This window comes from Phragmites australis, chromosome 15 (genome assembly GCF_958298935.1).
Source record: "Phragmites australis chromosome 15, lpPhrAust1.1, whole genome shotgun sequence".
In the NCBI taxonomy this organism is placed as follows: Eukaryota; Viridiplantae; Streptophyta; class Magnoliopsida; order Poales; family Poaceae; genus Phragmites; species Phragmites australis.
Window position 1 is genome coordinate 7,455,298 of NC_084935.1, and position 144,179 is coordinate 7,599,476.

General features: G+C 45.2%; 4 protein-coding genes, 1 long non-coding RNA gene and 1 pseudogene across 11 annotated transcripts; 3 read left to right on the forward strand and 3 right to left on the reverse strand.

Annotated features, from left to right (window-relative positions):
• The first annotated feature begins 24,688 nt into the window (after positions 1-24,688).
• Positions 24,689-27,115, forward strand: LOC133893554 (cyclin-D6-1-like). Of its 6 annotated transcripts, none has more exons than XM_062334609.1 (6): positions 24,689-25,123; positions 25,231-25,323; positions 25,407-25,508; positions 25,623-25,833; positions 25,961-26,082; positions 26,164-26,621. In XM_062334609.1, the coding sequence occupies exons 1-6, from the start codon at positions 24,932-24,934 to the stop codon at positions 26,206-26,208; spliced, it is 765 nt and encodes a 254-aa protein (XP_062190593.1). In that variant the 5' UTR covers positions 24,689-24,931; the 3' UTR covers positions 26,209-26,621. The 6 variants fall into 6 exon arrangements, with proteins under 6 accessions (XP_062190593.1, XP_062190589.1, XP_062190592.1 ...); XM_062334605.1 differs by having other exon boundaries at positions 24,690-25,123; positions 26,476-27,115; XM_062334603.1 differs by having other exon boundaries at positions 24,691-25,123; positions 25,961-26,091; positions 26,476-27,115.
• Positions 27,116-46,507: 19,392 nt separating this feature from the next.
• Positions 46,508-54,424, reverse strand: LOC133892452 (eukaryotic translation initiation factor 4G-like). 2 transcript variants are annotated; one of them, XM_062333241.1, is made up of 13 exons: positions 54,301-54,424; positions 53,953-54,151; positions 53,678-53,856; positions 53,433-53,567; positions 53,189-53,247; positions 53,017-53,076; positions 51,963-52,749; positions 51,388-51,842; positions 51,109-51,286; positions 48,195-51,018; positions 47,504-47,698; positions 47,069-47,418; positions 46,508-46,921 (listed from the first exon to the last, which is right to left on the reverse strand). In XM_062333241.1, the coding sequence occupies exons 2-12, from the start codon at positions 54,099-54,101 to the stop codon at positions 47,091-47,093; spliced, it is 5,349 nt and encodes a 1,782-aa protein (XP_062189225.1). In that variant the 5' UTR covers positions 54,102-54,151; positions 54,301-54,424; the 3' UTR covers positions 46,508-46,921; positions 47,069-47,090. The 2 variants fall into 2 exon arrangements, with proteins under 2 accessions (XP_062189225.1, XP_062189224.1); XM_062333240.1 differs by having other exon boundaries at positions 51,388-52,749.
• A 2,303-nt stretch (positions 54,425-56,727) lies between these two features.
• On the forward strand, positions 56,728-57,549 carry LOC133893580 (uncharacterized). Its single transcript, XR_009904535.1, has 3 exons — positions 56,728-57,057; positions 57,155-57,308; positions 57,427-57,549. It is a non-coding gene; the product is annotated as an uncharacterized LOC133893580 (long non-coding RNA).
• Positions 57,550-74,960: 17,411 nt separating this feature from the next.
• LOC133893486 (uncharacterized) lies at positions 74,961-80,591 on the reverse strand. The gene is made up of 2 exons (XM_062334514.1): positions 79,182-80,591; positions 74,961-75,266 (listed from the first exon to the last, which is right to left on the reverse strand). The coding sequence occupies exon 1, from the start codon at positions 80,407-80,409 to the stop codon at positions 79,186-79,188; it is 1,224 nt and encodes a 407-aa protein (XP_062190498.1). The 5' UTR covers positions 80,410-80,591; the 3' UTR covers positions 74,961-75,266; positions 79,182-79,185.
• Positions 80,592-81,341: 750 nt separating this feature from the next.
• Positions 81,342-88,981, reverse strand: LOC133892095 (uncharacterized; annotated as a pseudogene).
• A 23,968-nt stretch (positions 88,982-112,949) lies between these two features.
• Positions 112,950-116,518, forward strand: LOC133893468 (uncharacterized). The gene is made up of 5 exons (XM_062334495.1): positions 112,950-113,367; positions 113,941-114,004; positions 115,226-115,390; positions 115,770-115,835; positions 115,932-116,518. Exons 1-5 carry the CDS (start codon positions 113,084-113,086, stop codon positions 116,157-116,159), a joined length of 807 nt encoding a protein of 268 aa, XP_062190479.1. The 5' UTR covers positions 112,950-113,083; the 3' UTR covers positions 116,160-116,518.
• Positions 116,519-144,179: the final 27,661 nt, after the last annotated feature.

Here is a 144,179-nt window from a genome sequence, read left to right on the forward strand (position 1 = left end):
AGGTAGAGCCAGTGGCGGATGGTTTGGCAAGGTCAAGTGGTCAATCTGGTGGCTTGCTGCCAGCCTATGACCCTAACGTTGTTCATCGCTAGCCCTATCTCCCGCCACGTGTGCTACCTGCCTCTCAAGGTACTTTTCTCGGAATTTGATGAGGGTCTGACAATCTTAGGTGTTGTGGGAATGTCCTGCCCCATGTAGAGTGCACCAGTATCCCTCACTTGGCTATCTGTTCGAGGCATACTGCCGCTTTGGGAAGGCTCCGGAGCGTCCCCGGTCGCGCCCCTAGAACGAGATGGGTTCGAAGCCCATTGGGCTTGAGCGATGTTGTGAATGTCACATCATTGTCATTGTTGGGGCCTTCTTACCCCAGAGCCTTTGGCCTTCTCGGAGGCCCTTTTTACCGACGGAGGCGGCGGGGCGTGCGAGGAGCCTGCTTGTGAGGCCAGCTTCTCGTGCTCGATGCCGGGGGCTGTGGCGAGAAGCATGACCTTCCGACGGAGCCACTTTTCCTCCACCTGTGCGTATTCCTTGACTTTGCACATTAGGGTGGTCACCGAGCGCACCGAGCGTCGATGTAGCCAATCGAAGAGAGGTCCGGAGGCCAGGCCTTGGGTTGCGGAGTTGATGACTGATGATTCCGAAATGCCCTTTACCTGAGCCTTGGTTTGGGCGAACCTCTAGAAGTACTGTCGGAGGGTCTTACTAGGCTGTTGCTTATTGCATATAGGCTCCCTGAGATTACCGGCTCGATGAAGGTACCCTGGAAGTTGTTGCAGTAGGAGTCTTTAAGTTGGCTCAGGCATAGATGGACCCAGGCTCAAGCGCTTAGAACCATCGAAGAGCTACCCCCTCCAGAGCGAAAAGAAAACACTTGGCCATGTCGGCGTGCCCGCCTCCGTTGGTCTCCATGGCGAGGACGTTTGCGTGAGTGAACTCCTTCGGCTCCGAATCACCTTTAGATTTAGGCAGCATGGGGGTCCAGAACCAGTCTGGAAAGGGTACGACCTGTAGCACCGCCTAAAGGGGAGAGCCGAAGTAGATGAGCGGGGCCTCGCGTCAATGGGCCCAAAGCTCCACTGCTTGTTGGTCGACCACGGATGACGCATGCTGATGTGTCGTCACGAAGAGGCCCTCGTTGGCCCCGGAGCCTAGGCTGACGCGTTGGCCACTACAGGTGCTACAACGTTCATGTGGATATGTGGTTGTGCCGCCCGTAGGACCTCCTACATCTTCTCCAGCTGAGGCAGAAGAGCCGTTACGTGTGCCTGCTGGCTGCCGTCGTGGCTTATGCAGCTGTGGCCTCAGTCGTAGCCCCCTGGATCACCCCAAGGTCCGCACCTTGTTGCCGTCGCAGGGCTCCCGGACCAGCGGGGTCCCTGGTGTCAACCACGGCCAGGGTCGTGTCCAGACCGCCGCTGGCCCTGGGGTCCTTGTTTTGGCCCATGGAGGGGTTGGCGTCGATGAAGTGTGAGTTTGGGTGTGGCGGCCGCGTGGACCTTCGCAGGGGCGTGGCGGGGGAATCGACCGTCTGGCTCGTTGCCTTGGCAGTATTCTTCTTTGGTGATATTCTACCTCTCTTAATGCTTCTACACTTATTCTCTCCCTATGGACATCGCCACTGTTAGTGAAAGAAACTGTCTTCCACAAACAAAGGGCAGCGAGAGCAAGTCACAAGAATGGCTCAAGCTTGAAGGAGAGGAAGGGAAGGAGGGAACACCAAGGTTGTCTGAGCAATCTCTTTTCTTCCTTTGTCTTGATGGCCAATGGTTTGTATTTATACTGATATTCAAAGTGTAAATATAGAAATGTGTCCATATGAGGCATACAAAGGTATATATCTTATACTGTACAACAAGAGAGCGGGCTAGCCCAGTAAATATATAAAGGGAAAACTGCAACCCCCCCCCCCCAAAGTCATTTGAATTTTGACTTTCCCTTCCAAAAGTTGTTTTGCTGCAACCCCCCCCCCCCTCCCAAAGTTTGACTTTGTTGCAAAAAAAACCCCTAAAAATTCAAAAAAAATAAAAAATCAGTAAAAAAAAATTCTAAAAAAACTAGAGACAATTCTAAAACCTTCTGTGAAATTTGTTTTAAAAAATAATATACTTTGCATCATATTTCATGGAGAGGAAGTTTGGAAAAAAAAAGGAAAATGTGCAGCTCATTTATTAACTCATGTTATTTTAACTTTGTCATATCTACCATTATTTTTCCTACACAAATAATTGTTTAAGTAAACTAATAAAAGTGGTTTCACTAATTTTTGGGGTGTTATGGATTAGTTATGAATTAATCTATCTGCAACATATTTACTCAATCCTGCACGTTACAATAACTATTTCAAGATTTCATGTATTTTTATAAGATAGAGGATCATGTAAGAAGACTAAAAAATTTTGTTTCATGATTTTTGGATTAGTAAATAATTAACTATGCATTTAACTCGAATTAATAAATGAGTTGCACGTTTTTCTTTTTTTTTCAAACTTACTCTCCATGAAATATGATGCAAAGGATATTATTTTTTAAAAAAAAAATCACAAAAGGTCTTATAATTGTCTCTAGTTTTTTTTAGAATTTTTTGTGATTTTTTAAATTTTTTTTGAATTTTTGGGGGTGTTTTTGCAACAAAATCAAACATTTGGGGTTTTTTTTTGCAACAAAACAACTTTTGGGGGGAAAGTCAAAATCCAAGTGACTTTGGGTGAGGGGGGTTGCATTTATCCCATATATAAATGTGCCCATAGGAGGCGGATAGAGGTATATATATCTTATACTGTATAACCAGAGAGCGGGCTAGCCCAGTAAATTATCCCTAGAGCTGGTAAGGCGGTTGTTCCAGTGACAGGTTGTCTATTCCGGCACCACACCATACCAGTGTGTCAAGCGACGACCACCTATGTCATCGTGTCAGATGGCCGTCATTTGCACAATTATATCAAGCAGCCACCATCTACACTAACATTAAATGCCGATCACCTCGCTGCATATAAGGACGGCCTACGAACCCCTCCTAATTGATCTTTCTAAAGGATTAAAGGCTCTGAGGTCCAGAGGCTATAACCGCCTCAGAATCTCGGGCCCCACAAGGAGTCGGAGCCTAGTTGTCTTTAGCCTCGAACCACTGGGCCCAAGAGACATCGGTGATCGTTAATAGTGATCTCCTAAGACTATCCCCAACCATTTTCCCTTCATTTCGTTCCCTTCCCGATTCCCTTCCCCGTTCCCATTCCCTTCATTTCCTCTCATCTCCAACAGCTTCCCTTCGAGGGGAATCGCGAAGGGAACGGAGAGAGAATCCCGTCCTGAAGGGAATGACCCTGGGAATCCCGTCGTGAAGGGAACCGTGAAGGGAAACCGTTGGGAACGTTAAAGGGAACGGGAATCCCTTTACGACGGGAATCTGCCCGTGAAGTGACTCCCTCGGGCTTGATCTAACACCGATGCATCTAGCACAAATTTAGCTAGAAGGACACACCAAAAGCAAGCAAAGCCAAACCAGGACAGTGCAAATGATGATGCAGCTTTTTGTCCTGCTGCCATGTTGAGAGTTGAGACCGGCTAATGCCGTGGAAAGATCACAAAGCTTTGGTCTTTCTGCTAATCCTGTACTCTAATTGAGAATGCTGTGGTGAAGGACTAAGAAAAGAGGAAGGGACCAAAGGCGGCTCAGAATGTTCTCCGGGCCGTATCTGCTGGCTCTTCAGCGCCACAGTACCGGTCCTAGGAGATCCTGGCTAGATCGGGCACGGTTGCTCCTTTTCATGGAGTCGCGCATATGGACAGCATGTGGATGGCAGATTTGGGGAAAGCTGAGTTATTAGATAGTTTGCGTTGGATGTTTGCTTGGCAAAGAAAACGGCAGATCGGTATTAGGGCTGAAATATATGACGGATAATATTCGCCGATGTCATGCTTAGGGAAAACAGTCAGAACTTGTATCCAGCTTCAACTCCAAGAAAAAAAGAATGGTTATGACACAAAAATGAAGGCTATCAACCATATCCGTTTAATTTCACTCCTAATTGTAGGTCGACTGTTCTCCTTTTCCAATCTTCTCAGAACAAAGAAAAAGCTCACCGATCATACATTACCGTGAAATATTAAGCTGGACAGAAATGTAGCGTTTGGTTTGAGGAATCGGGTGGTAAATGAACCGCCCGATCCTAACTTTGAACCATTGACTTGTTTGGTCTTTTTTTTTTCTGAGCTGATTTGTGTGGTATTTGGTGGCACACTCTCCTTCACGGACCTACTCATTTGAGGCTACGCAAGGACATTGCCCCATCTATATGTCATCTATATGTGGGGCAACGTGGCAAAACCTTTATTCCCACATTTAACTCTCATTTTCCATCCTTTTGGCTTCGTTCCAAACTTATGCTCTTCACATGGGCTCCTTCACTCTTTCTACAATGGTCTATGATGAAGAATTGATCACCACTCGCTGCCATTGATGCATGGGAGTGGATGAATGGATGAGTCCTTTCTCAAGCTTCCACAAGTCTTATGCATCCATAACTCGTGTCTCTAACAATTTTTATAACGTCCCATTTACTATGCTTTTGATAAGAGTAGAAATTGCATGCCAAGGTGGTGTACGAATTAGAAGCCGTGTTCCAGAGATGTTCCTGTCTCTTGCACAAGTGTGGCGTTGCTAAAATCAGCAAAAGGGTTATTGTGCGCCAGAGACTTTCTCTCTTGGTGTCTGACACCAGACCAAATTTGGCTAGGGTTTGGTTCAAAGTTAAAATTTAGTTGCGTTGGAAATTTTTTGGCCGTGTTTGTCTACAGGGTGACCGATTTGGCCGCCCACGTTTTAGCCTAGCTATCAAATTTTGGCTTAATCGTGAACCAAACAACTCCTTTTTTTTTACCGAATTTTGGCATTAGTCAGATTTTGACCATAACCAATATTTAACTTAGCACTCAAAGGCCTGCAACCCGCTTGCACACAAATATTGTTTCAGCTCTGCACCCTGATAAATTATCATACAAAATACAAAGCCTTGTCTATGATCTGCAGCACTCTACAGCGTGAAGTCCGCGACATACTCTCCGCTCTCATTTTATATGAGCTCTGTACATTTGGCATCTCTGATATCAATGAAACATAAGGCAACTTTCAAAACTAATAATAATAATAATAACGAAACATGTGACAAAATCATCCGCTCACATTTTTTATTGGCTCTGTACATTTGTCATCTCTTGTTTTTTTTCTGGCGAAAGGCTCTGTACAATTTGTCATCTCTGAAACTACATTCAAAAGAAGATAACAATAACAGGGAAGAACCAGATCTCTCAGCCAGTAGATGCTGCAACGGATCAAAGCAGATAGATGCAGCAGCTCCAGAAACCAGAGATGCTCTGCCGCTGCAAGATCGGTAGTAGATCACGGGGTGAAGAGATCCCCTCCTGCCACTGCGAATCCTGCGCACTGCGAGAAGGGAATAGAATACGAGCTCTCACGCGAACTGCGAGGCACACGAACAAGCACGCTGGTTCAAGAGAGTGAGCACGGATATACAGGCATGAGCGAACGTCAGTGCCGTACTGAGCAGGTTGCCTCCGGGGAGAAAAGAAAAGAAATTTGGCGATGCAGCGGCGACACCGGCAGATGTTACACATGCATGGGAACCCGCCGAGAAGGAAGATTTTGGGTCTTCTACTGGCTTAGTTCTCGTGTTACTGGCACGAGAGATGCTCTCTTGAAAAATCTAGGCAAACAGAACAACTCAAACATCAGTTTGTGGGAGGTGTGCGTGTATACCTCCACAGTACATGTTTGATACACACGAATTAGCTACTTATATATAGCGGCGGATCCGCCCCCTACCCCTGTCAGACACACTTGAGAGTCCATCTACAAGTTCTTGGCATAGAAAAGGAGGAAGAATAGAAAAGGAGAAAGAAGAGAAAAGGAGGAGCAGGAAGGAGAGGAGAGAGAGCCTACTCTGAATCTATCACTGCTTATATATACTTGGTTCTACGTGTCATTGACTCTGTCGTAGGATAGTTCTCTTCTTGTCGATTTTTTTTTTCCCAAAAGAGTTTGGACCTTGTTAAATGGCTGCCGACGGCGCACATGTTTCCTCGAGGTTTGAACCCATAGACAGAGGGGCCGGAGCAGCCACCTGATGGCTCAATGGGTTAGGAGTAGTAGGAGACTTTTGGGTGGGCCGTCCCGTCTCATTCCCTCAATGATCACATCAATCTTGAGCCCTTCAACACCAGTGTTCTCAGTCTCATATCACCTACAGACCTGTACGGGGACGTGGTGACATGATCTGCTCCACAGGTCAAGCTTCTTTGCCCGGGAAGACCCCGGCGGGGATGCGTGGGTGATTGCAGTGTGCAGCTAGGTTAGTTATGTGTGGTACGCGACAGCAAGTTATTATATTCACACTTAAAATCATAAAATTATCACATTAATAAAAAATAATCTAGATTATGTATTATAATAAATATCTAGTAGTCTAGATTAAATCAAAGAATCAATATCAAATATAATTAATAAATAGCTATGTTTAGAATTAAATATTATAAAAAAATTAGCAGTTCAATTTTTATATGGTTTGGAAAGCAAAATATATAAATAACGATTCCAAATAAAATAAAATAAATAATAATTAAAATTAAAGTTAGAATAGAAAAAAGAAAGATCCATATTAAATAATCTTAGAAGTAAATTAAATTATTATAAAATCAAATACCTAAATAAAGAGTCTATATAAATACAATTAATCAAATGTTATCGTAATAAAATATTGCAGCGAGACTAGCCACGATATTAGCATAAGTCACCTTGCTAGTTTTCTTTAACTATAACGCAAGTTCGTGCACACAGTACCTAGACACGAGCATTTTACGGGCCGGGCTAGGTTTAGACAAGGTTGAAAAAACCTAGTTTTTTTGGATCTGAATTCTCTGCCCTTGCCCACCTAGTAACCCCATCAGGCTAGAAAAATTCATGTCTAAGTTGGGTCGGGTTGGGCCGCTCGGTAATTTTTTCACGTAAACTGCTATTTTTGAGCCAGGTTGGGGCTAGGCCCGATGTGTTTCAGCTCGTTGTCTTCTTTCTAGGTCCATACAGTATACAACGTCAGGCCTCTATGGGTGAGCTTTTTCGGTTGGGCTCGGGTCGTGCCAGGTTAAAAATGCTCAGGTCTACTTAAGAAAAGCAGGCCAAGCCCAGTCCCGCCCTCAAAAGCCCAAAAAGGTCCTGAAGACCTCTTAGGGTTGGGCTAGGCCGCTCGATAATATTTTCCTGTAAACTGCTATTTTCGAGCCAGGATGGGGCTAGGCTTAGTGTGTTTCGAGCTCATTGTCCTCTGTCTAGGTCCATGTAGTAAACATCGTCGAGCTTCTATGAGCGCAGGGGCGAAGGTAGGGCGGGCTACCTTGGTGCACTGGCACCAGGGTAAATCAACATTTTAGTATTAATTACTTTATTTTGATCATATATGCACTATGATAAATTGAGCTCTAAAACTAATATTTACTTTGGATTGTGTATTTGACACCATCATCAATTAAAATCTAGCTTCGCCCCTGTATGGGCAAGTTTTTTCAGTCGAGCTCAGGTCGGGCCAGGGCAAAAAATGCTCAGGTATACTTAAGCAAAGCAGACCAAGCCTAGTCCCGCCCTCAAAAGCCCAAAAAGGTCCTAAAGACTTCTTAGGGCTGGACTTTGGCAACACCTTCTTAGCCTGAAACGAAACGGGCCTTGCCGGAACATGACATGAAACATTATTTTTATTCATTTCTACACGTAAAAAGGACCAGGCGACTTGATATGAGGCTGAGTGTTGAGGGTTGCCCCTAACAATGATACCGGGGTATACCTGATGACGAGTGCGTGATCCGCGACCTGAGGCCATATGTCCTAGCTGTGTGTGTGTGATGAACTCAAGAACACTGGGAGTTATCTAGGTTCGGGCCTTCCTTGTGATAATAACCCTATATCCTGTGTATTTTTTTATATGGGTCTGAATAAACTGGATATCTTCTCCTTCTTCTCCGTGTCTCCCTCCATTTATATATCCGAGGAAGAGAGGACTTACATAGGGACCCAAGCTAGATTCAGGCCTAGCTAATCCTTCTAATCTATGCCCATCATTATGGCGAGTGGCTGTATTCCACTTGCCCTGTCGATCTACAGGGTTTGTGCCATCGGTCCCACACCTGCACCATCCTTATTGCCTGGTCTACTAGGTCATGTCCCCATGCACCGTCTGCGCTCCTACAAAACCTACTGTCACGCTTTGTTAGGCTGTCTCGTAGTGTTTAATACTATGAGATGGGACACGACAAACCTGTGTCGGTCATGCCTAGGTCCGCCCGGAAGGACAACCTAGGTAAGAGCTAACACTTGAGTGGAAAAGTATATTTTGAAATTATAGTGATTAAGCACATACCTGCCCCGCGACTAGAGAAAACTGGTCACGGAGTTTCCCTCTGAGATCTAGAGACTGGTTGGAGAAAATAGTCGTGTAGTCGCTGGCTGAACGCGTCGGGGGACCATGCTCCTACCCAATCATGATGTATAGAAAAAGGTTGATATTTAACTACCGTGGGTCCCCCTATCATGGGACCATATTATTCTTTACACCGACAATAGCCCCCAAGCTCCAACGCGGATACGATAAACTGAGCAGTTTGTCATATGGTCATGATTGGACCCAGTCATACCATTTGGGCCCCGGGTGAACATGAGTTCGCCTAGGGAGTGGTTGACGACATGGTCCACTTTCATGGCTAGCTTAGAAAACCACATCCCCAGGGGAGGTTAAACGTCAAGAGAGAGAGAGAGAGAATCCTGGGAGAGAGAAAAAAGGAAGGTGTGTGCGTGGGAGAGGATCATGGGAGAGAGAAACTTTAATTGATGTTGGACCCAAGAGGATTTTGGTTCCCTATGTGTCCTCTCGAATTTCAAAACGGCTGGGCTCACGGTGGCTAGGATATCGCGTTGGCCCCTTTAAGTTGGACAACCAAAGGCTACCCACAAAACATTTCACCATCTCCGTAGTCACCAAGCCCAAGAGCCCAACGCCTATTGCCTTCTTCTTCATCAGAGCTTTCCTTACAGCCCCCCTAGACATCCCATGGCACTGCGCACTGGCAACGAGCCTGACTTTCCCAAGTCAAAGTGCATCGAGGCAAGGCTAAAAGCGATGTACGGGAGCCGTCTGCTCCCTCGCTGCCTTTCTTCTGGGTATCGTGCTGGGGAGGATACGCCTTCTCTCCACAAGGGGGAGATCGTGATGTTTGCCTCCTCCTTCCTGGCCGGTCTCGTGCCATCCTTCTCCGAGTTCTTCACTATCGTCGTTTCCTTCTATGACGTTCATCACCTCCATCTCAACCCCAAATCCATTATCATGCTGAGCATTTTTGCTCACATGTGCGAGAACTGTATCGAGGTCGAGTTGTGCCTCGATCTCTTCAGCTACTTCTACACGGCCAGGCCGATAGTTGAGCCAGCCACCAGGAGCTATGGGTTTCATCTCCGTGATGGCCTCACCAGCTCATACCTCGAGATGGGCCTTAAGTCCTCGTGGTTAACTTGGAGGGAGGACTGATTCTACCTCAAGACCGAGCACGCCATGGATAATATCCGCGCGCCGAGCAGACCGGCTCAGTACCACAGGGACTGGGGAACGACCCTCACGCCCACCGTAGAGTTGTTGGTCCTTGTAGCCCGGGTCAAGAATCTCGTGAACGTCGGGCTGACGGAATCGAACGTCGTCCACGACTTCATCAAGCGCTGGCTGTGCCCTCTGCGGAGGAGAGAGCACCCGACCTATTTGTACACCAAGAGGGATGACGTCACTTGGGAAAGCTCCACAGGTAACGTTGCATCCCTTGTCATGGTGTCTGCTTGTTGATCGTATGGTATCTTACGTATTCACTTATCTCAGAGTTGGATGAGATGTCATCCACCAGCGGGTCAAACTCCTAATGGCGGCCGCTGCGAGGAAAAATGGACCTCTGTGACATGCTTTTCCGTTATGCGATCTATCGCCTTCGGAGAGGGCCTGCCGCATGGTATGTTTGGCATTTTCTTAGACTTTTAGATCCCCGATCTTCCCATGGGTTGACATTTCATGGTTCGTATTACAACAGGATCTTCCACTGGTCAACGTATTGCGTCTGTTGACTACTGAGGCCATGACCGCAAAAGTCAACACAGTTGGTCGCGGAGGTTGCTAAACTGCCCAGAGCCAGACAGAGGCTGTAGGTGGCGGTCTCGAGAGTGGCACCAGCCAACAGGGAGCTGACCCGTATCGCTCCGACCAGCCTTACCCCGACCAGGTACCCACCGACAGACATCCCTCGACCAGACCCCTTTTGCCTAGACCAGGAGCGGTCAGGCCGCTGCCGAGCGAGCGTCTGTGCTTAGGGGGAAAAGACCAGCGGGGGACTCGTCTATCTTGGATGCGTCCAATAGCGTCCGATGGTCATTCACAGGCCTATCTTCCTTGAACAACAGATCCAGCGACTTCGTGAGGACCAGGCTTCTGCTCACATCTTCACGTTCGTGGTGAGTTCTCTGGTTGGTGTAAGATACACGGAGTTCGTATTCTCCTTTTGATTTCGTGGTTCCGTTGTTGTTGCAGGCCCTCGACCACACCTATGGCCCCGGTCGTGACTCCCCCTCTGCCACCACAACAGGGCATTCCAGTCCCTCCTCCAGTGTCGACCTCGGCCCCGGGAGCAATAATCGTGACTCTTGTGCCGACAGAGCCGGTCGTGGAGCCCATTTCGGAATCCGACCTGCTCTCCATGGTCACCCGTTTACCAACCTCGGTCCGCAAGCTGGTTGCCGACAAGGAAGCGACGATGAGTAGGTGTGCCGAGCTAGAGAGGCAACTGGCTCAGGAGAAGGAGGCGAGGCTTGTGCTTCAGCAGAAGTATGGCGAGCTCCAGCGCCAACAAGCTGTGCTCGCTGCCGAGAACCTCCATCTCCAGGCGGACGAGCATACCACCCATGGCCTTCTCTTGGATGCCTTTAAGGCATTGGCAGATTCCTTGGGGAAACTCGAGCTAGACATCATTGAGCCACAGTCACGACCCACAACCCTGTCCTGGGCCCACGCCACCAAGGTTCTCTCAGAGAGGTTTTCCGAGCTCTCGAGTATCCTAGCGGTGAGAGCCGCAGAGGACGTGGTGAAGGAAGTGAGGGAGACTGCAGGGTATGTTCTCTAGTACTGCCACATTCGTGACCCCAACTTCAATCCGAACGTCATTCGGGAGGGAGTCACGGCCACCGGACCTGAAGCTGAGGAGAAGCTGCAACAGGAGTGCCAAGGGGTTGTAGATTTCGTAGAACCTATTTTTAGGGTGGAGACCGTTGAGGAGTAAGAACCGAGCAGTAACTCTGGTTTTGTAATATATCTAGATGATGCCTTTTGTTTTCTGATAAGCTTGTGTCGCCGCTGTGGTCGTAGAATCCACGACATGTCCGAACCTAGTGCTCACTCTGAGACCCCGACCATGCCTATAAACGGAGCGCGGCTAGAGCCGACCGGTCCCTCTGCTCGCAGCATGCCCTCGACCACGCTTACCAATGACTTCGGCGACCAGCATACTCGGAAGGCAGTGCCTGAGTGTGAGTGGGGTTTTGCGATTGAGCGAGCGAGTCTGCAAGGTGATCTCCAAGGTATGTTGGTCCGACCGTCCGAGCTACATCCAGCCTTAGGCTAGCCGCATAAAATTTTGACCAGCTAACTCCTGCATGGCTCTTGTCCTATTTATCAACTAGCTTGTCAAGAGGAGTTGCTTACGATACGGTAGGACCTGGCGCAAATGACCAGGGAGAACGACAAGCAGCGAGAATAGTTCTACTGAAAGGACAATGATGTCGCATAGAGGGGGGTGAATAGGTGTTTTTGCAAAAATTCATCCACTTTTACCATTAGCTTAAACTTGCAGCGGAATATAAACTAATGGATTTTTCACAAGTGAAAAACCTAAATATACTAGGCTCAACTAGTGCACAATCACCCTAAATAAATGTGAAAGTTACAATCCCAGGGTGACAAGAATTACTCTAATCTAGCGAGAGATGTGCAATAAAACTTAAATTGAGAAGGGGCTGAAAATACTGTTTACAAGCATGAATTCACTATTCATCCAGAGTATCCGGGGTAGTCCGGATACTCCGGGTTGTACAGGTCCGGGGTCTCCAGGAAAATTCGGAATCTCCGGATTCTGTATAGAACATAGCTCAAAACTGAAATAAAATGATGTCTAAAGAGTTCTAACTCAAACCAAGTGATGTCGTGTGTTCCAAGAGATGATTCCAAGTTGGTCCACGGAGAACCTACACTCAAATACAGACAAACAAGTAGATCGAGCAATATGCACAAAGATTTGAATAAGAACTCAAAAGTAGAGGAACAAAAGATGAGACACAAAATTTGTTTCCCGAAGTTCGGATTCACCACCGTGAATCCTACATCTCCGTTGAGGAAGCTCCAACGAGTCGGGTCTTTTTCAACCGCTTTCCTCGATCCACTCTTGATTTCTTCCCTTGCGGAGGCGAAATCAAAGCCTTCACAAACTTCTGCGGCACACCACAAACTTGGGTGTTCACCGACAACACCTAGCCAGCTAGGAGGCTTCACCTCCAAGAGTAACAAACGCAATCAAACTTTTTGCCGATGAACTCGAGTGCTCAAGATGGGATTTATGCTTACTTGCTCTTAATCTTCCAATCTCTCAACCCAACTCACTTTTCTTCTCAAATCACACACTATAATGGAGTAGGGAGGAGTTATTTTGGCTCTAAAATGTGTTTCTTTCGTGCCCTTGCAGCTGCCCCAAAGGATGGGGGTGAGGGGATATAAATACCCACCTCCAAAAAACAAGCTGTTGGAGACTTTTCTGGCCTGACCCAGAGTATCGAGGGTATTTCGGAGTATCCGGGTCAACTGAAACAGCCCAACCTGAGACTCTCTGGCAGAGCCTCACCCGGAGACTCTGTATAACCCGGAGTATCCAGCCTACCCCGGAGTATTCAGGTTCAGCACATCTGACCTCTGAAAAATGGCGATAACTTTTGATCCCGGAGTCTGATTTCGACGATTTTGGACTCTATGGAAAGCTTATTCAGAGGGCTACACATCCCAACTGAATTCATGACCTAAAACATATAGGATCAAATTAGGAACACTCTAAAACCCAATTCGGACACTTCCACACTTTCCGCTCCGGATTTCTAAAAATAACTCTCACTATGGGTTTGGTTAGAAACTCTTGAGCACTGAGACACAACAATTAGCTCATGTTGCATCCCTCTTAATAGTGCGGCATACATATACTGAAATTCGAAGATAAAACTCGTTTGAACTACTTTGAGCATTTGAATACTTTCAAGTACCGCTTCTTTCCTTCAAACCTTGAGGGTTGCCAACTTCCATATATTCTTCATTCCATCTCTTCTTGATTCTTCATATGATTGATGTGAATCATCCATAGCTTCCCATGGACTCGTACGGTCCATCGGCGCAAAGCCTTCACTCGCTTTTCACCACCGCCTTGGTCCTTCGGTGCCAAGCTATTTGCTTGCCCTTCACCACCGGATGGTTTATTGCAGCCGAGTCTTGCTTACCCTTCACCGTCTTGCTATAGAAACCATTTGTATTCGACATCTTCAAAGAATTCACTTTATCAAATATGGAGTCTACTCTTATTCTTCACTCTTGGCACATATGATTTCAATTCAACTTATACCTTCTTATGGATCCTAACCCCAACTCACTCTCAATCACAAAGCACATGGGTTAGTCCATAAAACCTAAATAACAACTTTTATACCTTAAGTTATTTGATCTTCACAAGTAACTTATTAGCCTTCATGCATATTATAAATCTTCATATAGAACCTAACCCCACTCATTCTTAAACACATAGCACACGGGTTAGTCAATAAAACTCTATTAACAAGTCATACCTTTAGTTACTTGATCTCCACAAGTAACTTAGCCTTCAAGCTTATTGCTAATCTTATTTAGCTTCTTTTTCTTATGAGCATCACAAAAATCTCAATGACTTTTGATGCAATTCTTTGAACTCATGGTATTTCTCAAAGAATCCATGCTTCATCATTTATGCATCTCCTATGGAATAACCTAATAGCAATTCTCAATATGATTGTTAGTCCATAGGTATTGTCATCACTTACCCGAGCATCACCTATAGCTCATTCATCTTGATGCATTTTCAATCTCCCTATTCACCTGGAGCTCATGCATATCTCTCATCCATGCATCACATATGGAACAACCTACTAACAAACTCAACACCATTGTTAGTCTATAGGTATTATCATTAATTACCAAAACCACACATAGGGCTAGATGCACTTTCATCTACGATTGCCTCAACCACTTTCGGGATGAACTCCTCGCAACACGGAGGGACCAGGAGCAGATGGTCAGGGATAAAGATGAGTGGCGCCAAAAGTTCTATGATCATCTTAGCCGGGCTTTTACCCCCTTCGACTCATTGCACCAGTCCACCGGCATTTAGGTTCGCCTGACACTCGAGAACACTATGACCGGTCATATTTACTGGTTTTTGGTAGCCTCCGAGGAGGCCCATGATCTCGAGGACAGGCTTCGCGTGATGGTGGGCGACCACTTGTTGGATGTTGAAACCACCGGCGCCTGCCTTGCCATGGCCTGTGCCTAGGAGCATTTTCCAGACATTGACCTTACCCCAGCAGTCTCTGAAGGCTTTGCCAACGCTATGAGGACCATAGAGGAGCTTCGAGGTTAGGCTGACCTATATCTACCTGCCGTTCATTCTCTTTTTTGGATTGTTCGGTTTGATCCCCTGCCACATGTTTTTGGGTCCCGTATGTACTAATTAGAAAGCTAGTGTCAGCCCTTAGGTGTAGCCTGGGGGTTGCTTTGTAATGAGAGGACCTGTTATTTAAGCAAGTTTTTCTTGTGCTCGGGTAGTGAGTAGATTAGGAGTGCTTGCTATGCATGGGGGGATCACGTTGCACTGCTCGCGAGTTAGGTTCCAAGTGCTCGCAATGGCTTAGCATGACAAGCCCTTCGGCGGTGACCAACGCTCGGCCCGATTTGGGGCATGTGGCCTTATGGTCGTTAGGGTGGCCCTCAGCACGACAAGCCCCTCGGTGGCGACCAGCGCTCGACCCAAATTGGGACTCGTGGCCTTGTGGTCGTGATTTTATGAGCGTCTATACCTTTAACTTTGCGCGAGTGGCTTGCTTTTGTTCCATGGTGCATAGTCACTCGCGAGTTAGGTTCAAGCGCTCATTATGACTGTTGGTCCAACAAGTCCCTCGGTGGCAACTAGAGCTCAACCTGGGTTGGGACATGTGACCTCGTGGTTGTTAGGGTGGCCCTCAGCACGATAAGCCTCCCCGTAGTGACCAGCGCTTGACCTGAATTGGGACCCATGGCCTTGTGATCGTGATTCCATGAGCGTGTATACCTTTGACTTTGCACGAGTGGCTTGCTTTTGTTCCATGGCGTAGTCGCTCGCGAGTTAGGTTCCTACGCTCATGTTGACTTTTGGTTCGACAAGTCCCCCTATGGCGACCTATGCTCGACGCGAGTTGGGACTTGTGGCTTCGTGGTCGTTAGGGTGACCCTCAGCACGACAAGCCCCTCGGTGGCAACTAGCGCTTGACCCAAATTGGGACTCGTGGCCTTGTGGTTGTGATCCCACGAGCGTCTATACCTTTGACTTTGTGCGAGTGGATACATCTGATTCTCACCCCCATCAAGGTGAGCGATTAGGTGGGAAAAAAACTTGGCTGCCAGGGAAACAAACACAGATTCTAATAGTTCCAGCCCCCGACCGTCTAATCGAAATAATAAGAACTCTGACCAGGCGATCAAGCCTTTGAAATGGGAAAACTTACAATTTGGTGGGAAATCATTTCTGTTCGTGAAATCCTACAAAATAGAGAGCCTAGTTTCTAGCACTTTAAAAGACTTACAAGTCACGTTTCCACGCTCGTCCGGAAGGCCCTGCAAAATAGGAAAACATGCTTGTTTCTGAGCAGCCTTACATATAGAATTGATGCTCCGTGAGCTGTGTGATTTTTGGCCAACTTTCGTGGCGAACTTGACCATGCTAGGTCGGGAACTATAGACTGCATTAGGGTTGCTCGTGACCAGTGTCCGTTCCGAACCTTGTGGTCATGGAAACGCCTGGGGTTTCGTCGGCATCGGGCTGCTCGAAGTTAGAGGACGTTAGTGAAACTCTTCACTCGGGTCTGTGTCACCCTCGCCGCTCCACCTGGTCACTACCCGAGTAGTTGGCCATAAAGGTGGTTGACATGCGATCTCCGACTGGTGAATCAAGTCTCGTGGTTTGTAGTTATTTAGTGCTTGGGCTGGTTGGTTGATATATCATCCATGGTACATTCATAGCATGCATCATTTTATCAGCTCGGAAGCATCCTGGAGGGTCATGGGCTGAGAGAATCCTTACCGAAAGGCTTTTCTGACCAGAGAGCGGTATGAAGCGCGGCCACCACTGATGCCTCTGAGGATGTTGGGAAACGTTGTGCTCCCCCTTCTCGAGTGACGTATTTCAGTAAAAAGTCATTGCACCTTTGGTGGTAAAGGTAGCCCTCTACCGAGAAGTATTTTTGCGAGCATGCCGCATGACCTTTTATGCTGACATGTCATCGTCAGTGGTTGCTTGATTATGAAGGTAGTCCGGGATCTGATCCATCTAGGTCATACCCAAATCAAGCAAGGCGACCACATGATGACCATGTGAGGTCGATGACACCGAAGGAGGCATTGCCTCCAAAGGTGTTTCCTCTAGTGCTCCATTTCTAAGCAGAGCATCCCATCCACGTTGGTTCGAGACTGTATTGGGTGGTCGTGTGAATCTTTTTTTTAAAGACTCCGACCATGATAGGTGCACAAGAAAAGGCCAAACGGGCTAGCTCACTGGCCTAAGAAGTTATCCTTGTGAGAGATAGTGCTAGACTTCAAAGCCGATAAAAGCGTCACTCTAGCTTTCTTAATTCGGAGCATCACCGTTGGCTGGCTCGAGCACTAGCACCCTATAAGTGCTTGGGTTATGCCCAGTAGTGAGTCCCTCATCGCTAGTTGGTGTATTAACCCTTGTACAGGCGTTGCTCGTATTCCAGTTAACAAGCCCTTTTATTCCACAATATCGTATAATAATAGGAAAAAAACCTATCTGAACTATGTACCTGAGGAGGTTGCTAGTTGATGAGGTCAAGCTCGTTCCAGCCCCCACTCCCCTTATCATGAACAACCTATCAGTGTTTATGGTCCTATGCTCGTCCATCCCTGGTTTCAGATGCCCTTCTTGCCAGAGGACCCGTACCGTGTCTGCAACCTATGGTCTTATGATGTTCTGAGCAAGCTATTTCTTTTCCGGTTATTCGCAAAAAAGCGACCATTCTTTCTTTCAGAAAAATTGAAGAGCGGAAGACCCTTTTTTCATCCTTCGGATGAACCTGCTCAAAGAGGGTTAGCTTTAGGGTACTCTTTTACCTGATTAGGGATCTTACCTTGCCGGCGGCTCTAGGTCATTCCATAAGAAGAGCTGAATGCACGGGATGGTTAGCGAACCATCTCGGCACGGAGGGGGACTTTCTGGACGGCCCTGTAGTTGCCGGGGTGGTTTTCCCCAAGGCACATGGCCTGGAGTCTATCGTCAAGACCCAACAGCATGAAGGTCTCTGCAGCCCCCGTGCTCGTCTAGATCTTTCTTCACGGTGAACACCCCACGGCAACCCAAGTCCTTGGATCTAGGCTCGTCGGTTGCGGTGGATCCAGCCATGGGTAGCCCAAATACACTATAGAAATTTACCAAGATGCGAAAAATGCGCCCCCTACCTGGCGCGCCAAATGTCGAGGGTTGCCCCTGATAATGATACCGAGGTATACCTGACGATGGACATGTGATCCGTGACTTAAGGCTGTATGTCCTAACTGGGTGTGTGTGATGAACTCAAGAACACTAGGGGTTATCCAGGTTCGGGCCTCTCTTGGGATAATAGCCCTATATTTTATGTATTTTTTGATATAGGTCTGAATGAACTGGATACCTTCTCCTTCTTTTCCATGTCTCCCTCCTTTTATATATTCGAGGGAGAGTACTTACATAGGGACCCAACCTAGACCCAGGTCTAGCTAATCCTTCTAACCTATACTCATCATTACGGCGAGTGGCCGCATTCCACTTGCCCTGTCGGTCTATAGAGTCTGTGCCATCGATCACATGCTCGTGCCATCCTTATCGCCTGGTCTGCCATGTCCCGTCCCCACACGTCGTTTGCGCTCCTGCAAAACCTATTGTTACGCTTTTGTCAGGTCGTCCCGTAGTGTTTAATGTTGTGCCGGTCACGCCTATGTCCACCCGGAAGGACGATATGGGTAAGAGATAACACTTAAGCAGAAAAGTATATAATGAAATTAGATTGATTAGGCGCATACTTACCTCGCGACCAGAAAAAACTGGTCGTGGGGTTTCCCTCTGAGACCTGGAGATTGATAAGAGAAACTAGTCGTGTGGTCGTTGGCTGAACACGTCGGAAGATCATGCTCCTGCCCAATCATAACGTGTAAAAAAGGTTGATATTTGACCGGCGTGGATCCTCTGCCTATAGATCTTATTATTCTTTACACCGACAATGAGCCTAGCCCAATTTTAACCTATATTTTGCTGGCCCGACAACCTTACTAGTTGGGCCTACCACAAGTTTGAGGCCCGTAGTAACAAACTGGGATTTTTGTCGACCTACCCTATAAAGTTCAAGTTTACTGATGCCACACACGAATGCACCTCTTATCACACCATGGGAACATTATTTCCCTATGCTTGTGTATAAGCTTGAATCAAACAAGATGGTTAGATGTATGTGTTTATCCCATGTTAGCTTTGCCCGAAGGGCAGCCGCCTGTTTTTTTCTATCGTGCGCGCGGCACCGAAAGGTAATGCTAGTGTATGTAGCTTCAAACAAGTGCTTAACAAGCGGGAGGTAAATTAAAGGCTTGTCATGATAAGTCCCATCAACAAATGATCACGACACCAACGTATTATTGACACAATAAGAAACGAGGACGGCAACGGCACATGGAAGCAATTCACAGCCAATCTCCAGCCAGGTGCAGGTTTGCTTGCATGCTTCGCTCATGCAATGACTTGGATTCCATTGTATATATTTATATGGATATCATTTTTGTGTTAAGCCGAAACGATATCATTTTTGAAAAAGCAAGAGCTATCTCGTACATGCAAGTTATTTTAGGGACTTACTGCGTTCTTTTTTTGTCACTGTTACAAAGGAGGAGGAAGGAAGAGCATGAAGTGGGCGTGTTGGACACTCGGGCCTAGAGACAATATTCATGTAGATTTTCGTTTAAGTATGAGTGAATTGCTACTAATAAGCTTTATGCTTGAGTTTCTTCTATTCGTGCACCAATCATATGAACACGTGTCATTTGTTGGCCTTTTTTATTTTCACCAGTTTGTGGCTGAAACTTTCTAATAATGAATGGTTCAATCTATGCCTTATAATAAGACCGGAATAAAAGATATTCATTCATGAAAAAAATTACTCCGTATATGGATATATAATGCACATGCAGCTAATGATCAGCCGATAAAAACACGTCAAAAATACACTCGGTCGACACTTGACACGTTACAGGAAAGGTGCGCTTCCGGAGAGTTCCACGAGTTAACGCAGACCGGCAGAGGGGTATACCTGTCATTCGGCATGGGACCTGGTCCCATCCTGGCCCGCAGAAGCGAGCAGCCGAGCACCATGAACGACTCAGACGAGAGGCAGGCAGCAATTGGCACGACTCGATGAGGACGCCAGGGCGGGGGTTCTGGGCCAGGTGTTGACCACTGTCCTCTTGAGCAGGGAGGGACGGGAGGCCGACAAGTCAAAACGGAATGCGGCTAGAGCAACGGACACCGTTTTCCACCCGTTAGATTAGGTCATCTCTAATAGCTACTTAAATTTTTATCCAAAAATACTATTACAACATCTCTTATCACTATTACATCATCTTTTATTTTTTTTATCTCCATCAGCTACCCTATTTTCTACCTTCTACTTCTCTTTTTCTCTCTCCGGTTCCGGAGTCAACATCTGTGAACAGTACTGCTACAGTAACCGACGGTGTTTTCCACCCCGGATCACCTATCAGCCTCTGTAAACAGTACTGTTACAGTACCCCTGTAAAACAATGTACCACCCGAACATGCAAATTTGAAGGATCTGCTGGAGTTGGCTTTACTGCACCTCCGCGTCCCAGTGAAACTTTTATATTCACCAAATACCACAGGGAAGCACATGAGTTTTGTAGCAAATGCACTTCAAGTCACTATCTTAAGAACATATACAGATAGATTTTAAATTTTATCATAGATAATTATAGATCTATCTCTAAAAAATATTTGTGATATCGACTATATTGTAGATAGTGTCAAAACCATATGCAATACACTTATCACATATAGAGTTTTTAGATAATTGTATGTGTAGAGTAAGAGTCATAAATGGTATTTGTTTAAACTCATCTGCGAGTACTGAGAGTCGCAGACGGTATTTGGTTAAAACTGGTATGTGTTAGTTATCACAGCCAGATTTTTATAAAAAATCATCTATGTCTCCTTTTCCCCTCTAGTAGCAAATATGCTTCCTGCCTGCGGAGCCATAAAGCAAATTAACTTATAGGGGAAAGGATCCTATAGATACACACTTTATGATTCACAAATTAAACACATTCACACATTATTCAGAATAGCAATGACACATTGTTCTAAAAACAAAACACATGAATTTACAAATCATAAAAGTTAAGAACATCATACTTTATTCAGAACACATAAATCCAACTACTTATACATCGTTATTGGTTGATCGACATTGTATTCCAAAAGGATGAAATGATTGACATTATTGCGACGTCGTCTTCCAAAAAGACAAAAAGTGATCGATAAACCTAGGTAGATTGACGCCGTCTTTCAAAAAGATGAGATGATAGACATCATCTTAGCCTCCTACGTTTTAGCACAATATCGACCCAAGAATCATCTTCAATTAGCATCTCGCAGTCATCCAGATCTAGCTGCACCTTGACGATCTCACGTATCAGCCAGAACTAGACTACGTTGATGCCAAATCGTCAGCTATGGTTCAGCAAGAAATGAGCATTCAAGTTTGTCTTGCAGTTGACGAAAATGTCTCCATTCCGGCGAACAACAATACAGAAATTTTCATCCGGTAGAATCGAATGGAGAACTTGGTTGATGGCGTACATAGGGTCGACGGAGGGGTCCTTCACAGCAGCGAAAAAGACGAACTCCACCGGACTGAAGTTGACGCCAAGCATCCACGTCGTCGAAGCCGTCATAGGGACAGCCCCATCCTGCCAACTCCTCATTGCCATGAATTACACCATTGCAGATCTTCAATGGAAATAATATTTTTGCCATCAGTTGCACATATCGAAGCAATAAAAACCTCGGTATAGTGAAAGAAATCATATGATACTCACATCGGTGCACTAAAAGTGATTCAGCCCTTGACGAGATCTAGCTTCTCTGACGCGAATGACGAGTGAGGACAGGGAACACTCCTCGCTTCTCAATGCGATGGAACACTTGTATATATTGAGTGGGAAAGAAGAATACTCATTGTCGCTTTATATTGAGGAGAAACGAGGGGTTGTGTGTGTGAAGTCAAAAGAGTCTTGGGAGACAAGCAGTTTATATGTGTTGGAAGTCAAAAGAGCTAGGGTGGACGGACGATCAAAATTGAAAATGTTCGTGATCTTTAAATATAGATGGATTTTATAAAACTCATCTATGTCTACAGAATAGACACAGATAGATCTTACAAGAAACCATATATGACAATATTCTAGATGAATTTTTCTAAAAGTCATATGTGTCTATACAATAGAACCAGATGAATTTATAAAAACAGTATTTGAGTTGATTCACACATAGAAGTCTGGCTTATTACAGATACGTCTGTCTTAATAACTGTCTGAGGATATTTAAATATGACAGCTTTTTAAAAAACCGTCTGTGACATATCGTCTGCTTTTCATAATTTTGCGATAGTGAGTAGCTCAGCTTAATTCCTGTAGCAGCTGGAACTACCTGCCTATGTTCAAACCATTTCCAACCATATTCCCTTCATTTCATTCACTTCCCGATTCCCTTTCACGTTCCGATTCATTTTATTTTCTCTCATCTCCAACAGCTTCCCTTCGAAGGGATTGGTGAAGGAAAAGAAGAGATAATCCCGTCCTGAAGGGAATAACCTTGGGAATCCCTTCGTGACAGGAACCATGAAGAAAAACCATTAGAGCGCTGAAGGAAACGAAAATCCCTTCGTGAAGGGATTCTGAGTCCTGACGGGAATCGGTTGGAGATAGTCTCATGGATCCATCACAGTTGCACCATGTCAACTTTGCGCTAACGCACATTCATTTACTTGCTCCTCGCCTGAGGTGGAATGTGCGTTTAATCCTTTTTTAAAAAAATCTAAAGAATGAACTATTTGATTACTTAATATTCATCTTTAATATTAACCACGTATCATATCGGTATAGTTGATCGAAGCGATAAAAGGGATGTTAGGAAGTGTAGAACCTGATCAAATCCATTTTGCCCCATGTTTGCATGAGGATATCGCCTAAAAAGAACTAGAACCTGATCAAATCCCACATATCCAAACCGGATCTTAGTGCTACCGCGATGTTACTGGTGTTAGGGTTTTCACCTGTTGCCGCCATTTACCCCACTCCTTCTTCCTCTCTAGCATTCTCCCTGGTGGCAAGGAGTTGGGAGCCCCTCCCCCCCTTTTGATCTTCTGGTGCCAGTAGTTTTAGTCCAAAAATAATCTCCAAGTTTTTCTTTAAGAGGTGGTATGTTGAAGATTGAGTCGGCATCGCTCGATGGCTGTTGATTCTAATCTTTCTCGTCGTCAATTGGAGGACCACCGAGGATGGCAACCTCCCCATCAGAGGGGATCTACTCGTCCTTGGAGTTCCTCGTGTCATGACCTCCCTGGTCATCGTGGTTTCTCACGATAACATCACTGCCATATTCTTTGGGCATTTTTTTGTGAGTTCCAAAAAAATCCTCTTCTCTGTGGGAGTTTTCATGTGCTCCTTCTATTTACGAATGGAGAGGAGCTACTTGTCGTCCCCGTTGGAGGTTTTTTTTTTCCGGGTCGTTGGCCTCACTGCCAATGCATGTGGATGATGTTATCGTGCCTCTTAAATCGTTCATTCCGAGGACGAAAGTGCTGGCTTTGAGATCCTATGTTGCAGCTGACAAGGCAACTGTCGATGTTCCGCCATGGAGTTAGATGCGCTTCGAAGTCGGTTCCAGGGCGTTGGATCTTGCAGCATATCCAAAGTTTTAGATTGCACAATGGTTCCAGTACGAGATTTGTTGTGTGGCTGTGGTATTTTGCATTGCCTGTCCACCTGAGGCGACATGAAGGGCGACAGAGGTAAGTGAAGATGGGAACAAAATAGGAAGTACCTGCAAGTCTTTTCTATATAATTTCTTAATTTTTCAAGATTATTCATGTAGTCGGGGGATGTAATGTGCTTCATCTTTAATATAATCCCCTTCCCTTTGACAGGGGAAAAAATAAATAAAACAATACTACTATCATATGAGTTATCATATGAGTTTCCATAGGATGGGGTTAACATCAACCTTTTCTTCCTCTTAACTATGGACCAAATGCCAAATCTTTGTACTTCTCAACTCAAGTTTGTGCAACAAATTTAACTTTCAAGTTACAATCTCCAACAAGGTTCAACTAGAATAGAAAGCTTTATTTTCCAAACAAAGAAATACTCTTAAGTCGAACTACTCAAACTTTCACTCTTCAAAAATGGACATCAACTTGTAACTTCTTCAATTTTCAATATCGGAAACCAACATTCAAATCGAGTGTTACCATACTATTCGAAATAAAAAATAGGATTTGCAGCAATAACTTAAAACTTCGCTCAGTATTTCCTCCAAAACCTCCACCGAAAGGCACTTTAGTCGACCGCTGCGATGACAACGTTAGATTCCATGGTGCTAACTAGTTAGGGATTCAAGCTTGGGAAGATTGACGCAAGACAAAGTGCGATCCGACACCGTAGTATACGAATGAATGGGCATGGAAATGCCCATTCGTATAAGTTTCGAAGTCACTATATAGCTCTACTTAACGATTGTAGCTCCACGAGCCACTACAAGATTAGTGGTACAAAATATCCACGGCAACAAAATGCACGATGCAGCTAAAAAAGACAAAATAAGTGAGGTTTGTCATTGGACTATGGTGATATTGGCCTCGAATAAAAGCTGGGCAAAAAATCCGCAAAAGTAACACAGCATTAATAAAGCATTTCGTTTTCTCAAAAGAAAAACAAGCGGAGGAACCATATCAAGTGTAATTCGAGAGGAAGGCTGTTTAGCAGCATCAGCATTTTAGGCAAGAAATTACCAATGCCTTCCTCTTCCCTGTTGGATCCGAGCTGCCAAAGACGCATCACGCATGGAGCCATGGCTAGCATTCTTGCTACGGCACAGGCCTTGCGCGAGGTCCATACTACCTCCCTGACGCGTCACCACAAGAAGCTTTCTGTTCTTCTCCCCTGACCTGCCCTGCCCCTCCTCCTCCTCCTCTCTCTCTCTTTTCTGATTTCTCCCCCTCCCGATCTTTACAAAAAGAACCCCGATTCCCCACCTTTTGGTACCATTGTCCCCGACCCCCTTCCTATTAAAGGCCATCTCCCAACAAGATAGAGCTAGTACTAGCACTAGCACTGCGCCGCAGCAATGGTGGCTTCCTCCGCCGCATAAATCCCCCCCACTCGCGGTTCTTGGCGTGCTCTCTCCTCGCGCGGGCGCGGACATGGCGACACGGGAGCGGGAGCGGGAAGAGGACGCCTTCGAGTACGAGTTCGACCTCGAGAACCCCTTCACCAGCCCCGCCGACGAGCCGATCGCCACCCTCCTCGACGCCGAGGGCTACCACTCGACCTCCGTCTCCGCCGCGGCCTCCGATGCCCGCCGCGATGCTGCCGGCTTCATCTCCAAGGTATCGGTGCGCGCCGCATTTCTCCTCTCGGCTCTCTTTCTCCCTCTATCTGTCTCCGGTTCTTTCTTGCGGCTTCCTCTGTTTCTTGACCCGATCGGCCTCGATCGGTCCAGGTGCGGTTCGGCGTCGAGCTCGCCGTGCACCCGCGCGTCGCCTACCTCGCGCTCAACTACGTGGATCGCTTCCTCTCTAAGCGCCAATTGCCCGTAAGAACTCGAGACATGGGAGTCTTTATGCCAGGATTTGTGCGAGAATTCGCTCTGATCTGATCCCCCATGGTTCCATGCAGTTCGAGCAGCAGCCCTGGGTGCCGCGGCTGCTCGCCATAAGCTGCCTCTCCCTCGCCGCCAAGATGCAGCGCATCGCCGCCTTCTCCATCGCCGACATCCAGGTACAAGATTAAGCGTATTTGTTGTTTCGTGGCTGCGATGTAGTGAGCTATTTGTTTGGGGATTTCTGATTGAAGCCTGCGGTGTTTTTTTTTTTGTGGTGGGTTGGGTTGCAGAGGGATGAGGAGTTCATCTTCGACGCGGCGACCGTCCAGCGCATGGAGCGCGTGGTGCTGGGCGCGCTGGAGTGGCGCGCGCGCTCCGTCACGCCGCTCGCCTTCCTCGGCTTCTTCCTCTCCGCGTGCTACCCGCCGCCGCGGCATCCACCACAGGTCGTCGCTGCGGTCAAGGCACGCGCCGTTGACCTCCTCCTCCGCGCCCAGCCTGGTACGTACGCCGTCCACGCCCTCCCGTGTCAGTGCCAATGCCATGGCATGGCATCCAAGACGGCAAGACCAAGAAACGCTAACCCGGGGAGAGCTCTGCTGAACATTTGCTCCGGTGCCTTTTGCAGAGGTGAAGATGGCGGAGTTCTCGCCCTCCGTTGCGGCTGCGGCGACGCTGCTCGCCGCCACCGGTGAGGTCGCCGCCGCGAACCTACCCGCGTTCCAAGCCGTCGTCGCCGCCTGCCCCTTTGTAAATAGCGTGAGCATGTCTATATAAATAAATCCATCCACTTTGTTTCCACTAAACCTCTCTTAACCTTCATTAAATCAGGCAATTAACCCTGCCACGTCAAACACACTCCGGATCCTTTGGTAGAGGCGGCTTCTGGTGTTCCAGTTATTCACCGCTGTTAATTTTTTCTACTGTTTTTCTCTGGAATGGTGCAAACTGGGCAATTGACCGTCCAGTAAAAGCTGGTTGTTTTCTCCACTTCTGGAATTAACAATCTGATCATTATAAAACCCTTATGATTTAGATAAATTACTGTCAGGTCCCTCAATGATTACCGAGAGCCTAGCAATGCGAGATCCCCATAAACAGATAGGTCTCATGCTAATTCTTGATGTGTTTTCCCTTGACCAGGAGAAGCTGCGGGAGTGCGGCGAGGTGATCGCAGCTGTGTGCGGCGTCGGGCCGGGGCGGGCCGCGGCGAGCGACGACACGCCGGTGACGGTGCTCGGGCACAACCGCAGCGCCAGCTCCGCCTCAGAGAGCGACTGGACCGTCGGATCGGTGGCCAACGGCGGCGGCGACGCCAAGAAACGCTGCATGGGCCCACCGTCCCAGTGGGGGTAGGGTTGAGAGTTGAGATCGAGTCAAGCGGCTTGTCACAGTTGGCCGGAAGAGTTGGGAGACTACTCTTGCCCTGCTCCTTTTTCATTTTTTTCACTTCTTTTGCAATTCTTTTTTTTCCTACTTTAATCCTATCGAGGTAAAGTGGTTGTTATGGAGAGAGTGGTGGTGGTCGGTATCATTTAGCTGTCTATTTTTGGGAGCCTAGTCATGGTAATTTTTGCGGCAGTGCTCTAGAAGGTGAGATTGGTGGATGAACATATTAGGATGAGAGGGAGGAAATGATGTGAAATTGCAGAAAATAAAACCAAAAAAATGTTGCTTGTCACCCCTCTTTTGCCTGTTCTATGTGTGCTTTCTATAATTTTTTTCATGAGGGTAGAGATTTTGTCATGATTGTTCTACTTTGTCATATTATATTATTTTTATCTTTTGTTGTTGTATGTATGGTTTCTCATATTTTCCCCTTTGTGATTGTCAGTGCTGGATCGAGTACACTCAGATCTCACATAATTTCACCCAGCGGCTTGCCAGGCTGAAAAGGAAATAACGAGTGATTGTAATATAATAATCCTTTCGTTTTGGATGCTTTCGTAAAAAGAAATCGAAAACTAAAAGGTCAGGGGTCAACGGAGGTACCGAGGGGCCAGGAGTGCGACGTGTCAGGGCAGAAGGGCGCAGCCTTGTACTTTGCTCCCTTTTCAGCCTGGCAAGCCGCTGGATGCACACCACGTGGACGCGTGGTCGCATCACGGCGTTCCGCTCGCGGGCTTTGTCCCTGGCTCGTGGCTCCCGCCTCGTGCATGCGGCCTCTGCATGGCGCTGTACACGGCTCCTCACTCCATACGTATCGTACTCATAGGATTACGTATACGCGTATGTGCTGGCTATCGGGATCCCGATCTTAGATCCGGTAGGCTCAGAATCGGCGTAAAATCTAAGATTCTATTTCACCAATATGAGTCATTTCTTTACGATATCATGTATGTCAACACTCATAAATTTATAAAGTTACAACTCGATAACTTTTGTTTAGAATAATATAATTTTAATAAAGGAAACAATATCAATTAGTTATACATGTTCTAATAAATATGAATAGATCAAAAGTAAACGTTAAAAATTAATAGAGCATATACAAGTAATCGTTTGTAATAAACCACCAAGATCCTACAAAATAATTTAATACAATTGTAGTATCGGGATTGTATCAAATAAAGACTACCCTAGGATCAGATCGATCCAGTAAGATCGAATCGATATTCTGACAACTTGGTCCCATGTCAAATGATAGACAAAAAGAGGTCGGAGTGGTCGACAACCCTGATCTACGTTAGAATGTGTACAATCAATAGTATCAAATCACGTAAAACCTGAAGTACTAACCGTTCCATGTTCTTTGTACAGGAAACCAAAATGACGACTACTTCAGACCAGATGGACTATGGTCTAATGGATAGTGCGGTGAGTATTGTAATTGTAAATCAGAGCATCTCCAGCTGACTTGTTATCATATTTCCCAGCTGACTTGTTATCCTACTCTCTATCGCTAATATAGCGATTCGGTCTAAAAAATCAGCTCGCTCTCTACTCTCCTTGCTATTTTCTGGGCTCGCCATCTCCTCCCTATCGCTCGCCACTTTCGTCGACGGCAAATGAGCTCGCCATCCCCTCCCATTCCAACTGCTATCGTCCGCGCGCCATCCCCACCTATCTCGTCATCCTCGTGCTGTTGCTGCACCCATCGGAGGCGGAGGGATCAGATCCGGAGCGGTGGTCACCGCACGCTCGGTGGTCAGATCCGGAGCGGGCCGTCAAGGCGGCGACTGACTCCGCGCTCGATCTCACCGCGTGCGGCCAGACGCATTGGAGCCGCGCCATCCTGCTCGCCTCCTGCCGCCGCAGCGTCCTCGTCAAGGCGGGCGGCAAGATCCGACGCCACCACCGCTGCACGCAACCTGCAAAAGCGGCCGCCGAGCCCCCGGTGCTGAAGGGGAGAAAAAAGTTGAAGGACAGCCGCCTCGTCCCGGGCTGCCGGAAGCTCCCCGCGCCGACGCTGCTCGAGGATACGGCCGACCACGTGGACGCCCTGGAGATGCAGGTGAAGACCATGCGCGCCCTCGCTGACGCGCACACGGCCGCGTAGTTCTCCTCACCGTCACAGCCGGCGGAGACGGAGATGTGAGGATGATGTGATGATTTGATGACATGACGTGAAGGCCTGGACTTGGGGCTGGGGAAGAATAAGGGAGGGATTGGAATTTGAGGAGGAGGGTGGTATAATCCTAATTGCTTCACAATTGCTGCTGCTGATGATACATGTATGTTCTATTCGTAAATTCCATTCTTGATACTTGTATAAGTAATGCTGCTGCTGCTCTTTCTTCTTCTTTGTTGTTGTTGGGCATGTGCTCTTGTCATCTTTTGTGTTGTCTGCTTTGCTGTGGATGTTGTGTGTCATTGGGGTCGCGGAGGGGCTCGCCGGAGTTCGGCGCTGGCGAGTACGGCGCTCGCGCGGAGGGAATGGTGGGCCGGTGGGTGCGCGGCCAGCTCCAGCTCGCGTGCGCGTTGTCGGCGGACGCGGGCGCCGCGAGGTGGAACGAAGATGGTAAAGAAATAAATAGGGAATCTTTTAGAAAGTCTTCATGGATGGAGATATAAAGAGCCGGTCAGAGATGCTCTGACCGTATCTCTTCTACAACCCTATTTTTCTTCTTTTTGACGAGACTGCTTGAACATACGTTACGACGTTACCTCTCCATGACATCATTAGTGGAAAAATGAAAAAAATAGATAACATATCGTATTTAGTGATCCTCGTGCTACAGTTTTCAATTAGTACTTTTAGTAATAATAGTAATTAGAGTAAGTAGAGTGTTTAATCTGTTTAATTATATTTGTTCAATTATTTGCTTAGTTTGATTATATGAATCTGATTATTTGCTTAGTTAGTGTAATGGTAATTAGCGTGAATTTGTATGATAGTAATTAGTATGATGTTATGTAATAATAATTATTTTCTTAGGTTAGTAGATTGTATAATAGTAATTAGCGCGAATTTGATTAGTCAAAAAACCTGGGTTGAACAGAAAGATTCGATTCAAATCACAATGCATCGATAAATTATCAAATTGAATTTTTCAATTAATAGTGGTGTGCATCAGTTTAATTATTTTTTAATACAATCCATTAAAATAGTGATGCACACATGAACTCCTAGCCTTAGTTAAATAAAAGAAACAACTATAAAGTAAAATAGAGGAATGTTTTTAGTGTCTTGCACTCACCGTAGACTTAATTATTCCCTCAGCTCACTCAGCACAAAGAAATATATGAATAGGTTAATAGTGCAATGTCAATTTATAATAAGATTGAATATTTACTCCATATAAATTTCATGTTAGTTTAAATAACATTTTTAATTCAATATTGAATATTAATTATTTATTTTTATTTTTAATAATAATGATTTAATTAGCATTGTTAATTACTTAAATATTTAGCATGTGTATCGTGCAAACATCTAAATAGTAATTTTATTAGATGTACCTTTGTTTAGTAGATACGGTATGACTTTTCGTACGGTATGCCAGGTTATATAATAATTGTTCTTCACAACTATTAATATTCGACATATTAGAATTTGTATCCTCCCAATATTAATTTACTACAAAATTACCCAAATAAATACATTAAATGGATAATAAAATGTCGACAAAATTACGTCTAAACAAATTTACACACACTCACTCATCCAGTTCCTTTCTTTATTTATTCGCTCGTGCCCTGATGTAATAAAGTTATGCTACTACATCCTATTCGACCCCACTATCACCAGTATTTACTACACTCTATATAGAGAGATGACACATACACTTATTCATTCAATTCTTTTCTTTATTTATCCACTCGTGCCTGATGAAACCAAGTTGTGCTAAATCTCAGATGAGATCACCCTGCGGCATAAAATGACACACAAAAGTGTGGGCTACAAAAACGGGCAAAAGCGCCGACCGCGTGCACCGAAAGCACGGGGACACGACGTGACACCACGCGGGTGACTTTCGGAAACTGAGGTACCGAATACGGGGAGTTTTTGATACATGAGGTGACGAATACGACTCTGTTGACTATATTCGACACCTCAGGTGTTGAATATGGCTCGAGTCCACCGTTTCAGGGTTTTTTTTTTTGGAATTTAAGGTATCGAATACGAGTGCTAAATTTATAAATACATCGATATATTATCTATTTTGATAAATACGTCGATATATATTATCTGTTTTTTCATTTTTGCCCCATTAGTGCTGCTGCGTCTGGCGCTATGTGCACTAGCGTTTTAGCAACCCTTTTCCACCGGAAATGCCGTAGCAACGTGGACGTGCGGGGCATGCTCACTCAAGTGCCATCTATTGCTCTTGCCGCCGGCATGCATGTTCGTTCTCTGGTCGCGGGAAACCAATCGACAACTTTGTCCAAAACGTGACATAACTTGTGTTGGAAGTAGTATCTAGCTGAACATTGTTGTGTTCAATCTTTGAGCTAAAAACATTGCTTAATTGCCTCGATATATTCAATCTGGCGAATTAACTAACGCAGCATTTCAGATGCGGGGAATTTCTTCTATCGGATCGAACTGAATTGTTTCATGTGAAATTCATGCATTTCAAGCATGTCTATATGTACCTTGGATATTTATTGTGAGTTATCTTTCATGTCTCTAGGCTCCCATAGTAATAAGTATGCTAACATGGTTTTTTTTTTTAAAAGTCCTGTCTCCAAGAACATTCACGATTAGATGCTTCCCTCTTATTTCTTGCAATGCCAAGCTACCAGTAACGTATTGAACAGTAAATTAAACACAGGCAGTCTTTTATGTCAAATTTGGGGCCTGTTTAGTTGATTCCCCCTTTCTCCCAAATCTGGGTTGACTATTATTCAGCAGCAGGTGACTTGGTGAGCAGCTTAAAGCCAGGAGATAGTTAAAGAAAATCGTCTGCCAGCAAAAAGGCTGGACTTACCTTAAAGGGCCCTGGACCCTTTAGAGCCACCGTTACGTACAGCGTACTAATGAATGCAAGGTCATTATAACTGATCAGGTTGCCTGCCTCAACCTCGAGCTAGTGTCTCTCTCTGCAGCTCATCTTCGGTTCTTGCCCGTGCAGTAGACATGTTGCCATGTTTTCTGAGACCACGTACGCACTGGATCGTGATCTCTAGTGAAATTAAGCTCTCGTGTCTCGATCGGCTCTTTGTGTTGACAGTACTGGTAAACAAGTCGAGGACAACAGACGTCTAGCCTATCCAAGGTCCAAAGCTTCACATGCCCATCATGGCATGGCGCACGCTAGCTTCCGCCGGGGCACGAGCTAGCGCAGCCTACGCCGCCACAGCGCACGCGGGCGCGCAGCAGCAGCAGCAGCAGATCGAGGAGCGAGACGTCGACGACGAGAGAGAGACGGGCTGGCGCATGTGTCGGCCACTGCCACCATCCCCGCCCGCCCGCCCGCGTAATAAGGCTGCTGCCTGCTGGTGCTGGAGTAGTAGAGCGGCCGACGGCAGGAGGTAGCTCTAGCTAGGGATGGAAACGGATCGGATACGCATGGAATCGAATTCGGATAGTACGATTTACCACATTTTAATCCGAATACGAATACGAATCCAGATATCTTCGAATACGAATACGAATCGGATAGTTCGAATACGAATCCGCATTCGGATATCTACTCGATCTTCGAAATTTAGGTTGGAAATTTAAATTTTTGAAAAATTTTGACTGAAATTTGATAAAATTCGAATGAAATTTGTTCTACTTTGATTGGGCCGGAATTTTACAAATTTTGTTCAAAATTCATATTGGAAATTTAAATTTTTGATCAAATTTAACTGAAATTTGATAAAATTTGACTGAAATTGTTCCAATTTGATTGGGTTGGAATTTCGTTCATATCTGAAATTTCTAAAACTTTAGTAAAATTTTGTTCCCTGGTTGGCGGATACGGATACGAATCGGATATATCTCGAATTCGGATATCCACATTTGAATCCGAATCTCGAAAACGAATTCGGATATATCCATTTTAGTATCTATTTCAGAAACGAATACGGATACGGATATCCATATTCGTATTTTAACGGATACGAAATCGGATAATTCGAATTTCCTGCCATCCATTTTCACCCCTAGCTCTAGCAGGGCCAGGCGCAGCAGTTGCATGCTCTGTTTACGCTGCGCCCCTGCCCTGCTGCCGGTCGCAACGTGCGCCTTTGCTCCCCCGCTCCGTATATCTTGGCTTTTCGGTCCGTCGCGTATTTCCAAGAACGTCCGACGACCCACAGCATCTCCCCGCCCCCATCCGATCCATTCCCAGCGACGTGCCCAGCCCGGCCGGCAGCCTTGTCATGACTCGCAATTACGGAATTACCTCGTACGAACGTGATGTCAAGGGGCTCAAGGGAATACGTGTACGTACAAAACTCTGTTCGGGTACCTGCGTGGTTATGGCGGCTGCAGGTAATACGTGGTGGTACCTGCGTGGTTATGGCGCGTACCTAATACGCAGACATGTGTCGCGGCTCACGAGCCGACGCTTGCGGATCAGACGGCCTCAGACCACCGTCAGACGGGCGACGGATGGATGCATGTGGCGCAACGTGCAGGCCGGATCTGCCGTGCGCTTGGGGGAGGGATGTCTCCCGCGAGCAGGCCGGAGGCCCGGAGCGGCAGACGCCGGGCAGGCAGACACCCCGTCCCGTCCGCCGATCCGTCCCCGCCAACCCGATCCGCTGACCTGCGGGCAGCTGCGACCTCCCACCTCACCCCACGTACGTACGTGCGTGCGTGCGCAGTGCGCTGGGGTCCCGTCGTGCTCGGCTGCCGGCTGGGCTCGCCCACGGACGTGGTAGCGTGGTACAGTACGTGGTACGAGCTCTGCCGCGCGGCCGTTGCGGACATGCGCGCCTTGAGCCGTGTACGGGTGCGGTTAGTCCGTCAAATTACGGCCTCTGCACCCATGCGCGTTCGGTCACTTCAATGGAGTGGATCTGTGGATATACTAGTCCACTCCACAGTGGCTGATCTAGGATTCTTTACATGTCGGGGCAGTTACCGAGTGATATAAATTTGATAGGGCCAGCCGTTCCAGCAGAGGGCAGAGGCTTTGTGCTTTTACATCGAGTCCTCTCAGTTACCGGGAATCCGTGATACTAGAGTCACGTACCTGGTCCGTGAATTCCACCCTACCAGCCCTGCCGTCTCCATAAGAAATTGGAACATCTAACTTCGATGAAGCTTTGCTTGGGAAAAGAAATAAATCTGTTGGGTGTATCGAGACAAAACAAAGGAAAATCATTTTGTACGTACGTGCTTTAGACGATATGATCATATATTCCTACGCGAAGGGGCGGAGGATAGTTGTGGTGGCTATCTTGGCTTAACAAATTTTATGTATTTATTATGTATTTTTCTTTTAATTCAACAAATTTTATGTATTTGTAGTATATTTTGAACTAAGTTCTCATATTTCATTGATTCGGTCCTATGTGATTCAGTTGGAGTCCATTTAGCTTCATAGCCGGCTTGAATTTGGGTTCAAGCTCCGTCATTGCCTACGCACCTCCTATTCTTCACCAGTAGACGAACAACTAAATGCCACTTGTGAGGTTTAGAGTTTTGGGTTGGGAAGTTTCATGGTTGTCAAACTTAGAAGAGCTCCAGAAGAGACATGCTAGTCAGGCGGAGGAGGCGGGCAGCGAGGCAACGATGATGTCGTTAACCACGGGTACGGGAGACCGCTGGTGGGCTAGCGCTGAGGCATGGGAGCTCGATCGAAGTGGTTAACGTGGTGGGGATGCTGTCGGAGACAGAGGACATGGGCGGTAGGCGGGGCGTCACAGCTAGCTATGTGCGGCGGAAAAGAAAGAGAACGCAGGTAAGGCCGAGGGAAGGAGAAAATATGAGAGCCGTGCGATGAAGGTCCATCAACTGAGAGAACGACCGATTTCAGTCCCCTAGATTATAGAACGGCCCATATTCTTACGTGTCACTTGATACGGAGTGGTCGACTGGTGTGAGATGTGATAGTATTATACTACTATGCTTATTGCTTAGAATGAGAAATTTCAGTAAAAACACACGAGCATAGTGTTTGGGTTCTTAATTAACATATATGTAGTTTCATCAAATGATCCGATAAGCATTTTCATATGTAATCCTCGCAAGGAAAAAACTTGGATGAATCTCATACAAAAGCACATAAGTGTGTATGCTTTAAAATCGATGCAAGAAAAGTTCTCCAAAAAGAAAAAAAGAACAATTGAGGAAAGCGAAGCCGGACCCCACTTGCTCCCACTCTAGATCAGAGTTTTTTTATATGTAAGAGTAGAACATCCGTGAAAATATGATGACAAATGAAGCACGAGGAGATCAAAATTTTAGGCACATTATTAGAAACATTATCCTTTTTGAACCACAATGTGAAAGTGAAACATTGTGTCCAGACTTTATACATGTCGGACCACATGGTGGGGCTTTGATCCTAAGAATACACAATAACAACAACTGAACAAGAACCCCACTAGGGCAAGTACTGAATGTAAAAAAAACTACTTGTTTATGCCTTCCTTACCACTAGAGATCTGAGCTGCGTGGATTGTAAACTATACAGTCAAATATGGTCAATATGAATGTCTTGACACCCTTAACTACACTTCGATCCCTGCAAAAACTATGCCTATATATCGATCCCTTTGCCGCCATCGCCGGCGTGACCACCTTTGCATGCATGCATGGGCCTTGCACGACGCTTTATGACTTGGTAGCATGAGACCTTTGCTTCCTCCAACCTCTCTTCTTCTTTAATCCGCCCTCACCTTAGGATGCCACCATCATGAGTGCTGAACCCCAAAAGCAGGATACATATGCTTCAAGCAAAAGCCGCTTGTGTCGAGTCCACGTAATTATATTCTAGGACATGGTTGCAGTGGACATGATGGACTATGGAGTGTAGTCCGGCCCTGGTGACTCCAAAAACTGGTCAGTTCCTACAGATTCTAATGTTCGTATATATGATCCCGCCTTCTTTAAGATTATGAGATGTTGTCGTAGTCATATATAGCTGTACCGATCGAGTAGTATTTACCAATCTTGTTATGATAGATTTAGTTCATCTTCCACGATCATCTGCCACAAGATACCCTTCTGATCCTAGACAGGATGCCTAAATCTGAATAAACAACAAAGTACGTACAATCAAAGCAAGCTTGACAGCCCGTCTGTCCTGCATTTGTTTATAACCTACACGACGCTAAATGCCTAGCGCAAGTGCCGTCAAAGACTCAAAAGTACAAAACTTTTGGTTTGGTTACTCTTTCGTCTGACTTCGAAGAGAGTGCGACGAAAATAAAGAAAGGAGACGGCCGGGAGGCAAGTCCAAGGGCGGCAGTGAGGCGAACACTGCACTGCACAGTTGCAGAAAAGACTTTGGTCACCTTCCAAGGACTTTGGAAACACAACGGCAAGCAAACCCGGCCCTCACGGCCGTCCGCTTTGTCTTTGTCAGCACTTGCCGTGGAAGATTAGGATGGACCAAGACCCCCCCCCCCCGCCACTGGCTACTATTTTAGCAGTATTTATTGGTGAAAACGTTTCAGCCTTTAAGATGTTTATACGATATAATATAGTATTATTATAACGATCATAGTATTTCAAATATCATGTAATATATATAAAAAATATCTAAAATACCATCCTATTTATATGATTATAACATAATATCTTAGAGATATGGTGGTAATTTTCTCTACTAATTCTCTCTACAAAATAAACCCTCTAAGGGTAGGAGAGAAAAAACTTCAACTTTTCACCTATTACACGGACTGTGTTCCTCTCTCTTTCCTTTTTGGCTCACTGTTCTTCTCTAAGCTTGAGCATTTTCTGTGAGGAGGGGCTCTCGCCACATTCTATTTAGGACACATTTTTGTGCTCCAACAACTGGTGCCATCTGTGGGGAGAGACACTAGAAGCTATGTGAAAATTGAGCTGGGAACTCACCAAGAGAGGGGAGCATGAGGCTTCAATGCCTCCGTAGGCGCAAGGGAGTCAGTGCCGCGTTGCTCCATGCATGAGCTCACTGTGCTATGTCACTCCAAGCGTGCAACTCATCGGCTCACTGTCACATGCATAGATAGCGAGCATGGCGCTTAGTGAGCCACGCCCGTCACGACGGCTACCATCGCGATAAGGGACATGCTGAAGCTATGTGTAATGGCCCCTCTCCGCCCTGGGGGTTGGCTTAGTGCTCGGGTAGTAGGCACAAGGGTGCCCCTAGCCCTCGGGCGAAGGCCAGTCCATACAATGGTGACAGCGAAGGTAAAAATGATGCGGGCCGATGAGGAAGGTAAAGCATGTATCCATCCGTTGTGCATCGTATGGATTGACCCTTTGTTTGTTTACCATTCTTAGCGGGTTGGCTTGCTATTCGTCCTAGCATCGAGGCTAGTCCTAGCATTCTAAAGATTAGAAAGCGTTTTTATTTAATATGGTACCCAACATGGTCTAGGTACGACCGCTAGACGACAACACATTTTCATGGTCACATGCATGGGTCACCTCGTGCTGCACCTAGTGCCCCTTTTCATTTATGTGGCATGGCTTTGCGTCGAGCTTTGGTTACTCCTTTTCATTTATATTGTACTGCTATGCATGGGAATAGGCAGCCACTCTTCTAGCTTTTTGCTTAAACAAATAAAGTAGCATAGCCGGTCGCCTCGATGATTGCCACCGATGCATCGCTGGTTGCATGCTAGCCGGTAGTGCGTTTGGTGAGCATGACACTCGTATAATAAACAATGATGCTGGTGTCAGGTCACGCAAGCTGCGGTGTGGTCATAGGAAGGTAATACCTTGGAAGGATCAAGCTCGAGGTCATTGTTGTTGTCGTTGTCATCCGTTACGAAGCAGTGGCCGGTGAAGTCTTTGGTCTTCTTCTTGCTCTTCACTTGCGGTTCCTCCTCCTTCGAGCTCTCCTCCTCACTTGAAGAGGTGTCAATGTCTCTGAGTGCCGCCACGAATGCCCTAGAAGCCGTCTTGATCACCTTCTTGGTCATCTTGTCACGATTCTTTTTAAAGAAGGGTTTTTTATTCTTCTTTTTGTGCTTATCATAGTCATGGTCGCGGTCTTCCTTCATCTTGAGCTTGTGGCAGTTTGCCTTGAAGTGGGTGGTATCACCACACTCAAAATAGGCACAAGAACTGCCTCTCCTTCGGTCTCATCTATTGTTGTAGAAGCGGGCGAACTTTTTCGCGATGAGCGCAAGGTCCTCATCATCCAGTGCGTCCACCTGCTCCTCTATAATAGAAACCAAGGAAGACAAAGCAAATCCACTCTATGAAGTGTTAGCAAAAAAAAACCTAGCTCCAGTCTGATTGCCACCACTAGGTCTAGAAACCAACGCCATGTTCTGAGATAGGGGGTTTTTAAGACCGATCCGAGCCACCTTGGTTATCTCGGTGGACTTGAGCTTACTGATGAGTTCATCAGAAGTTAATGTGTCGTAACTTGGTGACTCTTCAATGCTCAAGATCTTAACTTCTTATATACTACGGTCAAGAACATATATAAGCTTGTTCACTCTCTCGTGGTAAAAATAGGGCAAAACATCAGTGGATCTAAGATTGCTATCAATTTCATCAAAATGAGTAAACATAGCATCCAAAGACTCTCTAGGGTTCCGTACGAACATATGGTATTCATGGTTATATGTGCTCTGACGTCTGACCTTGATCTGATTAGTGTCCTCATAAAAGACACTAAGAGTGGATCAAATCTCGCGAGCAGTACGGAGGTGCTAAACTCTGTCAAACTCATTACGAATCAAGCTAGTGAACAATATATTGCAAGCCTTTTTGTTGGCCTCATATTGTTCAATCTGGACCGGAGAAGAACGAGCAACATGAATCATATAGTTGGAATCCATAATCTCCCATATTGCACCTCCTCGGCTTAGGAGATAAGCCTCCATACGCACCTTTCAGTACGAAAAATATCGACCATCGAAGAACGGAATTTTCCCATATCTCTCCATTGTCGCCTAAGGATCACAAAACCGGTTAAGGTCAACAAGTGATCAAACCAGCTCTGATATCAATTGACTAGAGGGGGGGGGGGGCGAATAGGCACCTTACAAATTTCTTGTGAAATAGATGGCCAACTCCTTGTTTACCGAACGCTCCTAAAAAATGCACAAATAGAAGCATAAACTTCAGAGAGACAAAGCGAGAAAAAAAGTTCCAATGCAACATAACTCCACAGATGGAATAGGAACCATATGTTCTATTTAAGATCATTTCATGTGTCTTCAATTACAAAAGCTTAAAACTTGAATGAAAAATAAAACAAAAAAGATAGTCACCGAAAGAAGTAACTCTTTAAGTTGATGGTCTAGAGACGAGGGATTCAAGACCCTTTCAAATACATGAGTATATGAACGTTTATGCCTCTAGCAACAACAAGAATAACTTTCTAAGGTTGAAAAATCATAGCTCAAAGGCAAAAATGAAAATAAACAAGAAAATCATAACCAAAAAAGAAAAACTTATAAACTTGCAAGGGAACCGATAGAGAGATTAGAAAGAGGGAATTGAAGCATATGCAAAAATATAAACTTCATTAATCAAAGAGGTCAACCCTATTTTATGCGGATTACAAGAATTTTTCTCTCAAAAATTCTCACCTATTACATAAGCTAAGCACTCATCTTTCTCTCCTCTAAAACCCTAACACTAGGCTGTTAAATGGGTGGTATAAGGGGCTCAAGTGGCTGGTTCAAACTCTCTCATACCCCCACCTCTCTATTTATAGGCTTAGAAAATTTGACCCTTAAGTTTCCTAACTTATTACAAAAATACATCTCTCTTGTAGTACAGAAACCTACCACCTAAGATATTTTACTTCATTTCTTACTCCGTCCATCGAACGGTCGTGGCACCTCACAATTTAGCTTCATCTCAACGCAAGCTTCACCATGGTGCCACATACCCCTTCAATTCTCCTACGGTTTTAAGACTCAACCATGAAACCCTCTACACACTTCTGAAAACGTGACTCACCACTTTCTTACACCTTAAGCAAGCATTCTGATGTTGATACGTGTACTTTGTCTTGCAATCCTGACCGCCGACATGTCTTTCCCGCCCCCGATCCTTCGGTTTGCCTTGCCACTTGCACTGGCATCCCTTTCGCTTGACTTTGTCAACACACCGTCTTCATCCTTCGTTTCATACTTTGCTTCACCTCCATATGTACAACTAAGATCATTCTTGACTCCGTCTGGCCTCCTTGATCGTCCGGAACCAAGCACCCACTTAGCCCCGATCACCTACCGTCGACTGCTAAGTTGTATTCATCATCCACACACCATGAGATGAGCAAATACATTTCTCTAACTCTAACTCCAGTAAATCTATAATCAAAATGTTTAAACCAAATTTAAGCAATCCAAAATTTAATAAACCAAATCAGCATCTTTATCGATCACTTATCACATATAAATTGAGATATATTTCTGTTTGGTATCTTACTGTTATATGGTCTTCTTCATCTCGCAGTGCGTTTTACGGCAAGCGCAGTACAAGCATCCAATACTTCACTGCATGAGATTCAGCCATCGATCAGCATGCATGCTGTAGATCTCATGCATGCATTTCACACCAAGGCTTTGTTACGGTCCCTTCACTCCACGGCAGACAGAGTCAGAAATCCTGGACGCGACAAACAGCACCAGATGCAGATGATGGATGTACGATGATTTGGGTATCTCTGATGGTTATTGTTGTATGTGAATACGCGATCTGGCGATTTGCAACTTGGCCATGGAAAAATGTCGGGAGGATGGGGACGGATCACGGAAGAGTCCATGAAGATGAGCCACTGCCGATGTGAGATGTGGAAATAACGAGACAAACAGAGCAATTGGCATTAGATCTTGTTCTCACGTTACCGATGTGCAGAACAGAACCATTTTTGTAACGTATATGTAGTACTAGGGCATCGTTGGGCTCGTGAGTTGTGCTATTTCTTTAAACCAGCTTAAGTACTAGTAGTGGTATACTCCATTTAGTAACTCCTAGAGCAGTGTGCTTTCCAAACTCCAAATGATGCCAGCTTGTACGTGCATGATTGAGCTGCGATGGACTGATGAATCCTAAGGCGTTTGATTGGCATGTCCCAACAGACAGAAAACTCAAATGTGTGTCCCAATGTACTTGACATGTTACATTACTACTACGAGTGAGTGTGTCTAACTCGTTGCAGTAAAATGACGATGCTTATTATACTTAGTACCCCTCTGCACCTAGATTTGTACAGCTGGTGGTTTTGGTGGTGTTTTGCGAGTCTTCAACTTTGCATGCTTCTCAAACCCTGGATTCCTTCCTCTATTACAGTAGGTGTGATGTATCGTTGTTACCCAACCAAGACGAGTTGCAGAGTCCTGGCTTGCTTCACATCATTGTAACGGCTGATGAAGTGTGAGGCTCTGGAGGGAAGGCACGAGATGTTCAAGTCAAATGCGGTCATGCTGCAGGTACATGAGCAGTGAGGCAGTTGCTATGAATTTTGGTCTGATGTTTTCGGTACTGCACTTATGCTGTCACGCATGGAGCAGTGCAGGCTGACTTGGTATCTTTCCGAGATCAGGTGAGGCGACCAGATCCCACTACAGGCAGGTCCCAATGTCCCATACTCTCATTTCACATTAGAAGAAAAACAAATTTCATATTTTGAAAGAACATTCGTAGTATGAGAGAAAAAAAATGAAAGATCACTTGAATTTCCTCTTTTCGTTTCGTGTTTATATACAGAATCAGGAAGAGGGAACAAGTAGTCACCGACTCAATTTCATATGATCATATCTACAAAGTGGTCAGCTCAACAGAAATGGACCAAGTTGCTGTATGCAGTAACAGTAAGACTTGTACATATACTTGTGCTTGTCAGTTCTCTTGTGCACATTTGTTACACCGTGTGCTGCTGTTTGGATGTCATGCAGCAGCAGTTATCCTTCTCCAGCAGGCTGCAGGCTGGGCTTGCTTGCAAGTGAGACAGCAATCAAGTCCTCAAGATTTCGTTGAAGACCTAACTGAGTCGACTGAAGTCAAGTTGTGTTCTTGATCATATTTATTTTAATTTTATAAAAAAATTTGTTTTATAAACATGCACGCTAATAATTTATTGGGAATCCCAGTGTTAGGCTTTACTCTAGTTTTCCCTTATCATCCTTGTCTCTTTAGTATGGTTTTGGGTTATGGAAAGATAGATGATGCTTAGTTTTGTTTTGGGATGGTAATCATGATAATTGTTCTATGAACTTGATAATGGGTCCTACGCAACAATGATAAAATACGATGGAATAAATTTTGTAGCAACATGGTATAGGAATTTGAGCAGGTGGTATGATGAGATGTATGGTGGGGAAAGTGATAGTCTTGCTCAAATCTAAGGACCGGTTCGTGGGATGACCTTTCTGTATTTACAACACAACCACAAGCTCGGTATGGAACGGGCCTAACCAAGTAATTTGCTTATTCTCAGCATAGTATAGACCTGACAGAAGAGCGGTTAATGGATGATGTCTTGGGATCCGAAAGGCGCAAGAGAGGGCTTCCGTTGTTGAGGTGGAATCACGCGGCAGTGAAACCTTAGAGGGTAGACATGTGATGAGAGGGGCACTGTAAAGGCTTTGTAGTGATCTCCTGACCACACACCTTAGGTAGTGTGCAGTGTGCCTGATCAGCATGGGTAAAATGGAGACTTAGTCACCTATTTGCAGGTGTTAAAATCATGACTTGTGGGTAATGTACAATCTCTGGAGAGTTAAAACTGAATATTCAACCATACTCATAGTCATGAGCGGCAAAGAAAATCTACCATGATTGTAACTTGATGGTTTAGTTAGTGTGGTGGTGGGAGCCATAGTTAAGGTATAGGTCAGTCACAATGGTGGGAATCGTGGTTGAGGTAATTAGTCATTAGTTTAACTTTGGTGGTGGGAGCCATGGTTGAGGTGTTTGTTGTTCAACCTTGGTGGTTAGAACCTTGGTTGAGGTGGTCAGTTGGGTAGGTCAAGATGGATGGAATCTTGAGATGGTTTGCTATTCACTTAATTATTAACTCTTTTCAAATTATTTTACTTAAATGCTATTTTACGCAAAAGAGCCATTTAGCATTATCCGTGTTAAAGCCTTTATATTCATACTATTCCTTCACAACTTGCCGAGTACGATATGTTCTCACAGTTGCTATAATAAAACACTCAGTTTGGAAAGAATTGGAAGACTTCAAGGAGGTGATATCTAGGGAGGTGTTCTACATCGAACTTTCCCTATGGAGTTATCGGTGAAGATGAAAACTATGCTTAGGATCCGCTGTAGAGTTTTATTTGGTTCTTCGACCTTTGGAGGTCTTTTGTAAGACGATTTGTTGATTAAGGTATGAATATTGTAATGATTATCATTAATGAAGTCACTGTATGTTGATATTGATTTTTGGGCTCAACACACAGATAAGATTGGTTTGTTTCTTGCACCGGTCTCGACAGAGGTGGTATCAGAGCCATATTGACCTAAAACACAACCCTAGATAGTTTAGACAACCGTAAAATAAGAGAAACATGGAATCTTAAAAGTTATGCTTGAAGACTCCTCTTCCCAATCCTTCTTTCACTTCCCTAATCCTCTTTACACCTGGGAAGCCAAAGCTATACTGTTGCTGATTTAGGGAAGAATAACGTCTTGAAGACTTGAGGAGATGCCACTCCACAGGAGTCCAAAATCTACGTGAGGAACAACCGCACAGAAGAGGCGAATGCGAGAACACAGGTTGGAAGGATCCCCACCATCGTCACTCCCTATCTAGAGCAACAAGGATATGAAGATAAGTTTTCTCTTCTTCTGGCATTATGATCTTAGACTTCAAAAGCAATTCACCCTTGGGTTATGCCCTGGACAGACGCTCTGAACATTAGAGATGCTCTGAACTTTGCAGGATAGCACTATTGGCTGAAGCTCACGCTATGAGTATTGTTGCCATTTCCTACACAAAATTTGTTGGCTTCTAAGATGCCTTAGATAATCTGCACTCAGCTACTCCCTTGATCATTGACCAAAGAAGGTTGGATCAAAATCATGAACCTAAAATATGTGTTATGTGGTTATATCTTTGTCACTGATCCCTAGTCAACTTCGAGCAAATTTCAATCGATCTGGTCAGGGTTCAACATAAGAAAAAAGAGTCATTCATCCAAAATTGCTTAGGTTCAGGAAACATTGGGAAATATATCGATGCTTTTCAATCATATAAATCATGTTGATCGGGCTCACTTCACATGAAAATAAGTTGGCATCTTGATATTATGGATCAGGCTTTCTGAGATTATTCAGTGTGCAAGTCAAATCGAATTTTTTTTTACACTCCATGGATGTACTAAGGAAGCTATGAAAATTAGAGGCGACAATGGATATGTTATTCCTCACATAAAGAAAGAAATGTTGGAAAGACAAGGGTGTCTTCCTTTACAGCTTAGCTACGATGCCTTGTTGGTACATGAAGCTATAGCACAAATCAACGACTAATTCCTCCATCATGATCTGTTTCGAATGCAAGAATTGTGAATTTTGGAGGTTCCATCAGGATATGTTGTGCCTTATTGTTTCAGAAATTGTTTTAGCCCAGTAAATATGCTTGTTGGTTCATTGAGAAGACAAATTCATCTAGTGTTGTTTCATGCATGTGTGCTCGGCTGCTCATTGAGAAGCTTCTCAATGGAGTACATCCATTTTCCTGTGTTTTCCGACTAACATGCCACTCCGGTTCACGTGCCTTCCTATTCTCATGTTTTCTTTTTTGATTGAATCCTGCTCCTCGTTTCATTCCATCCTCTCTTGCTGATCAAACATGGCGCACGCGTGCGTTTGAAGCTGAACACAACCGCAACACTTGATTTCATGGATTAATTAGCACCTACAACACTTGACTTTGCATGCATGCCGCTTTTCTTTCATCATGGAAACGCTTGCTTAAATGCATGCAATAGGGGCAAAGGTGGAAGAGCTAATTGATTAGCACTACCAACGTCAAGTATTTAAACACTTTTTCAACAAGCCTACAGCATCAAGTATAAAAAAACGGAGGAAGTACTATAAAACACACCGCTCAGTGTCCACCGTAGCGTCTGATTGACTAACCTAGCCTTGGGAGTTGCGATATAATTCAGTTTTCATGATACATGTCATAGGAAAGCCCAGACGAGCTTGACCAAAAATCCACTAATAGGGATGTAAATTAATTAATTACTTACTCATTTTTTATTCAATTAATAACACTATTTTTTAAATTAAATAATTTAAAAAACTAATGTTATTCATTAAACTAAAGATGATTGGTGAATATCATTAAATTCACCAATTTACATAGCTAGGCACTAACGTCGGGCAGGATAGCCCTGCCATACCACATAAGGATGTATGTGGGGCGGGTTACAGCTGGCCGCTCCACTTCCGCAGCAGCTGCGAGCACTTCACGGACACAGGCGGCAGCTCCACGCAACTTCAAGGGTTTTTGCTGGCTTTGCGGCGGCCCGCTAAAGCTTCGCATCCCTTGCGGCTGGCCGCAGATGAGACCCTACCATCCTATAGTTTTGTCTCCACTAACAAGGTAAGCATATCGTAATTATGTTCCGTTCATGGCTCTATGCCTTCTCTAATTCTCTCCCCCGAACAAGAACCCAAACAAAGACCAATAAAAATTAGTATATGGTATTACTAGCAGACTAGCATTAGATTAGAGTAATGTATCAAACTACTAACTGAAGCTTAACGAAGTCTAGCTACTTTTGCAAGAAACAGTGTATGATTTCTCTCATTGATCCATCTTATTTTTATCCTTTTTTGGAATCTCTGTACAAAAATGAATTTAATTTGAGGATGCAAGAATAACCCTTGAGATGATCCTACTGGACTCTCTGCTCTGTGTATTGGTTGGTATGCCGGCTTCAGAAGTACAGAGTTTTCTTCATCTCAGCTGGAGAACTAGCAGAGGGAGAAGGACAAAAGGAAAATAGAGAAATTGAAAAATTAAGAAAACTACCCAGAGAACTGGGAAAGAGGGAAGGGGATGGAAGTTGATCGAGCTCTTGTTCTCTTCATTTGCCGACGCCACTTTCACGACTGCTTACTTGCTTGTTTGATCCTTCCGTTCTTGCACACGCGGATTGATTCGTTCCAATCGATGCGTGGACAAGGAGGGCGGCAGCGGATGCGTCGGTGACGGTACGACTAGGGCTCACCATGCGTTGCATCGATGCCCTCCGCAGCAGCTCCCCTCCTCTCATAGAATCGAGGCTTCACGGCTGTTGCTGAAGAAGTGGGCTGCTTTCGCTGGGCAATGTGGGCTTGTGGTGCAGGCTGACCCAGCGGGTTAGCAGCACGGCCAGCCCCACTTGCACCCCTATTCTACACCTGGTCGTCCTGCAGCTTGACAATCTGGCACGACCCACTCGTACGAGCGGAGACGATGCCCGTCAACTCCACATGCTAACCGCCAACTGTTATCTAAGCATACTCACACCCAAACCACACCCAAGAAGGCAAAACCATAGTGAGAATCTGGGGCCATGAAAGTGTCCCCAGAGAAGGCAAACCACACCCAAAAGATGCCATGAAAGTGATCCGACAGCCTTCGACCCGCCCATACATACATGAGAATCTGGGGAGGCAGGCCACGTTATCCACCAATAAATACACAATGCAGAGGGCGGAAATAGCAAATTACAGGAAGATTGAACAAGATTATCGGACAGTATTAGAAACATTGGCTATCTGGAAAATGCCAGTTAAGTTAACCGATTATCAAGTCTGATCACAAATAAATATTTGGTCAGATGCCTGCAGGAGGCGTCGAGTTCAACCTAATGTTCTCCCCCCTACTCCCAACAAATATTGGTTGGCAGACTTCTACCGGTGATCACAAAAATATTCCCTGATACTCTTATGTGGGCTAACTACAGCATCCACGGCCCTTCCAACACCAACTCTGGACAAAATGGGTGATTCATCGACTTTTGCTGCAAGAGTTCCAATAGAATGGTCGGCAAGTAGGGGCAGCATCAAAGGGGTATCATCAAAATGGCCAATTGGGTGCAAAGATATACTCCTTGGTCACAACACCCATGAATTGGAAATCTGTTATCAGAAGAGTAGTTCAGAACATAATTTTACAGCAAGGTAGTTATTGATTGGTGTATATAGCTGATCATACTATCAGAATTCAGACCACGGGACTCTGTATGGATATGATATTCTGAAACACCTGCACTAGGACAGACTTACCTAGTAACAATAATCTTTGTCCCTACATGAAGGCGTCCAACTTTGATCGCTTAAGATGCTGTGGTCTGAAATCCTCCAACTTTAGATTGGAACTTGCCTTGGCCTCATTCAAGAATGAATCCCCCTTCTCTAACCGGATAGATTCTAGAACTGCCACAAGGATATCAGCTGCAATACCATCTTGTACAAGGTACCCAGGTTCTTCTCCACCATCTTGAATCAATCTACCTATCTCTTGCAAGGGCAATATGTTTTCCTGCACAAACCTTGCAAGAAGTCGTCCAAGGTACTCTGTGGCTCTTGGAGCATCACTTAGAGTATCTTCCAATGAAGCAAGAACAGATGCAAGGCTGCAAAAAATAATCATGAAATCACTAAATGGTACAATGTGGACAGAAATTGGTAATAAGAGAAGAATATAAGAAAACCACCTACCCATCAATGAGTTGTCGCTTGCTCAACAAATTATGTCGACCATTGCAAAGGCTGACGAAAAGTTTAGCCAACAACTCTCTCTCCATGTCTTTTCTTTCAAAGGAATCATTTACCCAAAGTGATACAACAGAAGGATAGAAACTTGGAGCATTCAACTCCTCAATACACAATGCAACCTCCTTTTCATCTTTTGCACTGCCCAAACAGAGTCATATATTAGCAGACAAAATAGGATAACTGCAGTGTTAGAACTTTTTCTTCATGACCAAGCAAAACCTGAGCATTCAGCAACAAAGAACTATAATATACTAGATAAAATAAATAGTGCAAGAAAAAGCCTCCAATGAATCCATAAACTCATAACCAAAGTACAAGTTTGCAGATTTCTCTTAGGGTAGAATTCCCTGGAAGTGGTAACATGCTCTCCGTCATGCAGTAGTGGTGACAAGTTTCATGAGGGCTAAGTTTCATCATTTCTGTTTCTTAATGTGTGAACTTCAATATGTTATGACAATGTGCCACCCAATCTCAGAAACCTGAGTAAATCAACTAGGAAACAAAGAAAAAGAAAAGCAGTGCAACGAAACACAACCTAATATAGCCTTCCGAAAATAAGCAGCTACTGGAACAACATATTTGGTGCAATAGCAGGAATCCCACATGAATATGTGTACGCATTTAAAAATCTTACCTATAATATTCCCGAATGGCGGCAACAGATTTCTCTCTCAAATCATCCTCAGAGTACAATTTATTTACTGAACGGCCTTCCTGGCTGGCTGGTTTGTGTGAAGGTCCAGCAGATTGAGTAGAAGCTGCTATTCTACCAGAGGTTCGATCTGGAATTCTTGAGCTAGGATCCTCTCTTCCAGTTGAAGATGTCCAATCAGCCACCGAGTTATACCCATTAGTACCAGACACCATCCTGCGATGGTCAACAACTGAAGGAAGTTCAGCATTAGATATCAGCGGCTGCCCTTTTATAGACATACCCCTAGCAAGGCCACCTTGTGGCCCAAGAGTGATAGCTTCATCCTTGACGAGACGCTGGGGAAGAGGAACAGTTCTACTTTCAGACTGATGCCTTTCCTCAAATCGGATGTCTTGTGAACCGAATCCACGTGAATGCGAAGGCAGTCCCCGAATGCTCCCTTGCTGTGAACTTGGGGACGCTAATGCTGCTGAGCCACGTGGGCCATAATCCATAGGCGGTGCTCCTCTTCTTGGAGCGGAACTGACAACTGAACCACGTCCTAGCCTACTCGTTTGAGCATGTCTTTCCTGAGCTGCATCCCTGTGAACCTCCTCGATCTTCTTGGGACCTTCAACTTTACGCCTCTGCTGCCATTTATTTTTCCTCAAATCAATTGAATCTCTCAACATAAACCTTACACGAGACGACAACTTCTTACTTGTTGACATCTTCTGCATTATATCAAAATAAGCATCCATGTGTTCCTTCGCCTTTGAATGATCTATCATCTCTCCAATTGTACTCATCAATTTGCACAGTGCTTCAATGTTTTCTTCATCAGGATCTTGGTAATTTCCTAACAATTTTTTAATGCACTCATGCATGATCCGTTCCGTCAACATCCTCTTTTTGTACAATTCTCCGATCAACCTAATGTTCCCAAGCATGCGCCTTCGAGCACGGATTCTCTTTGCCTCTCTTTCTTCTTTGGTTTGCTTAATCTCACCTTCCTCTTCTGTTTTATCAGCTTCAGCTTCTTCTCTTTCACCCCTCTCAAACTCTTCTTGGCATTTGTTCAAAAGCAATCTCTTGAACGTGATTTTCTCATTGTCTTCACTAAAGTCTGGCAAGGCACTAGCCAAATGGAAACAAAAATTAGCATACATTTCACAGAAAGTAGGTTCCATCAAAGCTTTGTCAAATATCTGTGAGATGACCCCTGTAAGAGTTGCCACATTGTCAATGTTTACTTCCTTAACTTGTTCAAAAAGTTTTTCAAAGTTTTGCGGAGTCAGCTTATTAAGAATGCCTTTCAGCTGCCTCTGCTTCGCCTCTTCCTGGTCTGACACTTTGCCAACAACATACTTTTTCTCTGCTTTGTGCATTGTTTGCATGGGCATGGCAGGAGAAGGCATCAGACCTTTTTGCTGCCATCTATCTGAATCAGAGCCGCTGCGAGGTATTTGAGATCCAATGGATTGCATCGGTCCTACAAGAAGTCCACCACCATGGTGACTTGATGGTTGACCACGTGGATTCCTCAAAACACCATGATTAACTCCTGGGCCACCACGGTAATTGATAATTGATGGACCATTTGTCAAGTCCATGTGGGCATCACGACCAGGACTGAGAGGAACACCTGATTTTGTCCACCTATCGTCAGCCATAGCAGCACCACGGCGGTCACCACGAGAAGTTGGCCTGTCAATCCCCCTTATAGGACTAGGGTGAGGTTCATGATCAACAATATAGGACTTTCCTGCCAAATTATTCATTAGAGCATTGGCAGTGGCAACATCATTCAGCTGAAATCCAAAAGGAAGACCAGTACAGTGATGTGACAAAGTTAGCAAAAAATCCCGTGAGTATTTCTTCCTGCCGTTTGCTTCAGTTGTATCTGAATCCAATAATTGTGTGACGCCAGCCTGATTTCCAGAATCCGAACTTTCCAACTTTGGAGTAGACATGTCTGCTGCATCTTCCCAGTCATCGGGCTCAACTTTTTTCTTACCATCATCTGCAGATGTGCTGACCTCCCTTTCAGATTCATCAGGCAGCATATGAGTTGCATCAACTGTTGAAGAACTATCAGCACTCTCTGCAGTATCGATAATTTCTAACTTTTCCTCTGGTCCCTTGTATGCGTTATAAAGATCTGAAGTCCCAGCAGCGTCAGCTTTAGAAAGCATTTCCTTTCTCTTCTTCTTCTTCCCAGCTGTGGACTTTGTTCTGGTAATCTCCACAGGCTTTTCCCTTGATTCTGGTTGAATAGATGCTGTTGGTGCAGCATTGGATTGATCATCTACCGTACTTTCAGATTTCTGTGGCCCCTCTGATGCAACTAGAGTAACACTGGAAACAGCTAAACCTGATTCCTGACTAATATCTGAGTCACCTTTATCATTAGCACTTTGAACAGTAGACTCTGAAGTTTCAGAAGTTCTCACAACCTTCTCATTGCCATCAAGAAAATCTGACAAAGTTTCAGAATTCTTGGATGAACTATTCATCTTATCTTGTTCCTCAGATCCAGATAGTGTTGACTCCTTCAGTAACTGTTCCTGATCAGGTACCTGAGGTGCTGGATCTGAATTATTAGTATTAGAAGTCACTGCTAATGCCTGCCCAGTCATGTCCATTGCAGATACTTCAGATGATTCACGTTCAGTACCATCAGAAGAAATATTATTTTTGCTAGGATCTGCAGAAACTTTGTCAGTTTGCTTGCTTTCCTCACATTCAACAGCAGAAGCAGAAAAGCTTTCTACTCCTTGAGGCTCACCGGTACCCTCGGAAACTGGTTTTGGAGAGCTCTTATCTGTCCCAGATACATCAGCAGCAGTCAATGCAAATGAGTTAGAGAAACTAAGAGGCACACCATACAATTCTGAACATGTAAAGAGCATACCATTTATTGGTGTGCTGTCAACTTCAGCTGTACGAGCCCCTGGAGAAATCCTACTTTCAGGCAAGGCAACCGTTGAGCCTGAAGATGAGCTGGTGTTCTTTGCTTCCAATTGATCACCATCATCACCTCCAACCTTTACAGAAGTTTGCACCTTTAAATCTACAGTAGACAAAGCTGACTGAAAGATACAAAATGCAAACATTTTAGTGAAAGAAAATGCAAAACCAGGCACAATGCAAATATAGCGTGCTAGAAAGAAGCAGGAAGGAAAAAGCGTACCTGTTGTTGTTGAGATGAATTCCTGGTGTCCTTTTTAGCGCCATTTTTCTTACTATCCTTAAATGACCCAGCCCTTTGAATGGCTTCTTTGTTCTTCCCATCAGCCCCAGACACAGGTGAGACTGAATTCGCAACAGGAGATGCCATCACTGTAGTTTCTGGTTTTGCACCTTGAATTGGTAAGGACTGGCTCGCCACAGTGGGATGCTTCTCTGTGACTACCAGAGCTTTACTCTCCTTCTCATGGGCTGATTTATTAGAAACAGTAATCCCAGAAACAACTTCGCTATCCTTCTGCAGATTTGGTGCAGCATCCTCAGCTGGCCTTAGCTTAGGTGCATCTGATTTACACGGTGGGGCACTTATTGTGACAGTACGAGTCCCAGACTTTTCCGTCTGCAAACCACCAGGGTAAGGTTTAACTGTGATTTGGGACTGACCTGATGCCGCAGGACCTGCAGATGGGCTGATGTATGTCATTGCTTGCCCAGACTGAGTGACAGGAAAATTCAACCTAGGGCCTGAGGATGCGTTAGCGACCTGGTTGACACCAGTCGTAGGAGGGTAATAAATACCTGACTGATTGTAGGTGTTTGGTGGCTGATGATATAAGTCTGTAAGAGGATTGTAACTACTGACTGGCTGGGATTGTGCTGACAAATTAGATGAAGACCTCTGCCCAGAAGAGTCCATCCTCTTATCAAGCTTCAACTCTTCATGAGTGTCTGGATGAGTAATTTTGACAGTAGTTTTCCGAGAACCAATAAACTGTTGCTGAGTATATTGTGGTGCCATGTTCATAGTAATGTTGCCCAACTGAGGTGGGAACTGATGACCAGCTGAAGAAACATAACTCATACCCTGTCCTTGATGCATCATTGCTTGCTGTTGCAATTGATGGTGCTGGATAGCCGAGGCATATAGCTGCTGTGGAACCTGTGGTGCATTACCACCCGTCAATGGCATTGGCATTTGCAATGAGCTAGGCACGACAACTTGTTGCATATGTGGACCATGACCACCAAACTGCAAGGGAACTGGTGGCTGCTGATGGTGAAACGGAATTGGCATGGGCAAACCAGAAATTGATTGAACATTGGGTCTCAGAGATGCAACATTGGGAGCAGACGGAGAAACGTGCACATCTCTTTTCACTTGTGATGGAATATGAGGGTTCACAGAGTTAGGTTGGCTAGAACCAACAGCATCTTTTCTTGTTTGCTGCTGCTGTGGCTGCTGCGGCAGCTGCAATGGCTGCTGTTGTTGCTTTTGCTGCGGCTGCGGTGGCTGCTGCAATGGCTGCTGTTTCAGAGCTGGTTGTATGGGCGCAGCAGGTTTGACTTTAAGTTCCTCCAGAAGTGCCTGAACAGGATATACAAAGAAAATAGAATCTTTCAGAACATTGGTCGATAAGAATGTATATCAAAACAATATCAACAACACAAGCAAAAGGAACTGGTTGCATAGAACTCCTGTAGATAAGATTACTCGTAGGGACATTAACATTTTTGCAAGTTCTAGCTAAAAGTAGCACTAAACTGAGGAAAACCAGTCAAAAGTTACAAGAGACCAATAATTAATAATAAACAAAAATCAGATAAATGACTCTGCGAGGACAGGACAAGATACCTGATTACGTTTTTGTTCATCTAAGTTTGGAGGAGCTGAGCTTGTCCTAGCAGGAAATTGCTACACAAAAAGTTTATTGAACTTAGACGGATAAGTAGGGAAGCAAAAGGTAATTTATAAAATAGAACCGCATCTAACAAACTGCAGAAAAAAGGGGATAACAGAATCATACCGGAAGCCCGTTCATGTTTATACTACCAAACTGTAAGTTAAATCCCTTGGATGGTTCCCCTGAGAAGTAGCGAAATAAAAGGAAAAACATAAGGCAGTTAACCATGCAGCATGGCATGTGTATAAAAAACGGGTCTGCAAACAACCGAGCGAAGAAGATGTGTAATACCACTATTAATGAATGGTCACCATGCATATGCACTACCTGTAATAGCTTCTAACGTGTAAGAAAAATAGAGCTAAACCTTTTGATGCTCCCTGAGGAACCGGTGGATTGGAGCTCTTTGGTGGTACCCTGGGGGCAGCATGAGGAGTATTTTTTGGCAACTGCGTACTGGCCGGATTCTCAATAGCAGGTGACGACGATGGTACTTGAGGATCTGGACAGTCAAAATAACATGTTCGATCAACCAAAGAAACACATCAAATCAAGTTCCGCGTCGGTCCTCAATCGTAAATACACAGTAACAGAACAGGGCATTCGACTCACCGTGGTGCTGCGACCGCGGTGCAGGGATGGGAATGTACGCTGCCGCATTCTGTGGCGCGGTTGGTGGACGCACCGGCGTCTGGAGGGGGCCAGGTGCGGGTGCGGGCTGGAAGCCGGTGGTGTCGGGTTGACTCACCACCCTCTGGTGCCCGCTGTGGCCATTGCCAGGCTTCCTGAAGCTGAATCGAGATCCAAAACTCCCATCAAAACCCTACCTTCCCCGCCGAGATCAAATCAACCGCGCGGCAGGCAATCAATACCAACCAGTAACTTACCTACGGTTGGATGAGAGGGGAGGCTGGCCGGAGGGGCCCCCGCCGCCCTTGCCCGCGCCGCCGACTCCGCCTCCGCGGTGGCCGCCGAAGCTGGTGGACCGGCCGGGTCTCCTGGCGTGCCCCTCGCCCCTGTCCCCTCGCTGGGACATAAATCCCTCACTCTCTCCTCACCGATCTCCTCCTCCTCCTGCGAGCTTCCCTGATCCAATCAATCACAAATCCACAACCCACCAAAAATAAATCACCTGGAACAAACAAACAAAATCCGCGAAACAAACCCTAGGGCTAATCCTCCTTCGCGTAGCGCGGCGAACGAATCACGCCGGCCGGCGAGCGGGGTGCACGTACCTGGGGGCCCCGGGGGCGGCGGCGCCTAGGGTTTGGTCGTGGCCAGTGCGAGCAGGCGACACGGGGGGGCCGAACGAATTGTGATGGGGTTGGGGGAGGGGGAGAAGTGCAAGCGAAGCGAAGAGGGGGGGAGAGGCGTCTAGTAGTATAGCAGGCAGAGGCAGGTAGCAGCATCAAACCGGGGCCGATACGATTACGGGAAAAAATCTATAATCCGATTTTAATTCGTTCCAATGCTTTTAAAATTCGACATATTATCAAAATAGTCGTCAAAAATTATGTTCTACTATCTAGATTTTCAAAGAATTCAGAAAAAAAATATGACTTATACTAAAAATAAAATAACAAATTTTAAGGACATGTAGCTCTCAAAAAGTCTGACGTAAAGTGAGCAATTTTTCAAAACGGATACATATCTTTGCAACTTTGTTTTTTATTACTTAAAAAATACGTAATGTTTTTCGCATCAGTCAGGACGTCTTGTCTTCCCCATCCTGTTCCTCTCCCACGCTCCCGATAAATGGGGCCTGCACGCCTAGTCACCCTTTCTCAGATCCAGCTCAGCGCCCCCCTCCCCCGCGTCTTCCCTCTGCCACTAGCTAGCCCCGTGTCCCCTCCATCATGAGTTCTCAATTAGAAAGGCCTCATCGAAGACCTTCACGCGCCACCCATCCCATCCTCGTCGCCCTTTGCTGTCTGCCACTCTAAACCCGCCTCTCCACCGTCGGAAGCTAGCCCTTGCCCAACCCGCCCTCGTCGCTGCCTCCGTAGCTCCGATCCTCCACTCCATTCTCGCAACCCACGAGGAATCTTCTGGAGCCTAAGGTTTGTGTGTCCATGGCGGCCATTGAGGCAGCAATGGCTCCACCCCAGGTGCCACCGGCGTGGAGGAGGGTTCCTACAGCTGCTCTGTGTGGGCTCCTCGCGCTGGCCTCGCAAGACGTCGTTTATGGCCTGCTCCGCGCTTTGGGCTTAGCCACGTCGAGCCCGGCTCCTAGGTCAGCACTCACCTTGAAGCATCGCTCCGCTCGCATTGTGGTGCTCTTTCTTATTCGACTGCGCCAGTGCCGTCGAACTTGGCTCCAGAATCCAGGCACCGACTGAAGCACAGCAGCCACCCATGAGAGGAACTCTCTGCTTCTGCCCGTGGTGGTCGTCGTCCTCTCTCCCCCACCCACTCCCGGTTCCAGTATTTGCATAGCGTGGAGTGTAGATCCATCCGGACTTGGGAATTGTGATTGATTTCTCTTGTTGGTGAGGAACCCTAACCTGCTTGATTGAGTCAATTTTGTTCCCGAAAACTGCTGCGAGCAATCGATTCCAAATCTGTCTTTCCCTCCATCAGTTAGTAGCGGAATTCCTTGCTGCATGGTGGAGTGCTAATCTAATTTACCATGGTTCTGGTTCGGTTCGGCTAGGCTATTTCTTCGTCACGCTAGGTCGATCTCAGTTGAGTCCATGGGTTCTAAGGTGCAAGTGCAGTTAATTTTCTAAAAAGTTTGGTGGTTCAACTGAATAGCTAGTTGTTTCTTTCACAATGTTGTTAAGATTTTTTTATAACTTAATTGGTGTTCTTAATTGTAGCTTAATTAACGTTCTTGACTGAATAGCAAGCCATTCTCCCGGCATTATAGAATTTGCAATAAAAGTACAGTGCAAGTACAAAAATTGCAAGAAAGTATATGATACAAAGTTGGAAAAGGAAAACAGTGAAAGAAATAGAAGAAAATGGCTTGAGACTGGGAGTAGAAAGGTAGAATATCATAGCTCGGGAAAACATTAGGCTATCAATTAGGTGACGCTATTCTGAAGCCAATCAATCGTTTTGTTTTGGATTATTTAATTCTTTTTGGGTGTCTCTAGAGCCCTGAATTTCGATAGCTATATATTTTTTTTAATCTTTCACTCCACTGTGATGATGCAGGTTACAATAGTATCTTGAAGACTTACAATTTGATGGAGCAAAATGATTGCATGGTTGACTCACCAAGGAGGCAGCATAACCTTCTGTGCGACAAGGTCCAACTGGTGAAAAGGAAAGAGAAAAACCGCTATGAAATTGTCCCCTTTCCCGATCCATTGTCCTTCGAGAAAGGCTTCTTTGTTGTGATCCGCTCCTGCTAGCCTTTGGTACAACACAATGAAGGGATAATATTTGTGGATGTTGCCAGCCCCTCTGGTGCTGGGAAGATGGTGTTTACTGAGAAGGTACTCAATTTCATGTCTGATGTTGTTGTGATATCAATGGAGAACTACAATGATGCAACTCGCATAGTCGATGGCAATTTTGATGGTAGCCCTAAGCTTCAAGCACTTCCAATCTTGTTTTACAATTTAATAATTTGGATGCCACTTCCTTAACAACAAGAAATTTTCTAAAAATAGAAAACGCAATAGGATATAGTTGATATTTCATATATTTGAGCCGAGTATCTTATATTTATTACAACTACATACCTCTGCTTAGATAATGGTATAATTGTTATTTTATATGCTTTATGATGTAATGAAATTATCAGGGAGTTCTATTATTACACACTGTATTCATGAGGTAATAGTGTTGCTAACCAGAAAAATTGATGCTTTCACCTCTTCACACTTGTTCAGATCCACGTCTAACTGACTATAAGACACTGTTGGAAAATGTTCAAGGTCTAAAGGAAGGGAGGTCAGTTCAGGTTCCAATCTATGATTTCAAGTTGAGCTATCGGATTGGGTATAGGTAAATAATCACTGTCATCTTCCAGTATTACAAAGGTAGGTCAATATTTCATCATTCATTGTTTAATATTATCATTTCTTATGTGCAACATAATAGTTGATGCCCCTAGCTCCTGGATTGTTATCATTGAAGGTATTTATGCATTGAGTAGAAGTTACGGTCTGTGCTGGACTTGCGTGTTTCTATCACTGGTGGTGTTCAATTAGACCTGGTGAAGAGGGTTTTACGGGACATACAGCGAGCTGGCTACGAGCCTGACGAAATAATTCATTAGATCTCAGAAACGGTACCTCCACCTTTCCAACTTTACTATACATATGCATTAGCGATCTTATGATTTATGTTAACATGTAAATTACCTCTTACAGCCATCAATGTGATTTAATGAATGATTGTATTTTTAGGTTTATCCAATGTACAAGGCTTTCATTGCGCCATATTTGGAGACTGCACATATAAAAATTAGGAACAATTTCAACTCATTCACATAGTAAGATGACTTCGCGGCGACAGCGCCAGGTCGTGCGGCACCGGTGCATCGTGCATGGAACGCGAAGGAGGAGGAGGCATATGAGCTGATCTCATTTTTTTTTCTCTGGTGACCTCAACACCAGGCCGAATCGATGTCGTTTTCACCAGATCTGCAGATGCGCGATAAGCACAATGGCCGGCAATGGCAACGGCGCGGTGTTCTACTTCTTGGTGTTCGCGATCTTGGCCAGGGTGGTCAGCGCAGCATCTAAGCTTGCCGGCATGCACCATGTCTACATGTGGCACCATGATATCGGAACCACCAACACCGCGTCCTCCCTCATCACCTGGGCCATCACCACGCTTGCCTTTGGGCTGACGTGCAAGGAGATCCACATCGGCGAGCACCATGGGTGGCGGCAAGGACAAGAACACCCAATCAACTATATTATTTGCTACAAATTTTATGCTCCCGATGATACACGTGCATTGAACTAATGATTTAAAAAGAACATAAAAAATTGAGCTTATACGGTCAAGAGAGTCCGGATCATATGGAGGGGGCTAGGTGGCTGGTGTCCTCTCGCAGGGCCGCTTTTGTTTGCCTTGGGCTTAGTTGTGGCCTTGCGGGGACGTGTGCATGTGTATGCACCTGGCACTCCTCACTCCTCCTCGTACCGGTTCGAGTTTGACACGGTTAGGTCGAGAGGGCATGCACGATGGTGCAGCTCCGTTGGTTTTGCTTTTTGTAACATTATGGGCCACACTATAAGTCCATAGTACATATGTTAGGATCCTTGGTTGAATGAGTAGCACCATTGTCCCGTTTTCTTGGGCTAAATCGGCCCATGGTAAATAAAGTCATCTCTGAAACAGGAAACACTGACAGGTCAGTCAAGACCAGTCCGAAACAACTAACACTAGACGAGGTTGGTCAAGACGAGGTCTGTTTATGCATATATGAAACATATCCCGTGTTTTCTCAAAAAAAAAAAAACACTAGACGAGGTGCATGTGCATTGTCACGGGCCAACTTTTAAATTCATGAAATTGAAGTTTTCTGATTGACGGAAATTCCAATATAATGAGAAAAATATTCATAGCAGAACATCAGCCTTTTGAAGCATTGCTTAGCAGGATTTCAATGAGAAAAATATTCATAGCAGTACATCAGGCTTTTGAAGCATTGCTTAGCAGGGTTGCATACCATGCTAAGGCTTTATGACACAAAAGAAATAAAGTGTAGAAATGATCTTGGGTCAGACTAAAGCTAAAGTTACACAGGAACCAAGGTGCCAATTCGAAGTATCGAAGCTAACTTGAATTGGATCAAACAGTTGCAGTACATCACCAACAAACAACATGAGGATTGACAGATGTGCAAGAACGATGATGTTCGTCGGATTGGTTCAACATTGTGCAGGCAAACATATTAAGGTGTGTAGAGCACAAGATAACAATGCAAGAAGGTAGCAACAAAGATCAAGCAAGAGCGATGTGCAAAATGAAGGCCTCAGTAGCTAAATTAGAATGCATTCCTATTCACCATTATGCGAAGAAGATAAAGATACGGTTTTAAAATAACTTGGTTAGACTCTTAGCAGCTAGAGGCAGGTCTGATCACCCCATTCTTATACGCAAATTGGAAAACAAGTATAGAACGGAATTGCCTGACTAGAGATGGTAACAAGCTCACACTAATACAAGGGGAGAGGAGATGAGATCTGAGGATGGATATGGGAGAGAGGACGAGCACAGGCAGATCTCGTGGCGGAACATTGACACGCTGATGGGCAAGTGCTGCTCTTGCTCTCCTCATCCTCGGCGTGCTGGAGGTCTCCTTCTCCGAGGCAGCCTCCCCGAGGTCTACGTCGTACTCCTTCGCGCCAAGCTTCTTGTCTCCAATGTCACCTCTATTAGCGTGGGAGACCACACCATTCCCATCCTAAAACTCTAATCTGATCATTATACGCATCATGACATTATATTTTATATAGTTAATTTTAATTTAAGGTATTTAACCACGTTTCAAAATTTTTATGTAATCGGTCAATACGTGTCACTGTATATGTATTATGAGTGAAAAATGTTAAGAGACAATTAAGAAGACCCTAAGGTCCTTTGAGAAGTAGAAGAAAAACAAAAAGAAGAAAAACAAAAAAAAACAAAGTCTTTCAACATGTGGGTCCTTCCCGCAATCTGGCGCCGAAGTACAGAGGCTCCACTTAAAGTCAACGACCAACGCTCTCATGTTCGTACTCTCTCAATCACTCTCCTTCACCCAACCGAGAGAGAGAATCACCTCGACCACCTTAGTGGTCAGAGATCGACGAAGAAAACTTCTCCGAGTTCTCCAAAGGCTTTCTCAAGCCCTTCCCCATCGTCTTTTGCGCCGGAGACGCTTCCACATGATTTTTCCCACATCAAGACTAAACCCCACCCCAGAGACAAATCTTCGAATTGAAGCTTCACCTACACGTCGAGGTGAGACTTCCCCTACTATTTTCCCATCATTTTCGGGCTCCAATGGTCCCCATTTCCCTACCACCCTGGTCATGGATTTCATCCATAGGGTCCTCAATTTTGGCCTCGTGCATATTGCCCAAGACACCTAGGTGAAAGGATCGAATGGCCCAAGAGGAGATGAATTGAGCCCTAATTAAAATTATTTCTACCGAACTCTAAAACAAGTAAATAACCTTATCCTAAACAAATAGTGAAGCAATTATAATGACTAAATTTTATAGAATGCTAAGTAAAAAATAATCAAACTATAACAAGAAGAGAATTGTGGAACATAAACTTACAAGAAAGTAAATATTCAAAGTAAATACGGGAAAGTAAAGAAATGTACGAGAAGACACCAAATTTTTTTCAGAGGTATCAATGAGTTGACACTCTCTCATAATCTTTGTTGGAGCATCCACTAAGAATATCACCCCCTCTTGAATCACCCAAGCGCTCCCTTGTGATAGCCACTTCTCCATCTTCGAATTGGTTGGTTTCAAACAAAGCATAAAACTTCCTCTCAGTGATCCCACAAGAACTCCAAGAGCTCACCAAGACACCTCTAATCACCAAGTGATCAACCACCAAGAGTAACAAGCCAATAGTTTCATTTGAGCCAAATCAAGCCTAGACTACTGTTAGATGCACACTTGCGACTCTCCTTACACTAATGATGTCCTCAATATTCAATTAAGAACTTTAAAAATCACTCTAATGTACTCGCTTACCTCTTGATCACATACTAAGTGTTTCAGCTCTTCTGCACTGCAAGGTTGCCTAGTGAGACAAAATAAAGGGGTATATATAGGCTATAGGTCCAAAACTAGCCGTTGCCCAACCACTTATATTTTTCATGAACACCAGAAAACTCGGCGTGCATAGTCTCTAAAACCAGATCATCTAGTATGAACTATTCACCTAGAACTAGCTGTTACTAGTCGTTGCAGCTCAGAATCCTCCGGCGACGCCTCCAATGTATGTGCCGGACCATCCTATGTGCATAAGTCCATTTTTTTCACCCAATAGAAACATTCTAGACTTTACTTCAGCGAAGCATTCAATGTATACGCCAGACCATCTGACGTGTATAAGTCCATCTTCTAGTGAACACAAAGAATTCCTATGGACTTCACTCCAACAGCGCCTCTAATATATGCACTGGACCATCCGGCATGTTCAACTTGAAATCCCTCTTCTGAACAATACTGTGACGTAGCCAATTTCTCTTCGCGGATCATCCGGTGTCTAAAAGAGCGCCAAGATGAAAGCTCTGACGTGTATAAACACTTCAGCGTTGCACCATCTGGCGTATAGAGATTTTTCATAACTTATCCAATTCAAACTTCTTTAAGCCATATCTTCCGTTTGAAGGCTTATCTAGCCCCTAAGTGTGATTTTAGTAATTAATGACAATACATATTGACTAACAATTACATTGAGAATTGTTAGTAGGTTGTTCCATAGGTGATGCATGATTGATAGAGTATGGATTCATTGAGGAATGGTGTGTGATTAAGAGATATGCATCGATATGAATGAGTTCTAGGTGATTCTTACGTGATGAAGGAGAAGCTAGAGTCGAAGAGATCTCAGGGGTTGAGGATGGTCTCAATAAAATTGACAATAAGCATTAAGGCTAAATTACTTGTGGAGATCAAATAACTAAAGGTATGAGATTTTCAATTGAGTTTTATGGACTAACTCATATGCTTTGTACTTGAGAGTGAGTGAGGTAAAGTTGGGTTGCTCACACATGTCACATTAGGTGCGTGTGTTTGAGCACTTGTCGTTGATTGTGCACGAGTTCAAGAGTTTGTTACTCTTAAAGACCATCGTCTACTAGATGGCTCGGTGGTGGATTACTGACGACCTCCTTAAGTGAAGATTATGAGAGGCTCAGAAGTGGTTGCGGAATTCACCATTTCTGAGGTGGAGTAAAAGTTGGCCATAGTGGAGGCGAAGAGTGCATGTGTGCAACCTCGTGAGGAAAAGAGTTGAAAAAGATCAGGCTCAAGTGTGACTGAGCTTCCTCAACGAAAATGTAGGATATCGGTGGATATCTGAATTTTGGTAACAAATTATTTATCTCCATATTTTCTTATTCTTGTGCATAACTTTGATATTCATACTTGTATGCTTATTTATATATGCATTGAGTTAATTTTGTGATATTCAAATCTATTGTTTTTGCACCGATCGGAAGTTCTGATGAACAGTAAAATCGGAACATCTGATGAACAATTATTATACTTGCTATGCTATTTATGTTGGAAGGTTTGGAAAACAATGTGGTAATTGCAGCAATGTTGTTAGTACATTGTTGCATGCTTATATGATGATACTCCTTTACGATGGCTTTAGAAATTCATAATGCGATTGTTGATATACTACTTATGTGCGACGCTGGCTTATGTAGCTCATCCATGCCATGACTTACTTTAATTCCGATAATAAAGATTATTAGTTAGTCTAGTGGCTATATTGTTGATGTCGGTGTTTTTAGTACCTGTAGCACATTTACACATTTATGTTTCTCGGCGAGAAACCATGAACCAGAATAGAAGAGCTTGCCCCTAACTTGCTTAAATTAATAGTAAAGTGGGGGTTGTAGGTGGTGATAGAAGTGAACATCCTACAAGTTATTGGGGTTAAGTAGATGGTAAAACCTATAGCTTGGTTTTTGGTTAAACTAGCTTTGTAGCATAGGCTCATTTGTTGCATATGTAGATTTTTTTTATATGATCATAACTAGTATTGATAATGTAATCTTGTTATTTTATACATGATGTAAACGATGAAAATGGTGAATCAAGAGTTGGCATATGTGTACCACTTATCTTGTCTATGTTTTGCATAGAAACAATTTTTTATATGAGACCATACAGTGGAGTAATCTATTTGGCAATTTGAAGTATGTTATACATGTTGCTACATATCGAGGATCATAACTTCTATCATTTACCTTTAAGGATACCTTATATGTGGATATGCAGAGGATGTTAAACTATGTGGTTCTCTTGCTTGCAATTGCAATATATCATCTGCATTTCATTACATTGCATTTGAACTAGGTCAGTGAGAAAGTCATATAACTATTTCAGAGTGCATAAGCCAGGTTAGTGAGAAAGTTATATGACTATTTCGGAGTGCTCTTGAAGTTATGTCGTGATCTTATGGTTGCGATCGTACCGGTACAACATCATATATTATCGTAATATGATGCAACTTTATACCTTGTTCGGTATGAAGGCAGTGGACATACGCATTGCACTGCATACATGTGCATTTTATTTACAATCATTGAAGATTATTCATGTAAAAGTGTTATATATCGAAGTTGCTATGAAAGTGAATATGAGAAGTGATGCTTCTTAGAAGTTCATCTGCGGTGTGGTTTAAATTGTGGATCTAAAGAGAATGTGAAGTTATCTGTTAGTCTGTATTGCATAGCATTTCACATACACCATACTGCATTGCAGAAGCTTTTACATTGATTTTGGTTGTGATGGATTGTATACAATTATTTAAGTAATAATATTACTTGTGGATGATATGGGGTTATAAGTGGATAACCTTTGTGGAGTTGGTATACATTATTCCATGTTGTAGCAAACATGCCTTTGGGAAGATTGTAGCAATCATTTTAGAGCATGTATGTGATTTTGTTGATTAATAACAACATAGTCAATGGGACTAACACGTTTGTTAATTATATGTCTTAGTGTATCTCATGGATGCAATTCATGAAGAAGCCACCGCAGTCGGGATAAAAATTGATTGAATTGGAGAAGTCCTAGGAAAGTTGTTAATGTCGGATGGTCTAGCGTAGAGGAGTTTGTATGAGCCAGCGCTTTGTCCCCGGGTGTCTTGAACACGCCGGATGGTCCAGCGTTATGAAGATGGTGCACCCCGGAGCATTTACATAGGAAGGAGTTGAAGAAGCTATACGCTGGATGGTCCGATGCTCAAAGTGGTACACACTGGATGGTTGTGCCAGAGTATTTATTCTAGAGAATATGTCAATGACTAGTTTGGCGTGGTTGTACACACCAGATGGCCTGATGATGAAGATTAGCTACGTCAGAGTATTTTGCACAGAGAGAAGTTGCGTGGTTTGGCTCAAGTGTACACACCAAATGGTTCAACGATGGAGTTAAAGGCAACACCAGAATATCCAGTGTTCAGAATGGTTTTGAGTGGGGTTCCAACGACTAGTTTGTGGAGGATATACACACTAGATGGTCCAGTGAGTACAATCTATTTACACTGGATCATCCGACATATACAGAAAAGTTGAGCCATTTGGGCAACGAGGCTAGTCCGTAAAGTTATCATCCAAGACAATTAAGCACAAGATTAGAGAAGGATTAATGCGAATAGGTCTAGAGAGAATTGTTGCTAGGTGTTGCTGTCTAGAGAGTGGATTAAGAAGTGATCCTACATTGTACCAAGTGATACGCCAGCACCTTAGAGTCTTGGTGACTCGTCGATACCATGAGCCTTGATGGCTCGAGCTTGTTGACCCTCCAACTTAGTGTGGAGCGGCAGCAATAAGCTTGTATAGGGACGTAGAGAACCTTGCCTTTGTGGCTTAAGCTCCTATGTGAATATGGCAATAAGTGACTGGAAGAGAGGCTAGTGGCGAGACCTTGCCTTGGTGGCTTGCTGGCTCATTCAGTTTCAGGCCTTACCTTGTGTGAGGAACCGTCCAAACAGTATTCTAATTAATCACTAAGTCGATCACTAACACGATCATGACTTCAGCGATTAAATATAATACCGCTCCGGTAGTCCCGGCACGTGTTTTTGCCCAAGAATCGAAACACATGCATTCCAACATGTACATCACAACATAGCTTAATAAAGAGCGAATAATAAATATTTATATTGCAAGTATTAAGCATGCAACTGATTTCAACAATTTACAATAAAAGCAAGCTAGTTGGAGACAAAACCTCTCAACTCCTAACCACAAAAGAACTACACAGCGAAAGTTAAACTTATAAACAACAAAAGAGAACGGTGCCACATGCCCTTAGGCACCGTCTTAACACACCACCTTCAGAGTAGGATGCACTACTCTTGCCCGTCACCCTGATCGGCAGGTACGAAGTAGCCAAAGACAGCCTCTTCCTCGACAGTAGCAATACCTGCATCAACTTAAGGGTGGCACCCTGAGTACGAAGGTACTCGCAAGACTTACACAATATGGGAATATAATATTCTGACTCCAAGGATTATGCATTGAGCTGTTAGCAAGGACAGGCTATAAGAATAAGTAAAACATATGCGGTAAGCAACCTAGACATATATGTGTGAGCACCTATACTTAACCAAATATGCCATTCTACCCTGCAATAACCAATAGAACATAAATGAAACTGTAATATAATTTAACATAAGTATTTGAATATATAAGAAAACTGAAACAACTCATCCACCACCATAATAACCGAACCATCAACCATATATCCAAACCATCAACCACAAATGCGAACTCTACGCCTTCAACCCTACAACTAGATCATACTTTAACAAACGATTTAGTTAATTCATACCAACATGACCAAGCCTTCTATACCAAACTAACCTTTTGACAACTTTGTAAACAAGCATGTACTTAGGCTGGCATCATTAGAAGATAAATCAGCTAAATAAAGATTACCATATCTAAAACCTTTGAAAACTACACTATTATCCTTCATGCTAGATATTATCATATCATTTGGAGAAAAAATGCATGAAAGATTAAGATCACATAATTAAACAATGGATAACAAATTAAAATTTAGAGATTCAACTAATAAAACATTTGAAATAGACAAATCATTTGAGATAGTAATTTTAACTAACCCCTTTACCTTTCCTTTGCTATTATCTCTAAATGTGATTTTGTCATATTCCGATCCATTATTGCTCATAGAAGTGAATATCCTTTGATTTACGGCCATGTGTTGAGTGCATCCACTATTTAGCACCCAATATCTTCCACCGAACTTGTAGTTTATCTATAAAATAAAGTTAAGATCTTTTAGTTACCCAAATTTGTTTGGGTACTTGGATGTTAGTCACCAAGGCTTAGGCACTTAAATGACATTCTTTTTAGCACCGATTATAGGAATGCCAACAAATCTAGCTTTAACACTAACATTAGAGCATCTCTTAAGAACATAGCATGAATCAAAAGATGCATATGAATTATCTTTGATATTATTGCAATCCTTCTCAACATGTCCGGTTTTCTTGCACTTCATGCAATGACCGCTACATTTCACAAAAATAATTTTGTGATGAATGAATGCTTTCTTACCCTTCTTAGGAACATACCCAAGGCCTTCATTCTTGGTGGAGAACCTTTGACTATCTAAAATTTATCTAATTTTGGATTCTCCAACATAACATCTTGCAAAATCATTGGTTAGTTTTTCAACCTTTTCTTTTAACATGATATTTTAATCAATAATCAAGACATCATTGCCAGATATAACTTTAGGCAAAGTAAGCAAATCATCATACAAGGTATATGAACACATATGAGGTAAAGTAGATGCATCATTAAGAATATTGCAAGATATGTGTTCATATCTACTTTTATTTTGTTGGTTTAATGAGCAATAAGAGAGTCATGAGTTTCCTTGAGCATCTCACGAGTTTCTTTAGATCCTCATGAGCCGTCTTTAGCTCCTCATAGGAATGTTGAAGAGAAGTGTGTCTTTTCTTCAATTCCTTAAATTTTGCTCTTTCTTTGCTCATGAAGTCATCAAAACCATTTATTAGCTCAACTAGATCATCATATGAATATTCATCTTCATCATTTGATACCTTAGAGTCACCCTTTGCCATAAGACAATAAGGTGTGGAGAAGAGTGAAGGTGCTTCCTTGATGGCTACACCGGCAAGACCATTTTGAGATGGCTCCTCATCATCGGAGTCGGAGCTTGAGCTTGCATACGAATCCCACTCAATATAACATGCATAACCATCTTTCTTCTTCTTGTAGTATTTCTCGAATACCTTCTTGCCATCACTCTCCTTCTTTTTCTTGGAAAATTTTCTTCTTTGTTCTTGCAATTTGTGGCCTTGTATCCCTTTTCACCACATTCAAAGCATCTTCTTTCTTCGAAGGGATTCTCTTTGGAAGATTGTCCCTTCTTGCTAAATCCACCTTGATATCTCTTCTTCTTCATGAATTTCTTGAATCTTCTCACAAAGAGAGGTATTTTTTCATCATCTTCCTTTTCATTATTACTCTCTTCATGATCATCATTATCTAGGGTATCGAATAGAGGGGGTGAATATGTGGTTTTTAAAACTAATTACTAAGCGATCAACGAAACTTGCGGAAACAAACTAAAGATCACTAGAGCAATATGAAAATAACTAAGAGCTATGTCAAGATTTGCAATCCTATGGTGTCATGAAACAATTTATATTCTAGGAAGATAAATTGTATAAAGTAAATTGCTCAAAGGATGACACACAAAATTTATCATGTAGTATCGGTGATTTTCCGATCACCCCTAATCCACGTTGAGATGAGTTCAAGCTTTTAACCGCTTCTCTATTAAGTATCTAATTCTCACATGAGAAAGATCTCACACAGGGCAACTCGATCTTAAGCCGGAATAGAACAAAAACTACTCAATACCTCGATTCCACTAGAGTAGCACTTAGCCTCTCTAGCAAGACGTGCTCAAAGCCTCTCACAATCATTACCGTGGCTCCTTTACAATCATCTTTGAAGGGCTCAACAACACAATAACCTCCAAGTCATCTAGGAGGCGGCAACCTCCAAGAGTAACAAGTCGATGATGCTTGCTTGAAGGATCACTAGTGCCCCAATGCTCAAACTCTTCAAAGTCATGCGTTAGATGCTCTCACACTCTCAAAAATACAACCACTAAGCCAAGAAAGGGAGGGAAGGAAGGCAAGAGCTCCAATGAGTTGTAATGAAGTGTTAGAGAGCTTCCTTGAACCAGTCAAGCTCTTATTTATAGCCCACACTCAAGAATATGGCCGTTGTTGTTGATTTGACACCTTTGCGTACAGGGCGGTCAGACCACAACTCAAACGGCGATCAGACCGCCGCAAATACAATGACTATAGAGGCATGATGATGAATTTGACATGCTTGTGGCGGTCAGACTGCGACCCCTCATTGTCAGACCGTAAGTAGGGAACAGAGTGCCAAAACTCTCTGTTCCTAGGGCGGTCAAACCACGACCCTCACAGTTAGACCATGAGTAGGGAACAGAGTTTCAAAACTCAGGGCGATCAGACTGGCCATACCGACAGTCAGATCGCTAGCCAGACCAGAGGGTCCAATCCCCTCTGTTTGTTTGGCGGTTAGACCACTCTTCGGTCAGACCGGGATTGAGTTCTACTAAGTATCGACAAAGTTTATATAGCGGTCAAATTGACCTCTCCGGTGGTCAGACTGCCGAAGCTCAGAAACATTCCAAAGATAGTCTTTCCTTGGTTTCTCTCAAACTAAATTTCCCACTCTATATGAAATGCAAGTTTAAGCAATAGTGGCACTATAGATATATCAAGTAAATGCACATCAACTTCTCTTAATAGTACGACACTTATTGAAGGGATCGGTGATGTCCTAAGAGGGGGGGGGTGAATTAGGACACTTAGAATCTATTCGGCTCCAAAAACTACACAAGATAAACCTATCAAAGATATGTTCTAGGTTTATCTAGAGTGTCTACTCTACCGATCAAAGTGCTTGCAACCTGCACAATACCATTTTGGCATATATTTGCACCCATATACGTGTACATATACATATGAAAAAAGGAGAAAGGAATAAAAGAAAAAAAGAGAGAAGGATCCGGCCGACCCGACGGCCTTCTTTCCTTTCCCGGTCGAGCCGGCCCGGGTTCCCCTCCTCCCTCCTCTCCATCTCCCACACTGAGCCAGCCCGGCCCAGCTCCCGACGGCCTTCTTTCCTTTCCCGACCGATCCGGCCCGGGCTCCCCTCATCCCTCCTCTCCTTCTCCTACACCGAGCCAGGCTGGCCCAACTCCCGGCACCTTATCCCCTCCGTCGGCTAACCTAGGGTGTTTAGGGTGCCCTATTTCTTTTCTCCCTTGCGCCCGAGGCGCCGCTTCTCTCTCCCTGCGCCACCTCCCTCCTCACACTCGCTAGCCGGCTCGGCCGCCCCTGCGTGCCTGAGCCGCTCCTTCCCCCCCCCCTCTCTCCTCCCTTTCCCTCTCCTCCCTAGGCCTAGCGCCTGATCGTGCACCTTGGCCACGCTTGCGCCATGCTCCCGAGCCGTGCCACTCCCTCTCCGAGCTACGTGTGCTCGTCCTCATCCCTTCCCGTGCTTATCCCCCCAACTCTTGATCCGATTTTGCCGCTAAGGAGCCCGAGCCACCGCTATATAGCCTGGACGTGTGCTCGTGGTGGAAGAAGAGGACGGATCCGAGAACAGAGATAGAGAGAGAGAGAGACAAGAGGGAGAGAGGAGAGAAAATCCAGCTAGAGAGAGAGTGGAGCCGGAGCCGCCGCCAATGGCCATCGCCGTAGATGCCCGATGTGTTGGGTTCTTGATCTGAGCCCACCTCTACCCCTTCCTCCCCACCAATGAAGCTTCGTGCTGTGGATTTGATGGCCTGCCATTCTTGTGTTTCTGTGATCCGGCCGGCCTCATGCCGCAACCGTGGAGATGGTGCTGTGCTATGATTTGGTTCGTCTGTTCTTGTGTTTCTGTGATCCGGTCAGCCCTCATGCCGCGACCATGGAGAGGTGTTGTGTGGTTCGGTGGTTGGTTGTTCTTTGTTCTATGATGAAAGCCGGCTGGCTTTGTGCCACAACCGCGCAAGGTGAAGGTGATTTGGTGGTCGTCGGTTTGGTTGATGAGTTCTGGCCGGCCTTCATGTCGTGGCCGTGTGATTTGTAGATGGCTTTCGGCCGCGTGGGTGCTATCCCGGTAGGGTTTTTGCTGCTGTTGATTTGGGTCGCCACCATGTGCGTGCGTATGGGCTCCAATCGGCCTTGTGCCGCGACCGCGTGTGGTGAAGCTATGAATTCTGGCTGGCCTTCGGGCCGTGGTAGTGACGTGCAGGTTTTGATCTGGCCGGCCTCGTTGCTGTGACTAACGAGATGGGTTTGGTCTCTATTGTTTTGGCTCCGGTTGTTTTATTGGCCGAGTTGGTGGAGGTGTGGGAAAATGCTCCGGTCGTTTACCGTTGAGGGTTGATTCGGCCATCATGCCATCAAGTTGGTCTTGCATCGCTGCCGTGTTCAGTGTTTCATGAATCGTCGCGGGTACGCGTGTTGTGGTTGTGTTCGTTGTGTGGGTTTTATCCCCTATCGGTCGGCTTTTGGTGTTCACCGTTGATTTCTCCACCGCCGAATGGGTGGGTTGTGCCGCTGGCGAAGCAATTGTGCCACCGGCCGGGTGAGCTGCGCCTCCAGCGGTGGTAATTGGCATTTTTTCTCATCTCCTTTTTGGCGTCGTTCGATGGGTGGTGTGTTCCGGCCGGTGAGGGTCATCTCTGTTGAGGTGTTCTGGCTGGTGTGTATGCATGTGTGCGCGCCTAATGCGTGTGTTGTTGTTGACGCCTCCATTGTTGGGCGCTGGCTGTGATCCTTCTCTGTTGTTGAGCACCAGCAGGTGACTGGGAGCCTGTTGATGTGTTTCCATTTTAGTGTGTGTGCCATCTATGTGCTCTAGCCGCTGGCTCACCCTTTGTAGCCCGGTTTGGTTATGTTGCTTGTTTCCATATGGCCGTGTTATTTGTCCCGCCGCTAGTTCTGTATGCACCATTATTGGAGGTTGCCTCTATTATCTCCCTCATGTTGGCATGTGCTGATAATCATATGTCCCTATGGACTGTTGGCTATTTGTTAGCTGGGATAGATTATTCTACCAATAGCTCGTCTGGTTGTGAGATAGTATTGCAGATGGTTGGGTTGACCTGTTGTCTGTTTAATGGTTGGTTACTTCTATCTGAGTTGTAGTGGCTATTTGATCTACTACATCTTTGAGTATTGCTCTCTTTACTGGGGGAGGATGGTGAACAGATGGTTAAGCCTCTCCCTGTATATGTTGTGGAGGCTATCTAGTGCTACTGCATCTTTCTATTGTTATCCATGTTGTCTACTTGATCGGCCTGAGATGCTGATGTTTATGTTGCCTCTGTGGCTCAATGCTTATAATGCTCTTGCCCTGTTTATGACGGTGATCTTTCATCACCTGTTGCTGGTACTTGACTGCCTTCATTATGATAGCTCGGATGTTTCCTTTGCTGTCGGCTGCTGTGGTTGTTACTCCGTGCTAAGTGTTGATAGTGGCTATGGTGCTAGGTGTTGGCAATGACTAATGGCCGGTCTGTGATGATTTATGTTCCTAGATCGATGGCAATATCTTCGTGGCTTAGCATGGTCTTGCCCTCCTGTTATCACCTTTATTTTTTCCATGGTGACCTTTTGCCTTGATGGCTTGCTTGCTACTCCTCTCTGTTGATTACTGGAGCTGGTGGTGATTATTTTGACCTTGGTGACCTTTGCCTTTGTGGCATTTTTTTTGCCTGTGTGGTTGTTGCCTTTGTGGTGGTATTCGTTGCCTTTCGGATTTGGCCAATGACTTTGAGGAGGCCTAAGAGGGGTTGCCTGTGGGATATGCTGAGGTTAGAGGTCGTAGATAGGAGTCTAGAAACACTGCAGTTTACCGGGCTCTCGCGAGGTTGTAGTTGGTGAACTGCCGTATAGCTAGACTCTGTCTCCCTCTATTTTCTTGTAGTACCTGAGGCTGCGGCCGATGATGAGGGCCTACAGATTCTAAGGCCTGCGTGGGCGATGATGACCCAGGATATATAAACAGTCCATAGAGCTCATGCTAGACTGCTTGTCCCGTTGTTTGCTTTGTTTCTAACGCTTACTTTGCTCTGTTTTGATGCTTGTGACTACAGCCTTGCAGACTCGGAGATGACCACCAGATAACGATTATCAGCGCAGCTTAATCAGAGGTTGTTCGGGAAGTCGGACGTAATTAGCCGGAGGTCTTGTGAGACTACGAGAACTAGGACAGATGATCGCTTGAAGACTTAGTCTAGCATGTGCGTTGTACGTGTGTGTGAGCAATTGTAATAGGATGAAACTATACTTTATGATTTTGATAATGAATGAATAAAGTTATGTGTTTCTATTACAATTGTCTCTGTTTCTTTTTGTATACTGTGTGTATACTAGCACGCCCACGATGCAGCGATATACATATACACCAATTTGAATACAAAAGCGCGTGTTTTGAATCCGCGAAACACAACTTATCTAAGAAGGTAAATTGCAAGAATATAAATGCAAAAACATAAATAAGGTAGAGAGAACAAACTCGGCACAAGGATGTTTATCCCTTGCTATCGATGGCATAAATGCCACCCCTAGTCCACGTTGGAGCTCTACAAAAGATATGCTTCTAGTCGGCACCTGGTCATGGCTCTTGAGCCACCAAATCACAAAGACAAGGCCTCCACCTGAATGAGCCACCAAGCCACCAAGGCAAGATATCACCACTAGCCTCTCTTCCGGTTCCTTGCCGACATGATCACTTCGGAGCTTGAGCCACCAAGGCAAGAGTCTCCACATCCCCGTACATACTTCTCATCGCCGCTCAACAAGTTTGAGCCATCAAAGCCCAAGATGCCGACGAGTCACCAAGACTCCAAGGCGCCGACGTACCAAGAGGTATAAGATAGGATCACTGTTTGATCCCTTCTTCAAGCTGCAACATCTAGCTACAACTCACTCTAGGCCAATAAGCACTAAACACTTTCTAATCTTGTGCTTAATTGCCTTAGATAATCACTTTAAGCACTTTGGTGGTTTGTATGTCTTCTCAAGTGTGTATGGGCTTACTCTAGACTTTAGAAGCATACCACATCTTCAAATAACTGAGTGGAGGGGTATTTATAGTCTCAAACCCACACACTAGCTGTTAACCCAACGGCTCAAAAAAGGTGTTAGCACCGGATGATCTGATGAGAATAATAGTACTAACACCGGATCATCCGGTGAGTACACTCTCACAAACTACCCGTTGAAACCCCACTCAAGCCTCTGTGAACACCAGTCACTCCGGTGTATACTTCATCTCCATCATCGGACTATCTGATGAGTTATCCCGAGCCATCCAAGCCAATTACATTCTCTCTGTGTAAATTGCTTCGGTGTTAGCATCTGGTGCACATCACTTCATCACTGGACTATTCAATGCCTTGAACTTCGTTCTACCTCTTTGCACTGTTCATTGTCTGGTACATTTTCCAGTGTAGCCTTGCTTCATCACCGGACCTTCCGGTGTGTTGATCTTCGATCTGCTACGGCTATAACCTTCTCTGGTGGAAATGCTCCAGTGTGTATCTTTCTATGATTATTGTACTATCTGGTGAGTTGTTCCATTCTGCCTTATGGACAGAAACACTCCGGTGTTGCTATACTTTGATCACCAGACTATTCGGTGAGACTTAGCCTTCTTCAGCACGACACCCTTCTTTGGAAGAATTGCTCCAGTGAGCACACTTGCTAATCACCGAATCTTCCGGTGAGATCTTTAAGTCTCTCTCCCCCTTTATCAAATATGCTTCGATGACCTCAACATCCACAGCAGCGGACCATCTGGTGAGACAAATCTTCCTAGGACTTTTCCAATTTAGTCCAACTTTGTCCTAACTATAGTGACTATAGTGGCTTCTTCATGTATTACATTCATGAGATTTACTATATATATTCTTGATATGTTAGTCTCATTGACTATATTATCATTAATCACCAAAATCACAATAATAGCTTAATAGGGTCATTTTCGCTATACTTATCCTATCAATTCTATCAATTTCTCTTCCCTAATCTCCTTTGATCGGCAAAAGAAAATGTCATACAATTATACCTTTGCTTTGAGCTAGTAATTTTCATATTTTCCACTCATGCATCTTTTAGATTCGTAACATCTTTATGACTAACCTTCTCATAATTCATTCAAACATATTAGTTAAAAAATATATATTATTATTAATTACCAAAACACAAATTAAAAGGCTAGATACTTCACCTTCATTATTATTCTAATTTCCAAATTCATTTTCCTAGTAAACACGTGTTCATGATGTCAGGTCTAAAACTCCCAAATCCTTGAGACATGTTATCACTTGAATGGTAACATGCAAGTATGCAGCTGTTTTTTTAAGAGAAAAAGTATGCAGCTGTTGTCCTGCTGTTTCCTTGTTGAACCGCAATGTATTAGATATCTGTTGCATAATTAGAGTGTTGTAGAACTATTTTTGGGACGGCCAATCGCACTAGCGTCCAACCGAGTGTACCAGGGGTCCGGCCCATGTGACAAGGGTATATTCTGGCCCGTTTCGTCATTATCGCTTTCTAGCCTGTGTTCAAATGTCCGTTTTGGTATGCTCTACAGCGATGCTCATTGAATGATAATAAATTTATGTTCACATATACAACACAACTCTAGATTTTATTCAAGCCAAGAAATATTTTTACGTTCTATTCCTAGACGAAACGAAATACCTATTATATTCTAATTAAATCCTATTATAAAAAAAAGGTCCAGATAGACTGAGAAAAAAGAGCTTCATTTCGATTTTCCAGTTTGGAAAATCAAATATTCATTTCCTTCGTATGAACAAACAGAAAAGTACACCAACCGTCTCTCGATTCATTTATGTAGCAAGTCCCACACGTCAACTAATTGCATGGATGTGCCGAAGGGAATCTCTAGCACCATGTACGGTTTTCCTGGTGCTTGCTTCGCAATTGGCACGACGAAATTGTAGCGTCAATTTGTCATACGCTTGTATGGTTCAGTGCAATGCTAACCAGTGAAGCTGTAATAGCGAAACAAACAACATTCCAGTCTAGCCGAGTGAAGCAAAGGGTATTTACTTTCCTCCAAACTATTCATATAAAATCCTGTGTTTGAAACGAGACCTTAGTTAAGCAGTTCTGCGCTTGAATTAAACAGTACGTTGTTTGCACAATGAAGACACGCGTTAAATGGCACATGCACCGAAGAACACTCTTGCAGTTGATTCAACAATGGAAGGTTTACTGGCGCTTCTGTACATATCAAGTTACCAAACAAAGGAAATCTTGTGTGCGACGTACGCCATCAAACGCCTTGAGGACAAGTCGACAAACCAGCCACCTAGCCTGGCTGAAGTGCTGCACGACAGCCGTCCTTGCAGTACACATCAGCAGCATGACACCAAAGAAGCCCCAAGACGAAGATTAGGCCCTGCAATCAGATGTAGTGAGAAGACAGTGATATATGATGCAATACAAATACTTACTTTCATATACCCACTGAAAGTCACTATACTGAAAGCTGAGCCAAAAGTTGGGTCCGAATGCTTAAAGGTAAAGTCTATAGTTGTGCAGCACTAAACAAAACAAATGTCCACAAAGTCCCCAAACTATGTACTTGCAGTTCAACAGCAAACATTTTACCAGGCATAAACACCAACATCCATTTGCATGAATAAATGGTACATCATTCTTATTTTTACTAAGGTTTTTTTTTTAACTATGATAAATGTTAAGTCATAACTGTTCACTTATTGATTTGCCTCATATAGCTTGTCAAAGGACATTAGCACCAATCTCTTTAGACTAACCAATTCAATCATAGTTCAAAAGGAAAAAAAAAAATATCAATGGCATACTTGACTATGCTCAAACTGCTGATATAGTTGAACCAACTTTACAATTTACAATAATCAAAATGGCAGCTCAACATGATAGAACTGATCTTGCTTGTATTATGTTCAAATGCTGTCAGGATTGCATCTATGCAATGTTAAGCTATCAGAGTGAATTAAAAAATCGGCACCTAGGTGTAAAAAACAGCCTAAGTTAGTGTTTTAGCACCGATGGGGCTATGTGTGTTCTGTACTCATAGGCAGAGCAATCTATACTATAGTGGGTAGGTACTAACCACATGACAAAACAGACTACCACTACACAGAAGCCCATCATTATTCATTATGAGTGCACAATGGAGACTAGAGATGTAATGACAGAAAAGACAGAAGCCCATCTTCATTACTTATAAACTGTTATTTTGAACAGAACTATGGAGGAACTTGTACTTTCTACTCTAACAAATTTATAAATGGCAGAAATAATTTTTTACTGCAATAAATCAGAAAGGATGCAACCATGCTCATCGAAGCCAGTCATTACCACTTGTAGAAGACAGACCTAGTTACAAGTAACAGGGTGAAGAAGTAACTCGGTCTGGAGTAAATTTGCCATGCAGAAGGCACAAATATCCTAGGAGAAGTAGCTAATACATTTCCAATTCCAGCTCACTAGAAGAACACTTTGGTCAGTTATTATCTTATTAAAACAAAGTTAAAAGAAGACACCTCTTTAATTAGAGAAAAAAAGAATCTAGATTGGAGTCCTATACGGATATTGCGACTCAATGTGGAAACATACATCGTGCGTCTTCCATGGACTACTATCATGACAAACATGCACAACGCTATAGCGTGGAGGCTTAGATGCCTCATGGAGGAGAAGACTATACACAAATCCTAGAGGGATAAACATGCAATCACAGGGAATTAAAATATTAGTTGATTGTAAGGAAAGAAAGTAAGGAATGAAAGAAGATGACACGTTCTTTGCTATATGAGAAGAACAAAGAATATGTTGTTTGAGCGGCTTGGAACCGAACGCCGGGCACCTTGCAGAAGTCGCTGCTTTCTTCCATGGCCATGGTGGCTTGCAGTGGCTTGAACGTGAAAGGCGTTGGTCCTAGGAGAGAGAAAGCAATAAAGTGACGTGTCTCTCCTCTTCTTGCCAAATTGCAATGGGTTCACCGCTTCATAGCACCTACGAGGGGGTTGGGTAAGGTCGACGACCATCGGCACCAGAGCGGCTACCAGGACCTGGCGAGGTGGTGGTGTGCAGGCCCGGGCGAGACCAACGACCCTAGAAAGGAGTGGCTGAGAGGGGTCAAGTGAGGTCAACGACTTCCAAGATGGAGCAGCTGCGCACGGGCGGGCGACGACCGTGACATAGGACTCAGTGATCTACTCGCTCTACACTGAAGAAGTCCTCTAGACACCTCAAATGGAACATAAGTTTTAGTGGAGTCAGCTAAGGATCACTGATTGCATGAGAAGTCAACCTGAAGTCGAATTTCGTGGGATTTCTTTGTCGGTGAAGGGAACCTTGGAGAACGACCGGTGGGAGGGGGAAACATGATTGATGGGGCATGGTCTTGAGAGTAAATTCTTTTAGATTCCCAAGGTTCCCAATGAAAAAAATTATAGCATAGAGTGATTAATATCCTTTTAGTAGCTAAAATAATGGACCAAGAGGGTTGGCATGATAAAATAAAAGGAACGAAAGGGTGAAAAGCAAGGAAGAGAAAAAGAAGAATGCGTGCATGCAACAGAACATGTGTGTATGCATTCACACCTCCATATATGCATGCATTCAAGCCTCGATACATGTTGGGGAGAAGTTCTCCACACACGCCGATAGAAAAAAAGGTTCCGATTCCATGACGACGCTTTCGGGGAAAGGGGGGCAAGAATAGTGTCACTGTCTTGACCAGGACCATGGAGACGTGGTTGAGCAGTCGGCGGCGGTGAGTGCACAGTTGAGACAACCTAGGTGAACTATAGACAACAGATTGGATCATTTTTATCATGGGTCTTCTGCCAAATGGAGTCTTCTCATGTCAAACTACATGAAGCAATCGAGGGGAAGGAGTAGCATCATAAACACTAAGGCGACAAACACGCCATATTTGGCATATATGACCAGAACTTCTTTTGTAGGATGATGGCGACCATGGTATCACAGTGAGGGGCAATAAAGAGTACAGGAAGCCAACGCCACGATGCACGTATGATCTACATGGTGCCTTGGAAGGCGAGGTAGATGGTAGCCAGGAGCTTGCCGGCGATCAGGTTGAGTGGCCTGGTATCTCTGCCACCGTGAGATATAGCTAGGTAAAGATGGTGGCGTTGTGGTTGACAAAGCCTTTAAGTTCTTGACACGGGTGATGAAGACACCAATGCAAGCAAAGGTGACAAGCCACAGTAGGCATCCATGATTATGTAGAGGTGACAAGCCAAAGTGGCAGCTTGACGTGGACACAATTGGTAATGGAGAGGTTGACCATGAGGTAGGTGCTAAGGTTAGCATTAGCACGTGAGCATATTCAGGGGGTATGTCTATGCTTGGTACAAATTGATAGCCAGATCAATGTACATTAAGTCCTACTGAATCATAGGCCTCCTCATGATACTACAATGCAGATTCCTTCGGTAAAAATATACATTTCTATAAGGTGATACATATAGTTATATATCATTGCATTTTCTCAGATAATCAATAGTTATATCTGTTATCAGATTATTGCTTATTCGATTGAACACAAGATATTAGTAGAATTCAAATATTATATAATTCTCTACATAAACAAAAATGATGTTATCTATTGAATTGACCAAACCGGAAGGAAGCAAAACAACTTGAAATAAAAGGTTCCCTAGCTATTCATCATAGATATAGAAATGGTCTCCTACAAAAATCCCATGGTTGGATCTTGGTTGTTGGCCAGATGGATCAACTATCATGTACTTATGTACAATTGAAAATGAATGTTGAATCTTAGACGATAAGAGTAGCTATCCTTATGAGACTATTCGTGATACAAAACACTCATTTGATAGCTTAAGTTGTTCCTTAACCGCTTAATCAAAGGAAAAGAGGTAGCTTACCATGGATGTAAAGCTACTATTATTAGTCTTGGAAAGTATCATATGATAGTTGTGATGATGCTAGCAGCGCAATTGCGTGGTGTACCGTGCTAGTTGGTGGTTAATATGAAGTTTCTTCTGCTATTTGTCTGAAAGTCTCAAAATGGCATGCATGTTCCAAAGATAATAAACAAATACCTCTTCTTATCTGAGTTTCACAAGTTTTCTGATCGCACGGTGTGAATTACACATTATATTATCACCTAAACACCAAACAACACACAACAGTAAAGAACCTCAATGAGGACTGCTTGCAAGAATAACCAGAAGGGCAAAGCACACTAGCATCAAACTAATATCTTCATCATATCGTACTGTCTTATTGTTGGCAAAATACAAGTAAACAAAGGCTATGAGCACAAGCTTACCATTTCATATGCTTGGTGGAGACAAAGATGGTGGGTGACCAGCATACAGTTCCCCATATAAGATGGAGCGGCTAGTTTGACAGAACCACTCAAGCTGCAATGTCTTGACCTCCAGCGAAAAACACTTCAAATTTGGGTCCTTCGGCAAATGTATCACGGACATGCCTTCTGGAATCCCTTGTAGGAGCAAATATCCCCCTGCTACACCCACGATGTCATAGCGATGCTTTACGGGCAACGGGAGTACCTCCTCAGACTGCCATTGATTTGCAATATCACCATGGTTTCGCAAGATGGTATATGAGAGATGAACCATGTCATCTGCAATGTTGTCGCGGAGAGAAAACAAGCCAAGTTGTCCTTCCCCTGCCTCCACAACGGCAATCCCTCCCCCCGGGTGGTCCTGTGGGAGTTCAACAGTGGAGAACTCCATCCCACTTGTGTTGAGCACAAGTAACTTGTCCCTCCGATGCATCAACCAGTAGAAGTATCTGTGCGCGTAGTACCTCTGGGACAACTCAGAGCCTGAAGCCGGATCGCCCGGCCCTGTGATCAAAGCACTCCAGCCGTCAAATGTAACAGAATGCCATCGTCCTACGCCTGATGAGAAGACGAAAAGGACCAGCTTAGTTGAGCATTGCGCCAAGCAGATCACCCTGAACGACGTGTCCTTGTCACGTTCACCGGCATGGGCGAGGAAGGGTTCAAAATCGACGATGTCCGTCTGGCGGACGGAGGCGGTTAGGTTGGGGGAGATGGCTGGGAGCAGAAGGTAGCGCCGGTGCAAGGGGTCGCAGACGGCAAGGTCCGTGATCCAGACGAGGTCGCCGCGATTGTAGCCCCTGCCCTCGGGGACGCCGGAGAGGAGGAAACGGCCGTCGCGATGGTCGCGGCGGCGCCAGCGGTGGGGGGATGGGAGGAAGGAGAACGAGAAGTCGGCGGCGTCGGCATGGGCGAAGGAGCGAGCGGCGACGGCAGAGGGGTGGGGCGGCTCGGCGGGGATGAAGCCGTTGGCGAGGATCCCGAGGAGCGGCGGCGGGTGGAGGGCGTGGTAGCGGCGGAGGAAGGAGTGGTCGGCGACGACGCGGCGGAAGTGGGCGCAGGCGGTGGAGGCGCGGGCGAGGTCTGCGGGGGAATCGAGGTGGAGGAAGATCTCCCTCAGGGCGTCGTCGGCGAGGTCCGCAGGGGATTGGAGGCGGCGTGGTGTTGGCTGCGCTGGCGAAGCCATGGCGGTGCAAATGGAATTGGAGAATTGGGATTTTGCGGACTACCCACCGGGATTTATGGATTGTTTGGTTGGAAGCCTCGACTGTTTCTACTAGACCGGACTACCACACAGGGTGTTTTGTGTGTCTGGTTCCTCAGATCTGAGTCGTGTGGAGATGTTAGATTTGGGTTTTCTTCGATCAATTCAACTAGGAGGCTGTCGATGTTTCATATCATTTTTAGTGTATCTAAATAATAATTTTAAAGTGTTGGTACATCCGGCGATCTAAGGTATAGGTCTCCTTTTCAGATTTGGTGGAAGGAGTGAATTCTGATTTCGAATTTTGGTCTACTTTTTTTTTGGGTCTATTTTTTTTGCATAATTGGTTGGGTGAGTCTCAAATCAAACAAGCCATGTACCAAAGTTTGCGTGGAGACTTACAAGTGAAGAAGGTTTTAATGCGACTATTCTAGTCTTCTAGTAATCTTATTTTTACAGTTTTTTTTAAATGATTGAATCGTGTTTTCGGCTCACCGTCTTCATCTTGGAGTGGCTCCCGTCGTTGGATCAGAGTTCGTTTTAAGGTTCACCACGCTTGGCTACACATGGCGAGAAACAGGGAGGGGCAACAGAGGCACAGCGGTGGGTGGCGGCACCAGTGGCGAACTCGACGAGGGAGAACCGGAGAAGGGGCAGATGGATTTGATCGCGGCAGGCCAGCAGAGACCGGGAAGCAGCAGACGAGCGCCGTTTTGGTCAGTGATCAAGACGACTGAAGCTGAGCACGGGTGAAGTCAAGCAGCGGCGAGAAGAAATTCAGGGCGGGGCTGACCCATACCGGGCTAAAGGCGCCAGTTCCATTCACGCATCATGCAGCCGGGAGCTCGGATTACTTTACCATTCTATTTCTCTTCGATAAAACATTGCAGTCACATTGAAAACTAATACGATCATTAGTGTTCCGCATAGAAAAGGTTAACTTGTCAGTTAAACAAGGTCCTTGCACACATACTGCTTCTGGACTTCAGTAGCATTCAGACGCTGCTTGTATAAAGCAGTAAGGTTCTAGACATTAAAAAAAAAAAACATACTGGAGGCAGCGGCCGAACTAGCCTAAACGAAGTGCACTAAACTAGTCATCCTTGCAATCCACATTCCACAGCAGCAGCATGACACAAAAGAAGCCCCCCAAATGCTGATTAGGCCTGCGATCAAACGCAATGAGAAGACTGTCAGATGCAATATGACAATATACTTCAGAGGCTCATCAAAATGTTATAATGTGTACGACTGATTGTACAGCTCGGTTCAAATGCCTAAACCTATGGCAAATTGACAACAATTTAAGTTTGCAAAAAATCTACAGAAATAAGGCCATAAAGTCCACCAACTATGTAATCACAGTTATGAATTTGATCCGCATAAGCATTAGCATGCCAATGTATAAATGATATGCTGCCTATCTATTTGCACATTATGCAGGATCATAGAAGGAAAACGTAGCTTTAACAATTAGAATTACAAGTACAACCCAGACTTTCTGCACCATCAAATAGCGATCTCTTTTCTTAGCCTCATACAACAGCTAATTATTATTTTTTTGCCACAGTACCAATAATTCAGTGATATCCTGGATTGTGCTCAGCTTGCAGATGTAGTTGAACCTACTTTACAAACATGACACTGATGGCTGGACATCAAGGAACTGATTCATGGTCATATTGGGTCCAAGGCTCCAAGCAGCTGTCAGCATGGTATCTATGTAGGCAAACAGCTTAAGCAATGTGCCAGTTAATGGACCAGTTCCACCACGTATGAAGGCCTATGCACTATGTACCCATCAGTGGAACCATCTATAGTGGATCATAACCTAGTGTGCAAAACAAACTGTGACTACATAGAGAAGGGGCCAGGGATGTGCTGTGCAGTGGTGTTGAACAACTTAGGCAGGTGGTCTTGAAGGCTTTCAATACATGACAGGCAGAGCTCCTGTGGAGTACAACTAGTATTTGATTCACTGTTGTGTGAGGCCTTTAAAAAGAGGTGGGGATTTGATTCACTGTTTTTCTGCCTTTTGAGTAAGGTGGTGACTGTGTCACACCCCTCCTAACTTAGCAGGACCTCCAAAAAAATAAAAAAAGATTTAACCATCACTATTTAAGCGGAATTCCAGACATGTGAATCGCATGAAAGGAAAGATAGAAGCCAAAAAGTTATAAACAGAAATATGGAGAAAGTTGCACTTTATACCCAAGCAAGGTCATATACACAAAAATATAAAATTACAAAGATACAGAGTAATGTACTCGAATGGGTAGGACAAGAGCATGCTCATTAAAAACCAGTCACTAGCACTTGTAGACAAAGGGCCTAGTACAAATATGCAGCTTGAAATAAATTTATGAAAAGTAGCCAATACAATTATAAGTCTAGCTCAAAAGGATATTTTAGTGGATAACATTAAGTTGCTTTCCAGTTCCACAAGCTTTCCAATTTAACAGATATATTAAACACCTAAAGACCAAAGATGCATGACACTAACGAAATTCAAACTGCAGACGGGCTACGCAATGACCATGCAGGGCAGAATATAACAAGGCAGCATCTGTAATGAGGACTGCTTTAAAGAATCAGCCAATGACAAAGCATATTACCATACATTGATCTGCATCATAGTGCAATGACCTACTGTGTGCAAAATACAAAGCAAAGTTGAGAGCAAACTTACCAATTCAAACAGCATACAGTGGGGCAAGTTCGATCAAGTGCCTAGTCGCACAAAACCACTCAATCTGAAAAGTCTTGAGATTCAGTGAAAAACAGTCCATGTTTGGCCTCTCTAATACAGGAAACGAATCTAGGTCTTACGGAATCCCTAGTAGCAATAGGTATCCTCCAGCTACACCCAGGATATTGTAGTGATAATTTAACGGCATCCGGATCTTCGCCTCCGACTGCCACTGGTTTGCACCCTGACCATCATTTCGCAAGACGGTATACGAGAGGTCATAAGCGTCTGATTCCATGTCAAAACAGGGAGTAAACATCCCAAACCTTCCTTCGCCTGCCTCTACAATGGCCCTCTGACGCATTCGGTGGGCAGGTGGGATGTCGAGAGACGAGAACTCCGTCGTGCGTGTGTAAGGACAAGCAGCTTGTTCCTCCAAGGCATCACCCAACAGAAGCATTTGTGCGCATAGTACCGCCCGGACAACTCAGACACGGAGAATGGAGATGAATTGCCAGATCCTGCAGTCAAAGCGCTCCAACCATCGAATGCAGCAGCATGCCATCGTCCACCCGAAGAGAAGGTGAAAACGACCATCTTGGCTTTACACTGTGCCAAGCAAATCACTCTGAATGAGGTGCCCCCCTCATCCTCGGAGGTAGGAGCGAGGAAGGGCTCGAATCGCAAGATGCCCAGTACATCGACTAAGGCCTCCAGGTCGTCGGGGGTGGCTGGGAGCAGAAGGTAGCGCCGGTGCAAGAGGTCGCAGACTGCAAGATCCTTTACCAAGGCGCGCAGATTGTAGTCGCCGGGAACGAATCTGCCATCGGGGACTCTGGATAGGAGGGTGCGGCTATCACGGAAGTCGCGGTAGCGCCAGCTGTCGGGGGAGGGCACGAAAGAGCATGAGAAGTCGGCGGCGAAGGCGAAGGCGCGGGCGGCGAAGGCGAAGGCGCGGGCGGCGAAGGCGGAGGGGTGGGGCGGCTGGGCCGGGAAGAAGTCCGGGCCGCAGTACCCCGAGAGCGTACCGAGGAGGGGCGGCGCGTGGAGAGCACGGAGGTGGCGGAGGAATGAGTAGTCGGCGATAGACGCGGCGGAACGTGGGTGTCCGATCGTCACCTTTTGTATCTCACATCAGTTTCTGATTAGTAGCTAATACGTATAAATTTTTAATAAAAAAAGATATTATAGATATATATTGATTAAGTATGATAATAAAGTACAACATAGAGTTCGATACAATAAAAACCCGCTAGTCAGCCGAGAGAGATAAAAGGGAGAGCCGACCGACGTTCTCGCGGCGGAGAGAACGAGAGGTGAGAGGGAGAGAGGGGAAGTGGGGCGAAGGCCAGCGGCGGACCTCGCCGGCCAGCGGACCGAGGTGGTGGCGGTCGGATCCGGTTGGCCGGGTGGATCTAGCCAGCGGCGGGGAAGCGAGGGCTTCGGCCGGGCCGACGACGAGAAGCGGCGGCCGGCGACGACGGGGGACCCAGGTACGTTTCATTGGGGGAGAGAGGGAAAGAGAGGAGAACGGCGGGGAAAAACTCACCGGTGGTGTTTGGAGTGGAAGGGAGGGAGGCGACGGAGGTGATGGAGAGGTGGAGGTGCGGATGGGGGGGGGGAACTGGCGCATTGTTCACCTTTAAATAGGTGTCGGCGGCCGCACGGGCGTGAGAGGCGAGGTGGCGCGGGGCGCGAGGATCGCCTGCGACGCGCAGCGACGGGACGACGCGACCCGGCGCTGCGCTAGGCAGGGTGGCGGGTCATGGGGAGGGGAAGAGAGAGGAGAAAGAGAGAGAAAAAGGGGGGCTTCCTCTGAGAAAAATCAAGGATCTGACAAACCTACCCCACTTAGGAAAATCTCGTCCTCGAGATTTGAGGTTCTTCTTCGAAGAGGCAAGGGAACTCCTTTCTAAGATCATCTTCACGCTCCCAGATAGCTTTAGCCTCATTATGGTTGCTCCACTACACCTGACAGAATTTGACCACTGACCTTTTGGATTGTCACTCTATTGTATCTAATATTCTTATTGGCCGCTCTTGGTACCGTAGGTCCGGTTGAAGGTCCATCACTTCTAATGGTACTTATTCTTCATGAATCCTAAAGCACTTCATCAACTGCGATACATGGAAGATATTGTGAACGTCTGTCATTTCCTCTGGGAGTTCGAGACAATATGCCACGGCACCTATCCTGTTTAGTATCTTGTAAGGTCCAATGTACCAGGGTGCTAGTTTACCTCGAATCCGAAATCTTCGTGTGCCTCTTATCGGTGATACCTTCAGATATACATGATCTCCCACCTCGAACTCAAGATTCCTTCTCCTAGTGTCGGCATAACTCTTTTTGTCTGCTTTGAGCTGCTTTCAAATTTTTCCCTTACTCTAGCTACCTGCTCTTCAACCTCCTTTATCAAGGCTGGCCCGTAAAGATAGCGTTCTCCAACCTCAGACCACATAAGAGGGGTTCTGCACTTTCTCCCGTATAACGTCTCAAAGGGTGACATCTTCAGACTCGTCTGATAGCTGTTATTATAAGAGAACTCCGTATAAGATAAACTTTTCTCCCAAACTTTCCCATACGTGAGCACACAGGCTCTTAGCTTGTCTTCTAGGATTTGGTTCACTCTTACTGTCTGACCATCGGTCTGCAGGTGATAAGCTGAGCTATAATCCAGCTTGGTCCCTAGGGTGGCATGTAGGCTTTTCCAGAATCTTGCGGTGAATTGAGGACCGATACAATTCTATTTGGGACACCATGAAGTTTGAGGATATTGTCAACATACAACTGTGCTGGCTTGTCTCCTCCATAAGTTATTCTTATTGGTATAAAATGAGCTATATTGGTCAGACGGTCTACTATGACCTATATGGAATCATGTCCTCTCTGAATACGGGGTAATCCCACAAAAAAGTCCATCCCGATTTCATCCCACTTCCAAACTGGGATAGGAAGTGGTTGCAGTAATCTTGCTGGTTTCTGATGTTCTGCCTTAACTCTCTAGCATATGTCACAACATGCAACGAATTTAGCTATGTCCTTCTTCATCCCTGACCACCAGTATTTCTCTTTTAAGTCTAGGAACATCTTTGTCGACCCGGGGTGGATCGAATAGGCGGAGTTATGAGCTTTGTCCATAATAAATGTCCTAAACTCTCATTTCTTAGAAACACAGATCCTATCCTTGTACCATAAAGTTTCTTGGTCATCTACTTGGAATCCAGGTGTCTTGCTTTCTCCGGTTTGGATCTTGATTTTCTGTAGCTCTTTATCTTCTTTTTGAGCTTTTCGGAGTTGGCCTTCTAAGGTAGGTTGGACCATCAAGGTATTGACACAACCTTCATTAACTATTTGGAGGTTTAGTCGTTGAGTTTCCTCAAGTAGCTCTGGCCTTCGTTTCTGAATTTTGAGGTTGTAGCAATGAGCCTTCCTACTAAGGACATTCGCTACGACATTGACCTTGCCTGGATGATACTGGATATCCAGATTATAGTCCTTTATCAATTCCGACCATCTTCTTTGTCTCTTGTTGGGTGAAGATATACTTCAGACTCTTGTGATCTGTGAATATCTCACACTTATTTCCAATTAAATAGTGTCTCTAGAGCTTAAGGGCATGCACTACGGCTGCTAGTTCCAAATCATGGGTCAGGTAGTTCTTCTCATGCCCTTTCAACTGTCTGGATGCGTAGGCAACTACCTTACCGTCTTGCATTAGGACACATCCTAATCCTTGCCTAGAGACATCACAGAATACCGTAAAATCCTTGTGAATATCTGGCAAGGTTAGCACTGGGGCTGCGATTAGTCTATCCTTTAGCTCTTGAAAGCCCTTGTCCATTGAAAGGGCTTTTCCTTTTTGATCAGTTCAGTCATACATTTTGTTATTTTTGAGAATCCTTTTATGAACCTCCGGTAGTATCCTGCCAATCCAAGGAAACTTCTTATTTGTGTTACATTAGTCGGCGTTTTTCAATTCGCAACTGCGTTAACTTTAGCAGGATCCACTTCTACTCCTTCCTCTGTTATGATGTGTCCAAGAAAAGCAACTTTCTTTAGCCAAAATTCACACTTGTTAAATTTGGCATAAAGCTCATGGGCTCTTAATTTTTCCAAGACTATGCTTAGGTGTTGTTCGTGCTCTTCAGCACTCTGAGAGTAGATGAGTATGCCATCAATAAAGACTACGATAAACTTATCTAACTCTTCCATAAATACCTTGTTCATCAAATTCATAAAGTAAGCAGGAGCATTGGTTAATCCAAAGGGCATTACTGTGAACTCGTATTGTCCATATTGAGTTACAAAGGCTGTTTTGGGTATGTCACTTTCTCGAACCTTCAGCTGGTAATACCCTGATCTCAAGTCAATCTTAGAGAAGAATTTGGCTTCTTACAGCTGATCGAAAAGGTCATCGATCCTGGGCAATGGATATTTATTCCTTATCATTACTCCATTCAGGGCTCGATAGTCTACACACATCCTAAGACCGCCATCTTTCTTCTTTACAAACAAGACAGGCGATCCCCATGGAGATGAGCTAGGTCTGATATACCCTTTCTCTTGTAACTCTCCTAGTTGCTTCTTTAACTCTACTAGTTCATTTGCTGCCATACAATAGGGTCTCTTGGCAATTAGGGATGTTCCAGGGATAAGATCTATGATGAAATCTATTTCCCAGTTAGGTGGCATTCCAGGTAGTTCTTCTGGGAACATATCTGGGTACTCCTTTACTGTGGGCACTTCATCCAGAGTTGTGGCTTCCAAGTTGCACAACATGGGCTTGGGTTTTGGTCCCTTAGGCTGGCATTCCACCTTAATGTCATTGTTGTTAACTAGAGTGACCTTTCGGGTGCCGCAAACTATGTTGCCTTGACATTTGGATAACCAATTCACCCCAAGGATGATATCTATTCCATCAGATTAGAGAACTACTAAGTTTGCTAGGAACTCTACCCCATTTATTATAATTTAAACCCAGGGACATCATAATAGGCACTTGATTTCTGCTCCGGGAGAGCGTATCATAAGGGTTTTTTTTTAAAGCAAAACAGTTGGAATTCTATGCTTAGCAACAAACTTTGATGATATGAATGAATGCGAAGCTCCGGAATCAAATAGTACTATTGCTAGAGTTGAATTGACAATGAACTTACCGAATACGACGTTCGGTGCTTCCTGAGCATCACGAGCATCAATGTGGTTGACGCGGCCTCTCCCAAAGGATTGTGTTGTCTTCTTCTGCTGTCCTGAGGCTTGCGATCCACCACGTCCAACTCTCGATGCTGTTGTCCTAGCATTTGCTACGGGGTTTATTGGGGCTCGTGCTGTAGTGGGTTCTTGTGTGGGCAATTGGCTATCATATGCCCGGGCTCCCTACAGTTGTAGCAGACTCTATCCTTGTTCCTCTCAGTCACCTGGGCAACAGTGTCATTTCTATTTTGCTGACTTGCTGAATACTGGCTATGATAAGCTGAAGTTGTTGGCTGGTTGTATCCTTGAGACCGATATTGTATAGTTGGTTGGTATTTTGGCTTTTGGTAGTGGTTAGGTCTGGGCCTTGCAAACCTTTCCTGCTGCATATGCTTTTGTACCATGAACTTGCGCTTTCGTTCATTGTCCCCTTCTGTTTTGGCTTCCTCTATGATGATGGCTCGATTCATCATCGTGTTGAAGTCCGGGTAGGTGTTGGCAGACAAGTGTGTCTTCAGAATACTATGCCGTCCCCATCTGAAGTGGTCCTGCTTCTTCTTGTCTGTATTCACATCTTCTGGGGCATAGCAAGAGAGCTTAGTGAATTTGTGGATGTACTGATTTACAGTCATGAATCCTTGCTTCAAGTCATGAAACTCTGCTGCCTTCATCTCTATGATTCCTTCTGGGATGTGATACCTCCTAAACTACTCTTGGAATTCCTTCCATGTGATGGCATTTGCATCCTCTACGACTTCTTGATAGTTTTCCCACCATTCCAAGGCTGCTCCTGTCAATTGGTGTGATGCCAAAAGAACTTTTTCATGGTCACTGGGGTTTAAGACATCCAGCTTCCTATTGATGCCCCTTAGCCAATCATCTGCTGCTAGTGGGTCATCTTCTGTGTGGTCAAAGGTGGCTAGCCTGAGTCTCATGAACTCGATCATCTTGGACTGTGGCCCTTGTCCATGTCCACGGTTGCCTTGTATTCCTTGTGCTATGGCTTCCGTCAGACGATTAGCCATTAAGGTCACAAGTTCTTCAACAGACGATGGGGGTGACAGCTATCCTCTCAGCTGGTTATTCTGGCCATAACCCTCTTGCCCTTGATTCACTTCATCCTCATGGTCTTGCTCTTCCATAGCTGCTCCTTGGGCTCGGGGAAACAGGGGGGCTTGCCCAACCCATCCACCTCGGTTTTGGTGTCCACCTTTAGTTCGTGGCCTTCATCTAGGTTGTTGTCCTACTTGAGCCTCACTGGCGGCCTCATAGCCTACTTGAGCTTGACGCCCTCGGTGTGGTTGGATCCTTGTTGTCCTCCTAAGCGGTATCTGCTTTGAGGGTAGGAGAAAGGGTAAGACTCTAGAGGGGATAACTAAGCATTAGGTTACTTGGGTTCTTCTAAAAGCACTTAGGTTGATTATGGCACACAGCATCATCACGAACAGCAATCACATAATATTACATCACATAAGGTTCAATATATACACGAGCGTTGGAGCTAAGGACTCAAAGCGACACAAAACTGCTACAAACACGGATTACGCTACTACGACACGATACATAATGTTACAACACTAGACACACTACTGGAACAACTAGCACACGGTCGACTGACGATGCACTGGACTTGACGGCGTTCCTGAGTTACGTCGTTATTGCTGATGATGGAGAGACTGCCTTCAGGGGTGGGCTACGCGCCACTTTGCGGCAAGGTCGATGTCGTCATGGCTAGCTAGTTCTAGGTCATGCATCTGATCAAAAGCCCTAGCCATGTTCTCCTCATCACCATCCAAGTCGATAATGTTCTCTCCAACAGACTCCTTACTGCCTTCCGAATCATCGTCGTGCACAAACTCGTGCTCGACGAGGTCTTCTTCTTCTTTGGAGCTATCTTCATACGTCTGGTCATCCTGCTCTGCTCTGGGAGCTGGTGGAGGTGGCGGTGGCACTGCGACCGGTGCTGGTACAACTCTTCCTGATGCAATTGCGCTGGCTACTCCTGGGGGGAGGAGGGAAACTTCTGGTAACTCCAGACGTCTGATGCTGTCAATTGGAGGTAGGTGAAAGGTCCTCTTTCTTGCAGTGAGCTTGCGGCGGGGTCCTCTGTGAGTCCTGTGGCAAGTCAAGTAGGCTTTGTTAAGCTCCTTGACGTAATACTCCGAGGTCTCTACCAGTGCCTTGGTGGTGTCTTCAGCATGCTTTTCTGCTGCTGCAGCCTGCTCTCGAACCTATTGCGGTTACCTCTGTAGAGCTCTCTCTTGAGTCTCCGAATTTTCAGCCCTCTGGACACATGCTCTCCACTCGAAGCGATGACTCTCATATAGCTGGTCCAATGCAAGGAGGTACTTCACTGTGGCGACCAAGGTAGGATTATCCTCCCTTTGATCTAGACCTTCCAACCTCCTCATCCTGTTAAGCCACACTGGGCGTGAGCGGTCACTAACTGGGGAGAACTTCACCGGGGTACGTCCAGTATCCTTCTCATGCCTTTGACAGAAGTAAAGCAGGGCCTTGCGAGCTGCTGCCTGATAGATGTCGCTATACTCAGCTCCGTAGGCGACAATACTCCATGTTTGCCAGTCGGTATACTCAGGCGTCTCAAACACTAGGATGTGGACTCCACATTTGTTGGTGCCATGCTCTTGGTACTCTTGTCCACGATACTCTAGACGCTGAGTATACCCAAACCTCATCAATGTCTCCCAAAGGATGGGGGAAAGCCTTGCATGTCCAATCAGTAGGTGGTTGTCCATCCGTCTCCTTTCATCTGCCAAAAGTTTTTGAAAAACAAAAATGAGTCAAGATCGAGTAAAAAACTTTTATTAAAATGGAGCATCAAGGTAGATAGGCAATAGGGATGAGAAAATTTTGCCAAAATAGTTTGTTATAAAATTATCACTCCTTTACTTGGCCAATCCTAATGTTTCGCCCTACAGTCAGGTATGGCTCTGATACCACTCTGTTGGACCCCTCCTTCTAGTCATCTTGTGCAACTCATACCAGTTCCTGGATCAGTAGCTGATATGCACAAATTTTCAACAAAAGTAGATATCATAGGCATACATCGATTAAGTACGATAATAGGGTACAACACAGAGTTCAATACAATAAAGGCCCGCTAGTCAGCCGAGAGAGAGAGAGAGAGACAAAAGGGAGAACCGGCCGGCATTCTCGCGACGGAGAGAACGAGAGGCGAGAGGGAGAGAGGGGAAGGGGGGGGGGGGGCGACGGGGCGACGGCACGCCGGCGGAGGCCAGTGGGGCGGATCTGGCCAGTAGTGGGGAAGCGAGGGCTTCGGCCAGGCCAACGACGGGAAGCGTCGGCCGGCGACGACGGTGGACCCAGGTACGCTTCATTGGGGGGAGAAGAGAGGGAGAGAGAGGAGAACGATGGGGGGGGAGGAACTCACCGACGGTGGCGTTCAGAGTGGAAGGGAGGGAGGCGGTGGAGGTGAGGGAGAGGTGGAGGTGCAGGAGAGGTGGAGGTGTAGATTGGGGGGGGGGGAACTGGCACACTGTTCACCTTTAAATAGGCGGCGGAGGCGTGACCGAAGTCGGCTAGTGTGGGGAGGCGGATCAGGATGTCCACGAGGAGGTCATCGGTGAGCTTCAGCGGCGGCGCCAGAACTTCGAGCTGGCAGGAATTCCTCCACGCTGGTGATGCCACCGCGAATCAAGAGGAGATAATGGGATTTAGAGATTGCCGGTGTTGGGGTGGTTTCGCTTCGGCCGTTCTACGCTTCCAGCTTCCGCTTACTGTGACACTATCATACTATCAGCTGAGGTGGGCGGGCCAGGCCGCCCGCTCTATTGCCCACAAGGGCAGAGTCGTGCCGAGAGTATATATATATATAAAACTCTTCTCTCGGCACGACTCTGGCCTTGGGGCAACCTTTTTAGATGATGGTAAAGATATCATGATGACAGCGCCACCCCTTACTGCCCTCTCATAGAGTGGGTAGGGCCCACACCTGAGCGCAACGCTCTTTATCGTCCTCTGAGAGGGCGGGTAGGCCCCACCCCTATGCTCATCGACTGTACCACCCACTAAGAGGGTGGGTAGCCCCCTTGCCGCCCTTTCAAGGGACAGTTAACCCCCTCCCGCACCTGCCCCTCTCACTACCCTCACGCTATAAAAAGGCTAAAAATCAGCTAAAATAGTCATTTAAATCTAGAAAAAAAGAGGAGAGAGGGAGGCGGCGTGGTGAAGCCCTACTGTTTTTGATCTGTGAATTTTAGATCTCAATTTTTAGTAATTTTTTAAACTTATATTTTTATTAGTAATTAAAGTACTACTAGATTTAGGGTTTAGTGACATAATAATAGTTACATTTATACGAGACATAGGGTTTAGAAAGGTAATCAGAAAATGATGATTTTCTGACTTTTATAGTATATTGCAAATATCAATTTCAATATGGTAGGATAGCCATAAGATGTATAGTAGTATTTAGATTATAGTAGTTTCGATTATCTAGATTTTACAGAATAATAATGTATGTAATAATTATAGATAATTAGAAACTTTATTAAGTAGATTGATGGTTAATTAGTTTAAATTGGTTAGTTTGCTTATGAGCAATATTGGTTGTAGCGAATTAAACGTATTGTTAGGTAATCATCGGTGCCGGTAATTTTGTTAGAGTTTCAATAATTAGAAGTATAGTTTTTTGGTATTAACATTGGACATATTTTTGGATGTTTCTAGGGATGTCCGTTAAATTATATTTTTAGATATATTATGATGAAGGTCGGATTGGTTATGACCCTAACGGTGTAGATCTCTCTAGATTTCAGCATGTCATCAAGGAACTTACTAGAGCCAATGAGACGACCATAGTGGGTGTGTGCATATGGCTGATGCGCCATTTTCAACTGGATCCCAAGAAGCATGAGTTTAAGCTAAGAGTTGTGCTAAGTCGTGCTACTCAGAGGTACTTTGGGGAGCTTGTTCCGATTAATGCGACATCTGCTTGTAGAAAGTACGTAAATATAACATGTGAATGTGGTCTCCCTCTTGTGTTGCTAGCTGAGGCGTACTAGAAGGATCCAACAGAGATAAATATTGCAAAAACAGTAGCAGAAAAAAGTCAGGCAGTGGTGGTTGAAGCAGACCCGACAACTGCAAGGGATGAGCAAGATGTTGGGATGTGCGGGAGATGCAACCGGGGGTGTAGCCGATGAGGGGGAGAACATCCATAACATAGTTTAAGAGATGGAGAGGGGTGATCAAGAGCTGGAGGAAGTCATTGCCGATGAGGATTCATCCGACAAGGAAGGAAATACTTCTATTCTTGCAAAGTGGAGGAATCAGGAATTTTCAAAGCTAGTGGTGAGTGAGGGTCATAGAACACCTTGAAAATATCATGAGAGCGAGGTGTCCCAGGGTGTTATATGTGCTAGTAAGGAGACTGTTATTGATGCAGTGAAATTCTGGTTGCTGTCTCTTCAGAGACAGTTTAAGGTTGTGAAGTCAAGCAAAAGGGAGTACGACGTCAAGTGTTTAGTGCCTGATTGTCTGTGACGGGTGCACGCATTCAGGGGGAAGTTGACTACTAGGAGTGCTCAATAGTTAGGGAGCATAACTGTAACATTAAGGAAATAGAGTTCTCCCACTAGAATCTGTCATCTGCTTTTGCTGCCAATATTATGTACGGAGAGATTGTGGACAACCTAAAGTATGAGCCATGATCAATAATCCGTGCTATTGAGGAAAGGTTCCAGTACACAATAAACTACGTCAAGGCATGGAGAGCGAAATAGAAGGTTATTGAGATGAGATTTAGGACATACGAAGATTCATATGACAACTTACCACGTCAACTAGCCACAATATGTTAGAGAAATCCCGAAAGTTACTTTGACATCAAGCATTACTCCTCGATTGATGTGAAGTATATAGGGAAGCGAGTATTGTAGCATGCTTTCTTTACATTTGCAGCAGCCATCAAGGTATTTAGGCATTGTCGACCCATCATTTGCTTGGACGAGATGTTTCTCACTACGAAGTATAAATGGTAGATATTGTTTCAATTGAGGTAGACAGGAATAACCAAGTCATACCACTAGGGTTTGCCTTTGTGGAGAGCAAGAACGGGGAGAGCTAGTATAGGATCCTTGAGCAGGTCAAGGATGCTATTGTTCCAGACTGACCTGATGTATGTTTGATTCATGATAGACATGCAGGGCTGTTGCAGGTTTTTGCTGGATATGCAATACGACAGTGTTCGACGGTGTGTAAGAGCAAAGTGTCCCGACTTGAAGAGCAGGTGGTGCATGAGGCATATGGGTGCAAACTTTTACAGACAATTCAAAAATAAGGACTTGATGAATCTTTCAAGAAATTGCGTAGCAAAACCAGTAGAGAAATTTCAATGCACTATGGGCAAGACTAACGAATTAAACATGAAGCAGACAACTGAGCTAGCAGGCACAGGAGATGACCCGGTTGCTCTTGGACCCATCCCAGCAGATACTCACCAGATAGTAAGGAGGTCAGGGTCAGCTGTTGAGAACTTTTCGCAGTGGATACAAAATGAGCCAAGAAAGAAATGAGCATTGATGTACGATATTGGAGGAACAAGATATGGGATAATGACAACTAATCTTGCTGAGATTTACAACTGGATTATGCGGGGTATGAGGTCCCTCCCACTTGTTGGAATTGTTGAAGGTATTGTACATGGAATTTGCAGATATTTCATTGATCGCTATGCAGCTACTTCAAAGGCAATGGCAGATAACCGTATTCAGTATGGATCGATGCTATATGAGTATAATGCATCGCACCAATTAGGAGGGAACTGCGAAGCACATGTTTAGTGTCTTGTGCCATGATAAGGGTCGTAGGGGTGGCAGAAGTGAACGTCATGTGCAAGAGTATGTGCTTAGGATTGGAACATGTATCTATACGTGCCAGAAGCCACAATTGCTACACAGGCCGTGTACACATGTCATAACTATATGTGGGGAGCACAATATACTACCTAGACAATATATTTCTCATTACTTTATGAAGGATCAGATACTAAATATATGGAACTATAAGCTTTATGGCTACAACACTGTTGATACGTTTACAAGTAATCCAGGTCCCCCACGAATCTATGTGCCAGACTTTGAGAGGATGAAGTACACATCGGGATGTCGATAAACTCGGTGGATTCAAAATGTTATGGATGAATCCAAGGAGGGTCCGAGGGTAAAGCAATACAACAAGTGCGATGAAACAGGTCACCCATACAAGTATTATCTGAAAATGCACCTGGTGTGTAGATGGGATCATGACAGTGGTGAAGTGTGAATGCGTTTAGCGTACCTCGATGTTATATTTGTAAGGTTTTCGCCTTATATATGTACGTTATATTTGGACCTTACATTTGTATCTGATTGTGTATCTATATATTGTAATATATTCATATAACTTTGTGTATCTGTATGTTATATGATGTTCATGTAACTGTGTATATATGTTCATGTAACAGACTGTTTATATTTTGTTTCAATGCAGATATGGCGCACCCACTGACCCCCGAGCTTCTTGACCCTGTAGTGGACAAGAAGCACCGTAGCTTCTGGTCTGCCGTTCACCAGACGGAGTTAGGAGTTTTCTGACCATGTGGCCCCGAGGAGCTACTTACGATCAACAATCATTGGAAGCATCAGTATGTCGCAAATTAGCTGCGTATGTGCCTGATTATTTATTTATTGCATGCTCCATTCACTTAATATTCCAAATGGTACAGGTTGGCGGCATATGGACTCCTACCGTTGTGTCGTTTGGTGGAGGCCCGAGCGACAGAGAACCTTGAAGCAACCGCGAGGCGATTCTATTTCGACCGCTCACTGATCGTTGCATTGGTCGACCGATGAAGGCCTGAGACCCACACTTTCCACCTCCCCTACGGTGAGATGGCTCCGATGTTGCATGACGTAGCCTACCTCTTAGGCTTACCTTGCGTTGGGGCTGTCGTTAGAGTCATCAACGTAGATGCAGACTGGATGAACGTCATGATCCAGCGATATGCCCCTGTTCAGCGAACGAACGATGCACCCACCTACGTGCCCGAGTTCCTATCGGATCCGCGAGGGCCCACGAAGAAGTGGATCCTCTAGTTCCAGGTACCTTGCAATTTATCTTCCCATTTACTTTACGATTTCAAAGATATTTTATCTATCATCATTGTATTACTTCAAACCTGCATACATCCACCCGAGCACTGGTGTGTACTCAGTCTCGAGGCACTTGGAGGCATACCTACTTTGGTTGTTCAGCTGGGTTATGTTCACCAGTGGCTAAGGTCACCTGGTGTCAAGGACCCTTGCTCCGTACGCAAGGGGGATCATAGATGCGAAGCCCGATGATGTCTCCCAGTTGAGCTGGGCTTCTGTTGTCCTAGCGGCAACGTATCGGGTTTTGTGCGACGCGTGCACGAAGAAGTAGCCACAACCCATATTTGTTGGGTGCCCACTCTTGCTGCAAGTATGGTCGTACGAGCGCTTCACGGTTGGTCGGCCCGTTATGGACCAGTCCTTGTACCCTGAGGAATGGTACGGGGAACCCGAGGAGGATGGGCCCACTATGGGCTCATTGTGGTATCGACGTCGGGTACGTTTGAAACATAGCTCTGCTTCACTTGTCACATATTTTAATTCCGGTTTCTTACTATTTTTCTCCACAGCCACACTGGGTGCACAAGTAGGCCCATATTGTGTACGAGCTTTTTAGGTCACTGTTTGACCTGCGTCCAGAGGACGTGGTCTGGACCCCCTACAACCACTTGATGATTAAGCTCGTGCGTCTTTCGGTCTATCTCTGTTGTGCAGCCGTGATGAGGACTATTGGCTTATGAAGAAGCCACCTGTCTTCGATATCTATGCCGAGGAGTACTCACCCCACCGCGTGATGATGCAGTTTGGACGCTTCCAAGCGTTCCCCCTCATCAATGTTTGCATGGTTCTAGGCCACGTTCACAGGTACTAAAATCAAATATATAATCCATATCATTCGTCTTATTTATAGTCATGTAACATGGTTGACTGTCACGTTCCAAATTCTGTAATCGCAGGATTAAGCTTAATCATGCATCATTAGCATTATAATTAATTTGTGGTAAATTATTTTGGCACACTAGAGCACTTCGTTCTGAGTCATTTGGATGAGAGAAAAAAATTCGAGAGAGAAAAGAATAAAAATCGCAATTAAAATAGACTCTTTCTCTAGCATGTGAGCCCCACATATGTGCCAATCACCCCACCACACATAATGGACAGCCCCCACCTTCTCTCTCTCCTCCTCACTCCCCACGTCTCCCACCCAAGCTGCACATCAGCAGCAGCTGCTGTCCTCTCCCTCTCTCTCAAGCACTCTTTCCTTCTTCCCAAAATCCCACATCAAGAGAAGGATTCGAGTTGCGCATGTGGTGTCTACACGATCCCTAGCTCGTAAGCTATCCATCCCTTCAATTCATTTTCGTTTTTCCGAAAGATTCAAGCTGGTTTTGATGTCTTTTGGTGTTCATGGTTGAAGCACAAGAAGCATCGGTGTTCTTTCTCTTCCGAAACTTTCTTCTTTCAACCTAGGGTATTTTTGCATGATCTGTACAAAATTTTTCCCACTTCGATTCAAGTGAAGGTTTGGATTCCTAGAATTTTCTCCCTGTAGACTCTTCAGATTTGCACCAGCCACGCTGCCAACCCCCCCCCCCCCCTCAATCGGCCCAGTCACTCTGTCGCCCCTTTCTCTCCGCCACCAGTAGCTCCGCCGCTCTCGATCGGCCGCCTCCCTCCACCGCTCTGACCTCGCCTGCTCCCTTGGCGCCTCTGCTGCCTCCTCCTCGAACTACGCCACCTGCCTGTCCTCCTCCCTCGTCGCGCCCACGTCGCCCTTCCTGGTCGCCTCCCTCGTCGCACCGCACTTCCCCGCCTGTCCGCCTCCAGGCCTCGCGATGCGTGGCCGCTCCCCGCGCTAACGCTGCTCAGTGCATGCACCCCCTCCCCCACCCGGCTGTTGTCTCTTGGCTGTCCGAGTGCAACTTGGGAGCGAGAAGTCAACCTGGTGATCCAGCCTTCGCTTGCAGCCACCAGATGCGGAAGCGGGAGCTAGCGCCGTGATGCCTCCTCCCCAGTCGCCGCCATGCACGACCACCTCCACGTGGCGCAGCAAGCCTTCTGGCGCCGCTCCCCCGCGTGGCAGCCCCTTCCTGCATAGTGTGAAGAATCCTCCTCCTGTTGCCAGCCATGGCGTCCTGCCTTGTGCTGGCCTCCTCGTCTCGTTCCATGGTGTGCAAGAGCCCCAGGTTTGGCTATAAGGCGGTGATGACCAGTTCAGGCAAACCAGTGTCATGGCGCCTTCGTCTCTCCTACGCTGCTTCCTTCCTGCCTATGGTTGTAATTGGGACACAAGCATGGTGGTAAGTACTTTCGTGCATCTGTGTTCATTTTTTTAATTCTTATTTGCTCCTGAATGTGGATCAGAGATTTGAGCAATGGAAGGCAATGGAATAATTGGGTACATTGATTTGGCTATGTCTTGGATGGATTAGCGTGATGTTCATAGGAATATTGGTTACAATATCTAGATTTGTAATTAAGTAGATGGATAGATGTGGAAATAGGGTCATAATTTTGGTTGTGCTTTGCAACAGCAGATGAGCTGCGTAAGGAGATTCACATGCAAATGTTTTTGGTGCGTCAAAAAACATAGCAGAGCTTGATAACTTGGGTTAGATGAGCACAGGAGATTCTTGTGAGGTCTTAATTTTCTAAGTAGTTTCCCACTATGATTTTCATAGTATTCTTCTATTCTAGATTCTGATGTGTTCTTGTGTGTGGCATAGAGCTGATCGAGCTAACGATGGCGATGAGCAAGACTACAAGAGCTACGCTATATCAGCATGCCCATCTTTTCTGCGCTTAGGTCCCCTTTTTAATTTTCCCCCACCCTTTGTATCCATCATACTTGCTTATGTTTTTATGGTTCGATACTTTAGCAGGTGGTGAAGGTCACTGCAGAAGAGTTCCTCCGTAAGATCCTAAGCTTGGGATGATGAGAACGTCTGAATTGATTGGTACATTGCCTGAGTTCCATGAAAAGTTTGGGTTCTATATATCATGAATATGTTGAAGCAAAGTTAAAGGTGTCTATAGGATATCGAGATCTTTATGCATCATATCTGCCATTCTATGTGAAGCCTTTCTTGAGCAGCTTTTGAGCATCAGATGAATGAAAATGTTTTGATCTCGTTTATGGTCTAATCTACCTTACATTGCACCATTTTATCCAAAGAAAGCCAGCAGCGTCACATCATCTATTGTTTTAGGTTGTTTTGATACCTTAGGAAAGCACAACACATTCTTTAATTTTTGCCATGTTCCTGACACCTGAGTAGTAGTATTTATCTTGAAGTCATGATCTTAACTTTTTGTTAGAAAAAAGGATTATACTACTTCTGATTGGTGCCATTTATCTAGCTTCATGGTATTTGTGCAATGGCCATTAGTATACATACAATGCAAAGACAATCAGCCCATTCATTTTACATCATAGGAAGGTTCATATTTATTTTCGCTTTTCTACTTAGTGAATCCAGAGGACGAATTTAATTGACATAATGCGAACCAAATTTAGGTTTTGTTCATGAATGTGCCAGACATCCTTAAATTTGTATAATCCAGTAAATAATTTATCAATTTTTTTTCATCTTTCGTTAGTTCCATGGAGACCTACTGCATTTGCATCTGATTCTGGTGTATGATGTGAAGCTCGTATTGCGGATGCTCTAGAAGCAGGTTTTGATATCTTGAAAAAAAAAAGACATATTCCACCCTGGTACGTTGTTTTGGAATGCGATATTTATTTTTCTAACACTGCAAACATGAAATTTCAGCCCGGTTAACATGACTGTTGTCGGTCATTAGCTTATGCCTTTGTGCTTTCTGTGCTGTATGGCTCTGGAACAAATGGTAAACTGTTGCCCAGATATACATTCCACTGTATTGTTGTTGTACTAACGGCAGAGAAAAACAGTACTTAGTATGCTATTTGCTTTCATTTTGCAGCTCCATCCGATCCTTGCACAAAACTTACGTGCTGCAGCGTTGCTGGTGGTGGTCGTGGTGAGGAATCCTCACTACCATCCATACTGGAGGCCTTTGCCGAGTTCTCAGGGCCCTCAGAGTTTCTCAACCACTGAGTTGCCGAGCTCAAGGAGGCGTAGGAGGTGCTTGGCTTCCTCATCCGCCACGAAAAGGACGGTAGCAAGCATCTTCCTCCCGGTAAGTCACTTAAACTACTAATAATTGAAGTTGATATTGATTTCATGGGACATTGGATTACTGGATTAGCTTCATATATTTTTTTAAATGGGGACTAATCGAGCGTAGTATCTTCTTGGATGCATGCGTGGTGACGCCTACCATATCATTCTGAGGCCTATCTCCATACACATCGCGTCCGCAACCCAACCCAACCATTAGGACCATGAAAGAGTGCATCTCAGTGATATTATTCCCTAAATTACCAATTCTTGTGTCTCACCACGTTCAATTTTCACTTTCTTCCTTATACTGAAATTTTGATATTACGCTGTGCATGGCTTGTGTTTCCATTGCATTGCAACGAAAGTCTCCCTCGCCCATCGCTGCTTGCTCCTACCCTTGCTCCGTAAAAGCTGAAAGGGATGGGGGGGGGGGGGAAGAGACTGGTGCTGATACAGGGTGCAGCCTTGGCTGCGGTTTAAGGCGGTTATGGTGCCGACCAGAATCAGCTTTGGCCAAGATCAAGGTCTCACCCTATCTCCGTGAGTTCTCGATCTCGCTCCCTTTCTCTCATACACGAATGGATTTGGGGCGAACCTGCCATGGTGTGATTACTTCGTGTGTTGATTTTTTGAGTAGCTGCAATGCAAGGTAAGATTTTCGTGAGCAGCTGTAATGTAAGGGAAGACACAGGTCTTAATTATTCCGTGCATGGCAATATTAATTTAAATGTTTCATTGTTACATATTAGGGTTTCAGGCCTTAATGATCTATCAGTTCTAGTAATGGATGCTACTGTGAGGCTATACAAACATATCGATGATTCTTTATATGAGCATATCTTTGAGAAAAGATGGAACATTTCCTCGACGCTTCCTGGGCTGTTAGTATTCGAATTAATCATTTCATTTGACTTGCTATTTTCTGAATATTAGGTTGCTCCGTTGGTAATGGCTCTGATTGTTGAAATTCTGAATACTTGCTGCCTCCTGCCCTATACTAATCAATTACGAAAAGTAGAATGTCAATAGTTAGTAGATATTTGAAAAGATGATATTATCTTACTATATTGATGTCTCATCTTTCTTTATTCATATAGGGACTTCATTGTTACCCAGGGATTTGACTCCTAAGACTGAATCTCTATTTTCTCCCTCCAAGGTCAAGTATGCCATTCTTTCTCTGTAAATGCCCATGAACAAGTCTAATTAGCTTCAAATTGAGGACAACTCGCATTTAATATTGTGTAGGTTTGAAGATGATTAGTGGATGTTAGTGAGAAACATATTTAATGAATGTTTGGTCAATTTCAGAAGTATTGTTCCAAATCTAAATGCCATTACTATCATTATGCTTTAGTTGGATCATGGATTTGTGCATGTATTCAGCCTACTCAAAATCATTTCTCTCATTGCCTGACTATACATTTCCAAACAATGAAATAATTGTCTGTTGATGTGTAAGACTTTTGAACATGTGGAAGTGTTCTTTTTTTTTCTCTAATTTGATGTATAAGACTGTTTAGTAATTTGGGCTATTAATTTGCTTGTGTAACACAATGGAGAAATTGTGGTTGGGAATGAATATGCAAGCCATGATGAACTTGCCGAATGCAAGTGTTGGGGGAAAATAAACGAGCCTGAGGATAATGGTTGAAGATCACCACCCAGGTCCCTCTGGAGCCTTGATCTCTGAACCATCTGTTAAAAGCTCGATCTCTGATATCATTAGATCCTTTCATGGTACCCCTTCGCACCTACGAAGCCTTCCCTTGGCTCCGCCGACTCGATCTCCCGAAGCCTCGGTCCTCCGAAGCTTCGGCCTCTCGAAGCCCCGGAACTCCGGGGTCCCGCTTCCCAAAGCCTTTATCTCCCGGTTCTATGGCTCCGGAGGCCCCCGCCTATGGCTGATCGGGCAGCCTTCTCGAAGGCAGCAGGGTGAGTCAGGAGGCCTTAGGAAAGATCTGCCGGAAGGGGAGCATCGGTCGTGCTTTGCCTACAAGGAAGTGACCGGCATTAAAGGCCTAGGCTAATGAACTCCACTCTGACACCCCAGCGTGATGAATGCTATCCTGACACCCCTAACAGTGCGGCTCTAGGTCGCAATCGGTGACCGGCTCGCCCCCTCCAGGGGGTAGGAACCACGATAATTATAACGGTGGATATTTATCTCCCGATTGGGTAGAAGGTAGTTATCCGGGATAAGGCCCAGTAATTTGGCCGGATCCCGGATATTTGTACATTATGATAACTTGTACGCCAAGCTACGCATGGCCTTATAAATAGGAGGCCATGTTCCTCCGGGCAAGAAGGGACACAGCGGGAGAGAACAAGCAACACAGCAAACGCTGTGATACTCTTCCCAGAGTGATACATTTTCTATCATCAATATATTCGTAGTGTTCCTTCCTCTCAAACTTCGTCTTGAAGCTTGAGTCTCCTCCTTAGAAGAAACTCTCGCCATACTTGTTGGGGCAAGACGAACTCTTGCTCCAACAGTGGCGCCGTCCGTGGGGACTCGAACATAGAAGTGCTAAGAGAGGTAGGAATCCACCAGGAAAACCACCAAAGGATTAGCCAAAATAGCCATACCCACCGTTGCAAGCATGCAACCATATGCATGGCTGCCTCAACCATATGCACCGTATGCATACTCCAGTCCCGTTGCCGTATGGGACGACGTTCCTTCGACCTTGGCCAACTCAGAACCCTGGGTTGGTACAGGAGCTCCAGACAGCACGGAGGCCTTCCAACATCTGCACGACGAAGACCTCATCACCTCAGGAGAGGATGCGACCGAAGCCATGGTCAAGTAGGCCGCCTTCCAATGGTTCTGAGCAGTCCAACCCAGGAGTGCTCCCACCTGGACTTGGTCCCTAGGTATCCCCTTCGACCACACCTGGGATACCCCGAGCGATACAACATCTTCGGAAAGTCTATCCACCCAGTGCCCTCCTTGGACCCCTTAGGCGAAAGAGGGTCCCAAGGAGACAGAGGGCTTTGGGGTGAGCGGACCCCGCCAGTGCCTCCGACGTTGCCCTCGCAACACCAACCGCACACAGGGAACCCCTAGTCCACCTCGTCCGGGGAGGCATGGTCAGAACCACTTCATCCCTAAAGGCTGGTGCACCGGGCAACCTCGATGGTCTCCCAAGGGGGAAGCAGACCCGAGGGAAACCACAGGCTCTGGGACACACCGCCTTCGGCAACAACCCCAACAATAACTCCAAGCTTCGGCACCCTCAGAGGCACACGGGTGCATCCTGCACGGACCAGGGCGTGGCCACAACACCAACGACTGCCGCACCCTCATGACCTTTTAGAAGGAATACCTCGGAAGGCAAGCAGAATACATGACCGCAGAAAGAGCGGGTGAAGGACGACGCAGGGTTCAGAGGCCTGGGGCCAACTCCCAGGTAAATCCCCGGCCCCTCAACCTTGCACCAACGCTACCAACCCTACCGACGATACCACAACCAGCAACAAGAACCGAGTCACAGACACGTCGTCATCAGGCTCCGAACAGAGTACCTCCGGAGCCAGGCAACGACTTAGGGCCAAGGGGGTCACGGACTACCTCTCCCGACTAACTTTCGACTACGCCTCCAATACACCGGCGCCAGGCCCCAGATAGGCTACCTCCGGGTCGGGAAACAGTTAAAGGCTGAGGGGGGCAAGCACCACCTCTCCCAGCCTAGGCACAGGCTTCGAGGCCACCAGACCTCGCAAAAGAGGCCTTATTCCTACAAAGGTACGCCCGCTATTAACCACCAAGTAACTTACCTAGTAATCCATCCTTCTGTTGGAGGCCTCCAACCTTACTGCTAGGAGTCTTTTTTCAATAGATAGCCACTAGGTAGAAGCAGTAGAACTTAAGTTACATTCTCACTTAGCATGAACAGTTATATAACTTAGCTATGTTTTATACTACAAATAGCTTCTTATTGCTAATAGTAGACTGCAAAACTTAGCTAGTATAACCATGCAAAATCCCTACACTTTCGTAGACGCATCATGCCTAGGTCGCCTGGGGGGTGGGTCTGCCCAGGTTTCCTGGAAGGCATTATGTGGCCTCGGAAGTGTAGTTGCCATGTATCAAGGGATTTCCTTGATAGACCGTGTTGCGGCGCCACCCGTAGGACATCTTCGAGTGGCGTGACAGGCCAACGTATCACAGACGTAGCATGCCTAGGTCAACTGGAAGGCAAGACTGCCTAGATTTCCTGGAAGGCATTGCGTAGTCTCGGTAGATAGTGAGGCCCACACATCGCGGGCGCCGCTTATGCCTAGGTCACCTGCAAGGCAGATTATGCCTAGGGTGTCCTGGAAGGTATTTGCATAGCCTCGGGTGTCAAAGCCATGCCCCTGGGATGTCCCCGGTGGCAGAGTTGCGGTGCTCCGAGGAATGCTATCATAAGGAATCCTCGTTGCACGATATGCCTACACACCGCGGGCGTAGAATGCCTAGGTCACCTGGAAGGCAAGGTTGCTTAGGTTTTCTGGAAGGTATTGTATAGCCTCGATATTGTGTAGATACCGGTTATCAAGGGACTTCCTTGGTAATGTAGTTGCGGCACCCCCGGGGGATTTCTCTGGAGTTGTGACAAGCCCATGCACCAGTAAGCATCGCTTGCCTAAACCCAAGGTCACCTGAAAAGGTTTCTCGGAGGGTGAGCTTTGGGCGTAGCATGCCTAAGTCACCTGGAGGGCAAGATTGTCTAGGTTTCCTAGAAGGTATTGTGTAGCCTCGATAGTGTGTGGACACCGCATATCAGGGGACTGCCCTGATATGAGGATACGGTGCTCTGAGGAATGCTGTCGCAAGGAATCCTCTTTGCATGACATGTTTATATACCACGGGCGTCGCTTATGCCTAGGTCAGCTGCAAGGCAGATTATGCCCAGGGTACCCTGGAAAGCATTGCATAGCTTCGGTCATATAAATGCCACGTGCCAGGGCACATCCTTGGTGGACAGTGTTGCAGTGCACCCTGGGCGTTTTCTTGGGAGCACAGTAAGCCTACACACTGCGGGCGTAGCATGCCTAGGTCACCTGAAAGGCAAGACTGTCTAGGTTTCCTAGAAGGTATTACGTAGCTCCGATAGTGTGTAGGACCTTTAGCATTAATACATGCCAAGGAGTCTCACAAAAACTTCTGGTAAAAACGGAGAGTCTCACAAAAACCTCCGGCAAAAACAGAGTCTCACAAAAACCTTCGACAAAAACGGAGTCTTACAAAAACCTCCGACAAAAATGGAGAGTCTTATAAAAACCTCCGGCAAAAACGGAGAATCTTACAAAAACCTCCGGTAAAAAGGGTAAACCTTACAAAAACCTCCGGTAAAAACGGAGATCTTTATCGAACCTCCGGGAAAAATGGAGAGTCTTACCAAACCTCCGACAAATACGGAGAGTCCTACCAAACCTCCGGTAAAAACAGAGAAGTTTATCAAACCTTCGGTAAAAATGGAGAACTTTACCAAACCTCCGGCAAAAACGGTGAGCTCTACAAAAAACCTCCGGTAAAAACAGAGAGCTCTACCAAACCTCTGGTAAAAATGGAGAGCTTTACCAAACCATCGGCAAAAACAGTGAGCCTTACAAAACCTTCACACAACGGAGAGCCTTACAAAACCTCCGCACCACGGAGAGACTTCTGAAAACCCCCGCGATGGAGATGTTTCTTCGGAAACTCCGCCGAGCGAAAAGGTTCTGAAAGGACCTAATGGGAAAGGTACCCCGGTATCTTGAAGGCTAATGCCTCCGTGCCGAAGGGGTACGAAACCCACTGGTATCTAAAGAGCACCGCACATAGATCAAAGAGGTATAAAGATCCCCCTCCCTACAGGGGAAGGTATCATCACGTGACTCGAACACGTATGGTAAAAGGTAAAAACATTACCCTACCATCTCCTTTAGAAACACACTTTATATGTCATTTTATGAGGGTTATACTAACATTTAATAAAAGCCCGCGCCTCGTGGCACGAAAAACATAGTGGAACTCTCGACTATCCATTGCAGAGATCGCACAACCGGGCAATGACTAAGGGCCAAGGGGGTCGCGGACCGTCTCTCTCGCTTGGCCTTTGGCTTCGCCTCCGACACGCCGTCACCAGGCTCCGGACGGAATACCTCTGCAGCCGGGCAACGACTAAGGGCCGAGGGGTTCACGGACCGCCTCTCCCGCCTGGCCTTCGGCTTCACCTCCGACGCGCCATCGCTAGGCTTCGGACGGAATATCTCCGGAGCCGGGCAGCGGCTAAGGGCTGAGAGGGTCACGGACCGCCTCTCTTGCCTAACCTTCGGCTTCACCTCTGATGTGCCATTGCCAGGCTCCGGACGGAATACCTTCGGAGTCGGGCAGTGGTTAAGGGCTGAGGGGGTCGCAGACCGTCTCTCCCGCCTAACCTTCGGCTTCGCCTCCGACGTGCCGTCGCCAGGCTCCGGACGGAATACCTCTGGAGTAGGGCAACGGTTAAGGACCGAGGGGGTCGTGGATCGCCTCTCCCGCTTGGCCTTCGGCTTCGCCTCCGATGCGCCGTCGCTAGGCTCCAGACGAAATACCTCTGGAGATCTCGTCCGGAGCCGGGCAGCGGCTAAGGGCTAAGGGGTTCGCGGACCGCCTCTCCGCCTGGCCTTTGGCTTTGCCTCCAATGCGCCATCACCAAGCTCTGGACAGAATACCTCCGGAGTCGGGCAGCGGCTAAGGGCCGAGGGGGTCGCGGACTGCCTCTCCGCCTGGCCTTCGGCTTCACCTCCGATGCGTCATCGCTAGGCTTCGAACGGAATACCTCCGGAGCCAGGCAGCGGCTAAGGGCCTAGGGGGTCGCGGACCGCCTCTCCCGCCTAACCTTTGACTTCGCCTTTGACGCGCCACCGTCAGGCTCTGGATGGAATACCTCCGGTGCTGGGCAGCGGCTAAGGACCGAGGGGGTCGTGGACCGGCTCTCCCTCCTAGCCTTCGGCTTCGCCTCCGACGCGCGATCGCCAGGCTCCGGATGGAATACCTCCGGAGTCGGGCAGTGACTAAGGGTCGAGGGGGTCGCGGACTGCCTCTCCTAACCTTCTGCTTCGCCTCCGACGCGCGATCGCCAGGCTTCGGATGGAATACCTCCGGAGTCGGGCAGCGACTAAGGGTCAAGGGGGTCACGGACTGCCTCTCCTAACCTTCTGCTTCGCCTCCGACGCATCGTTGCCAGGCTTTGAACGGAATACCTTCGAAGCTAGGCAGCGGCTAAGGGCCGAGGGGGTTGTGGACCGCCTCTCCCGCCTAGCCTTCGACTTCGCCTCCAACGCGCACATCGCCAGGGTCCGGACAGAATACCTCCAGAGTTGGGCATCGAATAAGGGTTGAGGGGGTCACGAACCACCTCTCTCGCCTAACCTTCAGCTTTGCCTCCGACGCGCTGTCGCTAGGCTCCGGATGGAATACCTTTGGAGCCGGGTAGTGGCTAAGGGCCGAGGGGGTCGCAGACCGCCTCCCCCGCCTAACCTTCGGCTTCACCTCCGACGCACAGTCGCCAGGCTCCGGACGGAATACCTCCGGAGCCGGGCATCGGCTAAGGGACGAAGGGGTCGCCGACCGCCTCTCCCGCCTAGCCTTTGACTTTGCCTCCGACGCATCGTCCCCAGGCTCCGGATGGAATACGTCCGGAGCCGGGCAGTGGCTAAGGATCGGGGAGGGTCGTGGACCACCTCTCTTGCCTAGCCTTCGGCTGCGCCTCCGACACATCATCGCTGTCAACTCGGACAGTCGCTAAGGAACCCAAAGGGTCAAGGACCACCTCCGGAGTTCGTCTCCAAAGGTTCCTGAGGGACTTCACTGAGTTAGAAATCTGGAACAAATTAGGAAGGAGACCCTACCGGTCCTAGGCCTAAGGAGTACACAGTAAATAGGGACGACGAGGTCACCACTACTCCACCTGGTTCTCCTTAGTTACCCTACTATCCATCACTACCAGATTCTCGAGGCCACCTCTCACCCAGAAGAAACGAAATCAGCAATGATCTATACGAAGGCTCGGTGCCCCGGTCGTTAGAAAAACTACCCATCGCCTTCGAAAGGGACGAAGAAGTACGGTTTGGAGGCATGAAGGCACGCACGCATGCGGTCACTCATTCGAAAGGTCCCCTCGCATTCCGATACGAAAGGAGACACGACCGAAACAGCCCGGCTCCTGAAGGAGCCATCGAGATCATCGATGTCTCCGAGGAGGATGAGAAGGAAGACGATGCCATACTCAAGTCAAGGTTAGCTGCTTGCTCATGGGGTTGTGGAGACTCCAACTGGGTAGCCCCGGCTTTATACCCAGGCCACGCAGCCACGTAGGTTCGGAAGATGAAGCGGGATGAACATCGCCGTGTCCTCTCATTGAACACCTGGGGAGGGGGTCGTGGCCATATCCGGTTTCCCTCCAACACGTGGCAGCGCTCCACAACGAATGCCTCGTTTTCTCGCACGGACGTCCTGTCACATTAATAACCCAAACCCCTTTCGGTGCGTGACGGGGTCGTGGGCACAAGACCCTAAACGACCCCTCGTATTATCCAGTCAGAACGCAATAGTGGCACGTCTTGTCCCGCCAGGCGAGCGTGTGGGATTCTCCAAACCCACACGAAACCTCTACTCTAGTGACTTCAAAGGACAGAGAATTGCCATCAAGCATCCTTGATACTATACCCGACTGGGATTGATTTTTCCTCTACATCCTCTCTCCCTTCGAAACATCGGGGCTCGAGAATGAGGGGGTACTGTTGGGGGGGGGGGGAAATAAACCAGCATGAGGATAATGGTTGAAGATCACCACCCAGGTCCCTCCGGAGTCTTGATCTCCGAACCCTCTATTAAAATCTCGATCTTTGATATCATCAGATCCTTTCACGGTACCCCTTCGCACCTACGAAGCCTTCCCTTGGCTCCGCCGGCTCAACCTCCCGAAGCCTCCCCAAAACACGACCTCCCGAAGCCTCGGTCCTATGAAGCTTTGGCCTCTCGAAGCCCCGACCCTCCGGGTCCCGCTTCCTAAAGCCTTCACCTCCCGGTTCTATGCCTCCCGAGGCCCCGCCTCAGGCAGATCGGGCCGCCTTCCTGAAGGCAACGGGTGAGCCGGCAGACCTTATGAAAGATCTGCCGGAAGAGGAGCACCGATCGTGCTTTGCTTGTAAGGAAGTGATCGGTATTAAAGGCATAGGCTAATGGACACCACTCTGATACCCCGGTGTGATGAAGACTATCCTGACACCCCTGAAAGTGCGGCGTCGGGCCGCAATCGGCGACCGGCTCGCCCCCTTCAGGGGTAGGCACCACGATAATTACTATAGTGGATATTTATCTCCCCGATAGGATAGAAGGTAGTTATCTGGGATAAGGCCCAGTAATTTAGCTAGATCCTGAATATTTGTACATTATGATAACTTGTACATCAAGTTACGCATGACCCTATAAATAGGAGGCCATGATCCTCTGGGTAAGAAGGGATACAACGGAAGAGAACAAGCAACACAGCGAACACTGTGATACTTCTCCCAGAGTGATATATTTTTCTATTATCAATATATTCGTAGTGTTCCTTTCTCTCAAACTTCGTCTACAAGCTTGAGTCTCCTTCTTAGAAGAAACTCTCGCCATATTTGCTAAGACAAGATGAACTCTTGCTCCAATAGCAAGTTCATGGCATGCTCCAGTTCTAGCTGTTGGTCGTGGTAATTTTGTAGATTTTTGTTTAATAAATTTTTAACGTCTGTTGCAACGTATATGTAAAAAATTAGTAACAGACAGAAAGAAAGAAAGAAAGAAAGTAGAAAAGACTCAAATTGGGTCTGCATAAAGTAATACCGAGTCTGTACCCTAGAACTACGACTCAAACCGCCATACACTATAGAATATAAATGCTTGCTGGACGCTATTAATTTTCAATGCTAATGCAGGGATGAAAATACCAGCATACCATGGTGAGCACTTCGAGAAAAGAATACATTTGCGAGCTTTCAAGTTGGAAATGGTTGGTCGAGACGGCTCGTGCAATGAGTTCCCATGTACGCGTAAGGTTACCAAAAATGAAATCAGCAACTTATTGCAATAATGCACCCGCTGCAGTGGCTGCACTACGGATGGTCCACAGCTCACGGCTCGGATGCCGTCCCTTTCCGCCCACATTTCCTTGTGGCGGCACATCTTTTTGTTTCATGTATTATACTTGCTTGCCGACCATTGCTGTGGAAAAGTAAGCAGCACTATATGTAAAAAATGATAAGCAACACTGTGCGTCTTTGTTTATTTTAAGAGCAAATTTACAAAACCACAGGTACTTAGGCTATTGTAACTCAAAACCACATGTTTTAAAATTCTATTCACATAAGACAGAACCACACGTACTTGGTCCATATAACCCAAAACCACAACTTTTGCTTCTCCTCGTCTGGATGAAAAAACAATGCCAACTCCATTGCTTCGCTGACTTGGCCCTACCCTTTCAGCTTGGGCTTAAAGTTTACAATGGTGTTTTGATACTCGCATTACCGTTCCCCGCCCCCTACCACCTTTCTTGTAGTACATGTAATCTGATGAAGGGCACCCAACAGAGCACACATTCATCGTCTATATATTCTTCGTTAATCGGTTAACGAGGAGAAGCCAAGATGCATATCTTTTACACCTTTCTTTTTTCATGTAGGATCCAGATAAGGATGAGAAGCAAAAGTTGTGGTTATGTGTTATGAACCGGTTACTCTGACATGATATTACGTCAGAGGATTTCTTTGTATGTATGTGTTACAGGTTTTATGTACATATGGTTGTGTGAAAGAGATTATAAAACATATGGTTTTATGTTACAACTGCCTAAGTACCTACGATTTTATAAAATTTACTCTTATTTTAAAAGCATAGGTATGCGTACTTCTAGTCTTACATTCTACCACTCAAATCATATGTGTTAGATTATTACTATAATGAATCCATGGATAGCTATTATGACTTTTATACTGAAAGACTCTAAGTTTTGCTTTTGTTATGCTAGTTTCATTGAAAAAGAAAACACCTCATTTAGTTTCGAGAACCTTAGACCCTTCACGCTAGAGCATGTAAAATGCATGATTTACGCATCAAGTTGTATATTATCAGTTTAGATTTCTTGTGCCAAACAATCAACGCAATAATTCATCTGCATCGCACACATAAGGGTGCTCTAGATTCCAAAGTAGCCAAACTAGCAAACGAATTGCCTTATGATACAAAATCTCGCTCAACTAAGGAGTGAAAGTTACATGTACGTTTTGTTTCTTCTGTTTTTTATGAGTCACAGATGGTATAACTGTACAAAGCCAGGGTCCAGATTTGAGACTTCATCTAGAAATAGATACATTTCTCCGCAGGAAAGAAACGTGAATTTTATACTAAATCGCATTCAGTTTGGCATAACTGATTTACGGTCCTGCAAAATGCGCCTACCGAATTTAGTGTAAAATAAATAAATCAAACGTGACCACGATGACCGGACACAAATTTTCTGTACACGTTTGGTATCCCAGTAGCCTTAGTGGTGGCTGTTCACGGATCAGCAGTGTTAGAAATGCAACTCCACAAGAGATGTATATATATACACACACACATACATATATGTATATATATATGTATGTATATATATATGTATGTATATATATATGTTATATTCATCCAACCTTGTTACTTGATATTCATTTATTGATTATCTTATTTACTATTTTTATTCTTAAATAGATGTTATCTTATAATACATGCAGTTAAATTTTAGAAATTTTTGTTACTAATATAAAAAACTATTAGAATTTAACACATAAAAATAATAGTAGTAAATTTGCTATGAAAAATACTTTAATATTATCTAATTTTTATCAAGAGATAGTTATCAAAAATAATACTCAGACGTATTTATTAGAGACTGTGTCGATGTCTTAAACGATAATTAAAAAAGAACAAATATAGTACTTTATAATTTTCTTTATCTATTTTTTAATACGAAACGGTGGAATTTTCCATTCCCGAGCCGAGCAGGAGATAGGCACGCCACGCAGCCACTGCTCCCACTGACACACGGGCCCAGCCGGTGCACCACCAGTCTGCCCTGGTGGCCCAACCCAACCACCGCTAAACTACTCCAATCACGCGCGCATTATTCTCAGCGTCCCCACTGGTAATTACCCATTTTAACCACCGATCGTTGGGGCACCCCGTCCTGGCCGTACCCACGTTTTCTCCAGCTTACCTCACTGTCACGTGGACCGCGTGCCGTGCAACTCTTCTTATGGACCCACCTGTCCGTGACGGAAGCTGCCGCTAGCTGTAGGTTGAGGCCTGGGTTATTAAAGCGCCCCCCGGGATTTACCAATCAAATGTGCAGTTCCCTCCCTCGTTTCCCCTTCTCCTAATCGGAGGCGATTTAGACGTTAAAACCCGACGCGATACGGAACCCACGCAGCGCACGCGAGGGGGAGAGAGAGAGAGAGAGAGAGAGAGAGAGAGAGAGAGGCTGAAATGGCCGCGGCGGCTGAGGAGGTGTCGACGGCGGCGAGGGGCCCTGCGGAGGAGGAGCGGGGGGAGAGCGAGAGCGAGGGGGAGGAGGGGATGGCGGTGCTGGACTTCGACATGCTGTGCGCGTCGGTGGCGCTGGCGGCGGGGAGGAGGAAGGGCGGCGCCGCGGCAGCGGAGGAGGCGGCCGGCGATGGTGGCGGGGGAGGGGGCGGGGTGCAGAGGATGTGGGAGGGTGACGTGGTGCTGGATTGCCTGGAGGACCGGCGTGTCGCGCTCGAGGCCGCCTGGTAGGTGGAGCTAACTCGTCCTCGTTTCATACAGCTGTATTGGTTCTGGTTGGGCGCGTGTTCGGGAGGATCTGGTCGTGTTGGTTGCGAGAGCAGAGCTCGGGTATTCGGCGTTTGAATGAACGCGGATTCCTTTTGCTTACGGATGGATTGATGTGGTGCGGATTTTAGAAAAGGCGAAGTGCTGTTTGAAATGAAATCCTTTCTCGGTAATATGGGCGAGATTTTCATTCAGAGGAGCAAGTCCCACCGAGAGAAATCAGAAACTTTTGCTCAAATTTGAAGTTTCCTCTTCAAATGGCATCCGCCAGACTATAGCGACGAATTCTAAATTTTACTTTTGGAAATTGTACTTGCTTTAATTGTAGGAAAAAATGGAAATATTTTATGATGAGTTGTTGCCACTAGGGATCATCCCCCCCAAAATGACGTATTACGCTCTGCTTTGGTACTATTCTCGTGTCAATGCAAAATATTCCACTTTCCTCTGGTGCACTACATTTTTGTGGTCGACTGAGATTAAACTTTGCTGAGCTTCGTTTTAAAATTCTTGTTTGCTTGCAACTGTTGCAGCTGCCCGTGCTATCGGTTTGGCAAGAACATGCGGAGAGCCAATCTTGGATCTTGCTTCCTTCAGGTACAGATAATCCACTCACTATAGTACAACCATATTCCGTCCATTTCCCTGCTTGTTTCTTTTCTATGCGAAAAAGTTTAGTCAAAATTGTTGTGTACGTAACCATGTAAGCCGCATGTGACTATTTGATGCTGATGATGGTAGAAATTACGAAAACCTTCTGTTTGGAGGTGCCGTTGAGTCCATTATAAAATGAATCTTTAGGTGAGTATTTTTGAACTGAGTCGGTTATTAGATATAATGGCCAGGAAGGGATAAACAAGGTAACATGTTAAGTGCGTGTTTGTGCTTTTGCTTCTTTCACCATCAAGGTGCTGCCAAACAGTGTTGAGGATTTGTTTCCTTGTTTGGTATTTTTGCTCTTGTACTTGATAGTTTAATCGTCTATCGCTTCTGATTTCCCCTTCATAATGTAGAGGCGGGCTATGTTCTTATAGTTTCTTGTTAAATTCTTGATAAATAATGAAACGCAAGTTGCTGACATGCTAGCTATCTGGACAAATATAGAAATGCTGTCTTTTTCTGAGTCTTATGCTTATCCAGCATAGTGACCGATGTGTACAAGTTTGACTTGGCAATTTGAACAGCATTTGCTTATATAATCCTTTATTCCTGGCATGTCTTAGACCTGGTCTACCTTCACAGCATGTCGCCTTTTTTATTTCAAGCTTGCGATCCATCCCGTAGAGGATAAGTAAAATGCATTCTAATATTCTATGTTGGAGAAAATCAGATGGCACGCTGGACTTCCTAGACAGATCAGTAGTATATTTTACTCATTTTCAACTCTGTCAATCTGGGAAGGTCAACTTAATATGTTTTTAGCTCAGTCAATGTTTTTTTTTGTAAACATGTCATTGGAATTCGGAATTCCTCATCTCACTCAGCATCCAATAAATGCATTTCTTATATTAAATTATATGGCCAATTTGTTATCCCTAGACAAAGTGATGCAAGGAGATTATACCCTTCTTCAACATATCTCCTGTTATACATTTTAAACATGGCTCTTGCCTCGTCCAAATTGGACAATTTTATCCTCTATGTCTGCAAAAGTTGCCGAGTTGTGCTACATTCATAGTTGTGGTGTTGTGCCACTATCTTCTTGCCACCGAATATGAGTTTTCCACGTTTATCACATGTTCGCTTGAGTATTGCTGCCTCTTATGTAGTTAATTTTCTCTTATTCACCCTTGCTGATGCTTCATAAAATTCTTTCAGGGAATGGTTTACTTCATTCTGTTAGTGGCTTTTCTGATCAGCCTAATAGCCTTTTCGGTAACAAGGCATCATATATATTTATATATGGGACTAGGCTCTGTCCTATTGATAGCAATCTATACTGGTTACTTCCGAAGAAGAATCAGGAAGCAATTCAACATCCGGGTAATTATTTCTTGGTATAGTATTGAGAAAGTTTGCTTGTTTGCTACAGCCTAGTACTAGTGCTTATTGCAGTTGCTTACAATGTTCATCATGTCTAGCGTCACACCATCCTTGACATCCTTAAAAAATGTTTGCTACATCATTTGCGATGCTAAAACAAAATTAAGTGAAACATGGAGGTATATTGATAGTTAGGTGCAAGTTGTGCTTGGTTTTACTTATGGCCATAAATATGTTGCCAGCATCTGAGTAGACATTGGTACATGTACTTTGATTCAGGAACTACGAACATACAAGTTTAGAAAGAAGTCATTGATCCCATTGGTTGGAAGTCTTCATTCTGATGAAGCTGACCATTCATCCTCTTTTGCGCTTACAGGGTACTGAGAGCAGTCTGGATGATTGTGTTCTCCATCTCATATGTCCTTGCTGCACGTTATGCCAGGTTATATCTGCAAAAGCCCGTTTGACTCCCCAATTTTACTCTCTCTCTCTCTGCTATTGGTATCGTAAACTCATGTTTACTAGCTTTTGAATTCAGGAGGCTAGAACTTTGGAGATGAATAATGTCCAGTGTGGTGTCTGGCATGGACGGGGTGATACCATTTGCTTAGGGAGCAACGGTGAAGGAAATATGGCTTTTGCTGCCCTGAACAAGCCCTCGCTTGTGCCTATAAAGTCTCCAGGGTTCTGTGGCATGGACAGAACGTCAAATGGAGCTGATGAGCATGAACCACTCGTCCCACCAGCCCAACCAGAGCAGGTGTAGGGAATAATAGCAGTGGAATTCTGTATCGCCGCAACCTCTGCACATTCCAGAAAGAGTTTGGGCTGTCCTTGGAGAAAATCATCAGAACTGTAATTCTCTGCCTGCACGTTGTGTGCTAGCCCCCAGTCCGAAGAACTGGATTTGCCACAATCGTTCATGGATGATGAGCGCAATCGGACTGTTGTTGTAAAATTCAGTGGTAATTTTTATCATGTAACTGATTTATTTAGGTTCAGGGCCGTATCTAGATTGTGTCATAATACGTGCTCAGGCCTTGTGTCCGATCCAACTGTAAATTTGTGATGTAACTTAGCAGTTCCCATGATATAAGCATAAATGAAATGGGATTGCTCTCCCCACTGGTTGTGTTGTGTGTGCGTCTTCTGTCACTGGTGCTGTTTTCCTTTCAAATTTGCCTCCAAGCATTTGGTTAATATCATTTATCATCTCCTTTTTCATCTTGGTCTTCTGTCAAATGGTTTATCCAAACCTGGTCCCCCCGTGTCGTCTCCCGAGAGGCGACACGGGGGCGTCACCACCGCCGTCACTAAGAACCACCTACTTCCGCCCGCGTTTGGCTGCTGCCGCCTCCGTTGTCCTTGATGGTGTCGTAATTGGTGGCAACCACCGTTGCCTTGCCCCTCCCCCCTTCCTCTTTTCCTCCTCTTCCTCCGGTGGATCGTCGTCGGTGGCGTTGGTTGGTGGTGGATTCGGTGTAGTGCCGGTGGATTCGGTGTGGCGTTGGCAGATCCGGCTCTGGGCTGGCCGCGCTCTCGTCCTGGGGCCTGTTGGATCCGGTGGTTCCCGTGCCGTGGCCGGTCGGATCCGGTGGTTCTCGTCCCGTGGCCGTGCTCCGCCTCCGCCCCCATGCATGCGTGCATCCTTGGTGGGGGTTCCGGTGTGGTGTCGGCTGGATTCATCACGTGGCCGCATTCTCGTCCCATGGCCGGTCAGATTCGTGGTCCCGTCCAGTGGCTGGTCGGATCTGGTAGTTCCTTTCCCGTGGCCACGCTCGTGGCTGGCCGTGCTTCGGCTCTACCCCTGTGCGTCTGCGCGTCCACGGTGGGGGCATCGAACATTGTGGGGCTGGTCGAGGAATTCGGCTCATTTACGAGGCCGTGGCTGCTTGGCGGCCCAGGTGCCTTGGCTACCTCGTTGGGGGGTCTTGTGCCGCCAGTTCGGGCTCCTCCTCTGCCAGCTCTGTGTGCTGTCTCGGTGCCCATCGTGCTGCCTCGACGTTGTGTGTTGCTTCCTTGTCCACCGCCGTGCTTCCTCGATGATGTGTGCTGCTGTTGCTTGGCGTGGATGGTGCTATGGCGACGTGTTCTTGCGCTGCTCTCGGGTTGGTCGCCTCTGCTGCTGTTCAGGATCCCACTGCTACTGGGGGCTATGGGTCCCCTCTCTTTTGGTTGTGTCATTGCTGATCTGTTGGCTCTTGCTGTGTCACACCCGGTTTTAGAAAGGGACAAAACCAGATGTAAACCACATGTATGACAGGATCAAGTTTCATACATGCAGCGACTTCATCAGTGTATTACACACAGTGTCATTATTACAACGTTTAACTTGAATAGAAATAGAAAGACCTCAAAGTCTTAAACAAAAGCACACAAACTAAACACCGCGAAGCTCCAACTTCCACAGGCAATTGACTGAGGAAACCGCTAGCGTAGTAATCTTCATCTTCATCGACGAAGAAGTTTGGTTCTCCTTCAATGTTTGAACAGCGCTTGGAGGACATTTGAAAGGAAACAGCAAGTATGAGTACATATCGTACTCCTCAAGTGTGGAAAAATAAAATGTCATGCAAACTTAAACAAAGAAACAAGTTGTAACAGTTTTAAATTTGCATAAAATCCAACTATGCTAATGAAGAATTATAAAAGCATTCTATTTGACTAGGTGAATCATTTGTAGACTTCCAACTCTTAGAAATATCTCCACATGTTTCCCAACCACCTGAATCCCACATTAGGCTCCCAAACCAACCGAACCAAACCAAACCCATCCAACTAATCATGTGAGGATCTAACTCTCTCATATCCGTGAGCACGGCTGATATATCAGATTTTACACTCTGCAGAGGTTGTCCAGCTTTCCCCACGAGTCGTGAATTTCCTTGTTGCCGTGTCCGCGAAACACTTAACATACGCCAGTGGTGTGTCGCCTGGAAAGTCATTACAATACCGTTACAAAGTTTCATCCAGTATGTGCATGCCCACTAGGTTTCACTACCGTCAAAGTGGCATTCACACCACCCAGAAGTCCCCTTTTGCGCCTTGTAGTCTCCAGGAAGTTTTCACCCTTCCCTTCCACTACCCATTCCATACCATTAACCAAATGGTTCGGACCTTTGCCGTCCCCTCACATCTACTCTTCTGTTTGGCACGCACAAAACTGGGATCTACTAATTAATAGGCCAGGCCTGCCCCATACCAGGTCTCGTGGTTGGTGCGATATTTCTTGGGTTTTCGCTCCACGAAACGATCTTTACTTAGGTTGCTTGAGCAAACACTGAGCCAACAACATAATCATCAACATCAACAACACTACTTTGCTCAAGGCCTAAGGTTCCATTATGCTATACCATCACTAGTATTCAACTCATAGTTGCATAGTTCATTAGTCATGTTTAACCATTAACCCTTCCATCCTCTTGTGCAAAGCTAAGCATAACTACCCATCATATCCATTGCTAACAACTAGGCGACAAGGAATTATATAGAACAGGATACTATAAGTACATAGGATTCAGAATTAACAGCATGCAGGTTTGAAGTAAAGACACATTTAAAAACTGGGATCAAAATATTCAAGGACACTTTCCTCTTCCAACTTGCTACTCAGACTCTTCAAATACTTGGTCCTGGAGATTCTCAAACTGCTCCTCGTCTACTCTTGAAACAAACCGAAAAAATACACAACAAAACTAACTAAGAATAGTACACCAACAGTAGCTAACATCTGAGAAAAAAGGCACTAAATAATAGTACACGCTGCTACGAACTCGGGAGCGTGAAAATCGCCTAAATCGGAGCTAGAACGAGAAAGATAAGCTAAAACCAAGTTTTAGGGTTATTCTGAAAAAGAAAAGGACCTATTTTGGATAAAAACTAAAAGGTTAGGGACCTTTTTGTAAAAATAGAGGGACCTAAAAGTAATTTTATAAAAGTTCAGGGACCTAAGTGTAAAAAGATAGGGATCTTTTGTAATTATAGAGAAGTTCAGGGTCTAAACTGTAAAAATACAGGGGCTTTTGGTAAATTCAGAAAGGTCCAGGGCTTTATTGCAAAATTGACCTTTTTCTCGAATTAGAACAATTAGGAATAATGGCTGGATAAAGGGCTTGCTGATGTGGCAGACACGTCAGCAGTTTGGATGACGTGGCCGACTGATGTGGACAATGACGTGGCTCTGGGCAGCTGACTGGATTAAGGAGGCCACGTGGCAACACGTGATTGGCTCAGGCGAAGGGGTATTTTGGATCAAATCACGACCATCTAGCTCGGAACCAACGGCTGAGAGTCCGAGGAGAGTTTAACCGGCTGGCGGCGGGAGGGAACCCGCGGCGGTGGGCTCGCCGGAGAGAGGCGAAAATCTCATCGCTGAGCATGGATGACAACGGCGAGTGGCGCAAAATACTCGGGAGAGTGAGGGCTTTCCGTTTGAGGGCTTACCGAGTGCGACGCGGTCCGGGAAGGTGGTCGACGGCGAGAGGGGCGGTGGCGGCACACGGTTGCATGTCAGGGACGGAGCTCCAGTGGCCGGGACGTGACGAGGAGCGGTAGAGTCGGCTCCTGGCAAGCATGTGGTCCCGAATTTGCGCTCGGATGTGGCAGAGAGGCGGCGGACACAGTGGTTGGTGAGCTCGACCGAGAGCAACAATGGCGGTGGCGGTGGATTGGTGTGGGCGAAACACATGGAAAACAGAGGAGGGGGCTCGCACTTATATAGGCAGAGGTACGTGCGGGAGAACGAATTCGGTTGGGGTTTGTTTGGATTCGGTTGAGAGGCGGCGGCGCGTCGGGCGGGATGCAGACTCGGCCGAAGCTCGAGCTCGGGTCAGAGACGACGACTGACGGGTGGGCCCCACACATCAGCGGCGCTGAGAGGCAGTAGGTGCAGGGAAGGAGGGCGAGCGGAAAGCGGTGCGCCACTGGGTCGGGAGCGGTTGCGGCCCACACGAGGGGGGGTGGAGGCGAAAGGGAGAAACGAAGAGGGCTCAGCCCAGGAGAGAAAGGCGGGTTGGGCCACTGGGAAAAGAGAGAAAAAAAAAGAAAGGAGGAGAGATTCAGCCCAGGAGAGAAAAAGGAATTTTCTTTTAAAGAATCCCTTTTCAAATATTTTTTCTACATTAAACGACGTGCCTCGAGGTTTTCAAAAATTCATTTCCACACATAAAACTCTAGTGCATCTACTCCAGCACGAATGCAACACCAAAAAAATAACCTAGGGCAAAATTCAATTTTTTTAGAAAATAGGTTTTACCCTAATATGAAGATTTAAACCCTACTAAAAAAATTATAGCAAAATTTTGGGAAATTAAAAACTAGGGTGTTACATGCTTCTGCCTCCCTCTCGCTCGACTATGGTGGATCCGGTCTCTTCTTTGCCCGATCGACTGTGTGCTCAGCGTTCGTGCGGTGGGCTTAGCGGGTGCCTTCCTGGTTTTGGAGTCGTCGATGCTCCACACCCGCTTTGCTTCTCCTCCCCTTTTCGACACCCCTCGGTCTAGGTTGGCACCAGCTTTCTTTCCTCTTTCGCCGAGCCAACTGCGACGACCTAGGGGCTTCTTCGGGGTGGGTGAGGGGTGAGTTGCTGTGGGGTTAGGGCTTTGGCGTTTGCTTCAAGCCTGGTGTTGCCTCGTTGAGGGTCTCTTGGCCTACGCCACCTTTTTGTGCAGGTTTCCTAGGTGGGGAGCCATGGGCAAAAGCCCTACCTGGCAAACTGGTGCTAATGTCGGTGACGCCTGTGAGTGTCATTCCCTCCATGGAAGCGACATTATCACATCTCCTCCACCTTGGATGTTCCTCTGGATGAAACCTCTGTCCATATGGGCGACAATGGTATTGTTGTTGTTACCTTCATAAAGGCGTCGCTACGAGAAATCCCTGCTATCTTCGTTTGATCTGTCGGTTCCTTTCTATAGGTTCACCCCTATGTCCTTGGTTCGCGGCTGCTCTTCTTTGTTTTGGAGCTTCTGGACATCGATTTGTTCCAATGCGCGCTCCTCCGAAGCGACGCACTGCCAGCTTGTGTGTTAGAGAGGTGCGGCGTGAGAGCTGAGCTATGCTAACCGAGTGGAGTGGGTAGAGATGTGTGGCGTGAGAGCAAGGCTCCACCGGCCGAGTTATGGCAGCATGGGAGTAGAGCTCTGTCAGCCGAGTTGTGTGTGAGACAGTGTTTAGTCGATTAGCGCGCGAGTTGAATTGGGTTGGCCTTATCTGTTGTCTGGTTATGCCTCTGGTGTGGGCGTCGCTCTGTTTTTGAGGTCATTTTATTGTCTCGGGGTTGTTTGCCGGTTCGTTTGAACCGTGCGGTTGTGAGGTTTTCGGGCCTAGTTTCCCTTATAGACTGGGTTATGTTGGCTATTTTGGCCTTCTCCTCTCTTAATGAAATGATATGCACATCTCCTGTGTATTCTAGAAAAAAGTCATTTCCTTTTCTTTAAGATAGGTAATCGTCGATGTCAAGTACATGCACAAAATATTGATAGAAACTTACCTGCATCTATAAATATATTACAGGGTTCACAATTGTAAACTTCACCTGTCACATATACTTGCATAATTGCTGCTAATAGAAGAAACAATCTGAGATTTGATTTCTTTGGTTTTGTCAAGATGCGTAGAAGTGTTAGTACATCATTGAAAAGGATTAGAGCACTTTTACGGTGCTCCATACTACCTTAGGCAAGAGGTAGTATAAATTTAATCCTACCGTCCATATGATTGGGTATTTTAGTAATTGACACATTATAATTAATATTTACCCATCATGCTATTGAAGTTTTTTTTTGACGTAATCCATGATCTCCGTCATCACCGGTCACTGGTCTCGGACCGGCGCAGTGTAGTACATGGACAACCACAGCATCTCCACCATCTCCTCCTCGGTGCCTGAGTGCCTGAGCAGCTCTGTGTCGAACACCTCAGACGTCCACTCCTCCTTCACCACAGATCGCGCCCACCACAGGTGGTTGATGCCCTCATCGTGTAGCACGGCTTGCGTAGGGGCCTTCCCCATGAGCATCTCTAGGAGCATCACGCCGAAGTTGTACACGTCAGCCTTCTACGAGAGCATGTGTGGGTCCGCCATGACCTCAAGCGCGCGGTAGCCCGTGATGCATGTCGACAGCGCACCCGCAGAGCTGACGAGGTGCGCGAGGCCGTGGTCGGCCATGCATGTCCACCAACTGGCTGAGGGGGATGTTCGAGGACTTGATGTTGTCGTGCGTGACCATGGATCCCGTGGCATGGATGAACTCGAGGCCGCGCGTCGAGGTCAGCGCGATGCGCCTCCTCGACTCCCAGCTTAGCAGCGACCGATCGGAGCTACGGTTGCTTGCAATTACCAACTCCGTCAGAACATGTCTTTCAATTCGAACATCGAAAACAAAAAGGATTTTTTTGAGAAAAACACTGAGCATGTACCATGAAGCATCGAGGAGAGGCTGCCCATGGCCACAAACTTGTACACCATGAGCCTCTCATCCTTGCTGATGTTGGGAAGATCAATCCCGCCAATCATCTCGACCTTGTCCCTGAACTCGCGCTCCGGCAGCGAGGTCTCCTTGAGGCGCTTCACCACCATGATTGGCCTAGACTCGATCGCGGCCTTGTACGTGGTGTCATACGTGCCCTTGCTAAGAACCTTGGCCAACGCGCACAGCAAGTCCTCGAGGTCGTAGCCTCATAGGGCTGAGGAATCCTCACGAAGAAAAAAAAAGTTCTTCAACCCCACGTCTGTGGGGGCGATGGCGGGTGGCACTGAATGCCATGTACGTGGTGCCGTACGTGTTGGGGATAATCGTGTTCAAGGCTGACGTGGTGGACCCGGAGGGCCACCTCGCGAATGGAGTGAGGACGACGAGCGGCCCTACGCCTGGGCCGGAGTCACCTGCGAGCCGCACACTGGCCACGTCTTAGGCCTCTCCCTCGTCGGTTTTGGCATCTCCGGCAAGCTCGGCTAGGGCCTCCTCCGCCTCGAGGTGCTCCAATCGCTCTCCCTTGCCCGCAACAACCTCTGCGGAGACATCACCATCAAGCTCTCCCGCGTCCCAACGCTCCAGTCGCTGGACCTCAGCGCCAACATGCGTGCGCCATATCGGAGGGGCTCTTCGGCCGGTGCCGCTCCATTCGCGATGTCTCACTCGCCGGCAACGCCTTCTTCGGTGACATCCCACAGGACGTCGGCGCGTGCGCCACACTCGTGTTGCTGAATGCCATTTCCTTTTTTCCAAAAATGCCCTTATACTCCTTATACTACTTTCATATATTTCATATATTACATCTGAACAATAAAAAATATTCTAACCGATCTGAACCATCCAATTCAAAAAATAGATAGTTCAAATTACTCTGAGACCATCGTAAAATTGCTGAAGGATTAACCCTACTAATGTCTGAAAAGTAGCAATGATGCAGGTCTGCTGCCTCCTGGCTAATGCACGATGTTTTTTTTTTCGCCGTTGCCTTTTCCTCCATGCGGGATGGTCTTTTGGGTTCACCTTTTACTTGCTGAACAATTGGTGCTCGTACTATAAAGCAATTGCGTGTTCCTCTGTGCGTGCGTCCACGGATTGATATCTTTACTTCACAGGGGCACTTTTTTGAACTTTTCTTTTTCTCTCAATCAATCATCCTACCTGCTTTCTCACGAGCAGCCTATTTTCAGTCTCGCTTTTCCTTTGCTCGATTGATAGCAATTCATCTGAATAACTACTACTACTCCTATACTGCTCTTTGCTTCACATTATGAGATTAGGACTATGACAAAACTACAAAATTGAGCTAGGCCGTCGGTTGTATTTTGTATTTTGACATACACAAGACAATGCAAGGCCTGGCCTGATGAAGACAACCCGATGGTTCATTTATATTAGCCCATTCTAATCCAAAGAAAGCCTACAAAATGCATGCTCGGCTTAGGTATATATTTGTTGACTTCGAAACGCATGCATGTGAAGATCATGCCTGGAATCTCTCAGCTTTCAAAACAATCATGTGCTCTTAGCTCGTCCCGTGTGCATGCATGCATTCCACGAGGCCCATAACCATGCTGATTATGTTAATCAATCGTGCCCGGGCATATTCCAGTTTCAGTAAATCTTACGCACTCTATAGTTAATCGTAGTGGACGGATGCAACAAAGGAGGAAGATGCCATGCATCCTAAATAGTTTAATCCTAGAGGCCCTTGCGTGGCTTCTGGAATCATGCATGATCGATCCTATCTCCGGTTCCATTTCTTACTAACGAAGCTACGGTTGGAAGCTGCGGATAGGCCTCTTGGGATCATTAGATGTAGGGACGAGATTGATGGTTATATGATGTGAATTAACGTTTTAATAAATTTCATGTGAAATCGATGATATTCTCTTGTTTAGATCACTCAACGCATCTCAAAACTTAAGCGGAAACAAAATAGAGAAAATTTTAACAAGAGAAAATTGAGACAACATGATGATATTATCTTGTTTAGATCACTCAACGCACCTCAAAATTTAAGCGGAAGCAAAATAGAGAAAATTTTAACAAAAAAAAATTGAGGTAACACAACTCCACAGATGATATATAAACCATAGGTTTCATTTAAGATTAATCCACGTGTCTTAGCACTCGAAAGATTACAACTTGCAAAGAAACAAGAAAAAATGAACATTGAGCAATGAAATTCTCCAAGTTGATTGTCTTGAGGCAATGAAATTCAAGATCTTATCACATAAGCGTGTGTATATAAATTTTATGCCTCTAGCAATAACAAGAATGATCTCACAGGGTGTTAAAATTTCAGCCTAAAAATCGAAAAAAAAATCAAATCCAAAAACCGAAAAACTGGCAAACTTGTAAGGGAACTAATAGAGGAAAACTAGAAGAAAATGGGCACAATAACATGAAGAAAAATAAACTTCATTGCAGTAGAGATTAGCCATATTTTAGTAGATTACAAAGATTTTTCTCACAAAGCTCTCACCTAATACATTGGCTAAGCACTCATCTTTCTCTTCTTTAAAACTCTAGCACAAAGCTCTCATATGGATGACATAAGGGGCTCAAAATGGCTAGTTCAAACTCTTCTATAGTCCTACCCCTCTATTTATAAGTTTAGAAAATTTAACCCCTAAGTTTTTTAGCTTGCTACTAAAATACATATCTTTTGTAGTACATTTCTACCTACCACAGAGGATATTTTGATCCATTTCTTGCTTCGTCCATCGAACGGTCGTGGCGCCTTTATGACTTAGCTTCGCCTTGATGCAAGCTTCATGATTGTGCCACATACTCCTCCAGTCCTCTCACAATTTTGAGATCCAACCATAAAATTCTCTACACGCTTCGCAAAGCGTGACTCACCATTTGATTACACTTAAAAAAGTGCTCTGATGTCGACACGTGTACTCCGTCTTTCGATCCTAACCACTGACAAGTATCTCCCACTCCTGATCCCTCGGGCCACCTTATCACTTACACCAACATCCTTTTCGTTTGACTTTGTCAGCACATCGTCTTCATCCTCTGTTTCATGCTTTACTTGACCCCCACATGTACAGCTAGGATCACCTTTGACTCCGCCTGGCTTCCTTGATCGTCTAGCACCAAGCACCCACTTAGCCCCGATCATCCGCTGTCGACTGTCAAGTTGCATCTATCACCTGCACACCATGATACAAGCAAACACATTTCTCCAACTCCAATTCTAGTTAGTCTATAATCAAAATGCTCAAAACAAGCTCAAGCAATCCAAAACTCGACAAACCAAATTGACAACCTTATCAATCACTCTTCACATATAAACCAAGACATATTTCAACTTGATTTCTTAATCTCCCACTTGATGAGTGCATTGATAACACCTCAAAGCATAAAGACTTTGGTTTGAAGAAGATAGGCTCATCCAAGTAACCAACAAACTCAAGAAAGAGTACAAACATGTTACTTGGCATAATAAAGGTTGCAAAAACCTTAAGAGAGGCAAAGACGAGCCAAAAATCTCAAAAGAGCAAGAAAAACTCAAAACCCCAAAACATATGCTCCTCCTTGATGATGGCATATTTTCTATTTTCCCCCCTTTCATCTCTAGATAAATACAATTTTCTCCCCCTTTGTTGAATATTTGTGCATAATATCTTTGGACATTTTTTCTCCCCCTTTAGCAATGCAAACATCAAGGATATAAGACAATGCCAAAGATGTGCAAATGAAATACAAGTCTATAGAGCTTCACATATAGATCACATAGCACTTGCAAGGACTAGAGATGTCAAAGCACTATGAGGAGTAAGCAATATAACACAAAGACACACAAAGTCTCGAAGTGAGTTCATGTCACAAACACCGGGAGTGAAGCAAGTTTTGATTATGTTGTTCAATTATCTAAAAGATGTCACCACAAAAGTATTCACAGTTTCATGATCAGTGCAAAGATTAGATAAACTAGTGTTGTGTCAAGTTCAAACTAGGCAACCATGTTCAACCCGATGAGCTATGCAAATACCCACATATCAATCTAAGCCTTAGTTTGACAACATGAAAAAGAACATTCTTAGCAGATTGAAAAGCACAAGTTAACTTTCTCATTTAATTATTTAACTATCATCAAGTGAGTTTTAAGCAACCAAGGGTTCACTTCTTTAGCAAACCACATAAAGCCTTAAGCTACTGTATTGGATTCAGTTTTAGCTCAAAACTTGATCATTTATTTTATTAACTCAACATAGCATTCAAGATATGCATTTTTTTCACAAGGCCAAAACAAGGTGTGCCTTTGCAACACAAAAGAGCACATGCTCTCCCAAGGGTTAATCATGGGCTAAATATTTACATAGACAAAGATCAAAGACCCCCAATCCGCTGAACTAAACAAAGTGGCCTAGCATAAGCTTTTCATAGAACTAGCCCTAATTTAAGCATTGATCAAGCTAAAGCAAATACTCAAGGGTGATAAGAGATTACATTCACATTTCAAATTCATTCTAAGAAAAGACAAAGTTGCTCAACAGGTTTTATGCCTTGTTTCAATAAGAGCCTAAGGTTGCACAAATTATTATATATCCACTACACTTAGCACAAATTCATAACTAGTACAAGAAACTGCAAAGAACATATAAGTGAAGATTGCTAACATGATTATCTTACAAAATATTATGCAATACAAATGCAATAAAAGTAAGATAAAGTATGTATAAAGGTAACCCCCCTCATATAATGCCATAGGGATGGCACACACTAAGATCTCCCATCAGAAAAGCAAACCTTGTTGCATCTAGAGGCTTGGTAAAGATGTTCTAGTTAGTATTGGGTATTTATGTAGCTCAATTCAATGTCTCTTTTCTTATTGTGGTCTCTTAGGAAATGAAATCTCACATATATGTGTTTGGTTCTAGAGAGTTGAACTAGGTTATTGGCTAATCTTATAGCACTGGTGTTGTCACACAAAAGTGGCACACTCCTGAAATCTGACCCAAAATCCCTCAAAGTAGCAACCATCCACAAAATCTGTGAGCAGCAGCTACATATCCAGCTTCAGCAGTAGACTGCGCAACGTTAGACTGCTTCTGAGAAAACCAACACATAAGAGAAGTACCCAAAAAATGACAAGTACTAGAGGTACTCTTCCTATCAATTCTACAACCAGTAAAATCCGCATCCGAAAAGCCAAGAAGAGAAAGCGAAGAGGGTGCAGAAAACTAAAAACATTACTCGAGAGTGTGCTTGAAATACCTCAGAATGCATTTCACCGCTTGGCGGTGAGACATCCTAGGTGAAGCCTGGAAATAAGCACACAAGCAAAAGGCGAAGTGGATATCGGGTCTTATCGCCGTGAAGTACAGGAGGGAGCCGATCAAGCTCCTATACTCCTGCTGGTCCACCTCCTTGCCATCTTCATCTAGATCAAGCATGATCGAGGTAGCTATCAGTGTTGTCAATGGCTTTGCATCGTTCATGTCAAACTTCTGCAGCAGATCCTTGGTGTACTTCACCTATTGGACGAAGGTGCCTTGCTTGCACTACTTGATTTGAAGTCTAAGGAAGAAGTTGAGCTTACCCATCATCGACATCTCGAACTTCCTGCTCATAGTTTCTGTAAATTTGGCCACAAGTGCATGAGAAGAGCCACAAAAAATGATACCATCCACGTAAATCTGAATAAGTAAGAAATCATTGCTATACCTAAGAGTGAACAGAGTTTTATCAACTGATCCCATCACATACCCACGCCCTAGCAAGAAAGACCTAACCCTATCATACCAAGCCCTAGGTGCTTGCTTAAGCCCATACAAAGCTTTCTGAAGCTTATATACTCTACGAGGGTATTTGGGATGCTCAAAGCCTGGGGGTTGCTTGACATAGACCTCTTCTTCTATAAAACTATTTAGAAAAGCACTCTTGACATATATTTGATACAACTTAAAACCTCAGGCTGCCGCAAATGCAAGAAGGATCTTAATGGCTTCTAGCCTAAATACTGGTGCAAAGGTCTCTACAAAGTCTATCCCCTCTACCTGAGTAAAACACTGAGCTACTAGTCTGGCCTTGTTTCTTACTACAAACCCATCCTCCCCCAGTTTATTTTTGAAAACCCATTTGGTGCCTATGGTGTGAACATTTGGGGTGGCTCTATAAGGACCCATGCCTGGTTTCTCTCAAAGTTTTCTAGCTCTTCATGCATGGCATTGACCCAACACGAATCAAATAAAGCATGTCCAACATCATGGGGCTCAAAGGAAGCAACAAATATAGAATCAGTGAAATGAGCATAATGAGCAAATTTGGACCTCGTTACCCTTTCATTGATGTCGCTGATCATCATCTGTGGAGGGTGTCACCATTGATTGTGTTAGGGAGCTTCGCGCTGCGAGATGATCTGCCCCTCAAACACTACTGGTGTAGACTTGAAAGTAGCTGAAGTAGAAGTAGAGGCTACAAGACCCTCTGCTGGTGTAGAAGAGGCAGGAACCAGCTTGGGAGCAAGTGTGGTAGTAGGAAGTAGTGGATCATCATCGTTATTCCCAAATGCTGGAAGGTCACCATCTACAAAGATGCTTTCTCTCACATTCTGGTCACCTGCACACTCAAAGACAGGGCCAACACAAGAGGTTGATTCATTAAATGTCACATCACAGGACTCCATATTGGTGTTAGTGTCAAGATTAAAGACCCTGTAAGAATGACCATGAAGAGAATACCCAAGAAAATGCCATTGAAAGAACGTGTCTTGAACTTGTCAATATTGCCACGCTTTAGGATGAAGCACCGACACCCAAAGACTCTAAAATGCAAAATCTTCGGATTCCTCCAAAAACACAACTCATAAGAAGTCAAATTCAAGATAGAGCGGAAGAAAATTCGACTAGAGATGTAGCAAGTGCAATAGTTCGACTACACATTCTTTGAACACCCAGCACTCGCCAATCTAGATTCTATATCTTTAACTTGTTTTTCAGTTCAACATCCTTTGCAAGCAAAGGGTAATATTTGCAAGCACCTAAGAGAGTACACCTAGACTCCTCCTCAAACAGCTTCTTCTCAGCATTCTCAAGCCGACTGGTGAATTGAGCATGAACATTCTAAAGCTCGGTAAGTTCAGTCATAACTAACAAATAACTGTCAAACTCCTCTTTATCAGACCTAGACCTAAGAAATGCAAGTTCAAAAAAAAAATAGACTCATATTTAGGCCTAGGCTCCTTCAACTCACGTACAACTTTCTTAAGTAACCTATCTTGGCTAATCATAGCATCATTCAAGGTATCAACTTAGATAGAAAGCTAGTCGTAGGAAGGTAATACCTCATAGGAATCAAGCTCAGGTTCGCTGTCGTTGTTGTCATCCGCCATGAAGCAAAGACCGGTGAAGTCCTTGTTCTCCTTCTTCTTGTCCTTCACCAGTAGCTCTCCTCCTTACTAGAAGAGGTGTCGATGTCACTAAGATCAGCCACGAATTCCCTAGAAGCCGCCTTCTTAGCTATCTTGTCATGGTTCTTCTTGAGGAAAGGTTTCTTGTCCCTAATCTTGTGCTTGTTGTGGTCGTGGTTGTGATCTTCCCTCTTCTTGAGCTTGGGGTAGTCCGCCTTGAAGTGGGTGGTATCACCACACTCAAAGCAGGTATGGGAACCACCCCTCCTTTGGTCTCGGCGATTGTTGTAGAAGCAAGTGAACTTCTTCACAATGAGAGCAAGGTCCTCATCATCCAAAGTGTCTACCTGCTCCTCTGTGATAGAAACCAAAGAAGACATAGCAAAACCACTCGATGAAGTGTTAGCACAAGAGAAGCTTGCTCTAACCTGATTGCTACCATTCGATCTAGAAACCAGCATCATGTTCTGAGACAGGGGGTTTCCAAGACCTATCCGAGCCACCTTGGCTATCTCGGTGGACTTGAGCTTGCTAAAGAGTTCATTACAAGTCAATATGTCAAAACTTGGTGACTCTTCAATGCCCGAGATCTTCACTTCCCATATGCTACAATCAAGAGCATAGAGAAGTTTGATCTCTCTCTCATGGTTAGAATAGGGCAGAACACTAGTGGATCAAACATTATTAACGATCCCATCAAAGCGAGAAAACATCGCATCCAAAGACTCTCCGGAGCCTTGCACAAATATTTGGTATTCTTGGGTGTATGTGCTTTGACGTCTAGCCTTAATCTGATTAATGCCTTCATGAAAGACACTCAGAGTAGATCAGATCTTCGGGCAGTACGAAAGTGCTGGACCCTGTCTGAACAAAATATTTCTGGCCTTGTTGTTGGCCTTATACTGTTCGATTAGAATCTGAGTCGTGCGAGCAATAGGAATCACATAGTTGGTATCAACTATTTTCCAAATTGCACTTCCTTAGCTTAGAAGATAAGCCTTCATGCGCAAATTCGAGTACGAAAAATCTCAACCATCAAACAAAGGAATATTTCCACTTCTCTCCATTGTTGCCTACGAATCATAAAACCGGTAAAGGTCAACAAGTAATCAAACTGGCTCTTATACCAATTATAGAAACGAGATTAGCGACTAGAGGAGATCAGGGTTCAAAAAACCGTCGGTAACCGCTCAAAAATCGCGGTTACCGACCTTTCCGGTCCGGTCCGATTTCAAAAACCGTTCGATAACCGAAATTTGAATTCAAAAAATTCGAAAAAATAAAAAAATTCAAAAAAAATTCAAAAAAAATCTTAAAACAAACTAGACACAATTCTAAGAACTTCTGTGAATTTTTTTTTTCAAAAATAATGTCGTTTGCATCATATTCTATAGGGAGAATGTTTGAAAAAAATGAAAAAAATTGAAGCGTGCGGCTCAATTATTAACTCACGTTAAGGAAAAGTGTAACATACAAACACATATTTTTCTTGTATAAAACATATTTTAAGAGAACCTTTAAAATTGATTTCACTTTATTTAGAGTTTTATTAAATTCTCTATGATTTTTACAAAGTTCACAAGCATAAAGTGAATATGTTAAGAAACATCACTGTAATTAATTTTTTCATGTCTACTATTATTTTTTCTACGTAAATCATAATATAAATAAGCTAATGAAAGTGGTTTCACTAATTTTTAAGGTGTGATGGGTCAGTTATGAATTAATCTAGTCGCAACACATTTACACAATCATGCATGTTACAATAACTAATTCATGAGTTAATATATTTTTAAAAGATATAGGATCATCTAAGAAGACTAACAAAATTAGTTTCATGATTTTTGGATTAGCAAAGAGTAAACTATGCATTTACCTTGGTTTAACAAATAAAATTTCTCACAGAAAATTTTGAACTTTTTTATGAGTATAAATACTTTTATCATGTAGATCATGTTACAAGGAAGCCAACAAAATTTGTTTCACTTGATTTGAAGCTCGGATGAATTAGTTATTGATTTTACAAAATTGAACCCTTTTTTAGGTTTTTTGTTGAACTGCGCTGAAATTCGATAAAACCGCTCGATAAATCGAGAAAACCGAGCGGTTACCGAGCCAAACCGCTCGGTAACCGACCGAATCAAAAATGCGAGAAAATCGCTCGGTAACTGACCCAAACCGCTCGGTAACCGACCCAAACCGCTCGGTTACCGAGAGGGCAAAAACATGATTTTTTCGCAAAAATTTAAAATTTGCCGAATGAATTTTCTCCGATTTTTTTTGAATTTTTGACCGGTAATCGCGGTTACCGCGGTTTTTCGGTTACCGCCGGAGGTCGGTAACGTGAACCATGGAGGAGATAGGTGAATACGCGCTTCAAAAAAATTTCTTACGAAATCGATGGCCTTTTCCTATTTGGATCACCCAACGCACCTCAAAACTCAAGCAAAAGCAAAAATAGAGAGAAGTTTTAATAATGGAAATCGAGGTAATATGACTCCACGAATGGAATATGAACCACATGTTTTATTTAAGATTAATCCATGTGTCTTAGCACTCGAAAGATCACAACTTGCAAAGAAACAAGAAAAGATGAACATAGAGCAACAAAACTCTCCAAGTTGATTATCTAGAGGTAGATGAATTTAAGACCCTATCACATAAACGTGTGTATGCGAATTTTATGTCTCTAGCAACAAGAAGAATGACCTCACAATGTGCTGAAATTTCAGCCCAAAAATCAAAACAAAAATCAAATCCAGAAACTAAAAAAACTTGCAAACTTGCAAGAGAACTAATAGAGTAAAACTAGAAGGAGATGAGCACAATAACATGAAGAAAAATAAACTTCATTGCAGCAGAGGTCAGCCCTATTTTAGGCACTCCTCTTCATCTCCTCTAAAACCCTAGCACAAGGCTCTCATATGGATGACAAATTACAAAGATTTTTTCTCACAAAGCTCTCACCTAATATATAGGCTAAGCACTCCTCTTCGTATCCTCAAAATGGTTGGTTCAAACTCTCCTATAGCCCTACCCCTCTATTTATAGGCTTAGGAAACTTGACCCTATGTTTTCTAGCTTATTACCAAAATACCCATCTCTTGTAGTACACTTCTACCTACCATCGAGGGTATTTTGGTCTATTTCTTGCTCCATCCATCGAACGGTCGCGATGCATTCATGACTTAGCTTCATATCGACACAAGCTTCACGATGATGCCACATACTCCTCCAGTCCTCCCACAGTTTTAAGGCCCAAACCATGAAACCCTTTGCACGCTTCTTAAAGCGTGACTCGCCACTTGCTTACAACTTAAGCAAGCGCTTTGATATCGACACTCCATCTTATGATCCTGATTGTCAGCAAGTCTCTCCCGCTTCCAATCCCTCGAGCCGCCTTGTCACTTGCACCTGCATCCCTTTCACTTGACTTTATCAATACACCGTCTTCATCCTCCGTTTCAGGATTTGCTTGACCTCCACGTGTACAGGTAGTATCACCCTTGGCTTCACCGGGCTTCCTTGATCGTCCGGCACCAAGCACCCACTTAGCCTCGATCATCTGCCGTCGACAACCAAGTTGCATCCGTCACGTACACACCATGAGACAAGCAAACACATTTCTCCAACTCCAACTCCAATTAGTCCATAATCAAAATTCTCAAACCAAGCTCAAGCAATGCAAAACTTGACAAACCAAATCGACAACCTTGTTAATCACTCATCACATATAAACCAAGACACATTTCAACTTGGTTTCTCATTAGCTTGCTTCTAAAGTGTCTTTTGCAAGTGCAGTGGATGGCAATGCTCATTGCCTGTCTCCCCTAGAACCATAGTATCATTGTTTCCGCAAGAACACGTGCCTGTAGATGTGTCTTTCCAGATAAAATCTTTTGTGCAAATAAGCAAATATGTGTAATCATGCAAACAATCAATAATGTATGTCTGATCCCTAGCCTCGGTTGATCCCACCCTTCCACCCGTGGAGGGGTATATTTTGTGTTATTTTGTTGCCACTAAGGGGGTTTCTACAAATTACCCCCTTCACTGGTGGGGATAGTGGGATCAATAGTAACCTTCAGATGTAGATCGGATAGATGAAATTTGTTGTTTGCATATTTACACTAATTTACTTGTTTGCACCAAAGATTTTTCTCGTCTTTCCAAGGAACTCTATAGTAGGTGCCGATCTGAACTTTCCGTTGATGGATGACATACTACTACAAAAGCTATTTTTTGAGGCGGGTGGTAATCCATTTTCATAGGCATTTAGTGCACCCGCATGTGATCGAAGGCCTGTAGAAATGGACGATTTTCACAGGCGTAAAAGAGACCTCCTGTGGAATTCCACAGGCGGCGCACTTTAGCATTCTCTTGTAGATAGATATTATTCCATATGCGGGTGACATAAGGACCCACCTGTGGTATGTATTTCATTCCAAAGTCATAATATGCATATTTTTTATTCCATCTAGATTTCAACATAGATTTTTGAGACAGATTATTAACATCACACATTTCAATAACATCACAGATTTTCAACATAACAGATTTCAACACAATATTTACATTAAAGACAATGATATTCATCACAATCTAATATATAACTCAACTAACATTACTAAAAGTCCTTCCTCTCTCACTCACAAAGCCTCGGATGGCTAGCCAATTCACCTCCATGGTCAAAGAACCTGCCACTCTTGTGAATGACTTCATGCATGATGAATCGGCACATGTCACATTGGATGTTTTGGATATCTTCATCTATGAGCGAGGTGACAGTATATTCGATCCTCCATGCCTGCAATGAAAGCACAACTAAAAAAAGTTAAAACACTAACTTACATCCTCAGGGTTTGTTGTGTACCTCCCGTTTACCCTAAGAAACTAGCAAATATAGTATTCACAAAGAACAGTGTCGAAACCTTGCTTGTGACACTTCAAATAACAATGCAACATATTCATTAGTTCAATATGACTTTTTGCCACAAATAGTGAGATAGAAGCATTAGATGTGTGTTATTACCGAAAAGTGTGTACGGACCACCATCTCATCTGGCTTGGCCATATCGTGTATCCCACCTTTCAGTACGTACCACTTGTAGGCCCTATTCGAATGCAAAGAAATAATTATCAATTCATAAATGATTTATAAGGATTTTATGTATGGGGATTTTCTTTACCTTTGTTTATCATCGATGAAATTTTGGTAGGATAATTGGGGGAGATCGGCTGAGCCAAGGACCATGAGTCTGCTCCACTTCGGTATCAGCATTATACAAATAAAGTAGTCGCTATATGAATACTTATGTTAGGTTCTTGATCGACCATAAGTTAGGTGCAAAATAAATTTTTAGGACTAATTGACATATCAAACTTACTTAAAGTTATAGGGAGTCATTATGTAGTCCTTGTCATGCATTTCTAGCATAGCTATTCCTATGTAGGTTGATATAGCAAGCCTACGTGATTTGCTCATTTCTTTTATGACCATTGCTTTCTCTTTATTACTCTTCCCCTTAATCTCGGGGGCGTCAGTCCTCAACTACACGACCATGTTGGGCTGAGATGAATTTGACTGATAACTTCAACTTTTCTGCATTGTTAAATTACATTTTACAGAACAAGTTATTAGTCATTAGCTTCTATAGCATACATTGATAGATATTAAAGGAACTTACAGGCACCACACGCTTATGAGATTGATGTCGAGTTTGTCATAGCGGAACAAAGCGTGCATGTCCTTAAAATCCACCATGAGATAGGAGTCTCCACTTAGAAAAATGTTAGCTGGTCAGTAGTGATTATCGAGAACCCCATGCGACATGCCCTCATGTACCATTTGTGGAATCTCCTCATCTTCCATGGACCATCTTGGAGTTGAAACAATGGTAGAAATGGTTTGCTGTTCTCATATTTCTCAGGAACATCCGGTGTAGGCAAGAAATCCAATTGAGGGATACTTAATATTTTGCCGGTCTCTTTTGCGAGATCACCCTTGGTTGGAGATTCCTGAGCGAATGATGCCTTTGCTTTAGAGGACAAAAGACACATCTTCACCGGAGATGTTAGAGTCTTTTCATATGGGGTAACCGTGATAGGGACTCTCCGATGCTCAGGTGAAGGTGCTGGAGGCGCAGACGCTAGAGGCGGAGATGCCAGAGTCGTGGACACTGGAGGTGGAGGTGCCGGAGTCGCAGACGGTGAAGCATGATGCGAAGATGCCAGAGGCGGAGAGATTAGGCGTGGCGGTGAAAGTGCATGAGGCAGAGAGGCTTGGAGAGGGGGCGAAGGTGCCTGAGGCAGACATGCTAGGCGCAGGGGAGGCCGTGACACTGATGATTACTGCTGATGGTTGAAGATGATATCTCGTTTGGGCCACAGAATGTAGTTGCCAACAGCCTTATCAAGAATCTAGATATCCTCAGGTGAACTGATATCTAGCTTGTACTTCATGAAAAGTGGCTATACTAAGTCCACTTGTACCTTAGCGCAATTGGCTGTGATTGAGAAACACATAGCCTAGAATGGGCTGGCCTATGACAGCCTTGACAGTGAAGTCTCCTTTACCGACCGAAACATTTAGCATGTAAGGGATAGCCTCTGTGATATCATCCATATGATATCTCTAGTTATTGACTTATGTGGACTCGACGCTGCTTTGAAAACCTAGGTTGGTTGGTTGCTTTATCATCATTAATGCCTCCCTTTCCTTCTCCTTTTAATTCTATTTTTATGAACTGGACCTTAACCTATTCTTGTATTTGTTCCGCTAGGGTCTTCTTATATCTACTACGGGTCTTGTACTGGCCCATGGCATGTGGTAACCTGTAACACCCTGTGTTTAGCATATTGTATAATTACAGAATTAGCTCCAAATTAAAACTTTTTGAGGATAATTAAGTAAGCTAGTACATGTACGGGGATGTGTATGTATACCAGTACATACACCTTCATACATGTTGGAGGTATTGAGTTGACTAGTTGTTCCAAAGTTTACCAGTGCAATTTCTAGCATGATCACTGCATTAGGTTGACTGTCATGCATTGTTGGATTTTATGATTCTTTGTGTGGAGGTTTGAATTGAATGTCTCTCAATTCAAACCTACTCTTAGACTCTGATCAGCTTAAATCAAATTATCTCCAAGCTCAGAGATCCAGATTAAATCAACTCCAAATAAATAATTGAAGTTGATCTTAATCCAAAGTCAAGTTCCAAATTCAAATTTCCAAATTGAATTATTCCAAAGATATGTTTGATTCTCTTTCTCTTTTTCTCTCTTTCTTTTTCTCCTCCAAATTCTCAGTGGGCCGGTTTCCTTTTTCCCCTCTCTTTTTATCCGGCCCAACTGGTCTTCTTTCTTCTTCTTTTTAGCACAGGCTAGCTGCCGACCCGTTCGGCCGCTTCCTTCCCCGCGTGGGCCGCCATCGCCTTCCCGGCCCACTCGGCCGCACGCCAGCGCGCCGGGCGCGCCCGCGCACGCGTTCGCTCCGGGTCGTCCACCGATGCCGCGTGTCGCCCATCCACCTGCGCCACACCCCCCTTCCCTCTCCTTCCTCCCCCTTCCTCTCCCCTGCCAGCGAGGCTCAACAGCTCGCCGGCCGCCGCCCACTCCGTGGGGGGAAAAATCCCCTCTCGTGTCTCTCTCTCTCTTCCCCCTCTCTCAGCTCTCTCTCTCCGCCCATGCCTGAGCCACGGCCACAGCGACAGCCGTACGCGAAGAGCTGGCTGCCGCTGCCAACGCATCGCCCGAACATGGATGGACGCTGCCACTGCTGCTCGCCGGGGGCACGTGTAGTCGCGTGTCCCGTACCTCCCCGCGTCGAGCTGCGTTATCCCCGGTGCCACACCCTATAAATAGCCGGCCACACCCCTATGGCCCCCCTTCCACCAAATTCGCCGCCGCCGCGCTTCCATTTTCGCCCCACCACCGCTCGCCACCGACGACTCGACGTTGACGTAATGCCGAGGAGGACCAGAGGCTTGCCGTTGTCTTCGTGCTATCGCCCAACCGCCGGGAACAGAAGGGAGCCGTTCGTGCTTGGAGTCGAGCCATTACCATCGCCGCTTGATCAAGCGCCGGCCATACTCACTGCCGTTCTTCCCTCCGGTGAGTCTATCGTCTTCGCCCCGCCCTTATCGTCTCGTAGATAGCGTATAGACGCCCCCGAGTCCTTCTTTTTGCTTGCCGCCACGCGCCATGGCGCATTTGTCTCCGCCGCCGTGCAGTCATTGACGCCGGCGTGCGTGTGAGTAGTGTGGTCGCCGGCCATCGTGCCGTGTGTTAAAGAGGCTCCAGGCCTCTTTTTCTTGCAGGTTGGCCCCTTTCCCGTACAGGGGAGGTGCCGCCCGTTTCTCTCCGCGCCTTGTTCCCCCTTCGGCGACGAACTGGCATCGTTTCCGCCACCGGCTGCCGTCGACGTGCCCCCTGCCGAGTCCGCCAGTTCTCAAGGTTGGCCGACATGCCTTTATCGTCGTGAAGCTTTGGCCGAAACACTTTTCCGGCGAGCTCTCTGGTGCGCACCGCCGCAAGATTGCTCGCCGCCGGCCGAATTTCTCCCTCTCCGCCGTTCGCTCGCGTAGGCGCGCCCGCACGCCCGCGCGCACGCCAAACCGACCAACGGGCCGTGGCCTGGCTTGGCCAGACCGACCTCGGCTCGGCCCAACGGCCGTCTCGGCCCGTGCACCGCTAGCTCGGCCCAAGCAGCCAACCGCCAGCGGGCCAGGCCTCAGCAGGCCGGCCCAGCTCCCATAGCCCATTCAGCAGCCAGCCCAAATACTGTGTGGGCTGCACTGTGTAGCCCACTACTGTAGACCCAAGCCCAGCCTGGCCCATTCAGGCCCGGACCCAGCCCGCCTAAAGCCCAAGTGGGCCTGCTACTGCTCATGTGGGCCCCACCTATGAATAGTGTCTTTTTCATATTTTCCTGAGTTAAATCTTCCAAGAGCCGTAACTTCTCCGTTCTGGCTCCGATTTCGGCGTTTCTTTCGCCGAAATTCCTTAAAAATTAAGATCTACTCATTGGCCAACTTGTGTTGTCTGTTAGGGCTTGTTTGGCTTTTCAATTGGTGTTAATCGGTTCTTCTTTAGTTTAGCCGTATTGATCGTAGTTGTGAATTACAGAGGAGCAAGGGCAGGAACAAGGACATTTGTTTTGCGAGATCTGTGCTGGGATTATTCGGGCTGAGGAGGATCCTGACTTTGACCAAAATCAAGAGGAGAACTCCGGAGAAGGCAAGTCCTATTTTCCTTGATCATATTGAACCTATGTTTTTCGATAATCTACATGCTCAACTAAAACTGGGAATACTACTGCATGTGCTATGTATTACGCTTTTGCAATTGTTTGTAGTAGTTAAGCCTATCAACACTTGCCATGCCATAACTAACTTCACCCAGAATACATATCACCCTAGGATTACCTATTGTTATCTATATTAACTATGGAAGACGTCTTGATATCTAGCATGCTTAGGATTGAATACATCTCCTCAGAGGCATCGCTTTTAAACTGCATCTCCTCGGGGATGATAAATTATCATTATCCAATGACAAGTCATATACCATGAATCCTTGATGGATATGAATTTCGTGATGGATGTGAGATCCTTGTCGGTGTGTGGGATATGGTGGGTGGTGTGTAAAAATTAGTGAAAACTGTTTTGGCGGGGGCAGGTAGAGTAGTCCTCTCTGGGAAGGGATGCTCTTGGGGGCATGTGGTATTGTGGGAATACTCGTGCTGGGAGATGCCCACCCCGGCTGCTTAAGGACCGAGTCATTGCGGCCCGTCTAGCCTAGCCACTACGTACAACCATGCGTCCTGTATGGGCAGGACTTGACTTTCCTTTCACTGGACTGGGTCGGACATCATACCAGGAGGATGAGAGCAACGAGCAGGAAAGTACTATCCTGTCCCGCATGCTTGGAGGTTTCTAGTACCGGCCAAGGCTTAAAAAGGGATGCTGGCCTTCGGAAGCATGCAGCTCTCGTACTTGGGCGTGTCTCGTGGAAAAGCCCAGCAGGAAAGGTGTTATGGAGGGTCTCGCTATGATTCGCTCCCCTGCATGCAACAGTGGGAGGCTGAGCATATCGCGTGGGTAAAGTTGTACAACCTCTGCAGAGTGTAAAACTATTCGAATAGCCGTGTCCACGGTCATGGACATGCGAAAGCAGCAATCGCGTTGACTAGACTCAGGGTGCGTGTGTCTTGATGAGTGAGTGTGTGGACTAGATGTCCGTATGTTAATGTTCCTGGCTCGATCCGCCAGAAGCTGTGTGGTACTAGAGGTACACCAGTTGTGATAAAAGGGACTGCGGAGTGAGGTATAGCCCCTCCCAGGACCGAAAACCCACAGATAAAGCTTGTTACTGGTTTTGAACTATTAAAATAGTTTTAAAGATAATCATTGATGATACAACTGAATACCTGCATAGATTGCTTTACGCTAAAACTATTCCGTAAAGCCTTATCCTTAAAATACTTCATTATGCATCTATCAAACCCTTGAAAGTAGTATAGGGCTTGCTGAGTACCTATTGTACTCACTCTTGCTATCATTCAGATGAAGAAGATAACGCCGACTTTGCCGGGGGCGAAGCCAGAGACGAAGAGTAGTCTAAGCGTCGTGTTCGCACCCTCGCTGCTTGTGGCTTGGGTCCTTTTTCCGCTGTGCTTTTCATGAAGGCCGCTACGCCATGTTTGTAAAAGACAATATGGTTTGTAACTTAAAGTACACTGTATGTTAATGTATTGTACGAAGTTTGACTGTGATACTACAACTGTTGTACTGTGCGTATCAGCTACGTAATCCAGGGACTGATACAGGAGGCACAGGAGATCCCGGCAACGCGATCTTACATAACCCATGCTTCCAGCCCACTTTTGATCCAGTGCCTCAAGTGTGACCTATGTGTTCCTTGTTCCCTAGGGCCTTGGTAAGCAAGTCATTCTCCCTATCAAGCTCTAAAGACCCTTCGTTAGCGATCTCTTGAATGGTCTGGGTCACTTCTATGGTCTCTAGGCTTTTGAAGGCTAAGTATCTAGATTCAATTCATTCTGATAGAGCGTAAACCCAGTTCCTACTTCGCTCATCATAATTTTTCAATGGGTTAAGTTTTCTAGCCCGGGCAGCCTCTTCTTCTTGTCTCCTCCATTCAGAAATTTTGAGGGCGTACCCAGACGAGCCCAGGTGATGGTGGTACTTGTTCTTCTTCGCAAGGTGCTTGAAAGATTCACCCAATTTGATGGCTTCAGGTGTAGTCTTCTGCCGAACAAACTCTGCCTATTGGTATAGCGTAATCTTTCTGTATTTATTAAAGGGTACCAAGTTCTTTTTCATGAAGTCCTTATTCAGCTCACTCTTCCAGCCTCGGAAGCTCTTTCCCATAGTTCTCAATTCATTCTTTTTGGTGGCTTCATCTGTTCCTAAGGGGAGTCAGATGGTTCTCTGAAATGTTGCCCACGGGAACTCCTTCGTCTTATCCAACAGCAACCGCCAATCAGTTATTATGATTCAGATGTACTCCTTGACAAGAAATTTGCAACTACAACGGAATTTAGTGTAGGCCTCAGGAGGCGCAACAAGCTCCCCTTCAACACCAACTGACGTTATTGTGTAAGTGTCCGATGGCAACTTGTTTCTACTTTGCTTGCCCCCGTCTTCATTTCAGTGTACCCCCAAAGGAACCCAAAGTTTCGGGCACAGAGAGTGCGGAAGGTTGTGGCGCAGATGATTGACACGAAGATCTTTGCACCCTCACCCTCTAGAGAAAAGAAGAGAGTTCACATAAACAAAAAAAATATTCCTCCATTTAAGAAGTATAAAATGCATCGACTCATCTCAATACCTTTTTAGCGGGATGTAGTTGGGGCTACTTTCCCGACATCGGCTCTCCCGCTCGCACGGAACATGGCTCAGGCTATGATACGAGCCGGAGCTTTTCTGCTATCGGAGGAGGACGACTGGTGCGGGCTTGGACTATTATCCGACCTTCTACTTGAATCCACCCCATCTTGTGTTGGGGTGCCCTCTAGTGTGAGTATCCTCTGTGCTTCTGGTTTCTTAGAGGTAATTGTCTTCTTCTACCCCATAGTACTTAATCGACCACTAGATTATTGTTGCTTAGAAAAAACTGACAGGTATGCTATGGTTCATCAATGAAATTTCTCGTTTTAATATACCATTGTGAAGGAAGATGCAATAAAGATCAATGAAGTTAGGATCAAGTGTAGTATATTATGTTCTCAATATAGGAAAGACAAGAAATCAAGGTATGTGTTATGTCTAATTTTGTTTGACTAGAAGGCAAAAGATTTAGAGAAGGAAAGATACATGCATGCAACATGAGCTTGTGTACTGCAAGAATTATGCCTTTCACTACTAATTTCTTTGTAATGTACTTGTAAAGAAACTAGTAATAAAGTTTTATAATAGAAAGATATTTCCAAGACAAGAAAGTATCTATAGTGCTTGATATTTATGAGCATAAATGTTAGTAAATGTTTTGACTGCAAGTATCTGCAATGCTCATATCTTGTAAAACGTGTGAACATCGAGGATATGAGCACATTTGTGTTATAAATAAGCACACATTCTAGTTTATGCTATCAAATATCTAAAGGAAGAAAAATAAGAAGCGGGAACTAAGCCACGACTCTAACCAATCACTAATTTGAGGAATAACTAGCTTTTGCACGATGGATAAAAACAGCAAATTCATGTCTGAATTTTTCTTTGCAAGCTACTATTGCGGGCTACACTAGATATAAATTAAGTCATTTCCTACCGATCAGATGCTCCAGTCGGCTCAAAAGAATTATAATATCGATAAAGAAAGGCACCTGATCATGTGCTTTATTAATTGAATATTTCAAAGATTGACTGTTCACATTGTAGCTAACACTCTTTTGGACTGGAAGGTCGAGCGGTGAATTGGTGACCGTCTGCCAGCCCTAGGACAATGAAAAGATCAACATGTGGTTCAACCGATGTTCTTTTGGACCCAACGTGGCACGAATAATCTTCCACTTTTGTCATTTCTCTAGACAACAATTGGTAGGCATATACATGCAGAACAAGTAGACATATGAAGATTGTTCTTGCAACAAACAAAAATGCTATAATAAAATTTGATGAGAAAAGCATTATTCGCATATAAAAGTGAGTATGACAACCTAGAATGCTTGACGATGGCCGGGCAACACACAGAGAACGACGACACAATGGTCGGGCATCACACAGAAAAAGAAAGGACCACAGGCTCAACTGGAGCACTGGCTACGACGGCTCGGCCAGGAGGGGGATGGCTACACTCACCAAGGTGAACGGAGGAGGGCCTCAGGCGTCAACAGCGCACAGAGGAGGGAGACCGAAGGGGGGCACCGAGCACCGGGTCCTCGGTGAAGAAGTCGACGGTGATGTGGTGGCGCTTGGGGACGATGAGGCCGGGCTCGGGCTCGTGACAACGAGGAGGAGGTTGTTGGGGCGCGCGCGTTGGGCTTGAGGATGAGGAGGCCATGGATCCGTGCGTTGGCGTGGCAGGGGAGGTAGCCGCCGTGGAAGTGGTCATCAGGGAGGAGCCCGCATCGTGGTGACTGGTCGGAGGGGTGGCACTGCACTGAGGAGGATCCCGTGTTAGAGAGGCGGTGCGTCGGCTTGGAGGCAACGCATCGGAGAGGCAGCCTAACGGTGCGGAACTTGGTCAGTTGGGTTAAAGGTTTCGGGGGCTTGCACGAGTTATATATATAACTTCATTTCCACAGGCGGTTCACTTAAGAAACCGTCTGTGAAAATTAGTTTACATAAGTGATTGACTTAATAAACCCGTCTAATTTCCATAGGCGGTTGACGTAATAAACAGCCTATGTAAATGCATGTATGTCACATTGAATATTACATATTCTATATGCATATATTTGATACATGTCCTTAATAAT

Bases quoted from the DNA above. Each gene is read 5' to 3' on its own strand.
- LOC133893554 (XM_062334603.1), top strand. From the start codon at position 24,932: ATGGCGACACGGGAGCGGGAGCGGGAAGAGGACGCCTTCGAGTACGAG. The intron at 25,834-25,960 runs GTACGTACGCCG...TGCCTTTTGCAG, and splicing joins CCTCCTCCGCGCCCAGCCTG to AGGTGAAGATGGCGGAGTTC. The intron at 26,092-26,475 runs GTGAGCATGTCT...TCCCTTGACCAG, and splicing joins CCTGCCCCTTTGTAAATAGC to GAGAAGCTGCGGGAGTGCGG.
- LOC133892452 (XM_062333240.1), bottom strand. From the start codon at position 54,101: ATGTCCCAGCGAGGGGACAGGGGCGAGGGGCACGCCAGGAGACCCGGC. The intron at 47,699-48,194 runs GTAAGATTTTTA...CTGTTTGGGCAG, and splicing joins GCCATTCGGGAATATTATAG to TGCAAAAGATGAAAAGGAGG. The intron at 47,419-47,503 runs GTAGGTGGTTTT...TATTTTTTGCAG, and splicing joins AAGCGACAACTCATTGATGG to CCTTGCATCTGTTCTTGCTT.
- LOC133893486 (XM_062334514.1), bottom strand. From the start codon at position 80,409: ATGGCTTCGCCAGCGCAGCCAACACCACGCCGCCTCCAATCCCCTGCG.
- LOC133893468 (XM_062334495.1), top strand. From the start codon at position 113,084: ATGGCCGCGGCGGCTGAGGAGGTGTCGACGGCGGCGAGGGGCCCTGCG. The intron at 115,391-115,769 runs GTAATTATTTCT...TTGCGCTTACAG, and splicing joins GGAAGCAATTCAACATCCGG to GGTACTGAGAGCAGTCTGGA. The intron at 115,836-115,931 runs GTTATATCTGCA...TTTTGAATTCAG, and splicing joins CTTGCTGCACGTTATGCCAG to GAGGCTAGAACTTTGGAGAT.